Here is a 107160-nt window from a genome sequence, read left to right as displayed (position 1 = left end):
CAGATTCTTTACCATCTGAGCCACCAGGGAAGCCCTGTGTATGTGTTTGTGTATATATATATTATATATAATCTAAACTCTGTGATTGAAATAATTTTACATGTAAGATTCTGTTTTCCTTTTTCTAAACAGCTTGAGGTATAATTGACACACAGTGAACTGCGCACATATAAATATACAATTTGACTATATATATACATACACACACACACACACGTCTGTGAAATCCTCATAATCAAGAAGGTGAGAGGGTGAACGTACCCATCCACCAAAAACTGGGCTGTGGGATAGGGTGGAGGTAGCTATGTTCTCCCTAGATTTTAAACTCTTGTTATCAATTTGTGCTCTTGAGTAATGAGACAAGATGAATCATTCATAAAAAATTTTTTCCATAGAAGCAGGCAGACAAAACCAACTTCCCACCCACTTGGCAGATGGTCAGTAGTTCATTACCCTAAATCATGTCACTGCACTGTCAGCCCCCTTTCTTCCCTGTGTAGGGTATGCAAGGGCTGGGAAGAGTGCCCAGCTGGTGTCCCAGGCCAGTTCTTGGCTTCCCTGCATGGGAGCAGGAAGGGATTTTTGCCCTCAGTGCCCTGCCAGATCTACTCTCCTGCAGTCCATCATCATCGGGTACCTTATTATTCAGTTTAGGGCCTCAGGTATAAGTTCCTTCTTCCCCTCTGGCTCCTCAGTTTTCCTCATGGTCTCAGAGGAAGAGATATTTATCTATCGTTCATTCTAAAACCAGCCTCTCCTCTTAGTGTCTAGACTTAATAATTTCTGTTCCTTTCCACCATTCAGCAATATTTATTGAAAACCCATCAGGTACCAGACACTGTTTTAGGCTTCTGGAATATTAAAGAAGTCAAACCAGACAGAAACCCCTGCCTTCATGAGTTGACGTCCTAAGTGAAGTAGGACAACTGAAAGCTAGACTCTTATTTCCACTAACCTCCCTTTCTTCTCTATCATCTTCAATAATTCATCCCTGTGATACCTTCCTTATGACCTGAAGATGTATAGGAGAAATTTAGCCCCATTCTTTTGCAGATTGAAGCTGCTGTCTTCTTTCTTTCCTTTCTGTTTACTAGGTCTGAGTCAAGCACTTTATTTTATGCGAGGGTTCCAAGTCCTCTCGTCCCTCCTCTGCAGGTGAGTTCGGAAACTGAAGGCTTTTCTTAGTCCTCCCTACACTGAATGGCTTCCTGGTGTTCCATATTCCTTTCTCCTTGGGTTCCTGCACCAACAGTCTGTCCGTGATCTGCGACTCCAGCTCCTCCCCTGCCTCCCACGTGGGAGTGTCTTCCCCATCCCCTGACTGTGGGCAAGGTCTTTTCCTCTGCCCCCACTCTGCTCTCTCACTCTCATGCTTCCTACTGACACCTCCAAAAGTAGACAACATGTCTCCAAGCTCTCTTTTAAACACTGACCTCTCATCAGCGTATGAAATCTGTATTTCTAACTTGCTCCAGGATGTCTGCACTTGTGCATCTCACCTCTACTTAGGACACATACAAACCAGGTGCGCTAAATTCCCCAGCAACCGTTTCTCCTTCCCAACCTCCCTGCCTCTGCTAATTATAGTGGAGAAGGCAATGGCACCCCGCTCCAGTACTCTTGCCTGGAAAATCCCATGGACGGAGGAGCCTGGTAGGCTGCAGTCCAGGGGGTCGCAAAGAGTCGGACACGACTGAGTGACTTCACTTTCACTTTTCACTTTCATGCATTGGAGAAGGAAATGGCAACCCACTCCACTGTCCTTGCCTGGAGAGTCCCAGGGACGGGGGAGCCTGGTGGGCTGCCGTCTATGGGGTCGCACAGAGTCGGACACGACTGAAGCGACTTAGTAGCAGCAGCAGCAGCAGCTAATTATAGTCCTCCTTCTCTCCAGTATCAGGCGCAACTCCAGGCTTAGAATTGTACCAGAGACTAGCTGCCAAGAAAACTAGCCAGCTACATATATAAATAAATAAAGCAAATTTATGGGAAGATGTGGGGGTTAATCCTAATCTTAGGCAAAGGAGTCTAGAAAACAGTCTTTGATTGCAAAGGAAGACTTAACCAATACTAGGTTGAAGTCAGAGGACAAAGAAGGAATGTGCAGGGTACTGGAGCGAATGTAGAGAAAGTGGAGGGTGGCTGAGCGCCTCAGAAAAGGGGGATTTGAAGCAGGAAGAGAGGGAAGATAGGAATCTAGAGTCAGCTATTTGCTGGTCCTCTATCCTGGGACAGCTAGCTCAGATAGGATTTTGCTCCCATTAGTGAACTGATGTGGACTGACAGTGACAGAAATCAGGAAACTCAATTGTCACAGCCAATAAGAAGCTAAGAAAGACATTACCAATGGTATCCTGGAATAGAAAAAAGATATGAGACTAAAAACCAAGGGAATCTGAAGAAAGTATGGACTTTGTCAATAGCAATGTGTCAATATTGGCTCATTCATTGCTATAAATACACCATGTTAATATGTTAATAATAGGGAAAATTGGGCATAGGGTATCTGAGAACCATCTCTTACTTACTATCTTTGCAACTTTTCTGTAAATCTAAAATTATTCCTAAATCATTTATTAAAAAATAAAAGCAGTAAACTCTAATGAGCTCTTGATTTTGAAACTTCAGCTCCCTAAGCTCGTGGTGAAGGACCTATCACTGAGAGAACCCCTGTCGGAGAAACCTGGTAAAGACACTAATATTATTCCCCAAATCTAGAAACATTGCTGTTGTCTTTTGATGTCTTCCTCTCCCAGGCCCTTTACATCTGAGCTATCATCAAGTAATATTGATTAAGAAAGGTTTTTTTTTTGGTTATACCACTCAGCTGGCAGGATCTTAGCTCCCCCCAGACCCCAGCAGTGAAAGCGCAGAGTCCTAATCAGTGGACCACCAGGGAATTCCCTGTTTGAAATTTAAAATATCTCTCATCCAGAAGTTTCAGTGTATAAGACAAAAATCTTCATTTCTGTTTTGGAAAAAACAGTGCTGCAAATAAAAGCAAAAGACTCATAAGTCAGGATTATTTATAATTATTATAACAAGCAAAGGGTTAATTTCTTTAATTTATACAAAGTACAAAGACAACCTAATAGGAAAATGAAGAAAGGATAGCAATAGGAGATGCAAAAACAGAGAAAAAATGATTAATAAACATGGGAAAAAATGTGCAGCTTCACACATGATTAAATACATGCAAATTAAAATAACTACAAAACCCCTCTTTCGTTTGTCAGCTGCTCAGTCATGTTTCTTTGCAACCCCATGGACTGTAGCCAGCCAGGCTCCTCCGTTCATGGAATTCGCCATGCAAGAATACTGGAGTGGGTTGCCATTTCCTTCTCCAGGGGATCTTCTCTACCCAGGGATTGAACCCAGGTCTCCTGCATTGCAGGCAGATTCTTTACCACTGAGCCACCAGGGAAGCTCAAAATACCTCTTCAGCTGATGAGATTGGCAAATTTTTTTTCCACTATTTTGTTTTTTAGAATGATATTGTTTGGTCAATAAGTTGTATCCAACTCTTTTGCGACTCCATGGACTGTAACCCAGCCGGCTTCTCTCTCCATGGGATTTCCCAGGCAAGAATACTGGAGTGGGTTGCCATTTCCTTCTCCACGGGATCTTCCATTCTTTACCACTGAGCCACCAGGAAAGCCCAGGTTGACAAATTTTTTTAAGTTTGGAAATTTGTGAAGTTGGCAAGCTGTATTTAAGAACATAAATTCTCAAATGTTCTTGGTATGAGTGAGAACTGGTACAAACTTTTTAGAGAGCAACAAGGCAATAATGATCATTATTTGAAATACAAATATACTTCAATGTAGCAGCAATTCTACTGCTAGTTTAGTGTATGAATATAATTGGATGATATGCCAAAGCGTGTGTGTGTGTTTAACAAGGGTAGTTCTTTTGGCATAATTCCTAAAAGCAAAAATTCATAAACAAAGTATTGTCCAAAGTAATTGGAGACTTGAAAAATAAATCATGATACATCTATACCACAGATGTTAAAAGGATGAAAGTAGATTTATATGTCTATATAAAAATACCACCGAAGATTGAGTTTTTTAAACAGAAAACTATAAGAAGGAAAAAAGGAAGGGTATTTATAATATGATCTCATTTATGCAATTAAATATGCATACACAAACATAAAGACAAGACCAGCTACATAATTTGTAACCTAGTGCAAAGTGAAAATGACATGAGGCCTCTTGTTCAAAAGTTAAGAATTTCAAGGTGGGGGGAAGGGATAAATTAGGAGTATGGGATTAACAGATACACATTACTATATATAAAATAGATAAAAACAAGCAAAAGGGTTTACTGTATAGCACAGGGAACTATATTTTATATCTTATAATAACCTATAATGGAAAATAATGTTTTTATATAAAATATTTTATTAATTTTACTTTATATAAAATTATGTATAGTATATATATAACCAAATCAGTTTGCTGTACATTTGAAACTAACACAATATTGTAAATCAACAATAATTTTTGTTTTTAAGTTAGGAATTTCAGGACAGTAACAACAGCAGAGCATTAAACCAAGCTCAAGGCCCTTCCGAATCCAATCTGTGTGACTGGACAAACTGGTCCAGTCTCTCTACCTTTGGTTCATCCTCATGGCTTGTAAGTTCTGTATTTGTCAATTTGCCTAGTTACTAAAATTTATCTGTAATTCCCCAATCAGTACTCATAAAGTTTTCATGGTCATTCCCAGACAAGCCCAGAGCAACAACAAATCTGAGTCATGGGACAGTTTCGTTCCAGCTGAGGCCCAACAGGGCAACACTCCGCCTCTTGTCTCAGCTCTCATCCTGCCAAGTGTCCTGTTCACGGTCTGTTCAGAGCTGTGTGGTTTTCAGGTTGGTTTTTGTTGGTGATTTCACTGTTCAGCGGCCCCCAACGGTAGTGCTTAAGCGCCTCCAGGTGCAAGAAGGCTGAGCTGTGCCCTACAGAGAAAACAGGTGTTAAATAAGCTTCCTTCAGGCAGGATTTAGAAGGCTGTTAGTCACGAGTTAACGAAACGATAGTTATTAAAGAAGGTGTCTTTCAACAGAAACACAAAACAAGGTTATGAATTTATTAGTTGAAAATGTTCTGATCAGAGGCTTGCAAGAACCTACCCTGTATTTCCCCCCAGGAGCAATGGTATTTGCTAATTCAGTGTTGGAAGCAACATTATAGAACGTAACCTCCTTGAAAAAAAGAGAGTCAACTGTTTATTGACAGCTATGTGCTTAAAACTCTTCTGAGATACACAAGAAACTGTTAAGAGTGGTTGCCTTTGTGAAGCTAGACTGGAAGTGAGGAAGAGAAGGGAGATTTTGTTTTTCATTTTATGCCTTTATGTACTATTCGATTTTTTTAACTCTAAGTATGCTGTCCTGTGCTGTGCTAAGTCGCTCAGTCATGTGTGAATCTCTGCGATCCCATGGACTGTAGCCCACCAGGCTCCTCTCCCCATGGGGATTCTCCAGGCAAGAATACTGGAGTGGGTTGCCATGCCCTCCTCCAGGAAACCTTCCCAACCCAGGGATCAAACCCAGGTCTCCTGCATTGCAGGCAGATTCTTTACCATCTGAGCCACCAGGGAAGCCCAAGAATACTGGAATGGGTAGCCTATCCCTTCTCCAAGGGAACTTGCCTACCCAGGAATTGAACTGGGGTCTCCTGCATTGCAGGCAGATTCTTTACCAGCTGAGCTCTCAGGGAAGCTCAACTTTAAGTATAACTTACCTTTATTTTTTTGAAAATAAATTAAAAACCATATATCTCAACCAACAAGGACTGACCAGACAGCACAGGAACTCCACTGAATATTCTATAATAACCTAAATGGGGAAAAAATTGAAAAGGAATAGACACATGTATATGTATAACTGAATCACTTTGATATACACCTGAAACTGCTGCTGCTGCTAAGTCGCTTCAGTCGTGTCCGATCCTGTGCGACCCCATAGACGGCAGCCCACCAGGCTCTGCCATCCCTGGGATTCTCCAGGCAAGAACACTGGAGTGGGGTGCCATCTCCTTCTCCAATGCATGAAAGTGAAAAGTGAAAGAAGTTGCTCAGTGTGTCCAACTCTTTGCAACCCCACGGACGGCAGCCTACCAGGCTCCTCCATCCATGCGATTTTCCAGGCAAGAGTACTGGAGTGGGGTGCCATTGCCTTCTCCACACCTGAAACTAACACATTGTTAATCAACTATGCTTCAATATAAAATAAAAATTAAAAGAATAAATAAAACCATATATCTCAAAATTTCCCCTCATCTCCTCCATGTCTAATGCAATATTAAATTAGGTTCTCACTGCCTCAAGCCAGAATTTTTGTAACTGCCTCCTAATTGTTCTTCCTTCTAATTTTCTCTTCTCCAATCTTCATCTGCCAGATGAATCTTCCAGATAGGCCACATTCATCATGAAATGTTCCAACCACTCGTCATTGCCCATTAAAGCAAATCTAGCTTTCAGAGTCTTATGTAATCAGACCTCAACCTTCTCCCTCCCTATTCCCCAGTTCTACTGTCTGACCATCCCTGCTCACCCCCACCTCATCCGTAGCATTGACCATGCCAGTTTCTGCCTCCATACTTTTGCCTGGATCCAGCCCACATCTCTGTCCATTATTGGGTTCCACTAAAATAGTGAAATTTCTTTTATCCTATGATTTTTCCTGTTTTTGAATTTTTATGGCGCTAAACAAAAGGAGTGTTTCATTTATATGTTATCCATAACTCTCAAATTGTATATATTTATTTAAACAACACATGTTTATGGACTTCCCTGGTGGCTCAACTGGTAAAGAATCCTCCCACAGTGTGAAAGACCTGGGTTTGATCCCTGGGTTGGGAAGATCTTCTGGAGAAGGGAACAGCTTCCCACTTCAGTATTCTGACCTGGAGAATTCCATGGAGTGTGTGTGTAGTCCATGGGGTCATCAAGAGTCGGACACAACTGAGTGACTTTCACACTATGCATTTATACTATATGTCAGACGCTATTCTTTTACCTCATTTAATCTTCATGATGATCTCATAAAGTAGGTGGTATTATGCGTGTGTGTTCCTTGTGGCCACCTGGACTGTAGCCCGCCAGGCTCCTCTGTTTCTGAAATTTTCAGGCAAGAATACTGCAGTGGGTTGCATTTCTTCCTCCAGAGGATCTTCCTGACCTAGGGATCCAACCTGGCCAACTGCATTGCAAGAGGATTCTTTACCACTAGCGCCACCTAGGAAGCCCAGGTGGTATTATTGTTCAGTTGCTAAATTGTGTCTGATTCCGCAACGCCATGGACTGCAGCACACCAAGCTTCCCTATCCTTCACTATCTCCTGGAGTTTGCTGAGATTTATGTCCATTGAGGTGGTGGTGCTAACCATCTCATCCTCTGCTGCCCTCTTCTCCTTTTGCCTTCAATCTTTCCCAGCATCAGAGTCTTTTCCAATGAGTGGGCTCTTTGCATCATGCAGCCAAAGTATTGGAGCTTCAGCTTCAGCATAGTCCTTCCAGTGAATATTCAGGGTTGATTTCCTTTAGGATTGACTGGTTTGATCTCCTTGCCATCCAAGGGACTCTCAAGAGTCTTCTCTAGCACCACAATTCGAAGGCATCAGTTCAGTGCTCAGCCCTTCTTTATAGTCCAACTTTCACACCCATACATGACTACTGGAAAAGCCATGACTATATGAATTTTTGTCGGCAAAGTGATATCTTTCCTTTTTAATATGCTGTCTAGGTTTGTCATAGTTTTCATTCCAAGGAGCAAGTATCTTTTAATTTCATGGTTGCAGTCACTGTTTGCAGTGATTGCAGAGCCCAAGAAAATAAAATCTTTCACTGCTTCCACTTTTTCCCCATCTACTTGCCATGAAGTGATGGGACTGGATACCATGATCATGACCACTCCAGTATTCTTGCCATGAGAACTCAATGACCAGGTGGTATTATCTCCCTTCTTTTAGAAGCGGAAACCGGAGCACAGAGACGTTAAATAAGTTGCTCAAGGTCACACAGCAAATTGGAGAGACAGAATTCACACCCAGTCCAATTTCCCTGGTGGCTTAGCTGGTAAAGAATCCACTTGCAATGCAGGAGACCTGGGTTCAATCCCTGGGTTGGGAATATCCCACAGAGAAGAGAACAGTGACTCACTCCAGTATTCTGGCCTGCAGAGTTCCATTGGACTGTATTGTCCACGGGGTCACAAACAGTCGGACATGACTGAATGACTTTCACTTTCAGACAAATAAACCATATACAATTCTGTTTTCTATTAAAGAGTCATGCCCTTAACCATATACAGTTTTGTCTGCTGATTGATTGCTTAAATGGATAATTGTATGACCAGTTCCTTGAGGGGATTATATCTTCCATTTCTTCTCTTGAGAGCCCCATATCATGCTTAAGAAGGTCTTATCAACTGCCTAGAGTTTCCTGAGCCTCACTTTTATGGGAGGCTGACACTCTTAGATCTAAGGATGGGGACTTGGGACTGGGAAGTCAGGCTAAGCATGCTTCCCTTGAACTTGCTTGCTGCCTTCCTTCTCCTTAAATTCCCCATCTTCCTCCCATGGTTGGCTCAGCTAAGCCCTTGGCTGGCTTTACCTCTCCCCACTGGACTCCACGTCACTTCTATCAAGACCTCAGTGAATCCTGTGGCCACAAGATGGTGAGATGGATGTTGGCTCCATGGGGAAGACTCAAGGTCACACGGAGCAAAAGGCAGGATTTCATTCATCTGTCCAGTCTCCTGCCCTCCACCCCGCAGCCCACCCACATGGGGTCCTTCCAAAGTGCACGGAGAAATGCAGAGTTTTAAGATTCGTGGAGGCCTGTGTTTGCAGCTTGGCTCTACCACTTACTGTGTCACCTTAGACGAGTTATTGAAGTTTTCTGAGCTACAGTCAGGCATCTGAATGCGATTATGTTATTGCTAATATGGCAATTGCTAAGAGTAGGCACCAGCTTCCCTGGTGGCTCAGTGGTAAAGAATCTGCCTGCCAACACAGGAGATGAAGGTGCTATCCCTGGGTCAGGAAGATCCCCTGGAGAAGGAAATGGCAACCCAATTCAGTATTCTTACCTGGAGAATCCCATGGACAGAGAAGTCTGGTGGGCTACAGTCCATAGGGTCACAGAGTCGGATGTGATTGAGCATGCATGCAACAGTAGGCACTGACTACACGCCAAGCACAGTTCTCAGCATTTTACACACAGGAACTCTCCAGTCTTCATAACTCTGTGAGGAAGTGCTATCATTGTGTTGTCTTCATCTTACAGATGAGGAAACTGAGGCGCAGAGCGGTAAAGTAACTTTCCCAATAACACACAGCTGGACAGGGAGCAAGCTGGCTAACCTTTATAGCACTATCCTTTATAGCGGTAACATGCATGAAATATGTGATGTATGAGGACTCTGTAAATATCTCCTCTGTATCAGCTGGGATTAATTTGGGCTTCCCTGGTGGCTCAGATGGTAAAGAATCTGCCTGCAATGCAGGAGACTCAGGTTTGATCCCTGGGTTGGGAAGATCCCCTGGAGAAGGGAATGGCAACCCACTCCAGTATTCCTGCCTGGAAAATCTGTGGACAGAGGAGCCTGGCGGGCTATAATCCATAGGGTCACAAAGAGTCAGACACAACTGAGCAAGTAACACTTTCACTTCACTTTCACATAAAACCGAAAATGTGAGTAAGAGTGATTTAAACAAATTGAAACTTTAGTTCTCTCTTTTGGGGAAGAAGTTCAAAATAGGTATGGCAGGCCCGGTGGGGTGACTCCATCCTATCAGGGACTCAGGCTCCTTCTACATCTCTATTCTGCTCTCCTTGGCCCATGGCTTCCATCCTCAGGGTTGTCTCCTGGTAACAAGATTTGCAGCTGCAGATACCACATCCATTCTAAGCAGCAGAAATGAGGCTGAGGGAAAGGGAAGACCTCCCAGCGAAGCCAGTCATCTTTAAAAGTTGTTCCAAGAAACCCCCTCCAATAAGCTAGGCTTACTGACACTTTGAATAATATAAGGGCTCTCTGTCAGTAAGGAGGCATGAAAGATTGGGTACTGACAAGCAGTCTCCTCTCTCACAGCATTGAGATGTCCCATCCAACCCTACACACTGACATGTCAGAGTCCTCTCATTCGACAGTCTTCTGAGATCCAACTTTCATTTCTTCTGGTTTTGTGTCAACTTCCTGTCCTATCTTCCTCACACCCTTTATTCTTTTCTTTTTCTTCTTTCTTTTTTTGGCTGTGCCAGGTCTTTGTTGTGGCATGTGTGATTTTCAGTTGTGGCATATGGGATGTCCCTGACCAGGGATTGAACCAGAGTCCCCTGCATTGAGAGCACGAAGTCTTAGTTACTGAATCATCAGGGAAGTTCCAAACCCTTTATTCTTAGGTGGGTGACAGACAAGAACGAGCATCTTCATCCTTAAATGATCCAAATGTTAAAAACCATTCATTCATTCACTTGACGAATCTTCACTGAACACCAACACTTCATCAGAAACCATATGAAGCGCTTGAGATACACAATGAAAACACATGTTCTACGGACTCACTTAGTAGTCTAAGGGAGAAAAATACATTTTTTAGAGAGATAACTATTCTTTACCAATCAATTATGATTCTCCTGAAGAAGGGGTGCATCACCAAGCTGAGGAGAATCAAGAAAGGTTTCACCAATGGAGTGATATTAAAGAGAGAATTGATGGACAGGTGGGAGTGGGCCCAGGAAGGATGCACATCCCAGGAAGGATGGCACATCCCGGGCAAGGAGGCACGTCAGTACATAGAGTATGCCGGGAAGACAAAGCTGGACATAGAATGCCCAGGGTGCAATGCCAAGAGATGAGGTCTAAGAGGTAGGAAGGGACTGGAATGTGAATGTCCTGATGGGATTTTTATCACGGAAGTTGACTCAAGCCTGTGAGTGACAAGGAACTATTCAAGCATAAGACGGTGAGAGTCACATGTTAGATGGGGTTGAGGTGCGTGAGGACAGAGGTAGGGGCCTCTGTTAGGAGGCTATTTACGTAGTTTAAGAAATGATGAACTGGGGATTTCTCTGGTGGTCCAGTGGTTAAGACTCCAAGCTCTTAATGCAGGGAGCCTGGGTTCAATTCCTGGTCAAGGAACTAGATTCCACATGTTGCAACTAAGAGTTTGCATGCCACAACTAAAAGATTGAGCATGCTGCAGCTGAAGATCCCAATTGCTACAACAAAGATCAGAGACCCTGTGAGCAGCGGCTGAGACCAAGTGCCCCCAAATACATACATATTTTTTTTAAAAAAAGGAAATGATGAATTAAGACATAGTTGGGAGAATGCAAAGAAAAGTTTGAGTGTGAGAGATGAACAGTCAATAAACACAACAGTTTTCCTTCAGGCCTCAGCCGTCACATCCTTCTGGATGGTAACTAATGCCAATGGCCGTCAGTGGTCTCCAGGGTGAATGAAAGTAGGATGGATACGCTCCACATTGCTCACCCTCATCCTGGGGGCTCAGTCCTCTCTATATATGAAAATTTTCTTTGGCAACCCACTCCAGTATTCTTGCCTCGGAAATCCTGTGGACAAGAAGAGCCTGGTGGGCTACAGTCCATGGGATCGCCAAGTCAGACATGACTTAGCAAAAAAAACAACAACAGCCCTACTTCTAGATTCATAAAAACCTCCTAGGTGTTTCCTCCACGCCTTTTGCAGGCTTTCATTAACCTGGGTTCCTAAATGGCTGCATGGAGGAGTGTTGCTCTGCAGCCCTCAGTTCAGTCGCTCAGTCATGTCTGACTGAGACCCCACGGACTGCAGCATGCCAGGCCTCCCTGTCCATCACCAACTCCCAGAGCTTGCTCAAACTCATGTCCATCAAGTCCATGATGCCATCCAACAGTCTCATCCTCTGTTACCCCCTTCTCCTGTCTTCAATATCTCCCAGCATCAGGGTCTTTTCCAATGAGCCAGTTCTTCGCATCAGGTGGCCAAAGTATTGGAGTTTCAGCTTCAGCATCAGTCCTTCCAATGAATATTCAGGACTGATTTCCTTAAGGATTGACTGATTTGATCTCCTTGCAGTCCAAGGGACTCTCAAGAGTTCTCTCCAACACCACAGTTCAAAAGTTATACAACCCTAGAAGCAAGAAATAAACTACTGTATGTGAGCTATGTCCTTTACTTGGATCTTTCTATTATAGCAATTATCCTAACTAACACAGCATGCTTCTACTATTTCTTTCACAAGAGTAGTTCTGCTCAGAAAGAAATTCTCAGTAAATCTTTGAAGTGGGAGGTTAAGAACAAGCTGTTAGTGTAGGATGTGGTATAGCCTCTGGATGTGCATGGAACGTGATCCAAGTCAGGAAAAATGCTTCAGGCTGTGGAGGTCCCTTAACACTAAATTATTTCTGTAGTTGGTCCTCATGCTGCAGGATCTCATTTCAAAATAAAATTCCATTTAGGAAAAAGTTGGAGGGTTTCTCTTAAGTTCAAATATTAAATGGGTGTAGTAGAAAGAAGTACATGGCGCTGCCTTGTATGCAGTATCTGTCTATTCAACAAAAGCTTGCTGACTCTGAACGCCCAAGCCTTTCCGGGAGTAGGGCTTAAGCTAGGCTTGGGATGGGGGAAGGGGGTGAGGTGGGGTATTTTCTATAACAGAAACATCTTTTCTCAGCTAAGATTCTCCCTCACTTGTTTTGTGTTAGTGTTTGTCATGCCTTAACAGCAGGAAGTCCTTTCTTTTTCTTTAATATCTATTTGTTTATGCCTGCCCTGGTGTTTGTTGCTCCATGTGGAATTTCACTAGTTGTGGCGAGTGAGGCCTCTCTCCAGTTGTGGTGCATGAACTTCTTGCTGCTGTGGCTTCTCTTGTTGTGGAGCACAGGCTCTAGGGCGTGTGGGCTCAGTAGTTGCGGCGTGTGGGGTCCTCCCTGACCAGCAATCGAGCCCTTGTCCCCTGCATTGCTAGGCAAATTCTTAACCACTGGACCGCCAGGGAAGCCCAGGAAGTCCTTCTTGAATTATAACTTTCTTTCCTTTTGTAGGGGCTTCTCTTGTAGATCAGCTGGTAAAGAATCTGCCTGCAGTGCAGGAGATCTGGGTTCTATTCCTGGGTTCGGAAGATCCCCTAGAGAAGGAAATGGCAACCCACTCCAGAATCCTTGCCTGGAAAATCTCATGGACAGAGGGCTGCAGTCCATGGGGTTGCAAAGAGTCGGGCACGACTGAGCAATCAACACTTCCTTTTGTAGTGGCAGAATCTCTCCATGTTCTCAGTGGAGGTAGAAAGAGTGCTTGCAACTGGCAGAGTGGTCTATGTCAGACACATAAACAGAGAGATGAGTACACAGACGGTCATAAATCCACCTTCTCAGAGGTAAAAGGGAAGAGCCCATATGCCTGGGTTGGCTGTTCCTTCATACAAGAGAACTGGTTCTCAAAAAAAAGTGTGTGGTTAAGGAAACTGCCAGCTTTTAGCACCCCGGTTTATTTAATTAGGTAATTCATTTATTTATTTACCTCCACTGACACTGAATAATTAACCTGCCTCACTGCCCTACTGCCAGAAGGCAGCAGCAATCTACCTAAGAAAGGCACAGCTACGGGCAGGTACCTGGGTTCTCCTTCTGACTTGTTCCAAATCACTAGAGGAGAATACTGTGTATATAGCTGCATCATTTTCTCCTCTCAAAACATGAAAGGAGATTGCTTTCCTCCCAGGAGAGAATACGTTTGCTTCTACAGAAGTTCTCTATAAGAAGAGTTAACTGAAGGCCATGCTGAAATAAAAAGCATATTAATTTAATCCTGATACAAGGTCAATCTCTTCTAAGTTTTAAAATGAAGACTTGGGACTTCCTTGATGGTCTAGTGGTTGACACTTTGCTTCCAGTGCAGGGGCATAGGTTTATTACCTGGTCAGGGAACTAAGACCTCACAAGAGTGCGTTTGCACTAAGTCACTTCAGTCGTGTCCAGCTTTTTGCGACTCAGTGGACTATACCCTGCCAGGCTCCTCTGTCCATGGGATTCTCCAGGCAAGAATACAGAAGTGGGTTGCCATGCTCTTCCTGACCCAGGGATTGAACCTGTGTCTCTTATGTTTCCTACACTGGCAGGCGGGTTCTTTACCACTAGCGCCACCCGGGAAGCCCAAGATCTCACATGCCGAGTAGCAAATAAACAAATAAAATGAAGAACTTGAAGTACATAACTACAGCACACATTTCTTTGTCTGTTTTTGTCAGTTGTGCTGTGAAGCTTGCGTGATGGGATCTCAGTTCTCTGACCAGGGACTGATCCCAGGCCACGGTAGTCAAAGTCCAGAATTGCGACCAGAATCCTAACCACTAGGTCACCAGGGAACTCCCTACAGCACTAAAATTTACGCCTGTTTAAATTCTATATTGTAATAAACCAAAGCATGAGAGAGAGAGAGAAAAAAGGAAAGAAGAAAGCAAGAAAGAAAAAAGAAAAGTCAGATGATAAGGGACTAAGAAGGATGAGAGGAAGTGAGAGGCAGATGGCTTTTCCAGAGCCAGGGAGGGAAAGGACAGAAACAAGACAGCGAAAGGGAGATGGGAGAACCAACCAGTGAGCAGAAGCCTTGTACTGGGGGATTTATATCCATCATTCCACACTTGTTCAACGTGTGTTCATCATACAGTTAAGGTTTGCAGCAGGGGAATGATATTATCAGATGGACATTTTTCAAAAGTACTTACTTCTTTATTTTTGGCCACGCTGGGTCTTTCCGGCTGTGCACAGGCTTTCTCTAGCTGTGAGCAGCGGCTGCTCTTTGTTGCGGAGCACAGGCTGTCGGCGAGCAGGCTTCAACATCTGCAGTGCCGGGGCTCAGTTGCTCTGCAGCACGTGGTATCTTCCCGGACCAGGGATCGAACCCATGTCTCCTGCACTGGCAGTCAGATTCTTAGCCACTGGACCACCAGGGAAGTCCCACACGGTCATTTTCAAAAGACCACTGTAGCTGCAGAGAGGGCCGTGGGTGAATGCAGGCAGACAATTTTGGAGGCTGTTGGGGAAATCAAGGAAAGAGATGATGCCAGCTTGGATTGGCACGGTGGCAGGAAGAATACAGAGGAGTAGAGAAAATTATGGAAATTTCAGGTGGAAGACGAAAGGAACTAAGCCCTTTCTATGCGTTCTCATTGTACCCTACACTTCTCTCATCATTGCCTTTATTACGTCTTACTGAAATTACCTTTTTACTCCTCTGTGTTTCCCTCTAGACTTGGGATGCCCAACATCGCTAGTCATATGTGGAATCTGAGCAGTGCAATGTGAGATGTGCTCTAAGTGTAAAAAACACACTGAATTAGAAAACAATTCCAAATAAAGAATGCAAATATTAATACTTTCTATATTGCTACATATTGAACTGATATATATATAGTTGGTGGACATAAAATACATTATTAAAATTAATGTTATTGGTTTCTTTTTAATGTCTTTATGTGGCTACCAGAAAATTTTAAATTACTTATATGGCTCACATTATGTTCCTACTAAACAGCACTATGAGAGAATATAAGAACTGAGGTATCTCCAAGGCCTACCACTTATTTAAATAAGCATTCAATGAGTAAATATATTTGGCCAGGTCACATTCAAATTCTGACTGCAGGTATGTATTAATGATGAAGGCTTTCAGTGTTGGATCATATTGTTAACAATCTTGGCTTCACTGTCGGCTGAAAAAGAATGTGTTTTCTAAATCAGTTAGACCCAACATCGCCCAGAATTTGGCTAAAAAATTCAGAATACTTCTGCGACCCATCTGCTTGTCTGAGATATTTGTCTACTAAAGAACACAGTTCACCTGTGGCTCAGTCCCTCTGGAGACCGTGGCGCAGGCATGGTTCCGTAACCGAGTACCACCTTAAAGCAGGCACTCTAAAGGCAATGACTAAAACGCGAAACAGAATACCTACACATCACCATCTGTGAATCTCTTCTGAAGCTGTGACTTCATTTTCACTCAGTGGTTGAGCACCTTGCCAAATCTGAGCTGCTACGGAGCTCGGGTACTTGAGCCAAAGGAAACGAGCACAGTGTCCAGCTGACTCTGTGGTCACAGCCAATTCAAGCGGAACACTCACATGTCTTTTGAACACATCAGCACTACCCTTGTTTTATTCCCCTGCAGCTTTACATGCGCTGTGCTTAGCTGTCAAGTCACATCAATCAGAAAGAACAATTTTATGAGCCAGTAGGGGTCTGGCATGTTGTATCTCTCAGAATCCTTTTAATTAATTCACTAAAGTCTTTAAGGAAACAGCTTGGTAAATCTCTTCAGCAAGCTTCCACTGCTTAGCAGTCTGACCGCATTAAAATAAACTAGAGCTCCATGTTCTGTTTTAACCTTTTCCAAACATGCTTACTACTGAATATAGCTAAGGGCAGAAACACAAAAGAAAATTCAGCCTTAATTCCTCCGTGGAATCATGTGACTTGCAGAGCTCCCAGCCTACACTCTCCCAGTGAATGATGTAATGGAAGCTGGGGCCCACTAATCGCTTTTGACATGAATAACTTGAATAACTTGTAGAAACCTTTCTTCCCCCTGATTTGTGTCAAGTGAGCTTAGCTTTTCCACATTTAAGAAAACTTCTCAAGCTCTATACTAACAAGAGGCGAGGGCCTACTAGTCAAGTAGGTACACATTTTTTTCCCCCTAAAATTTTAAGTAATCCACATTCCAAGGTCAAGAGAGCCTGCATCTGGTGAAAGGGCTTTAGGGCAGACACCTCCACGCTAAGCTTCATTGATGACGTCATCGCGCTACTGGATCCCCATCCTGGTGTTTTCCCTACGTATATAGTAAGGAACATGCCATGTTCATTCATTCAACCAGTATTTACTGTTTGCCATGAGCAAAGCACTTTGGAGCATATCTAGATAAATAATAAATAGTTATCAGTTAATGAGTCCCTATTATATCCTAGGTATCTTAAAATCTACACAACACTGCAATGAGATTAACTCCATTTCATTGCAAAATAAAACAAGGTCTCTAATTTGAGTCTACATTTCACAAAGATTTCTGGTGTATAGCGTGGTATAGACGTGTGTGTGTGTGTGTTCTGGTGTATAGCATGGTATAGATGTGTGAGTGTGAGTGTGTGTGTGTGTGTGTGCACTCAGTCGCATCTGACTCTTTTTGACCTCATGGACTGCAGTCTTCCAGGCTCCTTTGTGCACGTAATTTTCCAGGCATGAATACTGGAGTGGGTTGCCATTTCCTTCTCCAGGGATCTTCCCGACCCAGGGATCAAACCTGCAACTCCTGCATCTCCTGGACTGGGCGGATTCTTCACCACTATGCCACCTGGGGAGCCGGATATAGACTATATGCATACATAAATGCTGTTTCTGATGAAACTGACAGGTATATCAGATCATTTAATGCTTAATACCCAACAGTATTCTGAACTAAACACTCCTCAAATTTTGTTGACATACCAACCAGGAAAGAGAGAGACTGTCTTCCATCCACACTAAGAACAGCATGGCGAAAGATAATTAGAAATGCATGCAGCAATTAAGCAAAATTTCCTCAGTCTGAATGAGAAGCTAGGTAAATTACCTACCCATCGAGATTTTTCAAAAATAACTTTAATTAAACCTGGGCTGAGTTATGATCTAACCACTTTTAGAAAGGCCATGTATTAGAATGGAGTAAAACAAAACCTCAAAGTCATAACCCATGGAAACGTTCATTACTTACCAGGGTGATGTTTTGGGGAGTCGGCCTCCACTGGCAAAATTACTGTCACACCGAAATCTTATTCTAAGTATCTGGTGAGGGTAAATGAGAGCCTTGCAGCCTGATCTTTCCAAATGTAATTTACATCTAAATTAATTTGAGAGAGAAAAGAAAAACTCTATGTTTAAAAGTCGCCTTTTAATTTTTCCTCCAGGTCACCTCTTCTGCAATCTTAATATGGCTCCCTTCACGGAGTCGGAGGCCAAAAGAGCATCATGACAAAAAGAAATTATCAAAAAAAAGACGAGTCTTGACAACCCAAGCCACTCACTGGGTTCGGGAGACCAAGGCCCCATCCTTAACTCCCCGGCCGCCAGCGCCCCCTCGCGGGCAGAGACTGCTCAACCGAGGAGAGCCGGCAGCCACTGCCCTTTGGGAGAGTTCAGGGCTACGTCTCCCCTGCGCCCCGCCTCGCTACCCCCGCCCCGTCCCGCCCCCGCCGCTGGCGCCTCCGCACCCGTCTGCAGCCCAGCCCCCGGCGTCCGCCGCTCCCGCTGCTCCTGCTGGCGCTTTCCGCACACCCACCCACACGTCAAACGCCCTCTTTTCCCCTGAAAAGTTTCTAGACGGTAGGGACTATTTTCTTCTAATGTAACCTTCCACCAAACTGGAGGGAAAAGTTACCCGAGGCCTGGGAGGGGTCGGGGCTCTGGGGGCGGGGGATGGGACCTGGCTTTTAGAAAAGAGGTCTCTTTTCAGTGAAAATAAATGATTGGGCCTCCAAGCCAGAGCTTTGTTTGCTGGGTTAACTGTAAAAGGTGCTTGATGATGCTAAATATTTAAGATAAGAGTTTTTCTTAAATTAACATAAAATATATTGTACCAGATAAATGGTTCTTGTCTTCAGATCTTGCAGTTCTTTCTGTTGATTCTCATCTGAATCCCTTCTTCCCCCAGGCTCCTAAATCCTTACCTTCAGCTATAGAGAAAACAAGATCCCCTGGGAATGACTTCTTAAATCCTAGAGACCAAAGTCAAACCTAGAAACTGCTGTCCTGGGAAGTTGGCTGAATTCTATCCATATTCTGGATGGGTAAACTCACCTGCAGAAATATATAGTGATTAGAAAAACCCACTAGGCCTGTATTTTTTCAGATTATAAGTGGCAAAAATCAGTTTGGCAAGGAATTTTAGAGAGGAAGGGAGGGAGAAAGAAAGGGGAAGGAAGGAAGGAGCCGGAGTAAAAGAGTAGAAAAACGTTAGGTACTAAGAGTCAGTATTCTTTCATGAAACCAGTATCATGTTTGCATGTACCGGATCAAGAAATAGAATATATTTCTTGCTGTGTGTTGTGGTCAAAAAAATGTCTGCAAAACCACTGCAATAGACAATGGAATTATGTTAAGAGACCTAGAAGGGTTTGAAAAGTCATCTACTTCATTCCGCTCTACTCAGGCAGTGTTTCATTTAAAGAGTGTGTGTGTTAGTTGCTTGGTCCTATCCAACTCTTTGAGACCCCGTGGACTGTAGCCTGCCAGGCTCCTCTGTCCATGGACTTCTCCAGGCAAGAATACTGGAGTGGGTTGCCATTCCCCTCTCCAGGGAATCTTCAAGGGATGGTACCTGGGTCTCTTGCATTGCAGGCAGATTCTTTACTGTCTGAGCCACCAAGGAAGTCCCCATTTAAAGACTAGGCCAGACTTAGTTATTCTTCTTGCTTATCTTCCCATCTTAATATATACTATTAATGGCTTGTGAACAATTTGTGTCTTGAAAGCTATTATTTCAGTAAAGAAAGCTGTAGCTTAAAATATGAAGGGAATTCTGCCAAGCTCCTCTTTTCTCTATGGCTCTTCTATTACCGTGTGACCCCGGGGCCCTGGACACATTCCATGTCTGGAAGCACTGTCGGAAGTGCAGACCTGAAAGCCTGGGTTACTAGAACATCATGTGGTCAAGTATTCCTGTGGGTCTATTTTTTTAATATATGTTTACTTTAAAATAAACATTTTTCTTTTCCCTAATTGTTCATTAAAATATTTTTATTGGTCTATATAAGTCATATGAGAGCCTGAAGTGCTTGAATTTGACTTTGTCCCTTCTCAGTGGGGGAAGCTTGCTTTTGTGCAGGGCTATGGTCTCTGACTGAAATTTCTGTTTTTGCCCCCATTACACACACTCACTTCATTCTTGCCGTTTTCATTAGTTCAACATTTGGATCAAAAGGCTCACATGTATGTGTGGGTAAAGGTGCTGATGGCAGGGAAACACTTCCATCATCAGTAGTGGGCCACTGGCCCAGTAATAACAATAAAATAATAATGATGATTATCATTAACACCTATTTCTCAACACTTTTCTGTGCTAAGCAAATTACGTGCATCGGGTCAGTGAATTCTCCTAATAACCCTATCTCATAATTAAAGAAACTGAGCTTAGAGGAGGGTAAGTAGTGTGCTGGTTTGTGATTGGCAGGACTCTTTACCTGGTCTCTCCTTTCATTTTTTTTTTTTTTCACTAACTGAATACAGAATCTGAGTGTTTTCCTCCAAAGACCTCTTGCCTAAAAGGCAATTGTGATACCAGTGAGATAGATTATGTAAGTCATGCCTTGTTAACTGGCATCTGAAGTGCACCACAGATTTTATTTACCAGGCAGGAAGGGGTCATTGCAAACGTGGATGTAGGAAGGGGAGCCCCTGGGTAAATTGTATACAAAGCTGTACACAGATGTGTTTTGGGAGAGAAGAAAAGCAAACACTCTGAACTTACTTAACTGGTTTTATTTCCTGTACATGTTCGTCATGGGTCAGGGTTGCTATTCAGCTAGCTGTTCATGTTTGAGTACCAATCCTGCCAGTAAATCTTGGTGTTTGACCTTTAAGGGTCATGAGAGTCGTTGGAGCTCTTTGAGGGAGAGCAACAGGGGATGGGGAGAATTTTTGTGCAATTAGAATAGTAATCTTTTGAAGAATAACATGCTTTCCTTTTTCCCTTTCTGAGAAAATGACTTGATCCTCAGTTGGCCCTTGACATTCATCTGCCTAGGGGAAGTAAGGATTTGTTACAGAAGGAATGAGGGGGAAATAACTGAGATATTTGGCTTCTGGCAGTCAACATGGGATTTTATAGCAAGACAAGAACTTTATAAGCCCAGGTTAGTGGCTTGAAAGAGGATTTCCTAAATTCCCTTTGAAAAAGAGAATTCCTGTGCCTCCCTGAAGAGCCCCACTTGGGGAACTTAATTCAGGAAGTTCTCCCAGAGGATATGACTGCCAGGCCCAATGCCTGCTGCTCAGTGGCAGAAGGACGCTATGTTTTTGGTCCTGGGGAATGATGGGAAGATGGGAACAAGAAATAAGCACAAGGGGGAAACTGCAGATGTGTGTCCCAATTTCTCCCCTCCAGGCTTCTGCGTAGAGATGACCGGGGTGCATCATAGAATCGGAGGGAATGGCAGGGACCGGTCCTACTTGGGCCCTCGTCAGGAGGCCCAGGAGGCTCTGTTCTGCTCTGTGACACCATGCAGAAGTGTGCTCAGGCAGGAGGCCTGGAGATTCAGCTTTCCTGGGAAAGCCACAGTGACTGACTCTCTGGCTGGTGGCTGGAGGGGTGAACTTTCGGGGCAAGGTGACCCCGGAGTGAACACTGCAGAGGGAACCACCCGCTTCGGCTACCCTGGGCCAGGGCGCCATGGGCCTCATGGACCCACAGTCAGAGAGCTGAGAAGAGGTTGAGGGAGGGCCACAGGGCCTGAGCACCCTGAGGAAGGCCCCCTCGCAGATCATAGCCGTATGGTCTCCAAGCACAAATTTCAGCTGCAAACACCAACAGGGCAAGGAGCGGCCAGGTGGAGAGGGGACATGGCCCCCAAGGGCAGAGGAGTCAAAGGACACTGCGCTTGAGGGGTCTCTGGGTTCTCTCCTTTGTCATATGGTTGATAAGCCCTGCTGGTATACTTGGAGAAACGCTGGGCAAAGAGGGTGAAGGTATGAGAATGCTGAGAAAATGTGAGATTGCTGAGAAATGTTATTTTCATCCAGAGAAAAAGTGTTACCTAAAGGAGTTATTTATTTGATGAGACTTAACTTTCTTTTTTCGCTTTTCTTTTAATTATTTTAATAATTGTGAAATATTTAAGAAATAAGAAGTCATGTAAAGAACTTATGTATCTACTACTACTCAGTACAAAAGACAGGAACATTACCAATACAGTTGAAACTTCCAGTATACCACGCCACAAATGTCACTTTTATTAGGTTGAACAAGATGAAATTGCCCATATTTGACTGTTTTTTTACCTACCAAGAAACCCCAATAATTTTATATGATTTAACCTGATATTTAACCTTTGTGACTTTGATCAGTACCTTGATCATTCTGTTGCCCACTTGGAATGTTTTTCTTCCTTTCCTTCACTTATCTACATGCTATCTGTGCTTTAAGACAAGATCTGAGCCCTAATTCTTTCAAGTTTTCACTGAACACTTGGGCCTGCATAGAGCTATCCTCCCCCACCAATCCAGAATATACTGTCTGTCTCCGGCAGCATTACTTTATTTTAAAAAAATTGTTTATTTAGGCTGTTCCGGGTGTTAGTTGCAGCATGTGGAATCTTTAGTTGCAGCATACAGGATCTAGTCCCTGACCAGGGATCAAACCCAGGGCCCCCTGCATTGGGAGTATGGAGCCTTAGCCACTGGACTGCCAAGGAAGTCCCTCATGTGGCAATATTTTATATGTCATATTCTTTCATTGTCTGGACTACAAGAATTAGCACCTAGAGATAGTATTCTGCCTGTTATGGTGTTTTGTTAGTTAACATGTGGAAGAAATAACCGGGTTTGACTCAATTTTTATTGGATTAAAGACAGTATACAGTTTGTTTCTTGGAAGTTATGATTTGCAGTGATTTTATAAAAGATGCTTGAGCCCCACACCCAAACTAGTTAGGAGAGACACCCTAAAGGGAAGAAATCTGAGAAAGAATCAAATATGGAGCCTATCATCCATGAGTGTAGTCAAGTTTTATCATGTCCCATTAAATACTTATGGGCTAGGATATCTTAAGAACTAACAATAAAAGCCACCATTTATGGAGTAACTAACATCACCCAGGTGCCATCCTAGGCATTTTATATACTGTCATATCTATAATACAATAACCCTGCGATGTAGGGAATATCAAGCTCTATCAAGTTGTGAAAGTGAAAGTGAAGTCGTTCAGTCGTGTCTGACTCTTTGTGACCCATGGACTGCAGCCTACCAGGCTCCTCTGTCCATGGGACTCTCCAGGCAAGAGTACACCATACCTATTTCCATTCTTAGCCATAAAAATGTTCTGGGGTAATTTCTTTCTTCTTTTTTAAATCCAGTCTTTATACCAATGTATTTATCAGTATAGTTAGGCCATGCTGAATTAGCAAATTAATCGAATCTCAAAGGGGTAGCACAATAAAGGTTTGTGGTCATTCTGGTAAAACCCAATGTATTTTGAAAAGCTCAGTAGTTCAGGTCTTCTCCGTGGGGTGACTTAGGAACCTTGGCTGTTTCTATATTATGTTTCTACCGTTCCTCTAAGAGGAAGAGGACAGCCACACCAGTCTCTCAGTGGGCTGGGAGTCACCCATCACCTGACACCCATATTCCCATTTGCCAGGACTCAATCTTGAGGCCCTACCTAACACTTGCAAGGGAGCCTGAGAAATGCAGAGAGGACATGAATATTCAATAAGCCACAGCCAATGAATCAGGTGGAGTGGGGCCAGGCATCCCAAGAGGGTCACTTTATTTGTAGGATTGGAGAATCAGAGATAACCTCCTCAGTTCCAGTGGTACCAAGTTCAGCCGGCTGAGGTAGCTAGACTGTCTGATCATCTTTCAGGTTTTAGAGGTGCTTGGACTTTCACAGATATTGTAGAACATTTGGGCAAAGGTAAAGGAAGGCATAAAATAACAGTAACAACAACAATAATAAGCTACTTAGAATAAGAAGGAACGCTATAGTTCTTTGGGCACACCTGTTCATATGATTATTGAGACGCTATCATCTCTCTGGGAAGATAGGACGTGAAGCATCTTGTCCGAGCCCTGGACCTGAGGTGCTTTCCCTGGGGACCATGTACAGACATGGGAATGGGCTTTAAACCGCAAAATGTTTGCAAAATTTTATGTATATGCACAAATGTGCGTTTTTCTGGTAGAGATTATCCATAGCTTTCACAGAGATTTTCAATAGTTTCATAATACATAAAACATTAACATTTACTTTTCTAAACAAGGAATAGGATTTCTAAATAGGAGAAGTGGAGATCAGAGGCTGTCAGGAAGCAGGTGCATAGGAAAGAGGAAATTCATATTCCCACCTGACTCATAGTACTAACACACCAATGCATTTACATGCAAACCTAGAAGTGAGAATTATTTCCTGGCTGAATGAAGGTTAAATAATTTTCCTCCTTTAAAATGATTTTAAATTGGTGAATCTTGGCACTTTCACATTTTCAAATTTTATTACCTTTATGTTTCAGGCAATGGGAAAGGCATTAAAAGTGCCTCTTTGGTTATCACAGGAGATGGTCTCTGTGCTATCTCTAACTCTTACTGTATTTAACCAACAATTAGAAGATACCCAAAAAAAATCTGACCACTTATCTTACACCAGAAAATTTTTAAACTTAATTCTGGAGGATACCTCAGTCTCCTCAACTGTAAAACAATGATTTTAATCCTCATGTCCTTCAAAAGGATGACTCAAGTTTTTTTAACAACCACAGTTGTGTCTGGAAATTATTACAACCATAATAAAAAACAAACACTGCTAAATTAGAAAAAGAATGTATCTTAGACCAAAAACAATTTTTAATTAAATTTTGCTTTGCAACCTCTTATAAGGAACAAGCCACATAACAAGTGTGTCCATAAAGCAGAGAAGGAAATGGCAACCCACTCCAGGATTCTTGCCTGGGAAAGTCCATGGACAGAGGAGCCTGGCAGGCTGCAGTCCGTGGGGTTACATGACTGAGAATACATGCATGAGGGTGGAGGGAGATGGGTTGGTAGCAATAAACTGGTAAAACTAAAAACACAAAAACAAAAAAAACCACAAGTGTGTCCATAAAGTAATCCAATTCATTTTTCCATGAAGTTTTATGGAATCAGTTTAATTACTCAATTCTTATACCTGCTCACCTCCATGGCAACAACCTAGATGCAATAAGTATAGGTTTGCTTCTTGGTATCTCTTAACTAATATTAATTCTAAATTTAACTAAGGTATTATCTTCCATGAAATCATATAGCAGCTCGCAGAGAAGTCTTCATGACTGATGCAGTTACTGCTCATGCATTTCTTGAAAAATATATTTTGAAGACAGAGACGTTCCATTGCTTCTTATTGGAAGAGAATGAGGAATTCTGCTTTGAGAAACCCAATATGAAAACTTCCTCCACTATTTCTCACCTCCTGATAATTTTCTGAGCCCCTAGGAAAGACCTCAGAGCCTATAAACAGAAGGAATTACCAAGCAATATTCATAAGTACAATCTACAGCAGCCTCCAAGTTCCCCATTTTTTATTTGACAGCGGTCAGATATAGCTCTTCACTTGCCCTTTATTTCCCGATGATTTCCCTGTCAAACTAGACATTTCGTGTCTCCTTCTCCTCCTACATGTTGACTTCTGTAGACTTCCAGGCTAAGTGCAATCAGTTGTCAATCTTTTTGAGCTGGGAGATGTTCAGATGGTGAAAAATGTTGCCACTGTTTTCCTAGCTCTTCCAAAATGAGTCGCTCCCTTTGAGCTCTTGGTTTTGACGACCTTAAGTGCGTTCTATAAGAACGGGATGCTCATTTTTAAGGAAACCTGGCATTGGTCCCCACAAAGCTGCTTTCTTCCTGGACTGACCTCACAGTCCTCTCCAATCCCCACCCTGACACGTACTGGTCACCCTCACACTGAACCTGAGCAGTCAGTGACTGGGTCTGTACATTAACAAAATGACAGCAGAGGGGCACCCAAGGCTCACTACTTCTGAAGACATGTTGAAATCATTTGTATCTCTGCCTTGACTCTCTCCAAGTTACAGGTGTTTCCAATTTTCAACTCGTGGCAGAAACCATAAGCCAAGGAAGCAAATAAGTGTTTCCAAAAACTGTTGAAAAGAAACACCCTCCTGCTACCTAACTGTGAAATGCCCAACTTGGGACTTTCATTAACTTTTGACCTTCTTTCTTAGAAACCCATACGGAGAGGATTCAATTTTTCTAAGCTGGTTACTGAAGACTGGAATAGCTTTTTAGCAGCAGTGTTAGGGTCCCAATTTCTTCAATACAGGAAACTGGGTTGGCTCTCAGACCCATCCCCAATATGTTATAGAGGCCTACGTGAATTCATTCCTAAGGATTTGATCCAGGCTATTTGTTCTGCTGCTTTGGTTTTTCCCGTAATCATCAAGATGGTTCAAATATAGGAGAATGACAAGTATCAATCATATTATTAATATTTCATTCTAGAAATGTGTGTTAGCTGATGACACAACGTTCCAAGACTGTCCAAATTAATATGGGTTTTCCCTGTTTAGCTAGGGGAATACATTTCTGGAAATGGAAATGCTAACTATATAGTTTTTTTCGAGATGCTGCTCTGGTGTTGCAAGGTTTAGAGTTTTCTTCAAATGCTCTGAGGTTACAGATGCCTCTACCCCCGGTTTCTTCCAGCTATCAGTCATTCAACTGTTGATCAGTCCCCCCAGGCTGTGGCAGAGCGAGAATATCTTTCCCAGTGTCAAAGAACTTACTCCATCCTGTGATGATCTTTATCCTTGTTTCCTGAATTCTTTCTTCAAAGGTGTCCCCAGCCCCTGCAAAACTCCCATTTTAACATTCAGCAGAATATTCTTCCTTTATTTCTTTGTGGCAGGCATAGTACCATTACCCACACACACGTTGTTAGCCCTTATGGGTCAAAACTGTCTCCCAGGGCACAAACTAAATTACAGAAAAATAGGTCACATAGAAGTAAACAACATACTCCAGAACTCACTCAACTGAAGCACAGCTCCACAGTTCCCACCCAGGTCCAGGCCACCATCATCTCTCACCTGCAAATTGCAATAGCTCGCTAACCTTGCCCCTACCAGCTGTTCTCTCCAAGTGGCCACAGTGGTCCTTTAAAAATGTTAGTCAGGCCATGTCACTCCTTGGCTCAAAATCCTCCCTTGACTTCACTTTCACTAAGAATAAAACCTGAACTTGACTTCACCACCTTCAGGGCTGTGCTCAAGTGTCACCTTAATGACGAAGCCTCTGCCAACCACCCCTACTGTTTTCCTACACCCTCAATTCCTTGTTTTCCCTTTTCCTCACCCCTAGCACTTACACCATATCACTATTATTACTTTACTTACAATGTGATGTTTCTGCTACTTCCTTTGAGAGATGTTTCCCATCCCTCTTGAACCAAGGTGGGTGTGTAACTGTGGTGGAAGTGATGCTAGCCTCAGTGACCTCTGAGGCTAGGTCACAAAAACCCATACACTTTCTGCATGGTCCTCTTGGGACCCTCAATCTTGGAACTCAGCCATTATGATAAGAGGAAGCCTAGGCCACATGGGTCTTGCCTGGAAAATCTCATGGATGGAGGAGCCTGGTAGGCTGCAGTCCATGAGGTCGCAAAGTGTCTGACACCACTGAGCGACTTCACTTTCACTTTTCACTTTCATGCATTGGAGAAGGAAATGGCAACCCACTCCAGTGTTCTTGCCTGGAGAATCCCAGGGACGGGGGAGCCTGGTGGGCTGCCGTCTATGGGGTCACACAGAGTCGGACACGACTGAAGCAACTTAGCAGCAGCAGCAGGCCACATGGAGAGGCCAACTGTTGACTGTCCTGACCAACAACCCTAGGTGCAGTCCATGCCAACAGTCATCATCAACTTCTAAACTTTTGAGGAAGCTTTTGGGATGACTTCAGCCTCAGCAACTGCATGAGACTCCAAGTGAGAACTGTTTAGCTTAGTCCTCTGATGACCTCCCAGAACTGTGAGGGATAATAATAAAACTGTTGTGCTAAGCCACCAAGTTTTGCAACCATTTGGTATTCTATAATAGATATTGGAACAATTTACATGTATATTGTATGTCTCTCCTCACTAAAGTTCCATGAATTCAAGGATTTTGTTTTCTTTGTTACTGCATTCCCAGCACCTAGAACAGTGCCTGGCATATAGCAGGTACTCAATAAATATTTGTTGAATAAATGAATGGATGCATAAATGCATTTTCAGTAAGGTACTCTAATGGTTATTGATCAGTGGGAGATGGTACAATCTGCTGGGTTAGACCTCATTGGCATAGATCATAAGTTGGCACTTAAGAGCATGGCAAAATATTTTTCAGCAAGAATATTTCAGAGGCAAATGACATTATAATGAATTATAATAATTTTTGGAGGAAAACATAAAATAGGATTAGAGCTTCATGCAGAATGTCTTTTGACGATTCATTCCATAATCCCACCATGGGCCTTTCCAGATCGGGTCTGGAAAAGCTTCAGAAGTATTTTCAGAAGGCTCAGGGAGTCTTACAATTCACAGAATAAAGTTCTTCCTGTGAATGACTAGTTGAAACCACTCACATGTTTCTGGTGTGAAATGGGTGATGAAGATGGGTGGTGGTGCATGCGTGTGCATGGGAGCACAATCTGGGATGCTTCCTCCCACTGCCTATTTTCGTAGTCTGGTGGTTTGGAGTGTGTACAAGAGAAGGAATAAATATGGTTCTGCATCCGCCAGTCTTGCACCAAGTACTTTGACTTAGCATTTGGTTTGGAACAAATATTTGTGTATTGCTTAAAGAGCAATAATATCCTCAAATATCCAAGGGAAATACTAAAATTTTATCACCTCAGGAGGTCATAAAGGAAAAAATTTCTTAACTTAACCTGGGAAAGAGGTTAGTTTTTGTTTGAGGTAGAATAACAGGAGGATAATCTTGAATGGACAAAACAATTTCTTTAGGCCAATCCATCTCAGCCTTGATTGGAGCTAAAAGCTACTGGGGAGTCTACAGTTTCTTTGAAGATCTACGACGAGTCTATTCATCTCAAAGCAGCTTCCATGCATGAATCACCTTGATAAGCAATCACGGGTGGCTTCCAGAATCTAGAGAGGTTTAGGGTAAAAATAGCTTTTAAAAGCTCTTCACTTAATGCTGCTTGACTGAAATGTCTCTTGAGGTACAGTGAGTGCCATTTTGATGCCTTTGTTCCAATGACAGTCGTTGGTGCCATTGGGCCTCACCATCTGGCCTATAGAATGAGGTTATCCTCTTGATTAGGTATAAGCCTTGGGTGGAAAGTGTAGAGACTCTCAAAATTTTCCCAGGAAGTCCAGGGAAGTATTTCCTTTGGAAACCCCATCGTTCTCACCAAAATTTAGAGACTGCTTCTAAAGCTAATTATTTTTCATTTCATTTTTAAAATTATTTATTTATTTGCAGGCCCAGACAAACTTGACTAGAAAAGAAGCCCGGGCATGAGTTAGGATGAGTCCATGACGTGCCACGCACTCCAACCAATTGAAAAACCACAAAAGGGGGAGGGCGGAAGTGACGAGCCGTATCCCTCCGCGGAGCGAGAGGGTCGGTGGGGGGAGTCGGCGTCTCTCTCCCCCGCGCCAGCTCCCGTACACGGAGCCGCATTCCTTGGCCCCCCCGCCCCCCTCCCTCGGGGCCCCCCCCGCCCCCCTCGGGAAAAAAATCCACCCCAAATCACTCGAACCCGAGGGAGGTTTCCTTTCACCCTCGCGGAGACGAGATTTCAACGGTTCCCTCTTCTCCGTCTCCCCCCAAGCCCCCGTCCCCTCCCCTGCTCCCACCCCCTTCTCCCGGCGCCGGGTGCAAGGTCCCTTTAAGGCGACGGCGCCTTCCTCGGGTCAGACTACCGGCGGCGACGACCACGGGAGGTGAGTGAGCGAGCGAGCGAGCCTTCCCTCTCCCCACCCCCTTCTCCCGGGGGTTCCGTTATCTTTTTGCTCGGCGAGACGTTCCGAGGCGAGACAATGAGAGGGGGATGGGGCGGGAACGCGAGGGGTGGGGGCGGGGGCCCGGCGGCGCGCGCCCCCGCCCCCCTCGAGTGGCGGCGCGGTCCGCGGTGGCAGCCGGCGTGGGGTGCGGCGCGCGGGCGCGTGTGTGAGTGCGTGCGCCCCGGGAGCCGCGGGAGTCGCGCGGCGGGCCGGGCCGGGGAGGCCCCTGTCTGCCTGCCGGCCGCCCCCGCCCCCCGGCGCCCGCCGCGGCGCGCGCGCGCACTCGCGCCCCACGGTCCCGCACACACCCGACGTCCACACGCACACCCGGCGCGAGGCGTCTCGGAGGAGTGGGCGGGCGCGGGTGCGGGCGGCGGCCCGCTGGGGAAGGGGCGGAGGCGCGGGCGGTGGCGAGACAGCGAGGCGCGGCGGGAGGGGCGGGAGGGCGGGCGAGGGGGCGAGGCCGCGCCGGGGAGGCCGGCGGGCCGACGTCCCCCGGGGTGGGGGTGGTGCTCGGCCCTCCCCCGCCACCCCCGCCGGGGAGCTAGCGGGGCGCTCTTTTTGAGCGCGGGGAGGAAAATGAGTGATTGCTTAGCCGCTCCCTTGTGTTATGTAATCCCGCCTGTAGTACATCCGAAGCCTTAGTGCGCTGCAGTTAGTTTACAAAGTCTCCTCCCCTGGCTCTAACATTTCTTCGGGATGGCGCCGTGATTTATAAAATGGGATGGGGCGGAAAAAGCTTATTTTCGTATGGTTATATCCTGCCGCGGTGGGCGCCATGTTTATCCCAGGGACTATTTTCTCTAGATTCTTAGCACCTTCTGAAAAGGAGGGATATCGTTGATCTACCTGCTTTTTCTGCTTTCGCAAGTTGTCCTGCTTTCTCTCCCGGCAGACGCGGGATTCCTTCTAACTGTTAATAATGCTGGACGTTTCTCTGCTTGTCTAGGACATTTTCACCTCAGAAAAAGGTAGAGCTGGAAGGAGTCTTGTAAGACATTTAGTCCAAATTTCTTTTTCGAGATGGAAACTGAGATACAGGTGTCCTGTCTCGGAAGAGCCGTCATTCTATTGCAGACTGTGGCCCAGCCCTCTACACTCCTTTAGACACCTCCCACCTCCTCGCAAAACCCCGCAGACGTGCAATTTGACTTTCAAAGGAATTTTTCCATCTAGATGAAGGGAAACGGCGGGGGCGGAGGGCTGCTTCTTGGCAAATAACGTTAAATTTTGAGATCCGTTGCTTTTGGCTCTGGGATTTGGATTCTGAGTTTGAACTATTTAGCACAATCGGTCTTAACTTCAGGATGCATAAAAAGTACCTTGCAGGTCGGTAAAAGTGCTGTTTGCGGGATACCTCAGCTCCAAGCTTATTTGGATGGGATGCTGAGGGGGGTATATCGTCTCTTCGCTTTTAATCTGCAGTCCTTCAGCTGAAACAGATTAAGGTAACCACCATATTAAGAGTTACGGTTTTAGCATAAAGGTGCTCAAACTATCATCTTCGAACAATTAAGTGGCAGTCTATGCCCTTGATTTCCTCCCCTTTGTGTATTATGGTTGTAGTATACCAGCCATGCCTGAAGTATCTCAAGCTAAAGGAACTGACAGAATAGAGTCTCTTGGGATGAACATGATTTTGTGTCCACCCCACCTTGAACCAGTGGTAAAATCTGGAAAAGCAGTTCCCAAAATGTGGCCTGCTCATTTCTGGGGTTCCCCTCAAGCCGTCTCAGGAGAGCTAGGAGGTGGTAACTGTTTTCAAAATAATACTGAGACCTGGTTAGCTTTTTCACTGGCATTTGCTCTGATGGTCCAAAGGCAACACTTGATAAAAACTACTGTGGGAAACAACTACCATACTTACTTGAGAATGTCTTTGATGAAGCAGTAAAAATAACCATTAAATTTCAACCCTTCGGTACATGTATTTTTAATTCATAAGAATCCGTGACCAAATGGGAAATGTGCATAAACCACTGATACTGCCTACTGAGGTAAATCTTTGTCATAAGGAAAGGCACTTGTGAGATTTAGCGGCGAGTTGCTTGTTTCCTGGGCCAGCATTTTTACTTGGAAAGAACGACTGACAGACTACAGTTTTTCACACTTGAGTGTTTGCCGATGTTTTCTTGAAAGCAAATGAAGTGAGCTTGTCACCTCAAGGAAAACAATTGACAGTATTCTCAGTGATAAAAATTTGAGAGTGAAAATTAGAATTTTTAAAAATTTGATATCAAGTTTAACAACTTCTGGTGCTTAAAAGACTTTCCTTGCAAGTCATTGTTAATGACTGATTTTTCAAACATATTTTATGGTGAAATGTGTCAACATTGGGAAGATAGGCATAATTCAGTAAATCTGTATTTTCAAATGACTTTTGCATAACTCAGGTCACCGTGAGTAATCTTCAAAATTCAGCATACACTGATGGAGTTTAACATAATATTCATCAGGAGGGGTTCAGATTCCAATATCCAACTATTGTTTAAGAAACTATTATTTGTCTAGTTTTAGTACTGTGTCAATACACACAACTATCTGAAAAGGTTTTTAGAATGCTTTTCCCTTTTTCTGTCTGTGTGACAGCAGATCTTCATTATATGCATAACCAAAACAACATAGAACAGCAGACTGAAGGCAGAAGCAGCTTTGAGAATAAACTGCCTTTTATTAACCTAGACATGAAAGATTTCCGAAAATGTGAAACAACATCATTTCACTGGGGAAAAAGAGTCATTTTTAATCGAAAATTTTTAATATATTTTAACTATGTTATCATGTAATGGGTTTGTTGTTTTTTATTGTACTGATAAATATTTAAACTTTTTACGTTTTAATTTCTAAAGTAAATATCAAAAGATCTTTTCCACATTAATAAAAGCTCTTTAAGATATTTAATAATTTTAAGAATGTGAAGGGGTTCTGAGACCAGAAACTGGGTCTGTCCTATCCTCTGCTCCTGAGATCATCCAAATCTGTCTCCTATTTAGAAACTTCTGGAGAATTCAGAAATGTTAGTTGGAGTTAATAGTGGAAGAGGCAGTGAATTGGAAGAGAACTGCAGAGCAAAAAAGCTTAGTAAATATACCAGACCAGCTGTGACCTTGGGCAAGTTACTTAAACTCTCTAAACCTCATTTGACCTCATCTATAAAGTGTATTAGGAGAAGGCAATGGCACCCCACTCCAGTACTCTTGCCTGGCAAATCCCATGGATGGAGGAGCCTGGTAGGCTGCAGTACATGGGGTCACTAGGAGTCAGACACGACTTCACTTTCACTTTTCACTTTCATGCATTGGAGAAGGAAATGGCAACCCACTCCAGTGTTCTTGCCTGGAGAATCCCAGGGACGGGGGAGCCTGGCGGGCTGCCGTCTGTGGGGTCACACAGAGTCAGACACGACTGAAGCGACTTAGCAGCAGCAGCATAAAGTATTATTTAGGACATAGTTAGAGAATTCATTGTGGTAATGAATGTAAAGTGCCTGGTATTTTATGATAGTAAAATAAAATATATTCCAAATGGTGTTTCGTCTTTTTTCTGCGTATAGGTCTTTTTGTTGTAAGTGGAGATTTCTGATTTAAATTGCAAATCCTAGAACTGGTAGTGTCTTTGTCATAGTATCAGTATGATAAGACTTTGATAGATTCTTTGGCAGTGTGGTTTGTGATAATAAACCATATCCACAAAAACGTTTTTATATGTAACTCAGGAGGAGAGGAGAAGGAAATAACATTTTGCTAGCTTTGGCAGAGTTAAATTGAGTAGAAATGGAATTTAGACAACAGACATGTCAATGAAGAACTTTTCTTGGGAGAGAAACTGAATATTGAATTCTTTAAAAATAGGAAACTTAACTGCTCACTTCAGTTCAGTAGAGAGCTTATAATGAATATATATGGATTCTTCTTGATAGGAAGTTTGCTGCCAGATAAGTGGGAAGTATTTTATGTTTAGGAATATTAGACACATTATTAAGAGTATTTAAGAACCCATTGTGAAAGTTATATGTGAGGTTCTACAATAGTTCCTGTGAGTGATAGACTGGGTAAATAAAAGCTGCTTACTACAAGTTAAACAATAATTTGTTTCGTAGCCATACTAAGTATTCAGCCCTATAGATTTTCTGGAATTAATCCCTTTTAAAGGAAAAAATTGAGGTAACTTGACATTTGTTGTTTTCAGCCACTAAGTTGTGTCCGGATTCTTTGCGACCCCATAGACTGCAGCACGCCAGACTCTCCTGTCCTTCACTGTCTTGTGGAGTTTGCTCAAATTCATGTCCATTAAGTCAGTGAAGCTATCTAACCATCTCATCCTCTGCTGCCCCCGCCTTCTCCTTTGGCCTTCAACTTGAATACAAATGCAAATTGTTTTGAGGATTACTATTGTTTATTTCTCACCCAGGAGCAAGAGAGAGTAGTATTCTAAATTTTTTGTTTGTTTTTAAAACATTTTTACTGTTCCATGTGTTCTTTTTATCTCGATTTATGGGTGGGTATGCACTAGCAGTGAATTGAAAATGTTAGGTACTGAATTCTTCATTCCTGGAACTTCAGCACTATAAAAGAGTCAGACATAGGAATCCAGAGCTTCAAAAGCCAAATCTGTCTGGAGAATTTTGGTAGAAAACATGTTTTCTTCATCTTATTTGAGATGAAGATAGGTAAACCTTTCTGCCCATTAAATACCTCAGAAGTACACTGACAGTTGTAACTGAGGGGTTTTTTTTGCTACTTTTAAATAAGATTGCATAGTCTCTTTGTATCTTGCTTTTCAGTTCTATAGGTTTTTACTCACTAGCTGGTTTTATAGGACCATATTTGCCAGCATGTAAGGTAACAGTTCAGTCCTCCCTAGAAAGGTATGTGTCTGGTACACCCATCTTACGGTGAAAGATGAATGCCGAAGACTGAAAATCGCCAGTAGTCCTGTGATAGTTGCAGTGTGGAGTAAAATGTACTGAGTACACAGAAGTCACGTTACCAGTGAGATTACTACCACAGAACAGAGGAACCAGGTAGTTACCAAGATGTCAGCTGATCGAGATGCCTTGATTAATGGAAGATGGCAGTGTTCATCTCATCTTGCAGTACCTCCTTGGAAATCTGTGTACCCCAGCTTAGTTTTATTTTTTCCTAGGACTATTTAATTATTATGCAATATATTAAGAAATATGTATATACAATCTATGTGAAAATTACTCCTAGAAATGAAAAGAGGTTAACAGAAAATTCAGCCCACAGGGCTACCAGTTTGACTTAATTAATAGCAAAAAGGAAATGGCAGAATATACAGGTATAAAATATCACAACCAAAAGATGATTAGGTAGTTTTCCCCCTGTTTTTTTCTTTTTCCTTTTTTTTTCCTTTATTGAGGTGTAACTGACATAAAATTGTACGATATTAAAGTGTACATCGTGATAATTTCATACATAAATATTGTGAAACTATTCCCCCATTCAGTTAACACACCCGTCACCTCACATACTTAGGCTGTGTATGTGTGAACATTTAAGTTCTATTCTTTTAGTGAATCTCAGTTAATACAGTGTTATTTATCAACTGTAGCCACCATATTTTTCATTAGATTCTCAGACCTTATTCAAGAAAATTTCATGCATGTGAAAAAAGAAGAGAATCTACAATGAACGCACCAGCTAGACTCAGTGATTTTTAACATGCTGGCATATTTGATGTCTATAAGAAAACACCCAAATACATATTTGTTGAACCACCTGAAAGTCGTGATACTTCCACTGAACATTTCATGCATTTGCTAAGATTAAATACGTTCTCCTACATAACTAATACTGCTATCCTTTCTAAGAAAAGTAAAATTCTCAAATATAATTTTATCTAGTCTATTTTTGAATGTTCCAGTTGTCCCTAGTATGTCATTTATACCTTTTTTATGAACCAGAATCCAGTGGTTTCACATGTTGCATTTTGTTATATCTCTTTAGTTTCTTTCAGTCTGGTTTAGTCTTCTCTGTGTGTGTGCATGTGTGTAATTGTGGGTGTGTGCTTGACATTTTTAGTGTGTTAGCAGTTTTATAAAGTATTCTGTTTTCTGCATTTGTCTGATTATTTTGTTTTAAAATGTCCCACTTTTGGATTTATCTCAATTATTTCCCTGTGGTACTACTTATTCTTCTGTTGCTATACTTCCTAAAAACTGGAAGTTAAATTTAAGTGCTAGATTTGATTCAGGTTACATATTGTTGTTAATAGCTTTTATTTTTGCTGTTGTTGTTGTTGTTGTTCTAACAAAAGAACAGCTGATGACAGAGTTTGGATTATCGGCTCACATTTTTCTATTTAAGTTTATTATTGTCATAACCTTTGGCTTTGAGATATAGAGCTACTTCTGTAATTTTAAGTTCAAGCACAATAAGACTTTGAGAAAGACCATAGTAATAAGTTTGCATCATGTCATTTTGGTTCACCACCCTCTGAGAAAATGATCTGAAAGTTAAAGAGGCGAGAACAATTGATATATTTAGCAAAAGCAACCCATAGAGAAATAGAATAGTAAAGAGGTCAAAACCAGAAATTTTCAAAATGGAGATTTGGGGACTTTGGTAAATTATTTTCACAAGGATTATTAACCACAGTTAATACTGATAATGGGGATTACTGATAGTAACCATAAATTCAGAGAACTAATGTCATAGTGCTGTGCTAAAGTTTTCTAAGGAGAAATGATGTACTTAGGCAGGAACAAGCTCTTTCACGGGCAGATCATTATAGGGTGAAACAAAACTAGATTTACATGAGCTTTATAAAAATATTTTTATTGTGTAAGGTGTAACCATTTGAACAATCCATGGGAATCTTGTGCTCATCTTTTCTGTTGCAGAGAGGATAAATTATTTTTGAAAGAAATGAGAAAATTAACATAAAGTAAATCAACTATGGGCTTCGCTTGTGGCTCAGCTAGTAAAGAATCCGCTGGGATTCTTTGAAGAAGAATTGGCTGGGAAAGATTGCAGGTGGGAGGAGAAGGGGACAACAGAGGATGAAATGGGTGGATGGCATCACTGACTCAATGGACATGAGTTCAAGTAAGCTCTGGGAGTTAGCGATGGACAGGGAAGCCTGGCGTGCTGAAGTCCATGGAGTCGCAAAGAGTTGGACATGACTAAGCAACTGAACTGAACACGACTGTACTTCAGTTTAAAAGAAAAATGAGAGTTCTTTATGCATAGAATGTGAGTTTTTTTTTTTTTTTTTTTTAAATTTCTGCTTCAGAACATGGATTCAGTTTGATCAGGGCTTCTCAATCTTGGCACTGTTAACATTTTGGGCCTGGTAAGTCCCTGGCTATCCCGTGCATTGTAGGATGTGTAATAGCACCCCTGGGCACTTGTCTCTAGACAGATGCCAGTAGCACCCTTGCCCAGCCCCACCCCTAGTATGAGTACCAAAAGTGTCTCCAGACATTGCCAAATGTCTTCTGGGGGCAGATTATCCCTGTTTGAATGTTATGAGTTGGATAAAAGCCACTGGCATATGTAGATTCCTTAATGATCTAGATTTCCTTTTCTATAATCTGTGTGCGGCTGTTGAACATAGTTACCTTCTGTAGATATGTTGCGCAGTTTGGACTGTTTTTACTATATGTTGAAGAACACTGGAATATGATGACATTTTTTTAGCTATGTTGGAAATTTTATTGAAGGTAGAAAGCAGCTCTTCATTTGTAAGTCAAGTATAGGTCTTTATTTCATCCCCCTCCCGCCTCCCAGTTTGCTTGAAAAAGAACCTTATTAGCTATGTGTTGTGGATAAAGTTTGTGTTAGGAGTACTTAAAAGTTTTGTTTAAAATTCTCGAGTGATCTGTTTATATCTCGGCATTCATGAAAAGACAGTCTTTTAAATAGTTGCTGAGAGCTGTATTCATTATTTTAGTACCTGTAAGGGAAAAGAATCTGAAAAAGAACATACACAGGTATAACTCAATCACTTTGCTGTACACCTGAAGCTGACACATCGTAGATCAGTTTTTTTCAGTTTAATAAGAAAGACATGGTTCCTGCCCACTCAGATATTTCTGGTAGTTAAGGGAAGAATGTTAAATTGAATTATCTTATATGTTAGTTAAATATGAATGTTCCTATTGTTCCAGCGTATCAGCTAAGAGCCCAAAACTTCAAGGGTCATAGGAGCTAAACAACTTCACATTATAAAGTAAGTTGCAGAGACTTCCCTGGTGGTCCATCAGTGAGGAATCTGTGCTCCTAATTCAGGGTTCACTCTCTAGTCTGGGAGCTAAGATCCCATATGCCCTGTAGCATGACTATAAAGTAATAAATAAATAACGAGGCCGTCTCTGCAGGACTTGTAAATTGGGAAAGTCAGACGCTACTTTGGAGAAGGCAATGGCACCCCACTCCAGTACTCTTGCCTGGCAAATCCCATGGACGGAGGAGCCTGGTAGGCTGCAGTCCACGTGGTCGCTAAGAGTCAGACATGACTGAGCGACTTCACTTTCACTTTTCACTTTCATGCATTGGAGAAGGAAATGGCAACCCACTCCAGTGTTCTTGCCTGGAGAATCCCAGGGACAACGGAGCCTGATGGGCTGCCATCTATGGATTCGCACAGAGTCGGACACTACTGAAGCGACTTAGCAGCAGACGCTGCTTATCCTAGTGTTTGGAAAAGTGGCCAGACATAGGCTTACCGTATGACCCAGAAGTTCCTCTCAGATTACTTACCCAAAAGAATGAAAACATATGTACATACAGAGACTTGTGCCCAAATGTCAGATTTATTCATAATAACCTGAAAATTGAAAACAACTATCTGCCAACATGTGGATGGATAAACAAATGATGGCTTCTCCATAGATGAAGCACTCAGTTCAGTTCAGTCGCTCAGTCGTGTCTGACTCTTTGCGACCCCATGAATTGCAGCACACCAGGCCTCCCTGTCCATCACCAACTCCCAGAGTGCACTCAGACTCAACGTCCATTGAGTCAGTGATGCCATTCGGCCATCTCATCCTCTGTCGTCCCCTTCTCCTCCTGCCCCCAAACCCTCCCAGCATCAGAGTCTTTTCCAGTGAGTCAACTCTTCGCATGAGGTGGCCAAAGTACTGGAGTTTCAGCTTCTACTCAGTGATAAAAAATAAACTGCTTAAAAATTCCACAAAACCTAGATGATTGTGTTAAGGTAATGAAGGCAGACTAAAAGAAAAAAGTTACTTGCTAAAGGACTTGATTAAAATCTGTATGTTGTGTCCTCTTTGATTCTTCTTAAAAAAATTTTTTTTAACTAGATGTTAATTCTACCAGTAACGAAAATGATGTCAGCATCTTGTGATGGGGAAGGGAAAGGTTTGGAAAAGAGTGAAAGTACTGAGAATTAATAAATATAAGTTTAAAAGATTGAAACATCTCAAGAATCTCAGGAGAAAACAGAATTTTAAGGTTCTAAGACAAGGATTATTTGTAGATGTGGAATTTTTTTTTTTTTCCAAATGACACAGAAGCAAATTGAAGGTAGCTGACTAAGAGTTGGGGATTAATGTGGAAATAATTTTATGTTTAAAATGAGCAGAAAACCCCCTAGCATCTAGTCTGATCTTGGAATATCATTCTGTAACAGAAGGAATCACGGTTCCTTGGGAAAATGGATGATTCTTGATATGGGGCAGGAATGTATGAGATGAGCCTGGAACTTTTTATTTATCCCATAGCCAGAGTTTTATCAAACACTCCTGAGCACTGTGTCAAAAGAACTCAAGAGCCGACTGAGAAGTTCCAGTGAGCAAAATAGGACACTTTGAATATCAGTAAGGTTAACTGCTGTGGATCAAAGCCCATCAAATGATTAAATCTGTAATGTGATATAATGATAGTTTAAGAACAAGCTTATTGGTCATTTTGAAGAAATGCTAGTGAAACAGATTATTATTTTGAAAACTGGTAAGTAAAGAGAAGCAAGATGGAAAGAATCAAGACTTCTATATGAACTGCACCACTGGGTAACCAGATAGTAGATATGTTTTTGTTTTTTAAATCAGAGTGTTTCAGTTAACAAATGAAAAGGAAATTATAGATTTAGAATGACTGTATCTAGGCATTGAGCCTGAATGGGAGGGTTCCTGATGGAAGAAAATCCTGCCCTTAAGAGTAGTCTTGTTGGGGGAGAGGTGAATGTTAAACCTATATCTAATCACGCCTGTAGATCCAGCTAATCAGGACCTAGAAATTAAAAGAGACCTAAGAAATCTATCAAATAATCATAATATGTAGACCTTATTTGACTCCAAATCAAAGCAAACTTTAAGAAATATGATGTTTAGTGAAGACATGGAAGCAACCTAAATGTCTTATCAACAGAGACGTAAATAACATGTGGTACATGTGTACAGTGGAGCACTGCTCAGCCATAAACAGGACTGAGACAGTGCCATCTGCTGCAGCGTGCATAGACCTGAAGGTTATAATACTGAGTGAAGTCAGACAGAAAGACAAATACAGAATACCACTTAGGCGTGGAGTCTTAAAAAAGGGTACAAATGAGCTTTACAAAGCAGAAACAGGCTCACAGCCTTCAAAAACAAATCTGTGAACTTCTTTGGTGATACAGTGGGTAAGAATCTACCCAATGCAGAGGACACCGGTTTGATTCCTGGTTTGAGAAGATTTCACGTGTCACAGAAGAACTAAGCCTGTGCCCCACATTACTGAGCCGTTGGGTTCTATAAGCCTGTCTTCCACAAGAGAAGCCACCACGATGAGAAGCCTGCACACCTGAACCAGAGTAGCCCCTCCTCTCCACAACTGGCAAAAGGGAGCACGCAGCAGTGAAGATGCAGAGCAACCAAATAAATAATTTAACGAGAGAAAAAAGCAAATGTACGGTTACCAAAGGGGAAAGGTGGAGGGAGGGATGAATCAGGAGTTTGGGATTAACATGTACACATTACTGTGTATAAAATAATCAACAAGGACCTGCTGTGTAGCACAGCAAACTGTACTCAGTATCCCGTAGTAACCGATAGGGGAAAGAATCTGAAAAAGGGTGGATATATGAACGTGTATAACTGAATCCTTTTGCTGTACACCTGAAACTAATACAACATTGTAAATCATCCTCCAATAACAGTATTTGAGAGGCTTCCCCAGTGGTCAGGAATCTGCCTGCCAGTTCAGGGGTGTTCAATCCCTGGTCCAGGATGATCCCACATGCCAAAGAGCAACTAAACCCATGTAATGCGACTACTGCGCCCACGCACCTTGGGTCCATGCTCTATGACAAGAGAAGCCGCCGCAGTGAGAGGCACACACTGCAACCTAGAGTAGCCCCTGTTCGGAGAAGGCACCGGCGACCCACTCCAGTACTCTTGCCTGGAAAATCCCATGGACAGAGGAGCCTGGCAGGCTGCAGTCCATGGGGTCGCTGAGTCGGACATGACTGAGTGACTTCACTTTCACTTCTCACTTTTATGCGCTGGAGAAGGAAATGGCATCCCACTCCAGTGTTCTTGCCTGGAGAATCCCAGGGACAGAGGAGCCTGGTGGGCTGCCATCTCGGGTCACACAGAGTCGGACACGACTGAAGCGACTCAGCAGCAGCAGCCTCAACTAGAGAAAGCCCACATGCAGCAGTGAAGACCCAGTGCAACCAAAAATAAATAAATCTTAAAAAAAAAGAAAAACTATGGTATTTGAGAGAATTTGAGGTTTCAGTGTTGCCTGTATATTTCAGTGTTGCCTATAAATTTTTTAGGCATGTTAATGTACTGTTGCTGTTGCTAAGTCACTTCAGTCGTGTCCAACTCTGTGACCCCATAGACAGCAGCCCACCAGGCTCCCCCGTCCCTGGGATTCTCCAGGCAGGAACAGTGGAGTGGGTTGCCATTTCCTTCTCCAATGCATGAAAGTGAAAAGTGAAAGGGAAGTCGCTCAGTCGTGTCTGACTCTTAGCGACCCCGTGGACTACAGCCCACCAGGCTCCTCCATCCATGGGATTTTCCAGGCAGGAGTACTGGAGTGGGGTGCCAGTGCCTTCTCCATGTTAATGGTACTATGACTTGTTTATTTGATTAGGTTTTAACTTAGCTGAGGGGCTTGTGGGATATTAGTTCCCCAGCCAAGGATCAAATCCTGCCCTGGTAGTCAAAGTGCCAGATCCTAATCACTGGACTGCCAAGGAATTCTCTGTGATTTTTTTTTTTTAATATATACATAATCTTTCAAGTCCTTACCTTTTAGAGATACATAATATATTTCAGGTGGCACAGTGGTAGAGAATTCAGGTGCCAGTGCTGGAGACATGGGCTCAATCCTTGGGTCAGGAAGATTCCCTTGAGTAGGAAATGGCAACCCATTCCAGTATTCTTGCCTGGAAAATTCCATAGACAGAGGACGGCTACAGTCAAAAAGAGTTGGACATGACTGAGCACATACAACACACAAAATATTTAGGAATGGGATATTAGGAATTAGTTTCAAAATAATAAGGAAAGAGGGCATACATGAAATAAGGTTGGTTGATACTTCTAAAAATTATTTTTTGGCTGTGCTGGGTATTCTTTGCTATGCACAGCCTTTCTCTAGTTGCAGCAAGCAGGGGCTACTCCCTAGTTGCGGTGTGCAGACTTCTCATTGTGGTGGCTTGTTTTGTTGTGGAGTGTGAGAGCCGTTAGTTATGGCTCATGGGCTTAGTTGCTTCAGGGCATGCAGGATCTTTCTGGGCCAGGAATTGAACCAGTGTCCCCAGCATAGCAAGATGGATTCTTAACCGCTGGACCACCAGGAAAGCCTGGTTGATAATGTTTAAAGCTGGGTGGTGGGTGGGTGGGTGGGTGTGTGTGTGTGTGTGTGTGTGTGTGTGTGTGTGTGTGTGTGTGTCTGTGTGTGTGTCTGTGTCTGTGTGTGTCTGTGTGTGTGTGTGTCTGTGTGTGTGTGTCTGTGTGTGTGTGTGTCTGTGTGTGTCTGTGTCCCAATCAAGGATCGAACCTGGGCCCCCTATAGTCAAAGCAGAGTCCTCACCAGTGGGCTGCCAGTGAGTTCCCTACTCTTGTATATAATTAAAGTTTATATCTTAATTTAAGAACAGCAGAAAAGGAATCCCTAGGGTATTGATGCGGGTTTGCCCCTTTACTGGCTACAGTGTGAACCTCAAATTTACTGCCTGTCCATGTTTTCCTCTTGATGGAGTATGGTGTTCCCTACATGCTGGCCTTTAATTTCCAAAATTCACATTTTTACCTGGCACTTTTTCAGGAGAAATGAAAATGTTTCAACTTGAATATAACTTTGTTTTTTAGTGTGAAATATATGCCAAGCGTATGAGTGCACTTATCCTTTATAGCAAAATAATAGGGAAAATTTACAGATTTTTTTTTCCTTGTGAGAAATTAAGTTGAAGGTTTAGTGTGTAGAGAAGTTAAACACAAGTAGACTGATCATTTGGAAAATTTTATTCATTTTAGTCCTACATATTTAGTAATTCTTGTCTTTGTTCAAAAATAGTTGAAAGGTAACTATATGCCACAGATGACTTGACTGTATTCTCATGGATCAGAGAATTGTGTTTCTTGAGCATCTTGGTGAAGATATTAAATTATAGCACTTCATTGTATTAATGAAAATTCCTTTTTGATAGCTGGAAAACTATAGAAGGGTACTAAATTTGCATTTTTCATTTTTAAAGTTTACAAGGAATTTAATTCAGGTTGATATCTATTTTGGCATGGCCCATCTTTTCAGCAGAGTTAATTTTTTGACCCTGAGCTATAGATGGTGAAATGAAAGGACTGATCCCATTCTCGGATACAGAGTCTAGATCAGAATTGAGAACTGTTTTAAAAACTTGATTTCAGTGTCTTTCTGAGATGTTTTGGGTGTAAGTCATAAAATATGTTCAGTCAGTAGATTTATTTTTCTGAGTTGATACGCCTTGTTGGTTAACTCCATCTTTCACATTGTAAAAATCTTGAAAAATATATTCTGAGTTGAACTTTCTTTTCTATCGTGAACCCTTTAATTTACATTGGTTGTCTTGGCAGAGCATATACCCTAGGGAGTTATTTTTTCTCACTTGGTAAAAAGTAATTAGGATATAAATGTCCTTCTTTCTATCTTTTCACAGCTGCCTTTTCCACTCTTTGTTTCTTAGAATACCTTCTTCATGGTGGAAATAACATAATTTGACTGTGAGGTGGAGGAAACTTTCGTTGTTTTTATTAATCTTCATTGTTTGACAAAACATGAACTCAGTCTCTTAAGATGCTATAAGTAGTTGAGGTAGAAGACTAGCCTTTGGATATGCTATTAAAATATCCATATTCACGACACTGAAAACCACAATTAAGTAGTTAGAAAAAAGTTGTTTAGAATGCTATCTCTTTCAGTGGAACTAGACTGGAAAATACAAAAGTGTGTTGTGTAGTCTTAAAGAACGCCTGTGATACGGATTTGGCTTCTTTTTAATTCAGTTTCTGGCTAGCATTGTCTTTTGTATATGTAAATAAAATGAAAAACTAAGAAAATTTACTGGAGAAGGAAATGGCAACCCCTTCCAGCATTCTTGCCTGGAAAATCCCACAGATAGAGGAGCCTGGTGGGCTGCAATCCATGGAATCTCAAGTCAAGACACAACTTAGCAACTAAATGACAAGGAAATTTAAGTTGATACCTTAGAGCTTTTTCTTACCTTACTCATAACATCTCTCCTTTATGGTTTTGATTTGAGAAAACATAAATAATTAGAATATTAGAGACCACTTAGAATCAGGTAAAGCACTTTACTCGTTAAAATGGGCCCTTTTCTAGCTATGGAATATTTTAAATTTTCAAGTAAACAACGCCATCTGTTGGGCATCTTGCAAACTATCAAATTGTATGGCCCTAACGCAATGGTTAAATTGGTGGTTTTGTTTGTTTTGCCTTAGGGGTGTGGTGGAAAAAATTCTGAGCTACTGAGGCACTGAGAACTCTTGCAGTGAAAGCTTTGTTTGAACATTGGGCGGTAGTGCTACCCCATTCCAAGGCAAAAAACTTGACGTTCATTCAACTAACATTGGAGGGCAGCATAATAATAATAGCTGTTCATTTGCATTGCAAATAGGCAGGCTTTATTTTTAAAAGAAGAATGTAGTTCAAGCGTTTTCAAATTAAAGGCTGACTTCCCAAAATCTTGGTGGAGTTTAAGGTTGGGATTCCCAGGTGGTGCCCAGTTCTTGGGGTCGCAAAGAGTCAAGCACTGAGCATGCACGCGTGCACAGAGGTTGAAATTAGAGTATGGCCCTTATCTTGAGTACAAAAAGGCTCAGTAATCAAGATAAATCGTATTTTATATATCATTTTTATGCTATTATTTTTATTTACATTTAAATTTCACCACAGAACTTAAGTGTATCCTGGGCTTTTGTTCAGATTTTTGAAATAAAGGTAAATGGGCAGACAACTTTAAGGATACAGTGTGTTTAAAACTGTACAATATATTAAACAATTAGAGAAAAATCTAGGGATATAGAGTTGGTATATTTATATTTTATAACTACCTTTAAATATATTTTAGGTATTAGATAGGTACAGACTTCCCTGGTGGCTCGGTGGTAAAGAATCTGCCTGCTAAATACAAGAGACTGGGATTCGATATCTGGGTTGGGAAGATCCCCTGGAGAAGGAAATGGCAACCCACTCCAGTATTCTTGCCTTGGAAATCCCATGGACAGAGGAGCTTGGCGGGCCACAGTCCATGGGGTTGCAAAAGTTGGACACAGCTTAGTGATTAAACAACCACCATATGGATTTGCTAGCACAAATTCTGGGATAAGCCAGGTACTTGGAGGAAACTCTATTCAGGACTAAGCAGAGAGGTCCTTGGTTGCTGACAGAACCTCCCCTTGACTTCAGACATGTGACAAACCAAGAGTCTGTCAGCAAACAGAGAGCACTGAGTTCAGAACAGTGGCCACAGGATGATGCTCAGGAACTGGCTCTTGCCACTTAGGATTGTGGGGGCCAGTCTGAAGCAAGCAGAGTTGGCTGGAGACTGGAAATGTACCTCAAGTCCAGGATCAGTAGAACAGCAGTCTAGACACAGAATGGTTAGTGCTTTCTTCAGAAGTTCTTAGTTTTCCAAACAAGTTCCTAGGATGCTTTCCTCAAATGGCAAATGTATCATTTTTGAAAACTCAGTATTCATGCAAAAAAATTCATAATGAGCGAAGTAGTAATTGTAAATAAAAAAGGTCTGACCCTCCACTTACAAAGTTCACCTCACCCTAATCCCAGCCCTGAGTATTATAGCTTAAATTTTTTCAACCGTAATTATTAAATAATTTGCTGTGGAGTCTTCCACACTAATTTTTTTTAAGAATAAAAGTTATCATTCTGGAACCTTGGAAATGAAGGAGGTTAGGGGAAATGGTAGAGGAAGCGCAATGGTGTAGGTTACCAATAGCTTCAGAGTCTGATTCCATATTTTGTATAAAACTATTTCTCCCATTGTGAGGTCAGTATCTTAATTTAATCTTTTTTCTTGTAGCATGGCGGACACCGACCTGTTTATGGAATGTGAGGAGGAGGAGTTGGAGCCGTGGCAGAAAATCAGTGATGTCATTGAGGATTCTGTAGTTGAGGATTATAATTCAGTGGATAAAACTACTACAGGTAATAAAAACTCTTTGATCTTAGATTGTTGTTATATTGACTGAATTGAATGGCGGTTTTGTTAAGAAAGTATGAGGTGCAAAACTTTAAGAATTCAGGGTTGCTTCTCTGTTACACTGGTACGACCTTTTCCCCCTGTTCTCTGGTCTGTAAATGCTTTGGTTTTCCTTATACACAAAGCTAGAAACACTATATTTAATAAATTAAAAACATTGAGAGTTGGGTTCACCAATATTTATCAAACACGTAAGCAGTTCTCTTACGAAATGATGTGTGAACAAGTGGTGTGTGTTAGTGTTCATTTATATACCCAGTGAGAAACAGGTTCCCATAGTCTTGAGGGATTTTTTGGTTTGTTTTATTTGAACTTCGTTTCCTTTGTGAGCTGAGCAGAATTTGCTTTGTGTCTGCCTTCAGGGACAGTTTACAAACTTAGGCTTGTAGCTTCTTTTTCAAAAAGGTGCGGTTGCAGGGTCAAATTCTAGATTGCCCTAAATTCATAAAGTGGGTGCTAGTTCTTTTTCTCCTGAATTGTATCTGTTGCTCTTTTTTTTTTTTTTTTAAATCTTTCCTGCCTTGAGAACTGAAGATGGCATTGGTTTGAAACAGGACAGTTCGTGGTCTTGTGGAGAGCTTACTAATGCACAGTTATGAATACCAGTAGTGGTGATAATAAGCCTTTTGAGTTCTAGAGGTTTGCTTGTGCTCTATAAGCAAAATAGTGAAATCTGGTTCAGTGAGCTTGTAATCTAACTTAATTCACCAGGAAATCTGAGACAATAAAGAAGGCATTGTGTCTAATTTGTGGTGTGAGGGACCCATAGGAGGAGAAATCAGATAACCAGTCAGATTTACGAATAAAGCAGGAAACTTTCTGGCTATAGAGACCTGCAGTAAGATGAAAGATTAGGAAAGTGTCCTTCAGTGTCATCTGTCCCTGTCTCCAAGTGACTGTGCCTCCCCTTCCCCGCAGTTTCTGTGAGCCAGCAGCCTGTCTCGGCTCCAGTGCCCATCGCTGCCCATGCTTCTGTCGCTGGGCATCTCTCTACATCCACCACCGTTAGTAGCAGCGGGGCACAGAACAGCGACAGTACAAAGAAGACTCTTGTCACACTCATTGCCAACAACAATGGTAAGTGGGACTACTGGGAAATTCTTCCTGGGCTAGAGGGTTGAGAGACTAAAAGAGGTCTTAAGATTAGCTGTACCTGTTCAGGTTTAGGTACTGATGTGGTTCTGCTGATGTTGGAGTGAGTTTAGTCCTGATTCTCTGATATGGAAGTAAGTGGTGTTGTTCCTTCTGAGTTAGTGCTGAATTGATGCTGGTGTTTCAAGTCAGAGGGCAGCTGTCTTATTACTGATAATTTCTAGGAAAGAAAATGTAACCCCCAAATTCCTAACTGTTAAGGAGATATGAAGGGGATGGGTTTGTTTGTTTGTTTTTAATTAGAAGAGCCCCACTAGCCTGGTAAGAATTCTCCCAGAGTAGTTTTGTTCCATATTTTCTTTGGCAGCTTCATTTGGTCATTGGTTCCTGGGTGTGGAAAATAGGATAGGGTTGTTGTCTACCTGAAGGAAATGGTGAAAGAGTAGTGTTTTTTTTTTGTTTTTTAGTGAGTTTATTGACTAGTGAAGTTACATAGTATTGGCTTCTGTTTCATTTCCTATTTTCTTTTTTTTTGCAATATTCATTCATTTACATTCAGTTCAGTTCAGTTGCTCAGTCATGTCTGATTTTTTTCGACCCCATGAATCGCAGCACGCAGGCCTCCCTGTCCATCACCAACTCCTGGAGTTCACTCAGACTCACGTCCATCGAGTCAGTGGTGCCATCCAGCCATCTCATCCTCGGTCGTCCCCTTCTCCTCCTGCCCCCAATCCCTCCCAGCATCAGGGTCTTTTCCAATGAGTCAACTCTTCGCATGAGGTGGCCAAAGTACTGGAGTTTCAGCCTCAGCATCAGTCCTTCCAATGAACACTGCCGGGGTACAGCCCCGGTGGATCCAGGGAATTCGAAGCGGGGACGGCGTTGGCGAGGAAAGACTCATTTATTTATTAATATAAGATTAGATCAGGAAGAAATAGTGTAGTAGGAAAATTTAGTGGAGAAAAGAGGCTGATTAGCTTGGCTTACGTGGAAAACCAATAAAGTTCCGGACAAGGAACTTGCACCGTCTATGTTAGGCCGCTGGCGCCCGTTTGAATATCGGAGAGTGCCCCGCCTTGGGCTCTCTCTCTTAATGGATCTTAGAAGCCGGGACAAGTAAGTAGACACAGTGAGCCTCCACGTTCCAAGGGATCAGCCTGAAAAGGAGAGGGAGGGAGCAAGAAATCGACATGGGGGAGGCCAGGCTTGTGCAAAAACCCCCTCCAACTTTATTATTTAAAAGGTGTTTATATACCCTAAATTGAACGTAATGGAAGATACAGAGTTACTCAGGGGCAGCAGTCCTGACCCTTTCTGTATATCTTTTTTGTATACAAAAGGTCTCAGGTGATTTACATTATCTTCTGGCCAGGAGGCTTGTAACACTTTTTTGGCTCTCTTTCTTAAAGAATGTTAATCTCGTTTCCCCTCAAGTGTTTTTCTTTAATCTGCATCTCCTTAAAGCACTTAAGTTACATCTCTATAGAACAAAGGCACAGTGGGTTATAACAAAGAAGGTACTTAACTCAAAGATCTAATGTTGCTGATACCAGGTCTACTACTTGTTTTTCTATATACCAACTATATCTAAAAATAAAGGATATGAAAATTTGGCTGCAAGTATTGGCTCAACAAATGAAACTTTTAATCATTCCTATTCTAATGATTTTGACTCCTCGGAAGCCCCTACATTCCTAGGATGTTTTAAGCTTCCTGTGCCTCCTGCGGTCAGGAGGCCTCAAACAATCACATGCGCAGCTGTACGAGTCCTGCAGGCAGGCTAGAAAGCCATCAGAGGGGTTTTTGGGTTCAAACACTCTTTCAAATGCAGAAGACTAAAGCCCTGAATTGACTTTTTCCAGAGAATGTCAGAAGAGTGGAAAAGCAGGCAGATTCTTATTTTGGGGGGTACATGCTCAGGAAATGCCAGGGGGAAAACCTGAGATCTGACTCGACCCTGCCCATCAGATCTCTGCCTCATGACTTTGTCACGGGTGGAATTCCTCACGCTGGCTTCCAGCAGAACGCCCAGGACTTCTCCTTTAGAATGGACTGGTAGGATCTCCTTGCAGTCCAAGGGACTATCAAGAGTCTTCTCCAACACCACAGTTCAAAAGCATCAATTCTTCGGTGCTCACCTTTCTTCACAGTCCAACTCTCACATCCATACATGACCACTGGAAAAACCATAGCCTTGACTAGACGGACCTTTGTTGGCAAAATAATGTCTCTGCTTTTGAATATGCTATCTATGTTGGTCATAACTTTCCTTCCAAGGAATAAGCATCTTTTAATTTCATGGCTGCAGTCACCATCTGCAGTGACTTTGGAGCCCAAAAAAACAGTCTGCCACTGTTTCCACTGTTTCCCCATCTATTTCCCATGAAGTGATGGGACCAGATGGCATGATCTTCGTTTTCTGAACTTTGAGCTTTAAGCCAACTTTTTCACTCTCCTCTTTCACTTTCTTCAAGAGGCTTTTTAGTTCCTCTTCACTTTCGGCCATAAGTGTGGTGTCACCTGCATATCTGAGGTTATTGATATTTCTCCCAGCAGTCTTGATTCCAGCTTGTGCTGCTTCCAGCCCGGCGTTTCTCATGATGTACTCTGCATAGAAGTTAAATAAGCAGGGTGACAATATACAGCCTTGATGTACTCCTTTTGTTATGCCCAAGGTCCCAATCCCCAGAACTGAGAGAACAAGACATCCACAGCAATGCAAACGCAAAAAGGGAATTTTATTGCTAGCTCGAGCCAGGAACCAAGTTTCATCCAATGCAGTGGAGTGGAACAAGGGCCCCGAGCCCTGAATTACAGCAGTGTTTATAGGGTGAAGACAGAGACAGGGCGTTGGCAGGGGCGGATTGGTTGCAAGGGCTCCTTAGCATCTGCTAATTGGCTAGATTTTCACGCGCGGGCTTTCTCGGGGCGGAGGGGGGGTTTCGTCCGTGTCCTGATAAGCTTGAACCAGGCTACAGGGAGTATACTGATGGGTCGAGTCCTGGCGCCTGCAGAGGATGATCTCAGCTCCTCCTTGGCAATATCTCAGCCCCTCTGTAAAGGAGACTTAGGCCTACCTTGGCCCCCTGAAGCCTGTCATGGCGCCTGTTTGGTCCTAACACTTTTCCTATTTGGAACCAGTCTGTTGTTCCATGTCTAGTTCTAACTGTTGCTTCCTGACCTGCATACAGGTTTCTCAAGAGGCAGGTCAGGTGATCTGGTATTCCCATCTCTTTCAGAATTTTCCACAGTTTATTGTGATCCACACAGTCAAAGACTTTGACATAGTCAATTAACAATTTATATCAGGGGTCATATAGCATGTAATATTTTAAAAGTTAGATAAACCTTAATAATTTCCCAATTAAAATGGCTTTTTTATTCCCCAAAGTAGTAAACCATATACCAAAAAAAGGAAAGAAAAAAAAGAACTTGTCTTCAATTGTGAAGATGATAAATATTTTTGAAAAGAGAATTTACCACAAGAATATGTCTCATCCCCACCCCCCAAAAAATTCTGAACTTTACACAAAATTCACATTTTATTTACACTGAAATAAACTATACAAAATTTATTTTCTTCACCAAAAATAACAGCATTGTTTTCATAGTATTCCTAGATTAAGCCACCAAACACTTTTGCAGGTTTTCTAGATTTTGCTTGTAAATCAGGATGAGGCAGAAGAAAACAGACAAATCAGCCGTAGTAGAGTTTTTGTAAACATCTGTGTTTTCTCATATCCTTAGTTCTGAGAATACATTTCTAAATGTCAAATTGTTGTATCAGAGGTTATCACAGTTTTTAAGGATTTTGATCAGTATTTTTCCTGAAATGCCCATCTAGACATGTTGTATCTTACATTTCCAGTAGAAATGAACCTGGTATTCTTACTTTTGGATATAACCATTTACCTTCCATATTTTTAGACATTTATTACAATCCCATTTTTTGTGATTATAAACAGTGTTACGATGAACATTCTCAGGCATCATATCTGTGCCTACTATGAAAGCATATCTGTCATATAAAGTGAGATTCCTGGGTCAGGCATTTAAAATTTGCCATTAGAGATTGCTCTACACATGGCCTCACCAGTCAATCTTTGGATATCAAAAAAAAAAATTTTATTACGTGGAAAATCCCTAGAATTCTTTTTCAGCATGTAATTAGTGACCCTCATATATATATAAAGATGAGGAACCGCTGGAGATTTTTTCATGTTTACAGATGTGGAGACCAAGGTGTAGAGAGTCAGATAGTAAGTGACTAAACTGGATTTGAATTATTTAGACTTGAAACTTGTGGCCTTCCCACTGCATTATACTCCTTTCCTATGTTTCTCTCAAAATAATCTTGTCAAAGTGCTATGAGCAACCAGTTTTGCTAAATTTTCCTTTGATCACAGCGTTCCAAGGCCCAAGATGAGTATCATATGACTTAATTTCTTTGAATGGACCTTTGTTTCCTGTGGCCTGTATGCAAAAATTTTGTTGAAATATAAAAATTGATTTTATTTACTTTAGAACGTTCTAGTATTCAAATTAAAATGTTGACCTGTGTTCATAGTTTTTAAAAAAAAGGTATAGACTGGTTACTACAGTTGCATATGTCTCGTGTGTCCTTCCAAAAATTCTTTAGTTCTGGAAGTTCTCTGGTGGTACAGTAGTCAGGACTCCGAGCTTTTACTGCCAAGGGCCTGAGTTCAATCTCTGGTTGGGAAAGATCCCGTAAGTCTCACAGCCAAAAATAAATAAAGGCTTAAAATTTCTTTCATGCATAGATAAGCACATATTAATAGATTGAGTTTGTCTAGCTTTCTTTTTTGTAAAAAATATACAGCTGTGTGACTTCTATCAAATACTCTTGAAATGCCAGCATTATTCATTATAGCCCAGAAGTGAAAACTAGCTAAGATGTTGAATGAATAAGCAAAATGTGGTATATTCATACAACGGAACATTATTGGGCCATAGAAAGAAGTGGAATAGCGGTGTATACTACAGCATGAATGAACCTTGGGAAACATGCTGACTGAAAGAAGTCAAATACAAAAAGGCCACCACATATTGTATGACTCCATTATTATGAAATGCCCATAACAGACAAATCTATAGAAACAGAAAGTAAGATTGTTGGTTCCCAGGGCTGGGGAAAGTAGAATGGGGAATAACTGCTAATGGGGATAAGGTTTCTTTTGGGGCTGATGAAATCTGGAATTAAATAGTGGTGATGATTGCATAAAACCTGTGGAATATACTAAAGTGAAGTGAAGTCGCTCAGTCGTGTCCGACTCTTCGTGACCCCATGGACTGCAGCCTACCAGGCTCCTCCGTCCATGGGATTTTCCAGGCAAGAGAACTGGAGTGGGGTGCCACACCTTTAAACAGCCTTCAAATTGTACACTTCAAATGGGTGATATAATATGTATGGTATGTGAATTACATCTCAGTAAGGCTTTTTTCTTTTCTAAGAAAATATTAGGAATAAAATTGCAGAAGATGTTTTACTATTGTTTTTGCCATTCTTCAGAATCCATCACTCAGCATTCAGAAATTATTCCTATAGTTCTGGCTGATCGTATGTATGCATTGGAAAGGAACATTATGAAATGAAATGACCTGCTTAATTCTGAGCTGTGAATGATGTGAATTTAATGTTATAAATTTTTTTACTGTAATTACGATTTTCAATTCCCGTTTGGTCCATTTCAACCCCATTTAGCCCTCTTATCTCTGGGGTTTAAGGCTATGTAAATAAACTTGATGAAAAAAATCAAGACCTTCAGATTTGTAAAATAAACAGAATGTGTTTTGAGAGAAGCAGTTGGATGTTCTATTATTTAATCTGTTTAAGGCTGTGGTACCTAACTGAGAGCAGACCTACAGGTAGAGAATTGGTTGGATGATTCTTTTAAAGGCTTTTTTAAGCCTCAAGATTCTGACTGACTTTTTCATTTTCTGGAAATAGAGCTTTGGAAGACGTTTGAATTGTCAGCATTTCTTTTAGGAAAGAATAAGAATGCAGGAATCATTAAAAACAATTCATTTGTTTGAATTGGAATTATTGTATTAGAATGAATTTATAGAATTCATTAAATAAGTATTTACTCTGGGTGACTTGCCATATGCTGGTTTTGCTTTCAGTTGAATTGAATTGTAAACCTAGTCTAGGCTTAGAAACCTTCTTTATTTGCACTTTATTTTTGGAAAGGTCCTAACGATTCACCAAAATTCAAACATGACCCTGACATCAGAGAATATTTGCAGAAAATGCTTGTGTTAACATTCTTTATAGTAGCAGAATATGTATAGATTTCATGGAAACAAGGCCTGTCTTTTGAGATTTTCTAATGCTAGTTGATTCCACATAAATGCAAAAAATTTTCCATCCTTCCCTTCCTATATTTAGATGAGATGTTGAGGCACTGATTTTATCTTAAGAATTTTTAGTTTCAGATAAATAACAGATAATTTATTTTCTTTTACCCTAGCAGTTAAAATAGTGAATAAAAAATATTTTTTTATTTAGTCAATATTTTTCAACCATAAATTGTGAAGGAAGAGATGGATGGGGAAGCTATAGGTTAAAAGAGATTAAAGATGTCCATCAGTTGGACTTTATGAACCCTTTTGTAACCTAACTCAAACAAAAAAAATATAATTGTCAATTTGAATTTTAACTGGATATTTAATATCAAAGAATTGTTTTGTTTATTTGTGGCTGCACTGCACAGCATATGGGGTCTTAGTTCCCAGACCAGGGATCCAGCCTGTGCACCCTTCTGTGGAAGTGTAGAGTCCTAACCACTGGACTGCCAGGAAAGCTCCTAAGAATTATGTATTTAGCTTTATTGAGTATAATTGACAAATAAAATTATAAGATACTTAATGTGTACATTGTGAGGATTTGATATATGTATGTGTTGTGAAAGGATTCTCACTGTTGGTTAATATATCCATCACCCTACATATTTATCATTTAGGGGGCTGGGATAGGAATAGTGAGAATGTTTAAGTTCTCTCTGCAAACTTTAATTATATCTTGTGTTATCCACTATAGTCACAGAATTATAATATTTTTTAGGAGTGATAATGATGTTATATTTCCTCTTTTTTAGGATCTTTATTTTTTAGAGATATATATTGAAATATTTATAGATGATATGATCTGATACTTGTTTCAGCATAATATGGGAGCTGGTAAGGGGGGTGCGAGGTACAGATGAAAGAAGGTTGGCCTTAAGTTGATAATTATTGAAGCTAGTATAGGTACATGGAGGTTTATTTTAGTGTTCTATTTTTATATATATTTGAACATTTTCATAATAAAATATTTAAGTTGAAATACATATATATATAGAGAAGGACTCATATAGTTAGCATAGACAGAACATGAAATTTTTTTGTCTGTCAGCTTCTATAATTACTTGTCTGCTGGCCCAGTAACTATGTGAGAGTCTAGTCCACTGATGGTCTCTCAGTGACCAAGGGAGAACAAGTCACTGTTGGCCCGTTAATAGCCAGCCGCCTATATACCCACTTCGGTGGTCTCGCTTTATAGCTACCTAGTAACACCATTTGTCACATGTAACTTAAAACTTCAGAGGAGTCCATCCCATTCTAGTGAAAAGAGTGCAGTATTTTGCTTGAATCTTTGATTTAGGCATACTGGCTCTCTGAAGTAGAATTTAGAGTAGTCTTTGTAAATCAGGAAACTTAGCGTTAATGATTTTTTAGCCAAACTTAGCAAATGGAGGCTTCCCAGGTGGAGTTAGCGGTAAAGAATCCACCTGCCAATGCAGGAGACTCAAGAGACAAGGGTTTGATCCCTGGGTTGGAAAGACCCCTTGGAATAAGAAATGGCAACCTGCGCCAGGATTCTTGCCTGGGAAGTCCTATGGACGGAGGAGCCTGGTGGGCTACAGTCCTGCTGCTGCTGCTTGTCACTTCAGTCATGTCCGACTCTGTGTGACCCCATAGACGGTGTGTGACCCCATAGACGGCAGCCCACCAGGCTCCTCCAGGCAAGAACACTGGAGTGGGTTGCCATTTCCTTCTCCAATGCATGAAAGTGAAAAGTGAAAGTGGAGTCGCTTAGTCATGCCTGACTCTTAGCGACCCCATGGACTGCAGTCTACCAGGTTTCTGCGTCCATGGGATTTTCCAGTCAAGAGTACTGGAGTGGGTTGCCATTGCCTTCTCCAGGGCTTCAGTCCAAGGAGCCGCAGAGTTGGACATGCGGCTGAGCAACTGAGAACATCCAGCAAATAGAGGACTTAAAAGCATTTCCAAAGTTACTTTTACCACATGGGAAAAAGAATTTAAAATACTTTAGTTTTCAAATATTTATGATATTGTTACTATTTATTCATGAAAGAACCTTCTGAAGCCATATTTATTGGTTTTGGCAGGTGTTTTCTTTCTAAGTTCTGATGACATAAAGAAGTCTCTGTTTCCATACCTGTACATCCTGTACAAGACAATGGATATTTAGAGAATCTGTTGCATTTCTGAGATTTGGCTCACTAGGAAGCTGAATTAATGTTTGTTGATGAATATTCCTCTTAAAAAGTTTAAGGTAGATTAACAACAAATCACATTCCAATAAAATAGGTTTTATGTAGTAAAAATATGGAGAAAGAATTTATATGTTACTTGGTCTTACTGATTTGGTATGGGGAAGTTCTGTGTGGTCACTTAAATCATCAAAGTGATAGCCATGTAAAAGTCTTACCGTGTGTGTTAAGACATGCCTTGTTAAGATACATGGGCTTCCCTGGTGGCTCAGTGGTAGAGAGCCTGCCTGCCAGTGCAGGAGACACAGGTTTGATCCCTGGGTCAGGAAGATGTCCTGGAGAAGGAAATGGCAACCCACTCCAGTGTTCTTGCCTGGGAAATTGCATGACAGAGGAGCCTGCCAGGCTACAGTCCATGGGATTGCAAAAGAGTTAGACACAATTTAGCAATTGAATAGCAACAAGTTAAGATTCATGAGGGAGATTTTAGTGAACTTCTGTATCTGTGTATTTTTTTGTTAATTGTAGCTTTGGGTAAAGCTTAAATATTTGGTAAGCTTGATGACATTAAACCTGAGGTGAGTGAGTCTTAGATATCTTAATACATGGGCACACCATTTCTTAGCTAAGACCATTGTGTTGCTTATAAATTGTGGCTTACAGTGTTTTCTTTTTTTCTTCTTCCTTTTACCCTTTAGCTGGCAATTCTTTGGTCCAACAAGGTGGACAGCCGCTCATCCTAACCCAGAATCCAGCCCCAGGTCTTGGTACAATGGTTACTCAACCAGTATTGAGGCCTGTGCAGGTCATGCAGAATGCCAACCATGTGACTAGTTCCCCGGTAGCCTCACAGCCAATATTTATCACTACACAGGTAAGTAGAACTCTGAATTCTGGGACCTGGTAGAATTCTGGAACTGTGGGAACCTTTGAAGGCTCTGACTTGAGTCTCCAGCATAATTAGAAATGGTTCTAGGTTATGTCCATTGATCTGGCTTTCTCATTTATTAGTTTTTTAATTTGATGCTGACTTTAGTAGAAAGCCCAACATAGCGTACAGCTGGGTAATTTCCTCTTTATACCCCCAGAGGGCTATTAAGTAATTTGATTGAGGTCTAGGCAGGAGAGAGTGGGAAGCTTGCATGAGGAAGCCTTAACACTTGGTCCTCAAAAGTTCTCACCCTTTGCTTGGGCTATTTTTCTTGAAATGGGGTGAGTTAGTTGACTTACAGAAATATAGGTGCAAAATTGGTGAAGTGCAGGGAGATCTTTGAAAGAGAAGGAAGATGACTTATTTGATATAAATGTGAATTGGAGTTGAAAACCCAGTGCTGGTGTGGGATAAAAAGGCAGATGCTTTTTCCTGCCTTGTCTTACAAATTTCCCAGAGCGTATGGCCTTTTGAAGTAGACTTTGGGAACAGTTTCCTACAGTTGTTTATATGTTGAATCACTCCATTAGTGTCAGTTTTTTTCCCCCATTCCTAAGGGTCAGTATGTGAATGAGTTTTTTTAAACTGAGATTCTCCTAAGACAAGAACTAGGTTTTTATTTTAGTTCATATGCACCAAACCTCAGTCTCCAGTTTTAATATTTGTCACTCAGAAGTTTGCCAGAAGTCCAAAATTTTCTCCATCTCAGTCATTTAAAAGCTCTAATTCGAGAGAGAGAATCATTAGGTGAGAGTGTGGGAATTTTTTGGACATAGGTCTGAATACAGTCTCTGCTAGTGTTAGCTGATCTCCATGTTAAAGATCATTTTGCTTTTTAATGCAGGGATTTCCTGTAAGAAATGTCCGGCCTGTACAAAATGCAATGAATCAGGTTGGGATTGTGTTGAACGTACAGCAAGGCCAAACGGTTAGACCAATTACACTAGTCCCAGGTAAGGAAAAATGTCTACCCATTTGGAATAAACCAGCATCCAAAAGACTTGCTTTTGTTGTTTCTAAGTGTGGAAGGTCATTTAAAAAGTATACTTTCTGAAACTATAAAAATCATATTGATTTAAGCCCCATTTTTTTAAAAACTTCCTAACCTTTGGCCAGGGTGGTAATTTTATTTTTCTTTTTAACTTTTTACCACCTTTCATAAGGTAGTAAAACAGGGTTTTTATAGTTATTTTTCTGTTTCTGCTGTTTTATTCAGCTATTGTTTGTTATCCTGAAGGACTGTTATTAATGCAAACTCCCAAATTCTATATTCCTAATAAGTCTATTTATTTACATGGTGGACTTATAAACTTATTTTGCTTGCATTTTACAGCATACATTTGGAATATTAGTTAAATAAATGGCATATTCTTTGAGGATGAATATTGCCAATGACTAGTGGTTGGTTTTTTTTTTTTTTTTTTAAGAAATTAAATTGAAAGGTAATTCTTTAAAATCTTGTAATTTTGCCCCCAGTTCTATATTCAGTGTTTACTACATTTTGGGACAAAAAATACTATATTATTTTAGTTGTGGTAAAGGTAGCTTGTCTTCCTAAGTTTTTGTCATTGTTCTCAGAGCCCATTGGGATTTTGGCCTTCAGGTCTGAGCTTATCCTATCTAGTTCTGATATTTCTTAAATATTTGTAAGTGAATTGTCTATAGTTGATCCAGGAGACTCACCTTTGGGACATCCTAGTAGAATGGCACACACAGTCTGTCTTCTATGTGAGTTTGTAGAAGAGAATGAAAGACTCTGTTTAGTATTCTGAGAAAGGAGGATTACTTTTTTCAGAACCAGCTCTGCCTCTTGGCCTGTGTATACCCATACTGCTTCCCACTCTATACCCATTATTCTCTTCCAATACCAAGGTGAAGCTATTCATGATTTACTCTTGGAATAGAAAGGGCAGCGTGCTAAGGTGTTTCGGGAGGAGCTGATGGAAATCTGCTTTCACTGTAATGTTTTTAGGGCTGATTACTGAGGCTAACTGCTTTCATCAGTTTGGGGAAATAATCTTTTCCTATTGCAGTATTTCCGGTAAACACAGAGGGAATGTGTTTTAGGAGAGCTCACTAACCAAGATTTGGTGCTTTTCTTTGTCTCTCTTTTGAAGCCCCAGGTACCCAGTTTGTTAAGCCGACAGTTGGCGTCCCACAAGTGTTCTCTCAGATGACCCCTGTGAGGCCAGGCTCCACGATGCCTGTGCGGCCCACCACCAACACCTTCACCACCGTCATCCCAGCCACTCTGACCATTCGAAGCACCGTCCCACAGTCCCAGTCCCAGTCGACCAAGTCCACTCCCAGCACTTCCACCACGCCCACAGCTACACAGCCGACCTCACTGGGGCACCTTGCTGTCCAGCCTCCAGGCCAATCCAGCCAGACTCAGAACCCCAAACTAGGTGAGGCTTGGGAAGAGGAGATGGCAGACCTGGGATGGGTGGCGGCTGGAGAACAGGTGATTATCACTTGGTCAACAAAGCTCCCTCCTTCCCCTCTCCACCTGCAGTGAGCATTGCCAGCTTTGTCACTGTGAAGCGACCTGGTGTTACAGGTGAAAATAGCAATGAAGTGGCCAAACTGGTGAATACCCTTAACACCATCCCTTCCCTGGGCCAGAGTCCTGGGCCAGTGGTGGTATCCAACAACAGCTCCGCACATGGCTCTCAAAGAACCAGCGGGCCTGAGTCTTCAATGAAAGGTACGATAATCAGAAAGACTCTGGGCAGCCAATCATTCAAAAACATTAGCATAACGTATTTATTGTATCAGAAGTCTATACTGTGAAATAGAGAAAATAGGGTATAGTTGCTATAGTCTGTTATCACAGAAACTTTAGTGTGGTAAAGGGGATTGCCACTTGTGAAAAGGGTAACTGCTGCTGCTGCTGCTAAGTCGCTTCAGTTGTGTCCGACTCTGTGTGACCCCATAGACGGCGGCCCACCAGGCTCCCCCGTCCCTGGGATTCTCCAGGCAAGAACACTGGAGTGGGTTGCTGCTTCCTTCTCCAGTGCGCACATGCACGCTAAGTTGCTTCAGTCGTGTCCGACTCTGGGCGATGCTATGGACAGCAGCCCACCAGCCTCCTCTGTCCACAGGATTCTCCGGGCAAGAACACTGGAGTGGGTTGCCATTTCCTTCCCCAGAAAAGTGTAACTAAGTCAGCCCAAAGGAATTTTCTGTTAATTGTGCTTTGGAGACTAATGAAATGGATTGAGTGATCAGAGATGAGTGGGATAATCAAAAAAGATAGTTCAGGGAAGAGGAAAAGTTGAGGTTTGGTAGAGAGGTTTTCAGGTGTAGAAGGATTATGAGCATAACCATTTTCAGTTTCAGTCCTAGAATAGGACTTGGCAAACCTTTTCTGTAAAGGACCAGATAGTAAATATTTTCAGCTTCATGTACAGTATGATTCTGTCACAACTGCTTGGTGCCATTTTGGTGCAAAAGTAGCCCTAGACATGACTATGTGCCACTAAAACTATTTATGGGCTCTGAATTTTGAATTTCACTTTATTTTTATGTGTCAGAAAATCTTACACTTCTTTTGCTTTTATTTGAACCCTTTAAAAATACGAAAACCTTTAACAAATGGTATTGAGAAAACTGGATATTCACATGCAAAAAAATGGAGTTGGGCCATTACCATATACCATATACAAAAACTAACTCAATGAATTAAATACCAAAATAAAAGACCGAAAACCATAAAACTCTTAGAAGAAAGCATAGGGGGAGAACTTCATAACATTGGATTTGCCAGTGATTTCTTGCATATGACACCAAAAGCATAGGCAACAAAAGAAAAAGTAGATAAATGAGACTACTTCAAAATTTTAAACTTCAGAGCATCAAGGATTAGGCTTACAGAGTGGGAAAGCAACTCACTTTTCATGGAAGAAAATATTTGTAAATCATACATCTGATAAGGGCTTAATATAGAGAATATATAAACTATTTCTACAGCTCAACCAACAACAAAAGAACAACCTAATTAAAAAATGAGCAAAGGAGCTGAATAGAGAATTCTCAAGGAAGATATACAAATGGCCATTAAGCACCAAAAAGATGCTAAACATCACTAATCATGAAAATGCAAACCAAAACTACAGAGAATACTGCTTCATACCGATTAATATAGCTCTTATCCAAAAAAAAGGGGGGGCAGAAAATAATAACTGTTGGTGAAGGATGTAAAGAAAGTGGAACCCCTGTGCATTGCTGATGGGGATGTAAAATGCAATGATGGTCCCTCAAAAAATGAGACATGAAATTACCACATGTTGTAGTAATTCCATTTTGGGGTATATACACCCAGGGAACCACACAGATACTTGTACTCCCGTGTTCACAGCAACGTTATTTACAAAAGCCTGTCGATAGAAGCATCTCAGATGTTCATCAACTGATAAATTGATAAACAAAATACGGTGTGTATATATACTGTGGTATATTCAGTCGCTCATTCATGTCCAGCATGCCAAGCTTCCCTATCCATCACCAACTCCCGAAGCTTGCTCAAACTCCTGTCCATTGAGTCGATGATGCCATCCAACCATCTCATCCTCTGTTGTCCCCTTCTCCCACCTTCAGTCTTTCCCAGCCTCAGGGTCTTTTCCAATGAATATTCAGGACTGATTTCCTTTAGGATGGACTGGTTGGATCTCCTTTCAGTCCAAGGGACTCTCAAGAGTCTTCTCCACACCACAGTTCAAAAGCATCAATACTTAAGTGGTATATTGTTCAGCCTTAAAAAGGAAAGAAATTCTGATACATGATATAATATGGATGAACCTTGAGGACATGCTAAATAAGCCAGTCACAAGAGGACACACTGTGAGGCCAGTTACTTGAGGCATCTGGAGCAGTCAAACTCACAGAAAGTAGAGCGATGGTTGCTAGAGTTCTAGGAGGAATGGACAGTGCGGGATTAACAGTGGGCATAGAGTTTCCGTTTTGAGGGATGAAAAGAGTGTTGGAGATTGCTTGCATGAAAATGTGAACATTCTTAACAACTGAACCAAACGTTTTTAAATGCTTAAGAGGAAATTTTATGTGAAGTATATTTCACCATGATTTATAACCAGAACAACAACATTGGGTTGGCCTAGAAGTTCATTCGGTTTTCTCCAACAACTTACAGAAAAACTTGTACAAACTTTTTGGCCAACCCACTAAAAGCCATTCTTAGTTCATTAGCCAAGCAGAAACTGGCAGCTGGCTGGATTTGGTGTCCGAGTTGTGGTTTGCTAACCCCTGGCCTAAAGTTAGAAGAATGGTAAAAGGAATGTGCCTCATAAGTGACCTCTCATGCTTGCTTACCAACCTTAATTATACCCCTTATGAAGTGTTCAATAACCTTTTTTTCTAAAAGGCTGATAGTCTTTTTCTAAGATCTTACTAATCTTACCGTGTTCTCACTTCTTCCAGTGACCTCGCCCATCCCAGTGTTTGACCTCCAGGATGGTGGACGGAAGATATGTCCACAGTGTAATGCTCACTTCCGTGTTACTGAAGCTTTGAGAGGTCACATGTGTGTAAGTGATGTCTCCTGTGATCGGAATCCAGCATAAATGGCTACCATTCACTATTTACTTCCTATAGTCTTGGGAGAGTGTAAGCAAGGGCTCTGAAATGACTTGGAAGCTTTTTAATGGGTTATACTCTTGGCCTGTTTTAGAATGAACTCAAAAATGTAATAGGAAACATTTAAAGTCCCTCAAATAGATCAGAGCATATGTGACCTTAATTCCTTAGTTGGTAGAGTTTGAACTGCACAGGAGGACGGGTTTGTTAGATAATCAGAACTTTTTGGCCTCAGTTCATTTTCTGTTTATTGTGTCATTAGATGAATCAGGAGCTGTTAAGCAATTACCAACTCAAGCCTTTCATTTTTTGGTGTTAGTCCAGATGCAAAGGTTGGGACTTCTTCCTACCAGGGACCCCAGAACCAGCTTATACTAGTGAGTAGTTCAAGGATCTAAAACAGGAAGAAGTACAAAGTATGGTGTTTGGAGTGGCATATATCTATATATTAAGTACACACATACAGACACATGAAAAAGAGTGAGACCTGGACATTGTAGAAAACTGCAGGGTGGAAACTAGGTGAGAATACCTAGAACCAAACTGTTGGCAAGGAATGTTAGTGGACCTGAGGAGTGCATGCATCCCAGCCCAGGAGAACCAGGATGATCAGATATCTTCTTTCTTTATAGTACTGTTGCCCAGAAATGGTTGAATACCAGAAGAAAGGAAAATCTCTGGATTCAGAACCCAGTGTCCCATCAGCAGCAAAGCCCCCATCCCCTGAGAAAACAGCTCCTGTTGCTTCCACTCCCTCTTCGACACCTATTCCTGCTCTGTCACCACCTACCAAAGTACCAGAGCCAAATGAGAATGTGGGTGATGCCGTCCAGACCAAGCTCATTATGCTAGTAGACGACTTCTACTATGGCCGGGATGGTGGCACAGTAGCCCAGCTCACAAACTTCCCTAAGGTCGCCACATCTTTCCGATGCCCACATTGTACCAAAAGGCTAAAAAACAACATTCGGTGAGTGTTGAAGAGCCTTGGAGCTCACCTTGGACAAGTGAAGGCTGAAAGCTGCTTACACGTTTCAGTTTTTCTGTTTGGAGAATGGCCCTGATTATAGCCTCTCTTGCTCAGGGTTATCAAATCAATAACTAATATTATAGGAGATATTGTGGTAATAAATAAAAGATAACTTTGGGTAGAGTGAGACCAGTGCATCTCCTTTCTCAGATAAGTTTTGGGAACCCTCTTAGTTTCTGGGCTGAGCAAAGGACTGTCCCAAAAGAGAGGAAGTTGGGTGGGAAGGTGGAGGGCGGGACATATGTACAGTCTTGTTCTGTGATTCCGCTGTTACATTTCCAAGGCTTCTGATTTTTGTGTTGTCTGTACTTTTCCTTTGTGCTGTGCTACAGATTTATGAACCATATGAAACATCATGTAGAACTTGATCAGCAGAATGGTGAGGTGGATGGTCATACTATCTGCCAGCACTGTTACCGCCAGTTTTCCACTCCTTTCCAGCTCCAGTGCCACTTGGAAAATGTTCATAGTCCCTATGAATCAACTAGTAAGTCTGGAAGTTCATAAACTATAGGGGTGTACTTTGTTCTTCACTCAGTGAATGGCACTAGCGGGGAGCCCTTTATATTTATTCATATGTGGGTAACAGTGTCAGGTAGGTTTTTGCATGTTTATAGTCAGTACTTCACTTACTCTGTTTTCTTACAAGCCTGGCTTCTATTCTGTTCAAGCTTGAGTTGAGGGGCAAATATTAGGGGCATTGGTCCACCGTGGAGAGGTATATTTTAAGGGTTTGCTACCTAGATTGTTTTATAGAAGGAGCAAGCATCTGTATTTGGATCTTCACTTTAGTTAGTAGTGTTGTAGTTTTTATGTAGGATAAAACAATATTATAAAGTACTTTACCATTAGGAGTTTCATGAAATATAAGATGAGTTGGAGTGTTCAGTTCAGTCGCTCAGTCTTGTCCGACTCTTTGCGACCCCATGAATTGCGGCACGCCAGGCCTCCCTGTCCATCACCAACTCCCAGAGTTCACCCAAACTCATGTCCATAGAGTCAGTGACGCCATCCAGCCATCTCATCCTCTGTCGTCCCCTTCTCCTCCTGCCCCCAATCCCTCCCAGCATCAGGGTCTTTTCCAATGAGTCGACTCTTCGCATGAGATGGCCAAAGTATTGGAGTTTCAGCTTTAACATCAGTCCTGCCAAAGAACACACAGGACTGATCTCCTTTAGAATGGACTGGTTGGATCTCCTTGCAGTCCAGGGGACTCTCAAGAGTCTTCGCCAACACCACAGTTCAAAAACATCAATTCCTCGGTGCTCAGCTTTCTTCACAGTCCAACTTTCACATCCATACATGACCACTGGAAAAACCATAGCCTTGACTAGACGGACCTTTGTTGGCTACATCTTAAAGATGAGAAACAGGCTGGATACAACCCCAGAAATATTTAGTCATTTACTAAAGAGTGTACATTTCTAATAAGGTGATGTGAGGATTTGAATCCAGTCTTCTAGAAATATTTCCTTTATCGTATGAGGGATTTCTAGTTTTGTTGAAGAGACAAGAGAACAAGACTATGTATTTGTTATAAATACAGACATTGGATGATATGAATGATAGGTAGAATAGTTGAGAGAAGGGAAAAGATCCTTGTGGCTGGATTTCACAGAATAGGTAATGTATAAACTTGGTCTTAAATACAAGAAGGATTTAGGTGGATGGAAAACAGTAGGAAAAGATTTTATGTGATGGGGAACAGCATGAGCAAACATGTAGAGAGAAAAATATGTATAATATAGATGCTTTTGCTGCAGATTAAAAATCTTAACTAAAAATGGATTAAACATTAAAGACATCTATTATTAGATCCTTTAACTGAGAAGACTTAAGGTGGAGTAAGCTTCAAGCCCAGAACTTAAGTCTTTACTTTTCAACAATTTTCTTGTCTCTGGCTTTCTAGCAGAAAAGCTTTGTTAATCTCAGAAATTCGTTCAAATGTAAGATTGTGCAGATGAAAAGAGGCCATGTCTTCCTGTGTCTTTCCTAGGTCTGTTCCTTGTAAGGCAGAATTGTTTTCTGTTTATATCTCTTTGGCTGTGATCATATTGTCAAGGGAAGTAGGATTGTCATGAGTGGCTCAGATGAGTGCTTATCAACAGAAAATATAATGAGCTGTGTATGTAATTTTAATTTTTTAGTAGTCATTTGAAATAAAAATATTTTGAGGTGAAATTAATTTTAATAGTATATTTTATTTAATTCAAAATAGCCAAGATAATCTTAGTATATAATCAAAAATTTTTAATTAATAAAAAATTTTAAATAATTCTTTTTTTTTTTTAATCTAGTGTATACACCAGAGCAAATAGTCTCAATTTGAGCTCATCCCATTTCATATGTCACTAGCTATGTGTATACTGGTGGTTCCTATAGAAGGCAGTGGAACTTTGGACTAACAGTTAGTGGGTGGAGTGGATAACGGTTTCAACCATCATAACACCACATGTAGCAGAGTAGCAACTTGGTCTAAGTTAGGTCCCATGTTCTTCACTGTCAGTGATGGAAAGTCCAAATTACTCATCTGAATCTCCCAGCGAAAACATCTGCTTTTATACAGATCTGGTGGTGTGTGTTAGTCCACTTACATATTGTACTATACATAACAAGATAAGTTCTTCCTAATGGGAAAAAACAAAGTGGGCAATGCAGAACCTCATCAGTCTTTTCCTTTTCGTTTACCACTGTTTTATCCTTGACTTTTAATTTTTTGAGTATTTTATGACTTCAGTTTATACTGATTTTGAAAAACCCAGACATTGTTGATCCGAACACAGGTAAATGCCTTTTCTGTGCTTTAGTATATATCAGTTTTACTCTTGGATTCTTTCATAACTCCTTTTTTTTTTGCATCTGTGGCAGATCCTTCATGAAAGTAGCTTATTTTTTCATGTTAACATCTTGAGATCATTGTTTTCTTTTTAGTTTTGAAAATTTTTTTTATTTTCTGAAGTGTTTTTAAATTATAGACATAATGACGTTTCACTCCTAAATACTTCATTATATATCTCTGAAAAGTAAGGACATTTAAAATACATAGGCATTCCCGTCCTCATCAGAAAAGATGGCCTTTTTCTATCTGCACCTCTCAACGTGGGGCCAAGAGGTAAAAGAGCTGACGTTTACTGAAGAGTTAACACCCACTGCAGATCTCGTGACTCTACATGGACCACAATCAGGAATCTTAGGGAACACTTAGAATGGGTCCCTGAAGAATGCGGGTTCTGAAGGGTGATGGGAAGAGACACACTTGGTTATTCATGTGAGCAAGTGCATAACTACCCTACTCTGAAACAGTTAGATGGCTCTGCATACGTAAAATCATTCTTGTACAACCCACGGAGCAGACGCCATGGGAGACACCCAGGGAGAGTGGGACTTTTGTCACAAACCGAGGCCAGGTGCGACAGAGTCCAGTGGTCTTCCTGGGGTTCCATGCCCTGAGCAACCAGATCTGTGTTCAAGCTATGGGTTCTAATGGAAGTCATACTTTGTGATAACTATAAGTTTAAACAAGTATAAACTTGATCAGTCCAGCTGATACAGTTAACACTTTAGTAAACGTCATTTCCAGCCTGAAAGAAAGAAACAAAATACATAGCATAGTATCTTTATCAAGACCTAACAGAATTAATCATAAATCTTTAATATCTGTCTTCATTTTCAAGTTTCCTGAATTGTCTCCAGAACATCAGTGGGTTATTGTGTTTAAACTTGTTTAAGGGCAATAGATGAAGGAAGAGGTAAGGTTGAGGGATGGATGCTTACTTGTGTTCACATGTCAGGAGGATCCTTTGTGAAGAAAGACTCGGGAAAGGGAGAACCCCTTGTTTGGTAAAGTCATGGTATATATACATGGAATGATGAGATTGGATGAACCTTAGAAAGGCAAAAAGGATCTGTCCTTCCAAGTTTGGAAAGCAGGAAGCAGAGTCTGTAGTATTTCACACCTGTTTTCTCAAAGCAAGAGACCGAGGTAGGTGTTAAGGAGGTGAGGGTGACAGTCCTGGGAGGGACAGTGTTAGGATGGCCACTTTGGAAAATCAGTCAAGTTTCCCTCTTGAATCTTCTTCAGATCAACTCCTTCCCCTTAGAACAGGTGTGAAAGGTTATTAGAGATCCCTTAAATCCACTGATGGCTTTGATTCCTTTCTCACTGACTTTCTGTGTATGAGATAATCCATATAAATCTTAGGATATTGCTTATGCATTAGAAATTGTTTAAGAAATTGTTTAATAAATGTTACTATTGATATTATGAGACAGTTGTAACAATAGAGCTGATTTAGGAAAAGGCTTGGACAGAAGGCTGGGAAATACCAATGCTTTAAAGTGTTCTAGAAAAGAAAAAAAGAAGCTAAGCAAATTGAATTGAGAAGTAAAGGGCAGGAAAACAGGAGAAAAGATTGTCATGCCACTAGTTACAGTTTCCCAAACATGTCATGCAGTTCCATGCCTTTGCTCAAGTTCTTCTCTTGTCTTCTCTGTCTGGCAAATCACTATTCTTTCAAGGTTCAACTTATGTTATCAACTTTTCCTCATTCTAGGCAGAATTTTTTATTTATCTGGTTCTCATACCTGATGTACTTCTGGGAAGTGGTTCTAAATGGGTTGCAGATGCCTTTGAGAATCGACACAAAACTTCCCCCCAAAATAAACATTTCACTCTTTGCAGATAATTTCAGGGGATACCTGGGTTCCTTGGACCCCATATTTAAAACCCCTGGTTTTTGTTCATTTGTTTTATTTCAGCTTCACTCATTTGGGAGTGGTGGGCAGGGGTTAGACAGTAAATAAGCACTTAGCACTTCCAATTTACAATTTTTGTGTTCACAAAAACTTGAAAATAATTTTAGTAATGTTAAGAAAAATACAAATAACTGTCTTTATTTTGCCTGTATAATTCACAATATGTAGCAATTAAAATATTTGCCAAAAATTTAGAATTGCAGCCTTATATAGACGTTTGATAAAATGGCTAATTTTAAAGTTTAATTATCTCAGTTTGTTAGCAATAACTCATAAGAAGGCAAGAAATTCTGTTCATGTTGTCAGTCTTTTAAGGACAAATCCGTATTTGTAGATGGTAAACTATTCCTGTGTAAATGTCTTGTAGAGAGTTCAAAATCTAGAAAGGAGCTTTGGTGAAGACATCTGAGCTAGAGACAGAAGGATACTTTTTATCAGCAACACAACTGTTGACAACCAGTTTAAAGAAAAGAAGAGACCCCATAAGTTACTAATACTATTGCAAATGAAGATACAGGAGTCAGAAAGTAAAGATTATGAATCAGCAGGATTTTGGCCATATTTTCGAGTGTATTTACCGATTGTTTTTCTTCTTACAGCCAAGTGCAAGATCTGTGAGTGGGCATTTGAGAGCGAGCCACTGTTTCTCCAGCATATGAAGGACACTCATAAGCCTGGAGAGATGCCTTATGTTTGCCAGGTACTGCCTTCTCTTTAGGGAGCTTTGCTTGGTCTTTTGCTCTCAGGCTGAATGTGAAGACTCCACTAATGAACACTGCCCAGTATCTATTGCACATACTCAGTTTAAGGAACACTGAGGAAATACAAAAGAAATACTGAACCGAGGTTCTATTTTCAGGGTTCTTCATGCAGGAGAAAAACATAAAGAATATATGCATGTACCCAGCTAAGGAACCCAGTCTTGGAACACAATGCCTGTAGTAAGGGAGTGTCTGGGACTTCCCCGTTGGCCCAGTGGCTAGGATTCTGCACTCCCAGTGCAGGGGTCTGGGTGCAGGGGTCTGGGTTTGATTCCTGGTCAGGGAACTGGATCCCACATGCAGTTCTAGACCCGGTACAGCCAAATAAATAAATAGTTTTTAAAAAGTGAGGGAGTGTCTGTCCCCTGAATGTTTCCTGTGGAGATAGGAAAAAATCTGCTCCTCTTAGCGAGAATTTGGACTTTTCAGACTTTCCTGTCCTTCCCATTTTTACTATATTTCACGGCTGAATTCATGATCACAAACATAACTCTGCATTACAAATTCAGAAAAATAACTTGATTTCTGTACATTTAGGAGAAATTTTTTTCTATGTTAACACTTTGTTGCTCCCCCTTTTCTAAGGCCTCAGTTGTTCACTTCACTTGTAGCTTATTTTCCTTATGTGGTTCAGGTGTGCCAGTACCGCTCCTCACTCTACTCTGAGGTGGACGTCCACTTTCGGATGATCCATGAAGATACTCGGCACCTGCTCTGCCCTTACTGCTTGAAGGTCTTCAAAAATGGCAGTGCGTTCCAGCAGCATTACATGAGGCACCAGGTACCAGACACCAAGCAATTGCCCTGCTTAATTATGGGTGCTGGGGCCAGGTCTGAGCGAGGCAAATAATTTTGGTAGAGAAGATTGTATGTGTGAGTTTGAAAAATATATTGAATTCCAGTAATATGTACCAGGCACTGGGCTAGATGCTAGAGATTTAGTGGTTAAACGGGACAGTTAAACAGTACAATAAAGCAGGAACAGTGCTGTGTTAGGGGAAATACAGAATATAAAAAAGAACATAACCTACTCTGGGAACCTAGAAAGTCTTCCAGGAAAAGGGTTGTTCAAGACCGGAAGGGTGAGCCAGGTGAAGTGGACTAGAAGGACAGCATGCTCAGAGGCACTGGGAGGCTCAAGGAACTGAAAGTTCAGTGTGGGTGGAGCGTGTAGGGTATGGGGGAGGTTGGAGGTTAGAGAACATATCATGGAGAATCTTAGAGCCATAAAAAGGAGTCTCCAGAGCTTTGCTGGCGCTTCACTGTTTAAGACTGCACTCTCAGATGCAGGGCCCAGGTTCGATTCTTGGTCAGGGAACTAAGATCCCCCATGCCTCACGGCACGACCAGTAAATAAACAAACCTGTGGCTTTAACTGACCAAAAAATAGAATAGTTTAAAAAATAAAAAGGCGCTTCACCTTTTATTATAAAAAGTTGGAGAAGCCTGAGGAAAACTGCCAAGAGGAACTTCAAGACATGACTAGTAAAATATCAGGTGGTATCCTGGATGGGAACCTAGAACCAAAAAAAAGAGTATATGTAAAAACTAAGCAAATCAACATAAAATACAGACTTCTGTTAATTAAAACAAAAGTTGATGTTGGGAAGCCATTGAAGAGATTTTCAAATCCTGGAGTGATGTGTTCACATTTGCTTTTAGTTATGATTACACTGGCTGCTCCAAGAGTTACGGAGACAAGCCAAAGGCTTTTTCAGTAGTTTACCTGAGAGATGATAGTGGCTATTGGCTTTTGAAATGAAGAGGATTGGAGTTGCAAGATACTGAGAAGATAAGTGCTATCTGTAATTTAGAGATGGATTAGGTGAAGGTAGTGAGGAAGTAGTTAAGAATAGTGCCCAGGATTCTGTCTTGGGTAATTGGATGAATGGGGAGACTATATTGAGATAGGAACACTGGAGAAAGTAACTTTTGAGGGGAGGATTCTGTTTGGATGGATATTCTGAGTTGGCAGTATCTATGGACATCAAGTGTAATTGAGTACTAAATAGTTGGATATATAGGTCTGAGGCCTGAATTATGAAAGATACTTAGAAATCATCATTATATAAATCCAGTAGATTTAAACTTGTAAGTGTGAAGCTTCACCCCCACCCCCAAACCCCCAAATTGAGAATAAGGTGAAAGACCATTGAGTTCTCTCTCTACAAAGCCAGGGCCATAGTCCTGGAATGAAAATCCAACGTATCGTGATGTCGAGGAAGAGGCGGGGACAAAAGCATTTTGAAGGAAAATGTGTGGTCAAGTGTTGCAAGAAGGTATCAGCAAGATAGAAATGTGAGAGGCCAGCCTTTAATTTAGCCATTTTGTTGGTCAGCAGGGTAGAAGCCAAATTTCAGTGGGACAGATGAATGAGAGGTAAGGAATGGAGAGAACTTAACTTAAAGAAATTTATGAAGGGCAGGACCAGGGGTGGCAGACGCAGGGAAGGAGGGAGCAAGGGAGAAGTTGTTGCTGCTGCTGTGTTTTGGTTTGAAGATGGAATATATAAGCCTTTGTTTTAAAATGCTGCAGGAAAGGAGCCCCTAGAGGAGGGGAGTAAAGGTACATAGAGAGGGAACAAAACAGAGAACAAGATGGGTGCACCGGTGGGTGACATCCACGTGTGTGCACACGTGCCCTGGCTTCTCGCTTGTAAGCACCTTCTTAGGTTCACACATAGTGACTGCTGTAATCCCCCACTGGTGTATTTCCATATACTAGCATAGGAACTGCCACCTGTAGCTGATGTTACAGAGCCTTCGCTGTCCTAGGAAGGAATCATAGACATGTGTCCTGTTTCGATACTGGGCAGACTGAATCCTCAGAATGGCCTTTCAGGGAGGCATATCTGTGTTGATGTGTTAAAAGGGAAAAAAAAAAACAGCACTGTGTAGGAAAGTACTTTTTTTGTTTGTTTGTTTTTGTTAAAAAAGAGAAAGGAAAACAGGGGTGGTGAATGGAGACATTTGAGTTTGCTATATGGTTATCTGCACAGACCATCTGTGAAAAAATACCCAGGAAGCTGGTAACAAGTTGTTTCTGTGGAAGGGGACTGAGGAGTGCAGTTGAAGGTAAACTTAGCGCATGAAGGAGTACAAAATAAAAGTATGGGGTTTTTTTCACCATGTACATTTTATTGTATTTTTTAAAAATAATATCCAGAAATAGTAGCAATGTCCATCCACACTGTAAAGATAAAGTAATAAGACAGTCTCAAGCTTATATTTTATCAAGGATGCAAAGAACATTGACAGTACTTCAAATAAAAACGATAACTAAACTAAAAAAAGTAGTAATAGGGCAAGTAAAGCTGAAGCCACTCGGCCAAACTGTTAAAGCAAGTCAGTGGGTCATGCTCTGAGGACCTAGTTAACCTGGCTTTCAGTCCACCTTTCTCTGGGAGCATGGGACGTGATGATTCTCACCACCTAATAATAAGGCTTGTAACTGTATTGCAAAATATATAAAGTTATAGATAAAGATTGAAAAATTAGGTTCAGTGTTAAATATTGTCTATTTCTTTTTAACTCTGTTAAATTATCAACAGAAAGATGGAAAGAATGCTATGATTGGCAATGATCTACCTTCTCCTCAGGAAGAAAATTCATTGGGAACCTTTAAAGGATTCTGTCTCTTTTTTTCCCTTCAGAAGAGGAATGTTTATCACTGCAACAAATGCCGGCTACAGTTTCTCTTTGCCAAGGACAAAATCGAACACAAGCTGCAGCACCATAAAACCTTCCGTAAACCCAAGCAGCTGGAAGGCTTGAAACCAGGAACCAAGGTAAGGGGTTTGTCGGCATTCCCTTCACAGATCCAAGAAGGGGAGGAAGAGAGCTTTTCGGTGTTCTGAGGGTCTTTCGTAGGTAGTGTCTAATTATTCCTTCCCTTGACTCCCAGGTGACAATCCGGGCTTCCCGGGGGCAGCCACGAGCTGCTCCTGTACCCTCCAGTGATGGACCTCCTGGCAGCTTGCAGGAAGCAGCACCACTGGCCTCCTCAGCAGACCCTCTGCCCGTCTTCCTTTACCCCCCTGTGCAGCGCAACGTCCAGAAGAGAGCTGTTAGGAAAATGTCAGTGCCTTCTCTTGGAGGCTGGGGGCTGGATGGGCACAGCTATTCCTGAGAGCCAGTGTCATCTGGTAGCCTTTTAAGCAGAGTCTGTTGCCTGAATCTGTACGGTTTGGGGACCCCTGAGGCAGTAATAAGATTTTCTTTGTTTCTCAACAGGAGTGTCATGGGCCGGCAGACGTGTCTGGAGTGCAGCTTTGAGATCCCAGACTTCCCCAATCATTTCCCTACTTACGTTCACTGCTCTCTGTGTCGCTATAGTACCTGCTGTTCTCGAGCTTACGCCAACCACATGATCAAGTGAGTCAGGATTAAACCAGTGTTCCTCTCTGGGATTTCAGATTCTTCAGAACTCATTTCATTCCCTCCCCTGCTTCTGGTGGTTCCCCCTTCAACTTTTGGAGCTGTTTGTGCACCTTTGCTAGTAGAGTCAGAGGCCAGACCCGGCTTTATTTGGCTTTCATTGGTCTGTAGTCTGGTTTTGTACAACCGTGCTACTCAAAATGTGGTATGAGGGCCAGGGTGCTTCTTAGAAATACGGCCTCTGACGTGGTCACCACCCCTCTACCTCCAACCAGACTATGCCTTTTAATAGGTTTCCCCCCACCTCCAGGATCTATTTGCATATTAATAGGAAATATTAATGTGATGGGCTTGGGTTGAGGTTAGGATTGATTGAAGAGGCATTTCTTTTGTTCAGGCCTTGTCAATGGCTGGTGATCTCTAGTTTAGTGAGCTGAACCATGTAACTCATACAACTTTCTCTTTGTCTTTCTCAGCAATCATGTTCCACGGAAGAGCCCCAAGTATTTGGCTTTGTTTAAAAATTCTGTGAGGTAATGACAAACTTACTGATGGACTGTTAATTGTTCAAGCTTTTACATTAAATCCCTTATATTACTTTGGGGGATAGACATGTGCATTAATTTGAGAGGAGGAAGGAGGGACACTCTTTTTCTTTGCCAAGCCTTGAAGCTTAGCTCTCAGTAGTCACTGCCGCGTTTGTCTGACGTGCTCTTGACTCTCTTTCTCAGTGGAAGCAAGCTGGCCTGCACTTCGTGTGCCTTTGTTACCTCTGTGGGAGATGCCATGGCTAAGCATTTGGTATTCAACCCTTCTCATAGATCCAGTAGCATCCTGCCACGGGGTGAGTAAGAGAGATGGGGGTGGTCGGTGGGACTAAGGATGCAGGTCACAGTGAGCAGGTGCGTCTGCTCCCGGCCTAACCCATCTGCTGCTGAGACATACTTCACCAGGGTGGAAGCATTCTAACTTGAGATTTAGATAAGACTGGGAAAGTAGTAGATTTGCTTTTTTGGTTAAAATCTCAAGAACTGTCTCAGGTGGGTTTGTTTCTTCACCAAGCTAACATTTTTTTATTGTGTTATTTCCCATAGGACTCACTTGGATATCTCATTCAAGGTAACAGAACCGTTTGATGGTTTAACTTTTATTTTATAGTATGTTTGTTCTTTATTACTACTACAAATATTATTATTTTGTTTTCCTAATTTAACTGAGCTTTTTCTTCCTTTTTGCTAACCCTTTAGGCATGGCCAGACTCGTGACCGAGCACACGACCGGAACTTGAAAAACTTGTACCCTCCTCCTTCCTTCTCCTCTAGTAAAGCTGCCACTGTGAAGTCTGCTGGAGTCACCCCAGCTGAGCCTGAAGAGCTGCCAGCTCCTGTGGCCCAGGCACTCCCGTCACCGGCCTCAACTGCAACCCCACCACCCACCCCCACGCATCTCCAGACTTTAGCCCTTCCACCCTTGGCTGCGGAGGAGGCCGAGTGTCTGAATGTTGATGACCAGGATGAAGGGAGCCCAGTCACCCAGGAGCCTGAGCCAGCGTCAGGGGGTGGTAGTAGCAGTGGCATTGGCAAGAAAGAGCAGCTTTCGGTGAAGAAGCTTCGAGTGGTCCTGTTTGCCCTGTGCTGCAACACGGAACAGGCAGCCGAACACTTCCGAAACCCCCAGCGACGCATCCGGCGTTGGCTTCGGCGCTTCCAGGCCTCTCAGGGGGAGAGTCTGGAGGGCAAGTATCTGAGCTTAGAGGCAGAAGAGAAACTGGCTGAGTGGGTGCTGACCCAGCGAGAGCAACAGCTACCTGTAAATGAGGAGACCTTGTTCCAGAAAGCCACCAAAATAGGACGTTCCTTGGAGGGGGGATTTAAGATCTCATACGAGTGGGCTGTGCGTTTCATGCTACGGCACCACCTGACTCCCCACGCACGGCGCGCTGTGGCCCACACTCTACCTAAGGATGTGGCGGAGAATGCAGGACTCTTCATTGAATTTGTACAACGGCAAATTCACAACCAGGACTTGTCCTTGTCCATGATTGTGGCTATTGATGAGGTTTCCTTGTTCCTCGATACGGAGGTACTGAGCAGTGAAGACCGAAAGGAGAATGCCCTGCAGACAGTGGGCACAGGGGAGCCGTGGTGTGACGTGGTGCTGGCCATTCTGGCAGATGGCACTGTCCTCCCTACCCTGGTTTTCTACCGAGGACAGATGGATCAGCCTGCTAACGTGCCAGACTCTATCTTGCTAGAGGCAAAGGAGAGTGGCTACAGTGATGATGAGATCATGGAGCTGTGGTCAACCCGAGTGTGGCGAAAACACACGGCTTGCCAGCGCAGCAAAGGCATGCTGGTGATGGACTGCCACCGCACTCACTTATCAGAAGAGGTGCTGGCCATGCTTAGTGCCTCTAGCACTTTGCCTGCGGTCGTCCCCGCAGGCTGCAGCTCCAAAATCCAGCCGTTAGATGTATGCATCAAGCGGACTGTCAAGAACTTCCTGCACAAAAAGTGGAAGGAGCAGGCTCGGGAAATGGGAGATACTGCGTGTGATTCTGATGTCCTGCTTCAGCTAGTTCTGGTCTGGCTGGCTGAGGTGCTTGGTGTTATTGGGGACTGTCCAGAGCTAGTTCAGCGGTCCTTCCTGGTGGCTAGCGTTCTGCCTGGCCCTGATGGCAACATGAACTCACCCACACGAAACGCTGACATGCAGGAGGAGCTAATTGCCTCCCTAGAGGAGCAGCTAAAGCTGAGTGGGGAACAGTCCGAGGAACCCTCAGCTTCCACTCCTCGACCCAGGTCATCTCCGGAAGAGACAATTGAGCCTGAAAGCCTTCACCAGCTCTTTGAGGGTGAAAGCGAGACCGAGTCTTTCTATGGCTTTGAAGAAGCTGACCTAGATCTGATGGAGATTTGAGTGTTGGGGTCACAAAGGGGTGTGGAGTAGGGGTGGGGAAGTGTGAGGGGGGTTAGAGGATAAAGGGGCATACCAAGTGGGGGTATTGGGTTTATATTTTTTAATTTTATGCCACCACTCCCCCCTGATGTTGACTTATATACATCCCTGTGGATTTGTGGATTATTAGGAAAACCTATAGCGATCACGTCTGAGCCGATAAGCTGGCCTGTTGGTCATTCACTTCTGCTAAAAACAGGTTTTTGTGACTTTTTTTTAAATTTAAATCACTGTGTTTGGTATTTTTCTGACAAAAATCAAGAAAAAGAAAAAAAATCCTTTGTGGGCGAATGTTAAATTTTTTGTTTCCCCTTTTACCTCAACTGTATCATAGTACATCTGGGTTTTGTTTGTTTTACTGTGTGGCCAATGTCTTTGGGCATGATGCTATCCAGCCATTGTCAATGTGAGAACATTTCTGAAGATGGGAAAGACAAACGTTGTAGCTCACAAACTGGTTTATTATATATATATATATGGATAAAGTTTTTTCATTGTGGTCTTAACACTTTTATATAAAATTGAAAATGGAAAAAGAATCCCACTGAACTCTCTCTTCCTTCTCCTTTCTTTCCTTCCCTCTCCAGAGATGTTGGTTTCCACAGAAACTCTAGATATAAAATTGTGGCTTTAAAAATGCATGAAACCACCTTTAATCATCCAAGATGATGAGATTATTTTTCCTCACCACCCTCCCTCCAACAAAACCACAATAAAACCAATATTCTTTGCACTCGTGATCCTTGACCCCCTTCCCCATTCTTACACCATCCCTCTGGACAAAGGATCATACATGGGTCATTAGCAAGCAAGAGGTACTGAGGTGATCACACAGAACCTTAGGGTGGAAGCCATTCCCAGTGTATGGGTCTTCATCCTGCAATCCACGGGGCAGCCCCTGCTTTGTCGAACTTCCTATTAAGTGGACAGCATACTTGTTCAAGGGATCACATGTCCTCCAGCCAGCAGCTAACTGCAAGAAGTTGTATTGAACTTTAAAAAGACCACTTGTTGAAATCCTGCTTATCCTGTGGCTTTCCCCTCTCTCTCTTAACGCTTAGAGAAGAATCTGACCTGAAGAAGAAACACATAGGGGTGTGCACAAAGAAAAAGACATGAATCTTTATTTTTCACTGCCAGCTTCAAGGAAAGAAAACTTTTTCTACAATTTGCATGAGGGATTTTTTTTTTAATCGTATGTACTCATGACTGTAGACTGAAATGTACTGTAACAGAGAAAAGGAGCAAAAGAAATCCAGGTCTACCTTTCCCACAACTATCCTGTCTTTCTGTCCATCCTGAGGCTTTCTGCAGCGTTTCCCTTCTGTGAGCCAAGGAGGCAACCCGCGTAGGCTTGTAAATGGTTCAACTTTAAAATGTACATAAGTGGAACATTTAATAAATTGAGGGGAAACGGATTTATAAGCAATGTGGTTTTTTTCCTAGGTGACCCTATTTGAACAGGCTTTCACAGACTGGGAGGTGCTCAAAATGTGATGGGCCTGGTAGTACACCACCTGTTTCTCCTCATCTGTTTTTCTTTTTGTGTTTTTAACGCCCAGCACACTATAATATAGTGAACTGGAGTGTTCCCTTCCGTAAGCAGCTTGGCCAGCTTTGTGAACCTGTGGCATATGAAAACTGAATGGAGGAACCACCTGGGCTTCTCTTCCTCAGCTTTTTGCCTGATGCCATTTTGACAGAATATGGACTTTTGAGTCAAAACTTTGCCTTTCAGAAAGTTCAAGAACTATGGTCAGCTCTTATGTACAGTGACTAATCTTTCTCTTTGGTAGTCTCTGCAGCAGCCCCAGACTTAGCAGAGCTGGGTTCCTGGCCTCTGCACACTGTATGACTTTCCTGATGGGTAATTTTTCTAAGGCCATAATACCAACATTGGATCGGCTGGGTTTTGGCCGGGAAGTTATTACTTTTGTGGATTCTGCCTGCATGGCTTAGTAGTAGAAGGAGGTTTTTTTTGTTTTGTTTTTTTATAATTCAGTTTAATCAATAAACAAGTATTTATTGACTACTTTGTGTTGAGACTGAGTGTGTGAAATCCAGAATGAAAGCTGATGGTTTTCTTTTGCTTAAATTCTGCTAACTGTAATCATGGATGACACAAGTGAAAGGGTTTTGATTTCTCCCTCAGCTCTCGCCTCACTGAATTTCAGGCATACCTTGGAGATACTGCAGGTTGGGATCCAGACCACCGCAATAAAGCAACTATCAACAACAAAGCGAGTCACACATTTTTTGTTTTCCTGTGCATATGTTTATACTATAGTATGTTGAACAGGCAATAGCACTGTGATACCTTAAAAAATACTGCCAAATAATGCTTATCACCAGTTGAGACTTCAGCAGGTTGGATCTTTTCTTGGCAGTAGTAACATTAAAGATCACTGATCAGGGTAACACACCAAATGTAACACAAAGTAAGCAAATGCTGTTGGAAAAATTACACCAAAACTTACTCAATGCAGAGTAGCCAGAGACCTTCAATTTGTGAAACACACTGCAGCATCTGCAAAGCATAAAAACAAGGTATGCCTGTAGTAGTTTTGGGGTTTCCTGCCTATACTAGTTTCTCAAAAAGAGGTTTAGAAAAGATACTACACCATCAGTATTACCCAGGATGTTTTTTAAAATTCAAGTTTAACACCATCCTGGCAAAAGAACTGGCTAATAACTCCCAACTGATTTGACTCACAACTACAGGACTTCTAAGTGAACACAATATTTCTAAGAGGTCTTACAGTGCTGCTGCTAAGTCACTTCGGTCGTGTCCGACTCTGTGACCCCATAGACAGCGCCCACCAGGCTCCCACGTCCCTGGGATTCTCCAGGCAAGAACACTGGAGTGGGTTGCCATTTCCTTCTCCAATGCGTGAAAGTGAAATCACTCAGTCGTGTCTGACTCTTAGTGACCCCGTGGACTGCAGCCTATCAGGCTCCTCTGTCCATGGGATTTTCCAGGCAAGAGTACTGGAGTGGGGTGCCATTGCGTTCTCTGATTTTACAGTGCTAGAAATCAGTAGTAGATTTGGAAATAAACATTTAGGTTACATGTCAAAATTAGGTTTCCCCATGAAGGGTGAGGACATTGGATGGGTGCAGGATTAAGGCTACTACTTCTGGTTTGGGAGTAATCTACAGGTCGACTAGATGTTACATTTCCATCTTTGAAATGATGTTTTAACAAATTCCATATGCAGTCAACATTAACCAGAAAGTCTATTTCAGAGTCTAGTGCATGGGTGAGAACGTTGAAGAAAAATGTTAAACACAAAAGCTAATTATCACACAAAGATCAAGTCTGACTTTTACAGAAAGCAGCCTTCAGTACAGACCCAAATGAAGACCGTAGTGGAGCTTCTGTTTTATGCAGCGAAGTCTGTATGTGCTACAAGAACCAGAGTTCTCTGACTAGGCAGGGAGATGGCATATAGCAGTACTTAGCAGTTTCATTCTTGGTGTGACTTAGTCAAATGATACAACCACTCAGCCAGCATTTCAAAGGATTTATTTATTTTACAAAAAGAATAGTACCTTTGAACCAACCAAGTTCAAAGTTAGAAGAAGGGTACAACTTCAGTTCTGGATAACGCATCTGTATTTCATTCAAAGCCACTAAAAAAAGAGATGATAAAATCATGAAGCCATAGAGTGAGAAATCAATTCCCAAAAGTACCTCTATCTTCAACCCAAACCCTTGCCACCCAGAGAATTTTTGGTTGAGACCTCCAGAAAAACAAACCTTACTACAACCAGGGATCTCCCAACTATTATTCCACTGTAATTTTAATGTCAGTCACCTGATCATGTGGGCAATATCCCAGTTGGTCTCCGCAGACAGGGGTCCCTCTATTTCAACACCTTTTTCAGTTACAGTGGCAATTTGAAACTGAAAAAAAAAGCAGAGCTCTCAATGAAAATACCAACCCTGTCATCAAAGACGCCTCAGGCCTGGTCAAAGGTCAAATGGAGGGTTTTTCTGAAATGTGAAAAATAGACACAGAAATGGCCTGTTCTTCAACGTATAGAGACTCAGGAGTCGCACAGCCTGCCAATTAGACCCCCATTTACTATTCACACTTCTCACCCGGTTATAAGAACGGGCATCTCGATAGTACAGCACTCGCATGCAGCGTTCCACTAGTTCTCGGGCCTCCGTCTGGCTCAGCACTGGCTGCTTCTCCAGAACTTCTCGCAGCAGAGGCTAGGGAGATTGGAGGAAAAAACAGGAGATACCATGGGCTGAATACCAGATGATCTGTTGCAAATCCATGATGTAAAAAGAATCATAAGTGAAAAGCTGACATTCTACTTACTGCCTCAGCAGAATGAATTCTGCTTACTTGTGCTAAGACCCACTTGAAGGGGAAATTCATGGGTGTCCTCACTTTGCATACATATACTGACTCACTCCAAGACATACCCCACCTTGTCATTACAGCCTCTAGACCAAAAATAAACCCAGCAGTAGGGAACATAGTCTGTTTCTCATGCCCGAATTTAAAGGGTAAAACAGACAGCCACTAATCTTACCTTCTGTCTTCTACCCCTCAACTGACTACTTACCTGAGCCAAGTATGCACCGTAACCAGTGGCCAGCGAAGGGGCTTCATAGGCCACACCAAGCATGTCCACATAACCCAGGAAGCTAAAAAGACACAATAGGTCATCTTAGGTTTCTGTATCTTAGCTGAAGAATGGGACTATAGGGTCTGAGGCAGAAGCGGGATTCACTCAGGGGGAAGAGACAGACACTAAACAGGCACTAGAGGTTGGGTGGTCAAGAAAATTAAGTTATTTGTATTAAAATCAACCTCTCTCCATCAGCATAACCTCCAATGACCATGGTGTTCCACAGGGGGTTCATCTTGGAGCGGCGACTGTACATGGCCCTGGTCAGCCATGAATGAATAGCTTTAGGACTATAGCTGTGTCCGTCTCCCAACAGCTCCTCATCAATCCTTATAAGAGAACAGAAGTCAGGATTTCCATCCACCCCGAAAAGACGTTACCACAATCTTCCCCATTTAAACCCACTGAAATAAACTATTTGCAAAAATTCTCACATCTTTCACCCCCAGCAAGTCTCCCCGTTCTCTACCCGCAGAAATTTTTGAAGGGATTAAAAAACTGTGGGTTCCCCTCCCCACTTGGCAACTACTTCTACTCTCTAGATGACTTACACCATTTGCCCGAGAACCTGCTTCAAATACTGGAAATCAGCATAGTCTCCGGAAGCACCCAGCATGGTGCTGTTGTTGACTCGCATAATGCGAGAGATGTTGCGGAAACGAGCCAAGGAGCCGTAGGAGCCCAGCATGTCTGCTGCGATCACCACTCCGCCCTCAAACTTGAGCCCCAGGACAGAGGTCCCGGTCACCATGGGGTTCCTAGAGAGAGAGGGAGGTCTGCTGAGGGGCGGCGCGGCGAAAAGCACGAGCCGGCTTCCCGAGCTGCGGGCTCCGCTTCTGACTTTCCACGGCTCCTTTCATTCTCCGAGACCCTCCTCCCCGAGCTCCCCCGCTGTCGCGCGCCCCGGGTCTTCGCCTCGACTTCCCCGGCTCCCAGAACCGGCGGGCAGCACCAGGCCCCACTGTCCCTCCCCCTGCGCAGGCTAAGGCGCCGAGAGCTTACTGGGTGCGCGTAATCGGAGCCCCGTACAGCGCGGACGCCGGGTCCACAGAGGAACCGGGTGTGGGCGGAATGCGGTAAAACTGCCCGGGGGCCGGACCCCCGGCCCAAAGTCCGGACCGCGACTCCAGCAGCGCTTCCATCTTAGTCACGGTAGCACGAGAAGTGAAAGCTTTTGCACCAACGGAAGCGGAAGTGATCCTTCAGTGCCGCACCTTTCTTCTTCCTACAAGCCACTTCCAGCAGCCATGTTGATAAGGTCGGGGCCGACCGTACCTGTGTCCCGGGCAGCGATCGAGACCCTGAGAACTGGAATTGCCTGACCTCGTGTCACAACGCGGTAGAGTCTGGACTAGAACTGTGTTCAGACACACGAATTCAAGGAAGGGGTGGGTGGTGTGGGAGATGGATATGGGGCGGGGGTGGGGCACTTCAAGACGCTGACGCTGCGCGAGGAAGCAGCTCTCTTTTTAGACTGGGAAAGAAAACCCCGTAAGAAACTAACAGTGAACTCAGGGTCTGTTAAATTTGTATTTCTCAAAGCAGCTTCATGTGGCATATTAGACCCATTTTACAGATAAGAAACCGAGACTTGTGTAGTGATTAACCCGTTCACAGAGCAAGTAATGGTAGGTCTGAGTTTTCAAACTCAGAATTTAAAAAAGGAATCAAATAGTTGCGAGTACCTTGGGATATGTGCTCTCTCAGGTGCATCACTCACTCTGTAGGACCTTGGACAAATCTGTGAAAGTTTTCTGATTGTCAGATGCTCTTGCCTACCTCTTAGCAGAAAAATTCGGTCGACTGTGGGAGTGTAACTAAATTCCAAGCGTTCCCATCTCAGTGTGATTCTGTAGCAGTGCCTGAAAGCAGTGTCTAGAATCAAACAATAATCCTAAAACTACTCCTTTGCCACTCCTCCCTTCACAACTAGATGCAAAATTTTTTACTAAGCAGGAAACCAAATCAATTTTGTTTTTTAAATTCCCTGAGTTAATTTGAACTAAAGCAATGCATGAAATTTTAGCTTAATTGAAATGAAGTTATTTCATTAGGTCTTGAAACCCTGGAAAGGGAAGGGTCAAGATCTTGCATTCAGTTTAGTTCAGTTCAGTTCAGTCGCTCAGACATGTCCGACTCTCTGCGACCCCATGAATCGCAGCACGCCAGGCCTCCCTGTCCATCACCAACTCCCGGAGTTCACTCAGATTCACATCCATCGAGTCAGTGATCCCATCCAGCCATCTCATCCTCTTTCGTCCCCTTCTCCTGCCCCCAATCCCTCCCAGCATTAAAGTCTTTTCCAATGAGTCAACTCTTCACATGAGGTGGCCAAAGTACTGGAGTTTCAACTTTAGCATCATTCCTTCCAAAGAAATCCCAGGGCTGATCTCCTTCAGAATGGACTGGTTGGATCTCCTTGCAGTCCAAGGGACTCTCAAGAGTCTTCTCCAACACCACAGTTCAAAAGCATCAATTCTTCGGTGCTCAGCCTTCTTCACAGTCCAACTCTCACATCCATACATGACCACAGGAAAAACCATAGCCTTGACTAGACGGACCTTAGTCAGCAAAGTGATGTCTCTTCTTTTGAATATGCTATCTAGGTTGGTCATAACTTTTCTTCCAAGGAGAAAGTGTCTTTTAATTTCATGGCTGCAGTCACCATCTCCAGTGATTTTGGAGCCCCCCAAAATAAAGTCTGACACTGTTTCCACTGTTTCCCCATCTATTTCCCATGAAGTGATGGGACCGGATGCCATGATCTTCGTTTTCTGAATGTTGAGCTTTAAGCCAACTTTTTCACTCTCCTCTTTCACTTTCATCAAGAGGCTTTTGAGTTCCTCTTCACTTTCTGCCATAAGGGTGGTGTCATCTGCATATCTGAGGTTATTGATATTTCTCCCGGCAATCTTGATTCCAGCTTGTGTTTCTTCCAGTCCAGCGTTTCTCATAATGTACTCTGCATATAAATTAAATAAGCACCCAAATGATGCTCTTTGTGTCAATTTTTGGACTTGAAAACCAGGTAGTCTATTTTTTCCTTCTAATTAATAGCCATCTTCTCCTAACCCCCATATTCCAGGTGATTCTTGGGCCTCTCAGAGGCTTACATAGGCACATAGCAGGTGATAACAAAAGGCTTACTGGGATTCCTCCAAAACTGCTAGAATCCTTGACTTTCATAGCTAGGAGAGCCCTCATCACATGAACTTTAAAGCAATTTAGCCATCAATTAACTGACTATATCCTTGTTTGGAAATGGCCTGAGGTGGCTTGCTGGTTTCTGGTCTCACTCCATTTTAGATCCCTAGATTAAGGCTCTGGTAGGGCCAGTACCAGTTCCAGAGATCAGGCAGGCAATCAAATTCCACAGGGTCAAAAAGAAGCAAAGTGAAAGAATCTAGATTCATCCAGCCTGAGAGTAGGATGACCGGGAAAGCAAACCACTAAAAAGGTTTGATGATGCAGTATTCAGAAGAAGGTGACTAGCATGTCTTTTGTGCTAAGATGAAAACAACAAGTCGTAAGTTAAACTGAAACAAGGCAAGTTAAGAAGTTTCTTCTCTTTTTAAATCAGGTCTGGTATTATCTGGAAAGTCATTTTTAAGTTCGCCCAGTTTTCTGTGGTTGGCTTTGAGTCTAATTAGTATATAGCTCTCACCAGTGTTCAAGCTTTTAAATCAGTAGTCATCAGACTGGTTCTGTAACATGTCAGGATATCCCTGGTTATAGGGAATGTCTTGAAATGCTCAGAAAAGAAATAACAGTAGACTAAATTGAAATTAATCATCACCATCACCACCACCTCATTAAGATTTTACACTCCCACAGTGAAAGTGCTAATGCTCCATACTTTAGGAGAAGTGGAATTTTAAACTTCAACTACAAAAGAGTTGAGGATCATTTCTTGACCTGCTCAGGGCCAGGCCCTGGGGGCTATAACAGACAGATGAAAAAGAAACCGTGTCCAGTTTATTCATGGATGCACTTGCCTGTGGGTATGCGCTAGGGATTTTTGCAATTTTATATCCCCTCTAATTCAGTTCTGCAATGTCTTTCTCACAGCATGTGTTAACACTCATCTAAAAACTGGCTGCCGTGTTAAACCAAACGTTCCACAAAAGCAGAAACAGATTGTTTTTCAACAGTGTCCTTTGATGCACAGAAGTTTCAGATTTTGATGTAGTCCTGTTTATCTTTGTTTCTTGCCCATACTTTTGATAGCATATCCATACTTGTGATGTCATATCCAAGGAATCATTACCAAATGCACTGTTAAGAAGCATTTCCACTATGTTTTCTCCTAGCAGCTTAATACTTAGAGCCCTTATGTTTTGATCTCTTATCCATTTTGAGTTAAATTTTGTCTATGGTATAAGGTAAGGGTCTAACTTCATTATTACAAATACAGATAACCAGTTTTCTCAACATCATTTGTTGGAAAGACTGTTTTTCTCACTGAATGTGCTTGGAACCCTTGTTGAAATCACTGATCCTATGTGTGAGGAGCCTGGCAGGCTGCAGTCCATGGGGTTGTCAAGAGTCAGACCTGACTTAGCGACTGAGCACCACGCGTACATACTAACTCTGGTATCTGGGTCATCTGTGAGTCTATTATCTCTTTTTTTCTTTTCATTTTGGTCATATTTCTTCTCTCTTTACAAATCCCATGCTTTTTTGTTGTTTTCCAGGAACTGCGAATAACTACAGAGGCTCCATATCATGTTCCCTTCCCCCAGAAAGGGTTCTCCCTTTTTCCCATTAGGCAGATAAGATGAGGGATTGAGCAGTCCATCCTGGCAAGGATTAGGCTATGTCAAGGTTGGGTTGCTGTTTCAGCCCGATTCACCCATATTCTTCAGGCATGTTCCTCACAATCTTTTAACTAAAAGCTGGGCAGGTAGAAGATTGAGCTAGCTCTCCAGGCTCCTGTTCCAAGGAGTCTCAAAATCTGGCAAGTATCTTGAGGAGGAGACCAGTTGAGTGGTTGAGGCTTTTCTTTCCCTGCCTCAGAAAGTCTTCATTTCCTAATCAGACTATGGGAGATTTGGGCTTCCCTGTAGTTCAGCCAGTAAGGAATCTGCCTTCAGTGCAGGAGACCTCAATTCGATTCCTGGGTTGGGAAGATCCCCTGGAGAAGAGATAGGCTATCCACTCCACTACTGGGCTTTGCTGGTGGCTCAGATGGGAAAGAATCCGCCTGCAATGCGGGAGACCTGGGTTGGGAAGATCCCCAGGAGGAGGGCATGGCAACGCACTCCAGTATACTTGGCTGGAGAATCCGCATGGACAGAGGAGCCTGATGGGCCACAGTCCACAGGGTCACAGAGTTGGACATGACTGAGTGAATAAGCACACACATGGGAGATTCAGTATGCCTTTTAGAAGCTTTTAGCCCAACTCTCCAGTCTCATGAACATTCCCAGAGTTCAGCAAATTTTCCATATATAAAACTAGCCATTATTTGAGGCCCCTAAGTTTTAACTTGTCACTCCAGTGTTACATGACCATCAAAATCTTCAGTGATTTCCCCAAGCAGAGACATTCTAGCTAAGTTAGGCCTTATCTCTAGCCTGGGCTCACCTCACTTCAGAAGGATTCTCTTGTCATTGGAATTCAGCTTGGTTTAGTCTTCCTTCCTTTGACATGTCCTTGTTTCCTTCAAAAGAATATGGTTTTTATAACTTTTCTAGCTTCTTGTATGAGGAATACTGACCAGCCTTGCCCTACAACTTGCTTGATGTATTGGTTTTCTGTGGATGCTTTAGCAAGTAATTACAACCTTCGTGGCTTAGAACAACAGATTTTTTTTCTCTTACAGTTCTAGAAGCCAGACTCTGAAAGCCAAGCAACATCCAGGCAATGCTCCCTCTGGAGGATTTGGAGGAGAATTCATTCCTTGCCTCTTCTAGCCTCTGGTGGCTGCTGGCATTACTTACCTGGTGTTCCTTGTCCTGACATCACTCTAATCTCTCTCCATCTTCCTCTTACTTCCTCGGCTCAGGAACCTCCTCTATCGGATCCCCCTCTGCTCTTCATTTATAAGGACGCTTGTGATTACATGTAGGACCCACCCAGATAATCCATTATAGTCTCTTCATTTAAAGGTCCTTAGTTTGATCACATCTGCAGGGAAAATCCCTTTTTCCACATAAAAACTCTTTTTCCGTATTTTGCAGAAAAGGAAGTATTCACAGCTTCCAGAGATTAAGCTGTGGATATATCTTGGGAAACCGTTATCAGCCCACCACATCTGTAATCAGAAGGCTATTATGTGTGTGTGTTTTTTTTTAACCTTTGTAAAACTGAAAAATAAAACACACATAAATAAGTATATGACTTAATGAATTATTTTAAGGCCACCACCCTGAAAACTACCATCTAAATCAAGAAATGGAACTTCTCCAGCTAGCCCAGTTCTGATCGCAGTTGTCTCCCTCTCCTGAAAATAGCCATTCTCCTGAATTTTGTGATAATTATCCCCTTGGATTTCTTTATACTTTCATTATCCAAGTGTGCTTCCCTGGACACTATACTTTGGATTTCCTGTTTATTTGACTTATATGTGTTTTGAGTTTCTTAATCTACATACTTCCTCCTCCAGCCCTTTCTTTGCATGACAGTGTATCTGCTGAAGACCTCAGGATGTTTGCGCTGTGTACCCTACTTTCTGCCCACAGCCTGGGTTTTACTGATTGCATGCTAATAGAGTATTTTGACATGTTCTTCAGTCCTCTTCAGTTCCTGCACATAGACAGCTCAATCCAGAGGTCTCTTTACACTTATATTTGATGCCTTTGGCAAGACTGTAAGTGGTGGTGTGTTTTTTAATCACAGTGTGCCCACTGTGTCTAGTTGTCTCTCTTTATTGTGATAGTATCAATTGCTCCTTTTCAGTTAATTTATTTGGTGTTGCACAATAATGATATTCTAATTCTATAACTTTGTTTTCATTCATTAGCTTAAGTGTTTCCATAAAGAGACATTTCTCATCTACTTTTTCGTTAACTGGTGTTAAACACATCTAAGAAAGATCAGATAAACGTTTTATTCTTTCTCTTTAATGACTTTTAAAATGATTTGCCCCTATCATTATCTAAACGTGGCCAGTTAGGTTTTTTAATATATTTTTATGAACTCATAGGGAGAAGTCAGTGGCAGCCCATTCCAGTACTCTTGCCTGGAAAATCCCATGGACAGAGGAGCCTGGTAGGCTGCAGTCCATGGAGTCGCTAAGAGTCAAGACACGACTGAGCGACTTCACTTTCACATTTCACTTTCATGCATTGGAGAAGGAAATGGCAACCCACTCCAGTGTTCTTGCCTGGAGAATCCCAGGGACGTGGGAGCCTGGTGGGCTGCCGTCTATGGGGTCACACAGAGTCGGACACGACTGAAGCGACTTAGCAGCAGCAGCAGCAGCAGCAGCAGCATGAACTCATAGATATAAACATTCATTCTGATGCTCAAATTATTCCAGATTTGGCCAGCAAGAGCCTTTTAATTTAAAAATACTGGCTTCTGGATCCTTTTAACATATCCTATCATTATTTGGACTTCTCTGGAGGCTCAGATGGTAAACAATCTGCCTCAGTGTGGGAGAGTGGGTTCGATCCCTTAGTCGGGAAGATGCCTTGGAAAAAGAAAGGGCTACCCAATCCAATATTTTTGCCTGGAGATTTCCATGGACAGAGGAGCCTGATAGTTACTGTCCATGGGGTCACAAAGAGTCGGACATGGCTGAGTGACCAACACACACGTCATTATTTGATCACATCCTTACGTTTTGGCAAAACAAGATGTTCCAGGTGCGTACTTTCTCTGCACCAGCCCTGGATCAGTCATTTTTCCAAAGGACCTTGATTCCTTTTAGTGGAGACAGATATTTATTCCTCTTTTTGTTTGTTTGTTTGTTTTAGGATGGGTTTGTTTGTTTGTTTGTTGGCTACACAGTTTGTGGGATTTTAGTTCCTCTACAAGGAATAGAACCTGGGCCCTCGGCAGTGAGAGCACAGAGTTCTAACCACTGGACCACCACTGAAATTCTTGACCTTGGTATTTAGAGGCCAAATTTGGTTTCTAGTGAGTTCATTACTGAGATTTTGCTGTCCCCAAGACTACTTAGCGGATAGAGCTGTGCACATACATTTACATCATATTTATTTCTGTATCTATCTATCAATATATATACTGAAAACTATATATAAACTTCAAGAAAACTAGAGATACCAAGAAAACATTTCATGCAAAGATGGGCACAATAAAAAACAGAAATGGTATGGACCTAACAGAAGCAGAAGATATTAAGAAGAGGTGGCAAGAATACACAGAAGAACTATACAAAAAAGATCTTCATGACCCAGTTAACCACGATGGTGTGATCACTCACCTAGACCCAGACATCCAGGAGTGCAGAGTCAAGTGGGCCTTAGGAAGCTATGAACAAAGCTAGTGGAGGTGATGGAATTCCAGCTGCGCCATTTCAAATCCTGAAAGATGATGCTGTTGAAGTGCTGCACTCACTATGCCAGCACATTTGGAAAACTCAGCAGTGGCCTCAGGACTGGAAAAGGATCAGTTTTCATTCCAATCCCCAGAAAAGGCAATCCAAAGAATGTTCAGGCTACTGTACAATTGCACTCATCTCACAAGACAGCAAAGTAATGCTCAAACTTCTCCAAGCCAGGCTTCAACAGTACATGAACCATGAACTTTCACATGTTCAAGCTGGATTTAGAAAAGGCAGATGAACCTGAGATCAAATTGCCAACATCCATTGGATCATCAAAAAAGCAAGAGAATTCCAGAAAAACCTCTACTGCCTTATTGAGTACGCCAAAGCCTTTGACTGTGTGGATCACAGGAAATTGTAGAAAATTCTTCAACAAATGGTAATACCAGACCACCTGACCTGCCTCCTGAGAAATCTGTATGCAGGTCAAGAAGCAACAGTTAGAACTGGACATGGAACAATAGACTGGTTCCAAATCGGGAAAGGAGTACATCAAGGCTGTATATTGTCACCCTGATTATTTAATTTATATGCAGAATACGTCATGCAAAATGCTGGGCTGGATGAAGCACGAGCTGGAATCAAGATTGCCAGGAGAAATATCGATAACCTCAGATATGCAGATGACACCACCCTTATAGCAGAAAGCGAAGAAGAACTAAAGAGCCTCTTGACGAAAGTTAAAAAAGACAGTGGAAAGGTTGCTTAAAGCTCAACATTCAGAAAAGTAAGATCATAGCATCTGGCCCCATCACTTCATGGCAAATAGATGGAGAAACAGTGGAAACAGTGACAGGCTTTATTTTGGGGGGCTCCAAAATCACTGCAGATGGTGACTGCAGCCATGAAATTAAACGACACTTGCTCCTTGGAAGAAAAGATATGACTAACCTAGACAGCCTATTAAAAAGCAGAAACATTACTTTGCCAACAAAGGTCCATCTAGTCAAAGCTATGGTTTTTCCAGTAGTCATGCATGGATGTGAGAGTTGGACTATAAAGAAGGCTGAGCACCCAAGAATTGATGCTTTTGAACTGTGGTGTTGGAGAAAACTCTTGAGAGGCCCTTAGACTGCAGGAGATCCAACCAGTCCATCCTAAGGGAAATCAGTTCTGAATGTTCATTGGAAGGATTGATGCTGGAGCTGAAATTCCAATACTTCGGCCACCTGATGTGAAGAACTGGCTCATTTGTAAAGACCCTGATGCTGGGAAAGATTGAAGGTAGGAGAAGAAGGGGATGACAGAGGATGAGATGGTTGGATGGCATCACGCACTTGATAGACATGAATTTGAGTAAGCTCCAGGAGTTGGTGATGGACAGAGAAGCCTGGTGTGCTGCAGTCCATGGGGTCACAAAGAGTTGGACACAACTGAGCAACTGAACTGAACTGAACTGAAAACTATCTATACAGGTTTATACCAGTATCTCCAATTTCAATCCAGCACTGTTGGGCATATTCTGACCTCCTCCCTTTCCATATTTGTAATTTCGTTTTCTGAAAATGAGAAATCTTGCTCCAATTATCCTCTCTGTGTATGTAAATCAGTTCTTTTACGCATAACCAATCTTCCATCACTCTCAGCATCTGCATCCCTCCACCATTGCCCTCCTCACTCTGCTCTGGCTCCAACAGCCTACTGGACCATCCATTCATGAAGGTTTCTCTGGACCCCATTCGGGCTACCGTCCTGGGCCATCTCTCCAAGTGCACACCCTCTATCCTCCTGTGGCTCCAACAGCCTGTGTCAGTTCCCTGTCACTGCCGCCTGCCTCCCTGCCCAGATGTCCTCCTCACATGTCTGCTGTGCCACCATTCTCTGCTTCATACACGGTTGCTCACGTTGCTTGGTCCCACCTAATGGCTTTGGACTGAATTGTTCACCAAAGGAAGAGTTTGGGGAAAAGAAAATAAACATATATTTATTCCTGGTTCTATAAGTTATATATACACACACATGTAAATGTCTTACCACCAGCCCTTCTGTTGATGTTGCTGTAATCATTTTGTTTGTAAAGCTTTTTTCTAGATCCTTCAGGGAGGGCTCATGGAATATACATTCTCTTAGTTATCACTAGTAAAAATTGTGTGTGCCCTTCAAACTGCCGAGTCAGTTTTGCTGGATATAAAACCCTTAGCCCACATTTTTCCCCCTTGAGTGTATCTCAGTTGTCATTGCTTAGTTGATAAGTCTTTTTGCAACCCCATGGACTATAGCCCACTAGGCTCCTCTGTCCATGGGACTTTGCAGGCAAGAATACTGGAGTAGGTAGCCATTTCCTTCTCTAAGGGACCTTCCTAACCCAGGGATTGACCTGAATCTCCTGCATTGGCAGTCATATTCTTTACTACTGAGCCACCAGGGAATTCTTCTGGCATAATTTGTTCCTGTCAAACAGTCTAATGACAATATAATTTTCCCCCTCATGTAGATAGCTTGGATAATGAAATACTTTTTTTCCTTAAATCTCAGTAATTTTACCAGAACATGACAACAGTGGTTATTCTGAATTGATAATCTTTTATATGTGGTATGTTAGTTCTATACATACTTGTTTAATTTTTTTTCTTGATTTTTAGTTTTTAGTATGTATTCCCTGTATCTCTTCATTTATTTTAATTAAAAAAATTTTACCTTCTATCTCTCTTAAGACACTACCTATTATATATACCTAGTCTTATATTCCTTCTAATTTAGTCTTCATTTCTGAAAAGATTTTTTCTTTTATTTTCAGTTCTTTCCTATGTCTAGTCACCTAATAGCTGCACTTTTCAAATTCTCATTGCTGTTGTTCTTTCATTTCCTGCATTATTTTCACAATATCTTTCAACTCATTTTGAAATAGGGTATTACAGTTTTTTCTGCTCGTGGACATGTCTGCCTGGTGTACTTTCATTGTCAGCAAGGATGCTATTCTGCTTCTTATTCTCTTTATTTTTATAATAACTTTATGTGGGAATTGCCCCCTATCCTTTCTTGTTTCTCTTTTCTCTTGGAAATCTCTCTCTTCCCGAGCTTCTAAGAGATGTGGCTCAGGATAGCTTTTCTAACATCACAGGGCTCCCTCTGCTGTTGTTTTTAGGTAATGTTTCAAAAACCAGACCTATTCTCTGAGATTTCCTAGCTTTCTCTTCACTTTTCCTTAGACCTTCCTTCTCTTCATCTGGCTCTATTGTCCTGTTTTAATTGATTTTTATTCTGCTTGCATCAATTTCTCCTCAGTGTGGAGCCCTGTCCCAGAAGGAGCCTTCCCGCTCAGTCAGAGGGTTCCTGGGACCGAGGCTTCTCCAGCCCCTCAGACCTTACCACGGACTCCTTGCATTCTTCAGCTGCATCACTGGGCAAAGCCCTGCTCTGCTTGAACTGCTGTTTTCAAATTACCCTGTTCTGCTTTCCCGTGAATGTCTGTTGGCTCTTTGGGGGTCTGGTATTCTCAGGTGTGTCAGAGGCCCCAGGGTGTCTCCCACACAAGTGCTGACACCACACTGGTCTTTTAACGTTTAGTGGTTTGCCCCATCCACTTGTTTTTGGATATCTTGGGGCTCCGGTCCCGTCAGTTTGTCACTGTTAATGGGATTTTGGCTTTGCTGCCTAGTTGTTCTATTTTTATGAGAGAATTCAGTGAGATTCAAAAACTGTATAATCATCATTGTCCCAGAATCTTGTGATTTGTTTTTATGATGTGCAAACTTTTATTATTACATAGTGATGCTTTTGTTAGATTCCCAAAATTGTGATTTCTAAATCAAAGACAGGTGGGTTTTTTTTACATCTTTATGGGTTTATCTATAGTGTAGAAATTCTACATGCACAGCTCAAATAACATTTATGTGTGTAGATATCCATGTGACCACCATTCAGATCTAGATATAAATCTTTCCCCCAGAAAACTCTCATTATGTTCCTTCCTCCTTCCTCATCAATAATCCTCCTCAGCAAAGAAAACCATTATTTTGACTTCTGTTAATATAGAAATTCTGTCTGCTCTTGAACTTCAGATAAACAGAATAATTCAGTATGCACTCCTTTGTGTTTGGCTTCTTCCACTCAACACTTTGAGATTCATCCGTGTTGTTGCATATAATGGTATGATTGTTTTTGTTTGTTTATTTTACTGTGTGGTATTCCATTGTATAAATTGGTGTGTACGTTTAAAATTGTTTTGAGTTTTTTATTGTACACATAACATGAAATTTATTATTTAAGCCATTTTATGTGTACAGGTCAATGGCATTAAGTATCTTCACAATATTGTACAACTAACATCATTGTTCATTTCTAGAATTTTTTTCTTAACCCCAAACAGAAACTGTATACCCATTAAATAATATCTACCCCTTCCCTCTTCACCCCAGTCCCTGGTAAGCCCTGTTCCACTTTGAATCTCTATGAGTTTACCTGCTCTAAATACTTCATAGTAAGTGGCACCACACGATATTTGTCATTTTCTGTCCAACTTATTTTGTTTGGTATAGTATCTTCAGGGTTTATTCATTTTGTTTGTCAGAATTTCATTCTTTTTTAAGGAAAAATAATATCCTGTTGTATGTATTGGATTGGCCAAAACGTTCATTTGGATTTTTCTGTAAGATCTTCAGTTCAGTTCAGTTGCTCAGTCGTGTCCGACTCTTTGCGACCCCATGAACCGCAGCACGCCAGACCTCCCTGTCCCTCACCAGCTAAGATCTTACAGAAGCTATATACCATATTTTACTTACTCATTCATCTATTGATGACATTTGGGTAATTTCCACCTGTTGGCTATGATGAATAAGCATATTTTTAATTTTAATAGATGTTGGCAGATGCTTTTCAAAAATGCTATGTTATGGGAACTTCTCTGGGGGTCCAGTGGCTAAGACTCCATGCTTCCGTTGCAGGGGATGCACGTTTGATCCTTAGTAGGGAAACTAAGATCCCACATGCTGTGTGGCACGGCCAAACATTTTTTTAAATAAATCTTTAAAAACTTAGACATATTAACACTATTTCAAATGGGGCTTCCATGATGACTCGGTGGTAAAGAACCCACCTGCCACTGTAGGAGACACAGGTTCAATCCCTGGTCTCAGAAGATCCCACATGCTGTGAAACAACTAAACCCACGCACCACAACCCTTGAGCTTTGCCCTAGAGCCCAGGAGCTGTAGCTCCTGCAGCCTGCACGCCCTATAGCCCATGCTCTGTGATAAGAGAAGCCAGCACAATGAGAAGCCCAAGGACCGCAGCTGCAGAGTAGCCTCCGCTCGCCGCAACTAGAGGAAAGCCTGAGCAGCAACGAAGACCCACACAGCCAGAAATAGATAAAGGTATTTAAAATACACACAGCCACACACACATATATATATATCTGCAATTCTCTAGACCATCCCTGGTGGTCCAGTGGTTAAGACGCCAGGCTTCTACCTCAGGGGGCATGGGTTCCCTCCCTGGTTGGGGAACTAAAATTCCACATGCGTGCTTGGTGGAGCAGTCCCCCCAAAAAAGACTGTGTTACTGTGTTATGACCTGAATTTTGCTTCTCCTCACAGCCGCCCTGATTCACGTATTGAAGCTCTGAATTCTGTCTTGCAGACAAGGCACAGAGGTAATTGAAGGTTAAGTGAGGTCAGAAGGGTAGGGCCCTGATCCTGCAGGACTGGTGTCTGCATAAGAAGAGAAAGAGACACCAGAGCTCTCTCTCCACATGCACAAAGGCCAGGTAAGGGCACAGCAAGAAGGCAGCCATCTGTAATCCAGGAACAGAAATGTCGCCAAAAATCAACCTTGCTGGCACCTTGGCCTTGTGCTTCCAGCCACCGAAACTACGCAGATAAATTTCTATTGTTTAAGCCACCCAGTCTGTGGTATTTTGTTATAACAGCCCAAGCCAACTAAGACAGATTGTATCAAGCTTTGACTCTCATAAATGGTGTATGATTGTGTAATTAGAATGTGTCCCAATTTCCCCACACTCTCAAAACCATTGGGTATTATCACTGTTTCACTTTTTGCCAATCTGATAAAGAAAAGGTTATGTTATTTTAGTTTCAATTATGCTGATGAAAAGTGTTTATATATATATATATATATAAATTTTTTCTTTTGGCTGCATCACACAGCTTGTGGAATCTTAGTTCCCCAACAAGGAATTGAACCCAGGCCCTCAGCAGTGAAGGCATGGAGTCCTAACCACTGGGCCACTAGAGGAATTCCCAAAAATTGTTGTTTAGTCACTCAGTCATGTCCAGCTCTGTGACCCCATGGACTGCAGCAGGCTTACCTGTCCTTCACCATCTCCCAGAGCTTGCTCAAACTCATGTTCATTGAGTCAATGATGCCATCCAACCATCTCATCCTCTGTTGTCCCCTTCTTCTCCTGGCTTCAGTCTTTCCCAGCATCTGTGTTTTCCAGTGAATCAGTTCTTCACTTTAGGTGGCCAAAGCATTGGAGATTCAGCTTCAGCATCAGTCCTTCCAATGGATATTCAGAGTTGATTTCCTCTAGGATTGACTCATTTGATCTCCTTGCAGTCCAAGGGACTCTCAAGAGTCTTCTCCAACACCACAGGTCAAAAGCATCAATTCTTCCTCACTCAGCCTTCTTTATTCTCATATGCATACGTGACTACTGGAAAAACCATAGCTTTGACTGGATGGACCTTTGTCCGCACAGGGATATTTCTGCTTTTTCATATGCTGTCTAGGTTTGTCATAGCTTTTCTTCCAAGGGGCAAGCATCTTTTAATTTCATGGCTGCAGTCACCATTCACAGTGATTTTGGAGCCCAAGGAAATAAAATCTGTCACTGTTTCCATTGTTTCCCCACCTATTTACCATGAGGTGATGGGACCAGATGCCACAATCTTAGTTTCTGAATGTAGAATTTCAAGCCAACTTTTCCACTCACCTCTTTCACCTTCATCAAGAGGCTCTTTAGTTCCTCTTCGCTTTCTGCCATTAGTGCGGCATCATCTGCATATCTGAGGTTGTTGATATTTCTCCTGGCAATCTTGATTCCAGCCTGGGCTCCATAATCACTGTGAATGGTGACTGCAGCCATGAAATTAAAAGACGCTTGCCCCTTGGAAGGAAAGCTACGACAAACCTAGACAGCATATTAAAAAGCAGAAACATCCCTGTGTGGACAAAGGTCCATCTAGTCAAAGCTATGGTTTTTCCAGTAGTCACGTATGCATGTGAGAATAAAGAAGGCTGAGTGAGGAAGAACTGATGCTTATGAACTGTGGTGTTGAAGAAGACTCTTGAGAGTCCCTTGGACTGCAAAGAGATCAAACGAGTGAGGAGTCTTCCAGCCTGGCATTTTGCATGATGTACTCTGCATGTAAGTTAAATAAGCAGGGTGACAAAATATACCTTTACTTCCTTGGTTAGATTTATTCCCAGGTATTTTATTCTTTTTGATGTGATTGTGAATGAGATTGTATCCTTAATTTCATTTTCTGATAGTTCGTGTTGGTGTATGGAAATGCAGCAGATTTCTCTATACCAATTTTGAATCTTGTAACTACCCTTTAACAATTTCGTAAAGCTAGTTTCATAGTGCTAAGCCCTTTTAGCTTTTGCTTATCTGTAAAACTTGATCTGTCCTTCAGATAGAATGAAAGCTTTGTTGGGTATATTCCTGTATTCCTGGGTATAGGCTTTTCCCTTTCATCACTTTAATTATATCATGCCCCTCCCTTCTGGCCTGCATAGATGTCTGCTGATAGTCTTATGGGAGTTCCTTTGTATATAGCTTGTTGCTTTTCATTTGCTGTTCCTAATATTCCTTCTTTAAAGTTTGGCTATTTTAATCATAGTGTATCTTGGTGTGATTCTCTCTGGGTTGATCTTGTTTGGAACTTTCCTCCTGGACCTGGATGTCTGTTTCTTTTCCCAAGTTAGGAAAGTATTCAGCTGTTAGGTCTTCAGATATGTTTATCCATACCTTTCTCTCTCTCTCTCTTCTCCTTCTCAGACCCCTATAATATGAATATTTGTATGTTTTATGTTTTCCCAGAGGTCTCTTAAACTGTCCTCATTTTTTAGAATTTACTTTGGCCATGTCAGGTCTTAGCTTCAGCATGTGGGCTCTTCACTGAGGCATGGAGGTTTCTCCCTAGTTGTGTCCATGGGCTGCAGAGCTCATGGGCTCAGGAGTTGCAGCATCCAGGCTTAGTTGCCTGGCAGCATGTGAGATCTTAGTTCCTCGACCAGGGAATGGAACCATGTCTCTTGCATTGGAATGTGGATTCTTAACTACTTGGCCACCAGGGAAGTCTCCTGTCCTCAATTTTTAAAATTCTTTTCTCGTTTTTTTCCGTTCAGCTTGAGTGATTTCCACTACTTTATTCTTCCATTTCGCTGATCCATTCCTCTGTATCATTTAATCTACTGTTGATTCCTTTTGGTGTAATCTTTTGTTTCAGTTATTGGGCTCATCATCTCTGCTTCTTTATATTTTTTAACTCTGTTAAAAACATAACTTCTCATTCTGTTTATCCATTCTTCTCCTGAGTTCTTTGAGAATTATTATGAGCATTACCTTAAGCTCTTTGTTGGGTAGATTGCTTGTCTCCACTTTGTTCTGGGTTTTCATCTTGTTCCTTTGTTTGAAACATATTCCATTGTTGCCTCGTTTGCCTAACTTGCTGTTTTTATTTCTATGTGGTAGGCTGCTTGTGTTTTCCAATCATAGAGAAGTAGCCTTATGTAGGAAATGGGGCCCTGCAGTGTTCTCCCCTTGATCACCAGAGGTGTGTGCTCGAGGGGTGCTCTAGGTGTGTGCTGCATGGGTCCTTCTGTTGTGTCTGGTTGACTATGGGTGTGCTATTAGACATGGCTGGGTTGTTGGGGTTCTTTAATGGACTGGAACCTGATGGTCCAGAGTCAATGATAAGAAAGTAAAAGAGAGAGAGAAAGAGGCTGATATTCCTTGGTTTATGCAGAAAACCAATAAAGCCCTTGACACAGGGCTTGCATTGCTTCACGTAGGCACAGGGCACCCTCTCGTGAGGGTCTTGCAAGCCCGGGCAAGAAAGTGAGCTCAGCAGTCATCCGTGCTCCAAAGAATTAGCCTGAGAAAGAGAGAAAGAAAGATAGAGAAAAAGAAAGAAAGACATGGGGACCCAAGCTCTGATGGAACAAGGGTGTTTTATTCAACATACCGTGGATATATATATACTGTCTTACAAGGTAGCAATTTTCAGCAAAGATAAAGATCAAAAGCCCAGACTTACAAATTATCAAGGAAACATAAGACGATCCATATCAAAGAGAGAGGATTGTGAGTAATCACTTTTGCCGTATGGTCCATAAAAAGGAAAAGGGTTGTAAGTAGTTAATTTTCACTGTATGGAAAAGCTAATGAGGGAAATGCATGCATTCCTCAGCCCCGGGAGTGGTTTGCCACTCCTCTTAATTCCTGAATATTCAGGAATTAATAAGGAACAGAGGATTCATGACAGACCCAAAACAGCACAGAGGAAGCCTCCTGTTAAATGCTTCCTGACAATTCCCCGTATTTTATTATATTTGTAAAAAAGGTCCTGACCAATTGAGTTTGTTTAGTATTAACCAACCTTATAGAAAAGCAACGATAAACAACAAATATAATTACCAAGACAATCACCAAAGTTACAGTTCCAGACCCGACGCTGTGGGTAATACTTTGAAACCATCCCCGTGGGTCTAGCCCAGATAATTGATCAGCTAGTTGTTCAGCTAAAGTTTCCAAATTAGTGGAAGAGGGCAGACGTTTAGAAAAGGTTCAAAGATTTCCTTTTGCAGTAATTGTACATTCAGAGAAGCATTATCATGTATGTTTTGTAAATGAAATTTGATTTGTTCTCAGTTGTAGGCAAATCTTCCGAAGAGGAGGCCATGTGAGTTTGTTGGATCCACCTGGGGAAATACAAGCATACCCCTTTCCCTGTAAGATTAGTTTCCCAGATTTCCATTGTTTCATTAACCCATCTTGGTACCAAACGGGCAGAGGAAGAGAACTGTCCTTCGATTCCTTGAAATGCTTTTCTGCTTTTGTTAAGCTATCTCTCTGTGGTAAGTTTAAAAAATTTAAAACAAATAAAGCTGTATTAACAATAGTTATAGGTTTAGAAAATATCTTATGTTGGAATCTAGTAAAGTCTGCTTTAGATAAGGAAGAGAGTAGTGTTCCTGTATATTCCCCCTTTTTTTATTTATTTGCAACTTCAGTGTGTGATGTGTTCGTTCGACTATGCCTTGTTCCTGTGGATTATAAGGAATTCCTGTAATATGTTTAATAGAAAAAGATTGTAAAAGTTGTTTAAAGTGTCTAGAAATATAGGCAGGGCTATTTTCTGTTTCACCCGCTCCAGTGTTCTTGCCTGGAGAATCCCAGGGACGGGGGAGCCTGGTGGGCTGCTGTCTATGGGGTTGCGCAGGGTCGGACACGACTGAAGCAACTTAGCAGCAGCAGCAGCAGAAGTTTCCATTACAGCAAAACAAGCTAATAAGTGAGTTGTAACATGTTGTGTAGACTTGCGAAGAGGTGTGGCCCAAATAAAAGAAGGATTAGTGTCGATCCAGACATGCAAGAAAGAAAATGGAGAAAGTTCAGGGCAATGAGTTGTATCCATTTGCCATAGTTCATTAGGTTGCAGACCGCTAGTATTAATACCTTGGGCGATGGGTCAAAGATGTAGGGATCTACAGGTACAGCAATTAATAATTTCTTTAGCCTGGCAGTATGGGATTTTCCATAGCTGTTGTAGGGAGCCAGCATTGTTGTGCAACAGAGCATGCTGTTTCTCTGGAGTATCAAAGGAAACCAGTTATCAGCCTGCTCATTACCATAAGTCATGGGGCCCGGGAAGGCAAGAATGTGCTCGAATATGTATAATATAAATGGGAGAATTGCGGTTTCTAAGAACAGATTGTAGTTCGAAAAAGAGTTGTTGAATAATAGGTTGATTGGAGTTTATGGTGGAGGTTTCTATATTTTTTAATACAAAAACAGAATATATAGAGTCAGAGACTATATTAATAGGGTAAGGATGTAGGCAAATAACTTGAATAAGAGCATATAATTCATTTGGTTGGGCAAAATGAAATTTAGTATAAAAGACTCTTAAGGAAATTTCATATTCCTTAAGAGACCAGAATGAAGCTTTGGTGTTTTTAGTCTCATCTATACAAAAAACCTCAGCTTGTGGAATAGGCTGTGAGCTGATAAAGTGAGAAATAATAAATTCAGTATTTTTGAAGAAATTCACAGCTTACCAGAAGGATAATGGAATGAAATTTCTCCAAAATATTCCAGAAAAGCTATTTGGAAGTTGGTAGAAGTTTGTAATGCGTTCTCAAATTGAGATTTATTGATAGGTATTACAATTTTATGAGGATCGGAGCCAATTAGAGTTTTAGTCCTATTTCTTCCACTGATAATGATTAGAGCAATTAAATCGAGGTAGGGTGTAAGTGACTTTATTCCCCTAAAACGGGTATAGGTCCATTCTACTGGGTGTTCTTGTTGGGCAAGAAGTCCTGTAGGAAAATGAAGAGAGGGGAATATAAATAATTCTAGAGGTAAATCTGGTTTGATGTGAGTAAGAAATTGTTCTTATAATTTATTTTGCACTAAATAGAGTTCCTCTTGTGCCTCTTGAGAAATTGAATGAGGGCTATTTAAATCAGGATCTCCTTTTAAAGTATTGAATAGGTTATTCAGTTGATAATTAGCAATGCCTAAGGAAGGTCTAATCCAATTTATATCACCTAAGAGCTTTTGAAAATCATTTAAGGTTGATAATTTATCAGTACGGATCTGAATTAGTTGGGGAGTAATACGTTGTCTATTAACAACAAACCCCAAGTAATGGTAAGGTGTAGAGGTTTCCATTTTTTCAGGGGCAATGATTAATCCAGAGTTTTTTAAGCATAGTTGAGCTATACCAAACATGTGCTGAGTTTCTAAGATAGATGGAGCCGAAAACAATATATCATCCATACAGTGAATAACAAGAAAGTTAGGAAATTGTTTTCTCACAGGCTCAAGGGCTTTGGCTACATAGTACTGACACATGGTGGGAGAATTCATCATCCCCTGTGGCAGTACAGTCCATTGGTACCGTTTATGAGGTCCAATATGATTAGGATAAGGGAGAGAGAAAGCGAATCTCTCTCGGTCTAAAGGGTATAAAGGTATATTAAGAAAGCAATCTTGTAAATCAATAATAATAATATGCCAATTTTGAGGAATAGTGGTAGGTGATGGGATTCCTGGTTGTAATGCACCCATAGGTTTCATGGATGCATTAACTTTTTTAAGGTCTGTTAGGAGACGCCATTTGTTAGATTTCTTTTTTATAACAAAAATAGGAGAGTTCCAAGGAGAACAAGATTCCTCAATATGCTTTAATTCTAGTTGTGTATCTAAGTTCCTTAGCCGTCTATAATTTCTCTTTCATGAGGGGCCACTGTTCTGTCCAAATAGGCTAGTCATTCTTCCAAGCTATTTTAATAATTGTATTGTTTGTTAAATGAGCAGTGGCCCCTAGGAAAAATGTGGAATGTATATCTGAGTTTGCCATTGCATAAGAAATCCCTTCTTAATACATTACGGGGTGTATCTATCACATAAGGTCTTAATGTTGCAGGTTGGCCTTCTGGTCTCTCACATGGATAAATTTGAGTACTCTGATAAACCTCTTGTACTTTGGTTTGAGAAATACCTGCAATTTGGCAAGAAATTTTTTGTACAGGCAAGGATTTGGGCCATAAATGTTTGGAAATAATAGTAATATCAGATCCAATGTCGAGGAGACCAGGAAATCTTTTACCATTAATTTTGATATTTATAGTCGGTTGGGCAAATTCAGATACCAATGATGCCCCAAAGGACTGTTTTTGATCTGTACTACCGAATCCGCCCGTCCATATATCATTAGAGGAGTTAATAGAAATGTAAGGTAAAAGAAGTAATTGAGCAATCTTATCCCCCTTTTTGAGTTGTCATAAAATCTGAGATGACATCATAATTTGAATTTCTCCTTTATAATCGGAATCAATTACTCCAGGGTGAACAGTAATTCCTTTAGAAGTCAAACTAGATTGGCCAAGTAAAAGACCGAAGGTTTGTGGGGGCAGGGGTCCAAAAAGTCTGGGAGGTATTCTAGAGGGGACTGCTTGAGGGTAAAGGAGAAAGTCACTGAGGGCTGGTATATCGATGGCAGCACTGCCAGACGTTGAGGGTTTGAGGGAGAAGATGGAATTTGTCCTTGGTTTCTGTTGAAGGGAAACTGGGGGGTCCCCTGCTTGGAGTTTCCCGGAATAGGATTCCCTTCAATGTCAAATTTAGATTTACAATCTTTGTCCCAACGCATTCCTCTGCGGCAGTGAGGGCAGATTTTTGGAGGTTTTTTATTAGCTTTCTTAGGGCTGCTGCTGCTACTGCTAAGCCGCTTCAGTCGTGTCTTATTCTGTGCGACCCCATAGACGGCAGCCCACCAGGCTCCCCTGTCCCTGGGATTCTCCAAGCAAGAACACTGGAGTGGGTTGCCATTTCCTTCTCCAATGCATGAAAATGAAAAGTGAAAGTGAGGTCGCTCAGTCGTCGTGTCCGACTCTTAGTGACCCCATGGACTGCAGCCCACCACGCTCCTCCGTCCATGGGATTTTCCAGGCAAGAGTACTGGCGTGGGTGCCATTGCCCTCTCCAGTCCCTTTTAAAATTCTTCTTATTTCTACATGTAAAGCATCCTTCATTTCCCTTTCTTAAGGCAGCAACCATTGTTTCAGCTAGCATTTGCATCTTTTGAGTTTCTGATCCTAGACTGCAACAATCCTTCAAATAATAATAGTCCCTGTCTCACGAATTGGAGCTATAGCCTTTTGATATTCCTGATTTGCATTTTCATAAGCAAGTAATTTCTCTAGTTGCCTTTTAGCTTCTTCTCCAAGCAGTGCGGGAAATAGCAGTTTCTAATCTAGCTAAAAAATCAGCATATGTTTCATTAGGTCCTTGCAATATTTTAGTGTAGCTACCTGTAGGCTCCCCTTGAGGAGTAATTCGATCCTAAGCTTCAAGGGCCACTGTTTTTAATTGTTCATGTAACAAGGGAGGGTACCGTATTCGAGCTTCTATGGCATCAAATTGTTCTGTACCAGTTAGCATCTCAAAAGTAATTTGATTTTGGGGAGCGCCAGCTCGAGCATTTCTGTGAGCATGGTCTCCGGCTATATCATGAAACCACATTATCCATTGAAGATATTCTCCTGGTTTAAGGAGAGCTTTGTTAAAGTTCACCAATCAAGGGGAATAAAATTTCCAATATAGGATGTTATATAATTTAGAAGTACTTTAGTAAAAGGTGATTGTGGGCCGTACACAGTTATAGCTTTTTTAATTTGTTGCATGTGATAAAAATTATACCTTCATAGTGAGGTATTATGTGCCCTTGAGCGTCAGGATTTCTTAAAACTTGAAAGGCGGAGAAACCTTCGGCCTTAGAGACTTGTGATTATAAAGCCAGCAATTCAGAGAGCCTCTGTCTCAAAAGAGAATGAGTAGGTAGCAAATTTTGACAATTTAGAGTATGTGGTAAAAACTTATTATTGTTATTCAGAAAGGTGTTGTCAGTTTTAATGTCAAAAGGTGTCCTAGGGGAGTCGTTGCCAGAATCATTAGGTTCTAGCAAGGGAAAGACTTTGGGATTTGTGCCCGCTGGTAGGGGAGGAGCGCTTGGGCAACCGGGGCAGGGCTTGTAGGAAAATTCTGAATATTTTATCTTGTTCTCAGTCAGTCAGTTCAGTTCAGTCGCTCAGTCGTGTCCGACTCTTTGCGACCCCATGAATCGCAGCACGCCAAAAGGCTCCCTGTCCATCACCCACTCCCGGAGTTCACCCAGACTCATGTCCATCGAGTTGGTGATGCCATCCAGCCATCTCATCCTCTGTCGTCCCCTTCTCCTCCTGTTGTCTCCTTCTCCTCCTGTCCCCAATCCCTCCCAGCATCAGAGTCTTTTCCAACCAGTCAACTCTTCGCAAGAGGTCGCCAAACTATTGGAGTTACAGACTCAGTATCAGTCCTTCCAATGAACACCCAAGACTGATCTCCTTTAGAATGGACTGGTTGGATCTCCATGCAGTCCAGAGGACTCTCAAGAGTCTTCTCCAACACCACAGTTCAAAAGCATCAATTCTTCGGCGCTCAGCTTTCTTCACAGTCCAACTCTCACATCCATGCATGACCACTGGAAAAACAATAGCCTTGACTAGACAGACCTTCGTTGGCAAAGTAATGTCTCTGCTTTTGAATATGCTATCTAGGTTGGTCACAACTTTCCTTCCAAGGAGTAAGCATCTTTTAATTTCATGGCTGCAATCACCATCTGCAGTGATTTTGGAGCCCAAAAAAATAAAGTCTGCCTCTGTTTCCACTGTTTCCCCATCTATTTCCCATGAAGTGATGGGACCAGATGCCATGATCTTCGTTTTCTGAGTGTTGAGCTTTAAGCCAACTTTTTCACTCTCCTCTTTCATTTTCATCAAGAGGCTCTTTAGTTCCTCTTCACTGTCTGCCATAAGGGTGGTGTCATCTGCATATCTGAGGTTATTGATATTTTTCCCGGCAATCTTGATTCCAGCTTGTGTTTCTTCCAGTCCAGTGTTTCTCATGATGTACTCTGCACATAAGTTAAATAAGCAGGGTGACAATATACAGCCGTGACGTACTCCTTTTCCTATTTGGAACCAGTCAGTTGTTCCATGTCCAGTTCTAACTGTTGCTTCCTGACCTGCATACAGATTTCTCAAGAGGCAGGTCAGGTGGTCTGGTATTCCCATCTCTTTCAGAATTTTCCACAGTTTCTTGTGATCCACACAGTCAAAGGCTTTGGCATAGTCAATAAAGCAGAAATAGATGTTTTTCTGGAACTCTCTTGCTTTTCCACGATCCAGTGGATGTTGGCAATTTGATCTCTGGTTCCTCTGCCTTTTCTAAAACCAGCTTGAACATCTGGAAGTTCACGGTTCACATATTGCTGAAGCCTGGCTTGGAGAATTTTGAGCATTACGTTACTAGCATGTGAGATGAGTGCAATTGTGCAGTAGTTTGAGCATTTTTTGGCATTGCCTTTCTTTGGGATTGGAATCAAAACAGACCTTTTCCAGTCCTTTGGCCACTGCTGAGTTTTCCAAATGTGTTGGCATATTGAGTGCAGCACTTTCACAGCATTATCTTCCAGGATTTGAAATAGCTCAACTAGAATTCCATCACTTCCACTAGCTTTGTTTATAGTGATGCTTCCTAAGGCCCACTTGACTTCACATTCCAAGATGTCTGGCTCTAGGTGAGTGATCACACCATTGTGATTATCTTGGTCATGAAGATCTTTTTTGTACAGTTCTTCTGTGTATTGTTGCCACCTCTTCTCAATATCTTCTGCTCCTGTTAGGTCCAGACCATTTCTGTCCTTTATCAAGCCTATCTTTGCATGAAATATTCCCTTGGTATCTCTAATTTTCTTGAAGAGATCTCTAGTCTTTCCCATTCTGATATTTTCCTCTATTTCTTTGCACTGATCACCGAGGAAGGCTTTCTTATCTCTCCTTGCTATTCTTTGGAACTCTGCATTCAGATGCTTATATCTTTCCTTTTCTCCTTTGTTTTTCATCTCTCTTCTTTTCACAGCTATTTGTAAGGCCTCCTCAGACAGCCATTTTGCTTTTTTGCATTTCTTTTCCGTGGGGATGGTTTTGATCCCTGTCTCCTGTACAATGTCACGAACCTCATTCCATAGTTCATCAGGCACTCTATCTATCAGATCTAGGCCCTTAAATCTATCTCTCACTTCCACTGTTTAATCATAAGGGATTTGATTTAGGTCATACCTGAATGGTCTAGTGTTTTCCCTACTTTCTTCCATTTAAGTCTGAATTTGGCAATAAGGAGTTCATGATCTGAGCCACAGTCAGCTCCCTGTCTTGTTTTTGCTGACTGTATAGAGCTTCTCCATCTTTGGCTGCAAAGAATATAATCCATCTGATTTCGGTGTTGACCATCTGGTGATGTCCATGTGTAGAGTCTTCTCTTGTGTTGTTGGAAGAGGGTGTTTGCTATGACTGGTGCGTTCTCTTGGCAAAACTCTATCAGCCTTTGCCCTGCTTTATTCCGCATTCCAAGGCCAAATTTGCCTGTTACTCCAGGTGTTTCTTGACTTCCTACTTTTGCATTCTAGACCCCTATAATGAAAAGGACATCTTTTTCGGGTGTTAGTTCTAAAAGGTCTTGTAGGTCTTCACAGAACTGTTCAACTTCAGCTTCTTCAGCATTACTGATTGGGGCATAGACTTGGATTACTGTGATATTGAATGGTTTGCCTTGGAGACGAACAGAGATCATTCTGTCATTTTTGAGATTGCATCCAAGTACTGCATTTCGGACTCTTTTGTTGACCATGATGGCTACTCCATTTCTTCTAAGGGATTCTTGCCCGCAGTAGTAAATATAATGGTCATCTGAGTTAAATTCACCCATTCCAGTCCATTTTAGT

General features: G+C 41.9%; 2 protein-coding genes and 1 long non-coding RNA gene across 11 annotated transcripts; 1 reads left to right on the top strand and 2 right to left on the bottom strand.

Moving 5' to 3' along the window:
• On the bottom strand, window positions 4467–18178 carry LOC108635594. Its single transcript, XR_001917870.1, has 3 exons — window positions 17767–18178; window positions 14744–15051; window positions 4467–4966 (listed from the first exon to the last, which is right to left on the bottom strand). It is a non-coding gene; the product is annotated as an uncharacterized LOC108635594 (long non-coding RNA).
• Window positions 18274–78508, top strand: POGZ (pogo transposable element with ZNF domain). Of its 8 annotated transcripts, none has more exons than XM_013962417.2 (19): window positions 18274–18374; window positions 46286–46410; window positions 47384–47542; window positions 56772–56947; window positions 57849–57957; window positions 59122–59412; window positions 59493–59711; window positions 62441–62547; window positions 63229–63566; window positions 63959–64113; window positions 68981–69081; window positions 69777–69923; window positions 72795–72929; window positions 73046–73218; window positions 73375–73515; window positions 73995–74051; window positions 74250–74362; window positions 74613–74637; window positions 74766–78508. In XM_013962417.2, exons 2-19 carry the CDS (start codon window positions 46287–46289, stop codon window positions 76435–76437), a joined length of 4242 nt encoding a protein of 1413 aa, XP_013817871.1. In that variant the 5' UTR covers window positions 18274–18374; window position 46286; the 3' UTR covers window positions 76438–78508. The 8 variants fall into 8 exon arrangements, with proteins under 8 accessions (XP_013817871.1, XP_017901564.1, XP_017901563.1 ...); XM_018046075.1 differs by lacking the exon at window positions 18274–18374 and adding an exon at window positions 29397–29707 and having other exon boundaries at window positions 59520–59711; XM_018046074.1 differs by lacking the exon at window positions 18274–18374 and adding an exon at window positions 29397–29707.
• On the bottom strand, window positions 79986–82314 carry PSMB4 (proteasome subunit beta 4). 2 transcript variants are annotated; one of them, XM_005677722.3, is made up of 7 exons: window positions 82129–82312; window positions 81678–81884; window positions 81309–81455; window positions 81061–81142; window positions 80582–80698; window positions 80295–80383; window positions 79986–80109 (listed from the first exon to the last, which is right to left on the bottom strand). In XM_005677722.3, the coding sequence occupies exons 1-7, from the start codon at window positions 82266–82268 to the stop codon at window positions 80097–80099; spliced, it is 795 nt and encodes a 264-aa protein (XP_005677779.2). In that variant the 5' UTR covers window positions 82269–82312; the 3' UTR covers window positions 79986–80096. The 2 variants fall into 2 exon arrangements, 1 of the variants encoding a protein (XP_005677779.2); XR_001917869.1 differs by having other exon boundaries at window positions 80295–80698; window positions 82129–82314.

Source organism: Capra hircus, chromosome 3, assembly GCF_001704415.2.
Source record: "Capra hircus breed San Clemente chromosome 3, ASM170441v1, whole genome shotgun sequence".
In the NCBI taxonomy this organism is placed as follows: domain Eukaryota; kingdom Metazoa; phylum Chordata; class Mammalia; order Artiodactyla; family Bovidae; genus Capra; species Capra hircus.
Note: the sequence above shows the minus strand (reverse complement) of the source record. Positions and strands in the feature narration are given on the sequence as shown.

Bases quoted from the DNA above. Each gene is read 5' to 3' on its own strand.
- POGZ (XM_013962417.2), top strand. From the start codon at position 46,287: ATGGCGGACACCGACCTGTTTATGGAATGTGAGGAGGAGGAGTTGGAG. The intron at 63,567-63,958 runs GTGAGTGTTGAA...GCTGTGCTACAG, and splicing joins AGGCTAAAAAACAACATTCG to ATTTATGAACCATATGAAAC. The intron at 74,363-74,612 runs GTGAGTAAGAGA...TATTTCCCATAG, and splicing joins CAGTAGCATCCTGCCACGGG to GACTCACTTGGATATCTCAT.
- PSMB4 (XM_005677722.3), bottom strand. From the start codon at position 82,268: ATGGAAGCGCTGCTGGAGTCGCGGTCCGGACTTTGGGCCGGGGGTCCG. The intron at 81,885-82,128 runs GTAAGCTCTCGG...CTCTCTCTCTAG, and splicing joins GCTCCGATTACGCGCACCCA to GAACCCCATGGTGACCGGGA. The intron at 81,143-81,308 runs GTTGATTTTAAT...GTGTCTTTTTAG, and splicing joins GGTTATGCTGATGGAGAGAG to CTTCCTGGGTTATGTGGACA.